We start from the raw sequence: 144,179 nt of genomic DNA on the forward strand, positions 1-144,179 counted from the left end.
CCATCAAAATCATGTTATAATCCAAATAGTCCATCAAAGTCTCATGCAACTTCTTAAAAAAATCAGATTTCCCCTCATTTGGTGCGTAAATTCCTACTATCAAAAATTTTTCTCCTTGTGTTTGAATTTCAATTGCCACAAATCTTCCTTGGTCATCTTTAAAAATAAATTTCGGTGATAATCTGTCCTTTGCATAAACCACAACCCCTCTTTTTTTAACTTTGTCCGATGAAATAAACTCCTGACCAAGTCTTTTATTTATCAGTAATTTCCTGTGTAATCTTGTTATATGTGTTTCTTGTAGGCAAATCAAGTCCAATTGTTCCTTTTTTAGTAAATGAAACACAGATTTCCTTTTCTGAGGGGAGTTGAGACCATTACAATTCCAACTTAATAGTTGCAGGGCCATGATGTAATTATTTTGGTTCTCCTCCAACGGCACCCAGTGCCTGTTCCTGTTCCGTCGGTGGTATCACGTTTTTCAGGCGGTCTTTTAGTTCCAGAGATAGTCCTGGTGTGTCTAAAGTTTCTCTTACAATTGCTCTTAACTCTCCTGTAATTTTCTTCTGTAGGTCTTCTCCGTGGTCTCTCCAAAATTTGTCTTTGTCGTCTTCCGATCTTATTTTTATCTTCTTTCCTTTGTAACTAAAGGATAGGCCTTGAGGAAATTCCCACCTAAAGTTAATTCCGTTACTTCTCAACAGGGTAACCAGGTCTTTGTAGTTAAATCTGAGATCCAGAAGATGTTTCGGAATATCCTTAAATATCTCCACTTTTGACTGTTGTATTTCCAGTGTCTTCTGGAAATGCAAACTCAAAATCTTGTCTCTCTCTTCTTTTGTTCGGAGGGTGATCAAACAATCTCTCACCCTCTTTCCCCCTCCTTTTCCAAGTCTAAAAGCATTCACTATTTTAAAACTGTCTTTCCCCAAATCTGGATTCCAAAAATCTAGGAATTCCTGCGTAAGAAATTCAACTAAGTTGTCTTTCTCCACTTCAGGTACGGCTCTGACCCTTAAGTTCACTTGTTTCTCCTTCAACTCGATCATAGACAGGATTGACTTATGGTCTTCAAGTTGTTTATGTAGCGGTGGTATCTTCTCTTGAACCTCTGCAACCGTAGCTGTAGCAATTTCTTTAGCCTCTTCGGCAATCTTACGTGTCGAAGCAGATTCCTGTAATAATTTCTGAATGGTTTCTGTATTAGTATTTACTTTCTGTCCCAAATTATTGATACTTGCCGTATTTTGGCTAATACTTGTCGTATTTTGATCAATCTTATCCGATGCCTCTGCTACTTGTTTACTTATTCTATCCAAAGATTCATTAATTTTAGCCAGTGCCTGAGCCAGGGCATTGTCACTTGCCATACCTTTAGTTTTAGGTTGTGCCGATGAGGTTGCTGTTGGAACTCCAGGGGGGGCAGATGTCGAAGCTCTCCTTTGCAGTCCACCGTCTGTGCGATATACTCTGCCAGACCTTGTTACCTGTAACAAGTCTATCTTCTCTTTCCCATCTGCCATACCCCTCTAGATAAAACTCAAGGTCAGTCACACAGTCAGAGTCAAAGTTGTTCTGAAATGGAAAGTTCCAGGAAAACAGTGTGAGAAATTTCCTCAGGCCAGCTGCAGTTGTAACTAGTTCCAAATTCCACTAGGGGGACACTGTAACAGTCATAAAGTTCTTAAAGTAATTTCTTCTCCCTTTAGTCCCCCAATTCACCAGAAAGATAACAATCTATCTTAGGCAGTTACTTTAGGACCAGGAGATACCTATCAGCAATATTGTATCCAAATTGTATTTCAGATGCAGAGCTAGCTGTCAAAATACGTTCAAAGACAGTACATTCTCTTAGGCTTTTTATTGTCACTGGGAACCCGTTCCAGGGGTTTTGAGCGGTGGTTTTTATCTCCTCTTTCTCACTTCTTCTTAGGGAAATAACATTCAAAACTCCCCCCCTCCTCCTCCAAATTGAGGGGGGGGGGAAATCCCAGTTAGATGATCGGATTGTAATCCTTTTGCGCGTCTTTTAAAGCTTCCGCTTTCAAGTTCAATGCTTTGTTCTATCTACAAGAGCGGGAGGCAGGCTTCCTTTTTATACCTCTCCGCTTTGGCCAATTACTTCCAATTTTTATACAGTTCCTTTAATTACGTAGTAATCCTACTCACGGATCGTTATTTTCGAAGCCAAATTGTCAAGGAAGAAAGGCAGCGCTCTCCGGCAACAGCTACGCGGCTCCACTCCACAGAAGAAGCAGACGACTCACAGCACAGCGCCACTTCCCCGCTCCGTTCCGGAGCCCGTTGCCGGGTTCCTTCACGGATTGGGGGGGCGCAGACAGTGCCCGCCGAGTCCCAGGTTCACAGGCTTCACCCGCCTGTGATTTAAGGGGACCCCGCTGCGCCGAAGCGGTATCCGACCCTATTTCTGTGGAGCGGGTTTCCTCCGAATCAGAGGGAATCCGCCATTACCGTTGGCGCCACCTCCGGAAGTCTAGATTATAAGCACATTTTGGAAGCTTTAAACCCTCAACCTACAGGATCATCTGAGGAAGCTTTAGCCAAGATAAGTGCTTGGAAACGCATGAACAGTGAAGCTAGACACATAATTTTGAGTGGACTTCGTGATGAGCAGCTATCATTAATAAATAGTACAGATGATGCATCCCAAATCTTAAGAGATATTGAGCGCGTGTACGGAGAATCTAGCATAAACTGCTTCAGAAACTTGGTGTGTAAATTAACCAGATTGAGGATGAATTCAAAAGAGGAATTCACGGAGCACATCAACAAGTTTACTGAGATTATTCAAAGAATTGATCTGACTCCCAAAGCTTTTGATGAAGATACAAAGATAGCATTTTTGTTATCATCACTTGGATTACGCTTTAGCGCATTTGAAAGTTTGATGGACCATAGACAGGATCTGACTTTTGAGACTTCCGGGGTGGCGCCATCGGCAATGGCGGACTCCCTCTGATCTGGAGGGACTAGCTCCACGCGAAATGGGTCTTTTCCGCTGCGGCGAAGCGGGGACCCTTTCAAAAATCACAGGCGGATGAAGCCTGTGACCATGGGACTCGGCGGGCACCCTTAGCGCCCCCCCCAACCCGCAAAGGAACCCACTAACGGGCTCCGGAGCGAAGAGGGGGAAGTGGCGCGGTGCTGAGAGTCAACTGCTTCTTCCATGGAGCGAAGCCGCATAGCCGTTGCCGGAGAGCACTGCCTTTTTCCTGGGACAATTTGGCTTCTAAAATATACACCCGTGAGTAATTTAATTTCGGACAATTGAACTTTAAACAAGGACTTGCGAGCAGAAAGGAATTGGACTTAAAAATTTACTTCAATTTGGCACTGAAACGGGAAGGTCTAAACAGGAAGTCAGCCTTCCGTTTCTTTGTAGACAGATTAAAGCAAAGACAAGGTAAACTAGAGCTCAGAAAATCGCTTCTAAAAGATTAACTTTCATCATTTAAAATTGTTGAACCCCCTTCGGAAGCAGGAGAAGAAGGGGGATCTTTTTCGGACTGTTTAAACCTGCAGAAGTGAGTTTAAAGTAAAGTAACTTTCCACCGTCTTGATCCTGGAGCAGGGTGTCAGGACTGATGGGTTTTTTTTGAAGCTCATTGACCAGAGACAAACGTTTTTGACAGATAGCTAAAAGAAGAGAAACATAGTGATTCCACTGTTCCCCTTCGCATTTTAAAGGAACAAATATTGACAAAATATCTGAAAAAGGAAACTTTGTTGCTAGATTTCTCCTTAAAAGAAAGAACAAATAGAAGTTTTCCCCCTAGAGGGAGACTGTGAAACTGTAACCAATTCCAGGGAGCTTGCAGCTGTTACAGATTACAATCGTGGGAATAGACTTCTGACCTTGAAGGACAATGTATTCAGAAGCTCTGTTGTGTGCTCTCTGTAAAACAAATGCCCTACTGGAACAATTAAATGAGAAGACAGATTTGATGACTGATGCGATCAGAATTTTTGAACAGGCAGTGGGAAACTATATGGAGCCCACCCAGGAATTAAATCAGGAGTGTGCCCCGACAGAACAGATGAGAGAAGAGGATGTTGCTGAATCTTGGGAGCCAGAGATGGAGGGAGCTGTGGCCCTGCAGGAACATGAGCTTTTGGATTTGACAAATGAACTTGGAAAAAGCCAGATTTGGAAAGATAAAGTTTGGACTGGTTTGGAAATGGGGGGTTGGATAGACCCCCCTATGCAGGGATGTTTGGACTTTTCAAGTCTGGTAATGGGCCGTGAGATGTTTGGGGCTGTGGGGGCTTTTAATTTTGGAGGGATTCTGAAACATGTTTTTAAATACCACATGGAGTTTAGTCTGGACTATGGAAAAGGGGCTGATTTGCTGAAAAGGGTCAAAAACATTGCCAAGCTGGAGTTCCCACGAGGGAAAGGAGAATATGAAGAAGAGCCGCGGAAGGGACATGGAAGGGACTTAAGGGCCTCAGATATAAGGTTACCAGGTTAATGTGCTAGATCAATGGGATAAAAAGGACTGACAAAACCCGGGACCAGGAGGAAGGGACGCTGGATGAAGATTGGATTGTTTTTATTTCTTTTTTTTATTACTAGGATTGTTTTATAAAATTGATGAATGTTAGAAAATGTTGGAACGAAATTACTTGGCTTTAGCAAAAATGTTTAAAGAATTAGGTAAGAATATTATGGTTATGAGAAGTTTGTAAAAATAAGATTTAAGTTTTAAGTTTTAAGGTTCTTTATAAGATAAGATGAAAATAGATTAAGGTAATGTAACGACAGAATATTATGATATATGGAAAGGATTTGCTGCGACAATTAACAACTAGGATACAAAAAAAGGGAGGAGGAGGAGGTCAAAGAAAGAAGGTAATGAAAGTTGAGGATTCGAGAATGATGGATTTGTTTTTGTGTGTTTGTGGTGTATTTTTGTTTTTTGAATTTGTATTGTTTGATGTGGTTTGTTTTTTTTTTTTTTTTCTTTCTCTGCTTTGTTCTCTTTTGTAATTCTAAAAAATTTTCAAAAAATATCATTATTTTTTTTAAAAAAAGACAAGGTCTGACTTTTAAAGACTTGATTGGTTATTTAAAAGAAGAATGCAGAGATAGAGCTGAATCTCCAGTGAGAAATACTAGAAGCAAGGACAGTAGTTATGCATCTAGGCAATTTACAAAGTTGAAAGAGATGCCTAAGAAGGTGATTTGTTTCAATTGTAACAAAGAAGGACACATTGCAAAGAATTGCAGGGCTCCTAAAGCAAAGAAACCCCACCCCTTTCAGCCAAAAGGGGAAAAGAAGGGGAAATGTGAATGCACATGGTTACTGCAAGAAAGGAATTTAACTGTCCAGAATCGTGAAAATAAACATAATAAATGGATAAATGAGATAAATGATGAAGAAGGATCTGAAATTGAGATTGCAGATGGCAACATTGCTAAAGCAAAGGTGCAGGTTCCATGAGTCTGAAATGCAATGTAAACAATGAATCCATTGAGAACAATGCACTCCTCTCCTGCACCCCTGAACATTCCCACACCATCTTATCGGGGGGTCCCTTCTCTGCTATCTTTTCAATGCCTACTTCCTCTTCCTCTTTCAAGAAGCCTTCTAAGGAGAGATTTTTCTTAGTCTACTTCTGTGTAGGAACTGTTTTTGGATGTTTTGGTTCTTTAACTGTTGTGTGTTTGCTGCCCTGGACTCCTTTGGGAGGAAGGGTGGGATATAAGGATGCCGAGTAGTGCCTCCTGCCCATAACTGAAGGTTTTGTGGAGGCGCCATAGCCTCAGTGTGTCAGCACCTGCATTGCATGCAGAAGGTCCCAGGTGCAGTCCCTAGCACCTGCAGTTAGAAGCTCAATGTAGGTAGGAGCCTTTCTCTGCCCAAGACCTTGGAGAGCTTCTGCCACTCAGGCTGGAAGTGGGCAATACTGGGCTAAATGGATCAATCAGGTTTAGGATCAGGGACTTCCTTCTCTTAAATGAGCTACCTTCCCAGGTGGATGAGCCCCACTGCTCGTCACTTCCCTCTAAAGCACGGGCAGAAACCACCTTCTTGACTGTTGGACCCCCTAGTGGTCTCATCTGCTCAATTGGCCGGAGCCTGGCTGTCACGGCTGATTCAGCTGCAGTTCAGCATCAAAACTCAGAGATGAGCAGTAAGGTGGACTCTTTCTTCAGAGAGACAAAACCCGACAGAGAAACTCCACAGGCAGGACTAGCCCCAGTTCCCAGAATGGAGGATCTTAGCCTCCTCCTAAGGTAGGGCTATCATACATCAACAGCTTCTGGGTCTTCCTTTAAGAAGCTCAACAATTTGGGGGTCTTCCTAAAAATAGCTCCACAGCTTTCGGGGTGTCTTGGTTTCTACTTTTAGAAATATGGCATCCCTAGCCTAAGGCTCCACCCCAGTCGGCTGACTTCCCAACAGTCGTGGAGGGGCTCTCTGTGCCTTTTGTTCTGCTCCATGTAATGCCTCCCTTGTTCCTGGGGACAGAGGAGGAGGGGAGAAGGGAACAGTGGACATGGCAGGTGCCTGGGGATCTGTTGCAGCCTCAGCCGCCACCACCTCCTCCTCCTCCTCAGCTGCCTCAGTCTCCCTTAAACCTGTTGCTTGTTTAGCCTCCAACCCATCTGCTCCCCCTTCTTCTTCTTCTGACCTGTCTCCTGCATCCCACCAGCAGTCTCCTGGCTTGGGGCCTTCCCACTTTGATGCTTCCGTGGGGGGGGGGGTTCCCTGGCTGTAGCCTCCCGCCATTCCTCCTCCTCTAGTCAGTACCCGATATTAGCTTTGTGTACAGGGGAAGCCCCTAACTCACTGAGGGTTTGAGACCCATCAACTCCCCTCACCTGGTTAGCCCGCCAGTTGAAGCCATTCCTAGGGTGTGGCTGCTGCTGCAGGCTGACAGTTTCTAAGAGCTGCAGGTGAGAGCTGTAGTGACCAAAGGTGGACAAACTACCCCAGAAGGAGCACAACGTGCCCCCCACCAGAGGTACTACCCCTCCCCTCGCAACCTTGAGTCATGAAGGACAGAGAGTGGAGAGTTGAATGTGTGTAGAAACCAGCCTCCCTTAGGAAAACAAAGTTTACATTCATCACTCCACCCACTTTCACCTGTGGCCCCTCCCACCACAGGCACACGGCCCCTGGAAGGCTTCCCAGAGCAGAATATGGCCCTTAAGACTGAAAAAGAGTCCCCAACTCCAAACTAGTGACAAACTGCCATTGATAGCTCCAGCTGAATGTTGAAATCTCCCTCTAAGCTCCTGCTCAGATCCATGTTCCCTTTCAACAACTGGCTTCCTCCTGCAGGTCAGACAGTCCCCTCAGTTCAAGGACCCATTGTTTCTCCATGTGCATTTTCAGCAGCCTCCCATGTGACTGCCAGTGATATCATTTTTCCCATCCTCAGATTTTGCCCCACCCCCGGCAGCCTAAAATTCTAATCAGCTTATATCTTCAAAGGAAATAAGACATCTCCAGCTGAGCAAGACCTGGTATTTCCCCCTCTTCAGATAGCTCTGGATCTTCAGCTGCGGAGGGAAAATGCCGACGGTCCTTTCAAAATTTCCCATGTATTCGTAGGAACATCACCTGTCTTGGAAAAAAGGAAGGAACAAATGTCTCAGATGCAAGCCCTTTAATCTGGAATTGCTATTCTTAACTCCATGTGGCTGGGGTGTTCTGGGGCTTCTGTACCTTGAAGTAATAATTTCTTGTTTGCATGCTCCCTGTTCAGTTCAGCTGGGGGATTAATTATGCCTTGTCATTTGATTCGTCAGGGTCTGTTCCATACATGCCGGGTGGATAAAACGACTAATTCATGTCATGTCTAACTGGTTTGAGCAAAAGGCTTCTCAGAAGCTAGGGCATGTCATAAAAGACAGCAATGTACAAAAGCGGGTGGAGGGTGGACATTAAAATCAGTCCAAAGAATTCAAATGTCTGGGTGCTCAAGAAATGTTTAAATGATAGCACAGAGCTGTTGGCATAAAAAAGGTCTTCAAGAGATGCCTGAAAGTCAGCATTTCATTCCAGATCAGCCTTCTCACGGATTCAGTCACTTGTGCAGACAGCTCAACTTCTGCAACCAATGACCTCCTGCAGAGTGTAGCCACAAAAGAGAGTTTTGGGAGGACTGGAGGACAGGCTTGCAGTTCATTCAGGGCAGAAGCAATGGGAGAAGGGCCATAGCTTAGTGGTAAAGCAGCTGCTTACATGCAGAAGCTCTCAGGTTCCATCTGTTGTATCTCCAGGTAGAATGTCCTCTGTCTGAAACCCTGGAGAGTTTTTGCCATCCATTGTGGACAAGACTGAGCTAGATAGAGCCATAGTGGGACTCAGTATAAGGCAGCCTCCTATTGTCCCAGCAACAAGCCTTTGCCACGCACAGAGGACTCCTTAAAGACATGAAATAAATAAAGCTGCCCTGGACAGGGATGCTGAAAATGAGTCACAGATGACTTAGTATTGCAGAAAATGAGTCACAGATGACTTAGTATTGACATTACAGGAGCCAGAATCTAGCACTAAAAGGGTTTTGGAACTGATTCAAGAATTTGGTCAGGTTGCAGGATTTAAACTGAATAAGTTAAAAACAAAGGTCTTAGGGAAAAATTTAACAGCGATTGAGAGAGAGAGGTTTCAGAATGAGACAGGTTTAACAGTGGTTAAGAAAGTGAAATACCTGGGGATTAACATGACAGCTAAAAATGGGAATCTATTTAAAGACAACTATGAAAAATGCTGGACTGAAGTGAAAAAAGATTTAGAAATTTGGTCAAATTTGAAGCTTTCACTGCTAGGCCGTATTGCTGCGATAAAAATGAATGTATTGCCTAGAATCTTGTTTCTGTTTCAAACATTGCAAATTTTGGACAAAATGGATTGCTTCAAGAAGTGGCAGAGAGATATCTCTAGATTTGTCTGGCAGGGCAAGAAGCCTAGAATAAAATTTAAAATACTAACGGATGCAAAGGAAAGAGGTGGATTTGCCCTGCCAGACCTTAAACTTTATTATGAATCAGCAGCTTTTTGCTGGCTGAAAGAATGGCTGCTTCTTGAAAACACAGACATTTTGGACTCAGAAGGTTTTAATAATGTATTTGGATGGCATGCATATTTGTGGTATGATAAGGTCAAAGCACATAAAGCATTTAAAAACCATATTGTCAGGAAAGCATTGTTTAATGTCTGGATAAGATATAAGGACCTACTGGAAAATAAAACCCCAAGGTGGCTGTCACCGATGGAAGCGAAAGCTCAGAAAAAGCTCAATATGGAGGCCAAATGGCCAAAATATTGGGAAATTTTGGAACAAGAGGGAGATAGATTGAAATTGCAGAGTTTTGAGAAACTAAGAAACAAAGTGCGAGATTGGCTTCATTATTATCAGATAATGGAGGCATACAATTTGGACAAGAAAATTGGCTTCCAGGTGGAAAAATCAAAATTAGAAACAGAACTGTTAGAACCCAAAACCAAGATTTTGTCAAAGATGTATAACTTGCTGTTGAAATGGAATACTCAGGATGAAACGGTGAAATCTGCTATGATTTTTTTTTTTTTTTTGCAGATAGATATTTATTTATTTTCCAAAGAAAAAAAGAAACAAAAAGGAAAAACCACACACAACAGGCAAGAAGAAAAAGAAAAACAACAACAGAATACAAAACAAATAAACAATATGCACAATAAAAAAGTCTTCATCTACAATTTTACATTGTCGTCTCTTTCTGGGCTTCCTTCAGCTCGTCCGTAAATCTTCCGTAACAGAAATCAAAATTACGCATTACCTAGTTTGTATTGTCATTATACATTTCTCTTCCTCCATTTTCATTAAACAATAACTCTTAGTCTTTCACAGTGCTTCTCTGAATCCCCTTAACGTTATTTGTCCTTTATTAATATGTTCCAGGTAATCTACGTATTTTCCCCATTCCTTGATAAACTTTTGGTCTCTTAGGTGTCTGATCTTTCCCGTCAATCTATCTAAGTCCGCGTAGTCTAGTAACTTTAATCTCCACTCCTCTATTGTTGGCATTTCCTGTTTTTTCCACTTCTTGGCAAGGGTTATCCTTGCTGCAGTAACTGCGTAGTATACAAATTTATGGTCTTTCTTTTTTATTTCATTCCCTAATATCCCTAACAGGAAGATTTCAGGTTTTTTTATAAACGTATACTTTAACACCTTCTTTAACTCACTGTATACTTTTCCCCAGAATTCTCTCACTCTCCCGCACTCCCACCACATGTGGTAAAAGGAGCCCTCCATCTCTTCACATTTCCAGCATTTGCTATCTACTTTGTACATTTTCGATAGTTTCACAGGTGTTATATACCACCTGTAAAACATCTTCATGACATTCTCTTTCACCGTTATACACGCCGTAAAGTCCAACCCCTCCTTCCATAGATTCTCCCAATCTTCAAATTGTATGTTATGACCCACGTCTCTAGCCCATCGAATCATCACTGTTTTAACTTCCTCATCTCCCAAGTTCCAGTCCAGTAGCATCTTATACATTTTAGATATTATTTTCGCATCATTGTTTATTATTTCCATCTGGAATTTTGAATCTTTATCTGCATACCCTCTATCTTTGATCTCTTTTCTAAACATCTCATTAACTTGGAAGTGATGGAACCAGTCATACACATACTCCTTGACCTGCTCATATGGCTTTAGTTTCCATTTCCCATCTTCTTTCATTAAGAATTGACCATATGTTGCCCAGTCACTTCTCATATTGGTTTTCTTAACACTCATCACTCCAAGGGGTGAGAGCCAGTGCGGAATTTTAGGTTCTAGTATATTTTTATACCTTTCCCATGTTTCAATAAGTGAGCCTCTGAAAATATGGTTCTCAAACCCCTTATGTACTTTCCTCTTGCCACACCATAGGTAGGCATGCCAGCCGAACCTATTGTTGAAGCCCTCTAGGTCGAGTAGCTCCTTATTCACTAGTTTGACCCAGTCTTTTATCCAACAAAGGCATGATGCCTCATAGTACAGTCTCAGATCTGGCAGGGCAAATCCTCCCCTTTCCCTTCTATCTGTCAACAATTTAAATTTTATCCGAGGTTTTTTGCCCTGCCAGATGAATCTTGAAAGCACTCTTTGCCATTCTTTAAACGTTCGGCTCCCCTTAATTATAGGGATAGTCTGGAATAGGAATAGTACCCTCGGTAGTATATTCATCTTGATAGTATTAATCCTTCCCCAAAAGGACAATTTCAGTCCTCCCCATACTTCCAAATCCTTTCTTATTTCTCTCCACACCGACTCATAATTATTTTTAAATAGATCTATATTTTTGGGCGTAAGCCAAATCCCAAGATATTTCACTTTCTTGACCACCTCTATCTGTGATTGGTGTTGGATTATCTCTATTACACTTTGATCGACGTTCTTAACCATCATCTTTGTTTTTCTCTTGTTTAATTTAAAGCCTGCCATTTCCCCAAATTGGTCTATCTCCTTTAAAATTTCTTCTATTGTAGTTGTTGGGTCTTCCGTCATTATTACTAGATCGCCTGCAAATGCTTTGGTCTTATAGGCATTTTGTCCAATTGTTACTCCTTTAATTTTTTCGTTTTGCCTAATTGAATTCAGAAGTACCTCTAATACCATTATGAATAGCAGCGGGGAGAGTGGACAACCCTGTCTTGTACCTTTCTGTATCTTTATTTCTTCTGTCACGATGTTATTTATGATCAATTTAGCTTTTTGCTCTGTGTATATCGCTCTTACACCATTGAAGAAATCTTTGCCCACTTCCATATGTTCCAAATTCTTCAGCATGAAGTCCCACACCACATTATCAAATGCTTTTTCTGCGTCCACAAACATCATTATTGCCTGTTTATCAATCCTGACAGATAGGAATTCTAACATATTAATTATGTTTCTTATGTTGTCCCTCATATACCTGCCAGGAAGGAAACCAGCCTGATCTTTGTGGATAATTTCTACCAGTAGAGACTTCAGTCTTCTCGCCAGAATTCCTGCAAAGATTTTATAGTCCGTATTTAGCAACGAGATCGGCCTATAGTTTTTAACCTGGGTTAGATCTGCGTCCTGTTTTGGGATAAAGGTAATATATGCCTCTTTCCAGGTCTCCGGAATTTCCCCTTTTCTTAAAATGTTGTTCATAATCTCCTTCATGGGATTCACCAAAACAGATTTCATCTCTTTATAATAGCCCGCTGTGAATCCATCAGGTCCCGGAGCCTTCCCTCTCTTTAGATCTTTAATTGCCTCCTCTATCTCTTCTATTTCGATTGGTTCGTTTAGTCGTTGTTTCTTATCCGTTGGGATTTTCTGCACCATTTTATCTTTCAAAAATCTCTCTATCCTCCTTGAATTATTTCTCTCTTTATTTTTGTAAAGGCTTCTATAATAATTCAGAAACTCATTCCTAATTCCTTTTGGGTCAGTTACTTCTTCTCCCTCTCTTATAATTCTATTTATTGTACCTTGTTCTTTCCTTTTCTTAATTTGCCATGCAAGCCACTTGCCAGATTTATTTGAAAATTCGAAGTTCTTTTGTCTTAGTTTTTTTATATTCCACTCTACTTCTCTGTTTATTATTGTGGCAAATTGGGCTTGCAAAATTTTGATGTTTTCTTTTGTTTCCTGACAGTTAGGTTTCTGAATTAATTTTTGTTCACTGTCCATAATCTGCCTTAAAATTATCTTTTTTCCTTTCTCTCTCTTCTTATTTTTGATCGCATTCTGTTGAATAAAGTATCCTCTTATTACAGCTTTACTTGCATCCCAAACTGTGTTGATATTTGTACCTTTGTCACAATTATCCACAAAGTAATCTGTTAGCTTTTTTTGCGCATTTTCTACAATTTCCTGGTCATCTAGGAGGTAATCCTTTAGTCTCCATCTGAAGGTTCTTCTTTCGAAACTCTCCAGTTCACATTCTATCGAACTGTGATCAGAAATTACTCTCGGTTTTATTTCTACTTGTTTGACCCTAGGGCATAATTCACTCGATATCCAAACCTGATCTATCCGTGACATCGACTGGTGTGGCTCAGAATGAAACGTATACTGTTTGCCCAATGGGTGTCTAAGACGCCAAATGTCTATCAAATTACAGTTTTTCACCATTGAGAAAAAGGATTTTGGTAGTTTCCCTTCTTTACTTGCTCCTTCCCTGAGTTTATCCGCTTCTAGGGAAACCACACCGTTCATGTCCCCCATTAAGATAATTTTTTGATCCATATATTCCGAAATTTTCCCTTCGAGATTTTTGAAGAAGTCAGTCTTGTTACCATTTGGCGCATATATCCCAATTACCACCAAATTCTCTCCTTGCCAATTAATACGAACTGCTACCATTCTCCCCTCCTCATCTTTAAATATTTGTTTGGCTTCAATCTTGTTTTTAATGTACAGCACCACCCCTCTTTTCTTTTCTCTATCAGAGGATTCAAATTCAATTCCCAGTCTTTTATTAATTAACAGTTTTTTATGTCTTTTGGCCACATGCGTCTCTTGGAGACAGATGATATCCAGGTTTTTCTTTTTCAAGAATTGCTCAATTTTATTCCTTTTTTTTTCCTCGTTCATTCCATTAATATTCCAACTCAAAATTTTTAACCCCATAATGCCTGGCATTCACCTGACTTTTCTCTTTTTTCCTCCCTTCTTTTCCTCTCTCTTTTCCTTATAAGTTCTCTGTGCTTTCTTCCTCCCCTTCTTCTTCTTCGTCCGATCTACTTCCGTTCGCTTCCTGTTCGTCCTCTGTTCTTATGTCTCTTGGTGGTCCTCCCTCTTCTTCTTTTGCTCCACCCTCCTCAGATTTCAGCTCCTTATACTTCCTCAAAAAATTTCCAGTTTCTTCTGGGTTTAATAACCTATGTCTTTTGCCTCTGTACTCAAATGATACTCCTTCGGGGAACTCCCATCTAAATTCAATTCTATTCTTCTTCAATGTCTGTGCTAGTGGTTTGTAAAAGTCTCTTCATTTAAGTAATCTAATTGGGATATCTTTAAAGATGATTATGTAATTTCCCCCTATATTCAGCCTCTTTTCCCTATTCTTTTGTAGAATCCTATTTCTCACTTCCTTGTCCCTAAATGTAATCAAACAGTCGCCTATGATTTTTTTCGCTTTTGTTGTTTTGACACGCATTCTAAATGCATTCCGCACATTTTTAGCCATTTCTTCTATTGGTACGCCCATCCAATCCGCTAACTCTTTTATCAATCTTTCCTTAATATTTTCGCCTTGTATCTCCGGGACGGCTCTCAACCTAAGATTCGCCTCTCTTTGTCGGAGTTCATTCATTGCTATAACGTCTTTTATATCCTCTTGTGCTTTATTTAAATCCAACATTTCGGCTTTAATCCTTTCCTTGTCCCGTTTGATATCCTTTAATTCTAATCTTGTCTTCTTTATCCCTTCCTCTACATTTTGCGTTCTCCTAAATACTTCTTTTATCTGGCCTTTAAGTTCACTAACTGTTTCATCAATCTTTTTATCCATATTTCCAATTTTGTTATCCACTTGTTCTAACTTATGCTCTAAATTATTTTGGCTCTGTTTAATTTCCACTAGCATCTTCACAATATCTGCCTTAGAGTCTGTCTCTTGCTTAGACCCCCTCCTTTCTCCGGGAGTCCCCCCATTCGTACCTTTCTTCACCGTATGTGACATCTTGTATTCTTATATTTTCCCTGTTCCCCCTGTTTCATATAACACCTTCACTTATCTCTCCCTCCTCCAGTTCCCCCTTTTTTACTATTTATACTGCGTGGAGTTACAATTTCCCACCCAGATATTTACCATTCATTCAGTATATGGTTCTCTCACAGCGGAGCTTTTTTACCACTCAGAATGCTCCACCAGTCAAATAAGCACACAGGCTGAAGTTGGTAGGGAAAGGAGTGAAGTGAGGTGAAAAGAAAGAGAGAACAGAGAAGCGGGTGGAGGCAAAAAATTGTAGATCAGTTAATCTTAGTCTCGCCACTAGAGGTCACCATGTCTCTTCAAAGTAACGTTGTTTCCCGAGATATAGCAATGTCCTGATTCACAAATGTTCAGTCTCTCCTACATCTCAAAAATCCCGAAGAACAGATAGGGGGAAAGTATACTTGCAGTGAGTCCGAGATGTATTTGCAGTAAGTCCGAAGAGTCTATATTATTCCCACAACAGGAATAGATGTAATTGTAGTCTTTTTCCTTTTCTTCCTTTCTCCTTATACTTTCCCTCAGTCCACCACGCTCAGCAATTTTTAATGGCGACGGAGCCTTCTCTTCCGGTTTCCCTTCTCTTTGCGCTTTAGAATTCAAAATAGGGAGAAATACCCCTTTCGTCGTCTATTTCAAGCCTCCGTTTCCTCATGGACTCTCAGCTGCAACAATTTGTCCCTGGTCTCCCCTTTCCTCCCGCGAGCCTTTTGATATTAAGTCTCTACACAAAAGTTACTTTTAAGAGGGAGATAGACAAGGAGAAAACAAAGTATCCGCCAAGGCAACTCACTTTCACTTTCCCCAGCACTGGAGTCGTGTTGCGTCTTGCAGATTCCGTTTTCAAGCTGAACTCCGTTTATACCTTCGTTTCACTCCCCGACTTCCTTGTTGGTATTACCACAAAATTAGGAGTTTTTGAAGTCGGAGTTCTTTAATATGAGAGCACAGCGCTTTCACAACAAGCCCGGGGCTTCGCTATATGGAGGTCGGCAATGGCTTCCCTCGACCCGCTGAACAACACCGCCGTACTCTTCGCTTCGTTTGAAGCTACCTGATGGCTGGGCTGGTCGCTTCCAGTCGCTACGGGAACCAGGTTCTCTGGACACCCTCCAGAGATGTTTTCGGGGGGCTTCCGCGCCCTGAAGCACCCCCTAATCCTCCAAAATAGCCCGGGGTTTCCCTCTCGGTAAAACCCCCGCTTGTAACGAGATCGCGCTGCACCGGAAGTCCTCTCTGCTATGATTAAATGGGCACAAGATGTTGGACATAACATAATGATGGCTGACTGGGAACAGTTATGGACCACAGGTATGAAGTTTACGGCATGTAATGCCTTAAGAGAGAATATTACGAAAATGACATGACACCAGTCAAGCTTGCAAAAATCTATCATTTGCCCGATAATAAATGTTGGAAATGTAAAGAGACTGAAGGTACATTCTTTCACCTTTGGTGGACATTCCCAAGGATCAAGGCTTTCTGGGAGATGATCTATAACGAAATGAAAAAGGTATATAAATATACCTTCCTGAAGAAACCAGAGGCCTTTCTCCTGGGCATGGTCGGCCAATTGGTGCCAAAGAAGGACAGAACTTTCTTTATGTATGCCACAACAGCAGCAAGAATACTTATTGCAAAGTATTGGAAGACACAAGATCTACCCACTCTGGAAGAATGGCAGATGAAGGTGATGGACTACATGGAATTGGCAGAAATGACTGGCAGAATCCGAGACCAGGGAGAAGAGTCGGTGGAAGAAGATTGGAAGAAATTTAAAGACTATTTACAGAAATACTGCAAAATTAATGAATGTTAGAATGATGTCAGAATGAAATTAAGTGGTCTTAGCAGCAATGTTAAGGTGTATGTAAAAATGGATTGTTAACAGATGAGAATCCAAAGTTATAATATATTAAGTTAAAGGATTAAGACAAAAACAAAGCGGGAAAGGAATTGCTGAATTAACTAATTGAACTGGAATACAAAAAAGGGAGGTGAGAGGAGGTCAGGGAAACAAGGAAATGAAATGTAAGACATGGAAAGATTGATTTGTTTTTTAAGTGTTTTTTATCTTTTTTCTGTATTTTGTATTTTGTATTTTTGTATTTTCTTCTTATCTATGTAATTTCTTTTTTTTGAAACCTTAATAAATATCATTTAAAAAAAAGAAAAGAAAATGAGTCACAATTAGAAAGCTCTGGGACAACAAAACACTCGGACACAGTGCCTTTAAAGCACGGACCTGGGCCTAGGAAGCATGGGGCACCAGGTACCTGTGGCTGAGCCTTGAGAGACTGCTGTCCAAGGTGCTGAAGGGATTGAATACAAAGATGCAACTGTTAGAATGTCATAAAAGACAGCAATGTACAAAAGCGGGTGGCGACTTCCGGTTTGGATCGCAAGCAGCAGGGAGCGCGGAGAAGCAGCTGAAGGGCTTTTCCGAGCCTCACGTGGGCTTGGGGGCAACGCAAAGGCACTGCGACCCCCAAAATCTCAAGGGGGACACCCTTGAGGGATAAGCTATCCAGCAGCGTTGGAGTGGTTCTGATGTTTTTTCGGGTTTTTTCTCAAGGGACTCGAGAGCGACGGGACTGAGAAACGCGAATGGTAAGCTCTGCGGACCCCGTGTTGCGATGCCTCTAGCTCCCACTGGAAAAGCGACAAACCTCCGTAACTTTAAGAACAGAACCCTTAGTGTCTTTGGAGCAATTTTTGGCTAAAAAATCTGGACTATACACTAAGTGAGATCTGGATGCAAAAGGATTTAATTGAGGAGCCCGACCCGCTTTTCGGAGTGAAAAAGGCGCAGGATACATAATCGTAAGAGTGAAGAAAGGAAGTGATTATTCACCTGCTGTAGAAACAGAAAAGTGAAAGTCCTCAGCAACCTTTAAGCTAGGCAAAGGAAACTAAATAATATAAAAGTAACGAAAAAGACCTTTAGAGACTTTGTATTCTTTTTGGGGAAGGCATTAAAAAATAAGAGGAACAATCTATAAATCTTAGCTAACTTCACTGGCGTGAGATACCACCTATAAATCATTTTCCAAAGGTTCTCCCTCAATGCCTTACACGCCGTGAACTTCATATTAACATTCCACAATTCATGCCACATTACAAAATCAATATTGTGACCAATATCCATGGCCCATTTGGTCATAGCCTCCTTCACCTCTTCGTCTTTTGTGTACCAATCCAATAAGAGATCATACATCCTAGACAAAGTTTTATTTTTACCTTCTATAACTTCCACATTAAATTTAGATTTTTTATCTTCAAATCCTAATTTCTTTTTGTCTTCTTTTAGCAAGTCGTTTACCTGGTGGTATTGCAACCACCCTGTAAATAAGTTCTTTACCTCTTCATAGGGTTTAAGTTTTATGCCCTGATCGGTTTTCCTGGTAAGTTCTTCATAAGTGGCTTTCCCCCCCTCCATATTAGTTTTTTTGACACTCAGCACTTCTATTGGTGAAATCCACCAGGGTGTTTTCTTTTCCAGCAAATCTTTATTTCTTTCCCAAACTTGGAATATTGGTCCTCTAATTATATGATTTAGAAAGCCTCTATGAACTTTCACCTTCTCGTACCACAGGTACGAGTGCCACCCGTACCTGTTATCGAAGCCCTCTAAATCCAAAATATCAGTATTTTCCAGTTTTATCCAATCTTTCACCCACATTAAACAGGCCGCTTCATAGTATAAACTCAAATCTGGTAATGAGAAACCTCCTCTCTCTTTTTTATCTACCAATATTTTCATTTTTATTCGCGGTCTTCTACCCTGCCAAATATATCTTGCCAAAGCCCTTTGCCACTCTTTGCACTGTTTCAGCCCCTTAATTACTGGAATAGTTTGAAACAAAAATAGCATTCTGGGCAAGACATTCATTTTGATAACTGATATCCTCCCCCAAAAAGAAAGTTTCAGTCTCTCCCAGATTTCTAGATCTTTCTTAATACTCTTCCAAGTAGCTTCATAGTTGTCTTTATATAAGTTTATGTTTTTAGCTGTAATCCACACTCCGAGATATTTCACCTTCTTTGCTGCCATAATTCCGTTTTTTTGTTCTAATTCTACTATATCTTCTTTGCTTATATTTTTTGTCAACATTTTAGTCTTGTTCTTGTTGAGTTTAAGACCTGCCACTTTGCTGAACTCTTCTAATTTCTGTAATGCTTCTTGCAGACTATTCTTTGGGTCTTCCAATGTTAATACTATGTCATCCGTGAAAGCTTTCATTTTATATTCTTTACTTCCTACCTTCACTCCTTTGACCTCCGTTGTTTCCCTTAACTTCTTATTAAATACTTCCAGCACTGTTATAAATAGCAGGGGAGACAGAGGACATCCTTGCCTCGTCCCTTTAGCAATATCAAAAGATTCTGATATATTATTGTTTATTATAAGTTTGGCTTTTTGCTCTTGATAAATAGCTTCAATACCTTTTCTAAATCCTTCTCCAATCCCCATCATTTTCAAATTTTCCTTCATAAAGCGCCAAGAGATATTATCGAATGCCTTTTCGGCATCTATAAATATCAGCGCTGCCTGCTTATCTATTCTACTTTCCAAGTATTCAATAATATCTATCACGGTTCTTACGTTGTCTTTTAGTTGTCTCCCCGGTAGGAAACCCGCTTGGTCTTTATGGATTCTTTTATTTAACACTTTTTTTAGTCTTTCCGCCAGCACATCGGCAAATAGTTTATAATCGTTATTTAATAATGAAATCGGCCTGTAGTTTTTCACCTTGAGGCCATCCGCATCTTTTTTAGGGTTTAAGGTAATGTAGGCTTCTTTCCAAGTATTTGGAATTTTCCCTTCTTTTAAGATGTTATTCATAACTTCACATAGTATTGGTGATAGTTGGTCACTTAATATTTTGTAATACTTGGCCGATATGCCATCTGGCCCTGGTGCTTTTCCTATTTTCATTTTCTTTATTGCTTTCCTGATCTCTTCTTCTGTAATTATCTGATTTAATTGTTCTCTTTCCTCAGTCGTTATTTGTGGCAAATGATGTTTTTCCAAATAACCTTCTATTTCATTATCTATTTCATTTTCTCTTTTATATAATTCCTTATAGTATTTCTGAAATATTTTTTTTATCTCTATTGGATCTTCCACTGTCCTTTCTCCATCCCTTATCTTACATATCATATTTTGTTTTTTCCTTTCTCTTAATTGCCACGCTAAGTATTTCCCTATCTTATTCGCTGATTCAAAGTTCTTTTGTTTCATCATTTTAATCCTCCATTCAATCTCCTGGTTCACTATCATAGAAAATTGAGCTTGTAGCATCTTTATATTTTGTTTTATTATTTCATCTCCTGGTTTAATAGTTAGCTGTCTTTCATTCTCCATAAGATGTAATAAAATTTCTTCTTTCTTTTTCTCTTTTTCTTTTTTTAGGTGGATATTTTTCTGGATTAGGAAGCCTCTCATAACGGCCTTTTCTGCATCCCATACCGTTTCTATAGATATTCCTTTGTTTAGATTCCAATTGAAATATTCTTTGATTGTCTCTTTCGCCTTGTTTATTATCTTTTGGTCATTAAATAAATTTTCATTCATTCTCCATCTGAATGTTCTAGAATCCTTTCCCTTTATCTCCATATATACTGGATTATGGTCTGATATGGTTTGTGGGAGAATTTCTGATTTAAGTAAACTTTGCGTCAGTTCCTTCGAGATCCAGATATAATCTATTCTCCCCCAACTCTGGTTTGGGTTTGAGAAGAAGGTAAACTGTTTTATAGTAGGGTTTTTAAATCTCCAGGCATCAATTAATCCCATATTATCCACCAAATCAAAGAAGGTTCTAGGTAATTTACCTTCCTTCATTTCTTGCTTTTTTGTTGATCTATCTAAGTTCGGTAGAACCACTCCATTGAAATCCCCCATCAATATCAATTTTTGTTCCATCCAGTCTATTAACTTATTACCCAATTCCAAAAAAAACCCAGACTTTTTATCGTTAGGCGCATATATTCCGGCGACAATTATTTCTCCTTGAAAAGTGATTTCTACTACTATCATTCTTCCCTCTTTGTCTTTATAAATTAATTTTGGGTCAAGCTTTTCTTTTATATATAGTACCACTCCTCTTTTCTTAACATTATCTGATGCCACAAAATCCAACCCTAATCTCTTATTGCTTAAGATTCTTTTATGCTTCTTTGTTACATGGGTCTCTTGTAGACAAATTAAATCAAGGTTCCTCTTTAATAATACGTGGGCAATCTGGTTCCTTTTATTTTTATTATTAAGCCCGTTCACATTCCACGACAGTATTTTTAAAGCCATGGTTGATATACAGTAAATAGGTTATCAAATCTAAGTTAGATCTACTGTTCCTTATCTTCTGTCTCTTCCTCTTCTTTTTCTTCTCCTGAATTTTCCTCCTCTTTTCCCTCTCCACTCCCTCCATCTCCACCCCTCTCTCCCCCCATCTGCTCCCCCCTTCCTCCCATCCCCCCATCCTTCCCAGTTCCTTTTTGTACCTTCTTGCAAATTTTTCCAGCTCCAGAGGACTGGATAGTTTAAATCTTTTTTCCTTAAAATAGAATGAAATCCCTTCCGGGAATTCCCATCTATATTGGATCCCATTTTTCTTCAACTGGTTGGTTAATTTTTTATAACCGTCTCTCCTTCGAAGAAATCTTGAAGGAATCTCTTTAAATATAATAATTGGTTTTTGGCTTGCAAACAGGGGAGCCGATCTGTCCGTGAGTACTGGACTGAGTTCAACATGCTGGTTCACAGATTGGGGTGGGACTTATCGGCGGAACCCATTCAAATGCTATTTGAAGAAGGGCTTTCTTCGGCTGTGAAAGACGAACTTTCCCGGGGCCCCAGGGCGGATTCTATGGACCAGCTGACCAAATCTGCGCTGACCATAGGAGCGCGCCAGGAGGCGAGAGCATTGGAGAGGCGGGAAGGGAAGGGGGAACGTTGGAAGGAGTTCCGCATTCCAGACATTCCAGAGCCAACTTTCCCGCCGGCAGAGCCGATGGAAATCGGAACAGCGCGCGCGCGCGCAGTTTCAAAGCCCAGTGAGGGGGGAAAGAAGGAGGGAAAAGGCGCCCGGAAATGCTATCTCTGCCAACAGCCAGGTCACTTTGCCAGAGTCTGCCCCCAGAGGAAGGAATGGCAAGGGATGGTGGGAGCTGTGGAGGGAAGGGAGGAAGAAATACTGGAGCAAGTAAAAGCCAACGCCTGGCTGCCACCGTCGGGGCACAGCAGCCAGGCCAAAGAGCAGTGAAAGTGCCCACGCCAGAACCTCCTAAACCCGCCCTAGTGATAGAAGTGGCGCTAGAGCTGCCAAACGGACACCCTCTAAAGATAAAGGCGCTGTTGGACTCAGGCAGCTCCTGCAATTTCATGAGCAAAGAGTTTGCAGCTGAACACCAGATACAGACGATCCCTTTAAGCAACCCCCTGCAGGTGACCACGATCGATGGCAGGGAGCTGTTGGGAGGAGAAGTCAGCTTGCAGACCGTCCCAATGATAATGAAGGTGGCAAGGCACACCGAACTGATAGCGTTTAATGTGGCCACCTTGGGAGGAGCGCCCATTATATTGGGGATGAGCTGGCTAGCGTTACATGATCCGCTGGTGGGCTGGCATCAGAGAGTGGTTTCTTTTGGTTCAGCACATTGCTTAGAACACTGCAAAGAGGGAAAGGGTTTGGCAGGGGCCCAAGCCACCCTAGCAGGGACTGAAGTAACGGAGAACGTGAAGGTACCACGACAATACGCAGATCTCCGCGACGTCTTCAGCGAAAGGGAAGCTGACCAACTACCCCCGCATAGACCCTTTGACTGTCAAATCAATTTACTCCCTGGGGCACAGCTCCCTGTAGGCAAGCTGTACGCCATGTCAGACAGAGAGATGCAGGAGCTAAAGGAGTTCATTGACAAGAACCTGAAGAGAGGGTTCATCAGAGAGTCCAGGGCGGTGGGGGGCAGCCCAGTGTTTTTTGTGGATAAAAAAAACACGAACAAGCCGAGGCTGGTGTGTGACTTCAGGGCCTTAAACGCAGTGTCAGAACCAGTGGCCTTCCCTATGCCCAGGATTGACGACATTTTGACAAGGGTGCGGAAGGGAAAGATTTTCACAAAGCTGGACCTAAGGGGGGCGTACAACCTGATACGAATAAGGAAGGGGGATGAATGGAAAACCACCATGTTCACCCCTTTAGGGGCATTTGAATATCTCGTTATGCCCTTCGGCCTACAAGCAGGCTCCGCGTGCTTTCAATCGTTTATGAACCACGTCCTGGGGCCTTTGCTTTACAAGAATTGTGTGGCCTTCTTAGACGACGTGTTGGTGTATTCTGAGAATGAGGAGCAGCATGTGAGAGACGTCAGAGAAGTGTTGAGCAGGCTGCAAGCCAACCAGCTGTGGGTGAAACTGGAGAAGTGTCAGTTTCATACCAAAGAGGTGGAATTCCTGGGGTATCGCCTGTCAGACAAGGGATTGGCCATGGATCCCGGCAAGGTCCAGGCGGTGCTGGAATGGAAAACACCCAAAACAAGGAAGGATGTGCAGAGGTTCCTAGGATTTGGGAACTGTTGGTATTAAAGGGTTAAGAAGCTCTAATCAAGACGCTCTAATCACTGAGCAGCTGGAGGTCGTTAGGCTTCCAGGAATGTGAGTTTGTATAAATAGTCAACTCACTCGTGTGTTTGCCCCCTTTCCCCCCTTCCCCTTTCTTTTGGGGCGTGTTTGCTGATATGTGTGATTCTTCACCAGGGTTTTTTGTTTTGTGTAAATAAACCTTTTATTTGAGTTCCAAACCGCTTGCTCCAAGATCCCTTTATTGAAAAGATGCTGACTCTCCAGCCCTTCTTGAGCCGCTGTGCGAAATGCTCTGCTGTAATGGGACATTGTCGCATCGGAAGCGCACTGGACATTTGATTAGCATTAAACTAATTAAAGTTTAATGGGACAGGTTATGGCTGTTTGTACATCAAGAAGGAGATAAGGAGTGCAGTTCAGAGTGATTTATGAAAGGACTGGAGCGAAGACAGAAGCGGTTGCCGACAACGAAAGCCTTCAAAGCAGCTTGAGTCCTGCAACGTGCCTAGAGAAAAGTTTTAAACAGGCACTGCGCAGTTTGTACTCGCTGGAAGACGTCTTATTCCTCGAGGAGCCACCTCAGCAGCTGGGAGACGGTCTACAGGTGTGTGAGTATCGTTCCTAAGCCCCAGGGAGGATGGCAGAGTCCCAGGAAAGTTTTACTGTCCCGTTTACGCGACTCAATGGGAAAAATTGGCAAGATTGGAAGGCTAGAGTAAGGGTTTGGTTGCAAGCAAAAGAGTTGTGGAGTTGTACTGAAGCACCGCCTTTACAGGCAGCTGCAGACGCGTCTGCAGAAGACAAAGCAGCAGCGGCAGCTTCACAGAAACGCGACAGGAAAGCCCAAGGTCTACTAGTTTTGGCAGTGGGACCAGAGCAAATGCCTTATGTTTCTGAGTTAAAGAACACGCATGAGGTCTGGACGGTTCTGCAGCGGCTAAATTCCAGAAACACTGCGGGGGCCAAGATCCATGCTACAAGATGTTTGTTTGATTTACGTCTCCAACCGGGAGCGTGTGTGAAAGAACATATTGCCAAAATGGTGTCTGCCTTTAATCAACTAAGACAGCTGGGCATTCCTTTCTCTATGGAGCAGCAGTCATACATATTGTTGTCTTCTCTTGATAAAAGCTATGAGACTCTAGCTTTAACTTTGGAAGCTATGCCTTCAACTGAATTAACCCTTGAATACATTTCTTCTCGACTTGCAGATGAACAGGATAAAAGGCAAAGAGAAAGAGGTTTGTCTTCAAAGGGGAGTTATGCTGTGCCTAAGAGTGGGGATGCTGAGTTTGAGAACACAGTAAATGCTTTTGCAGCTAGACACTGTTTTCGCTGTGGTTCCTCTTCCCATTTAATCAGGAATTGTACACGTGAACCTGGTCAAGACAGCACCAAGGCCGTTACCCCTAGTTACCAGACAAGGAGTTCCAGGGGACGTCGAAGAAGAGGAGGAGGTCGTGGCTACTCCCACAGCACACAGCACATGGCTTCAGCAATGGCGTTGATGCAAGGGCGTGGCCAAGGCAGCAATCTACGCTGGTTGATCGACAGTGGTGCATCTCACCACCTGGTGGCGCCATCTAGTGTCCGTTTGCAGAATTGCAGGCATTTGCAAACCCTTAAAGTTGTGACAATGGCAGATTCAACTAAACGTTCCTTAGAGACCGTAGGCACAGTGTTCCTGAAGTGTTTGCAAACAGAAATTGATGCCTATGTGCTAAAGGGAATGAAGGGGTGTATTTTGTCTGTGTCAGAACTTGATAGAAATGGGTTTAAAACTGTGTTTGAAAATGGGGTTTGCACTATTTCAAAGAATAACGTATCTCTTTTGCAGGTGGAATGCAGAGATGGGTTATATTATTTTGAGACAAGTCCAGATGAAGTTGAACAGGTTCATGCTGGTTGTGTGAACTCGCCTACCCATAATTCTTGTGTTCATTTATGGCACCGCCGTTTGGGACATATTAATTTTCAGTATGTTAAAAGGCAACCTGAATTATCAGAAGGGTGCAAATTGAACAAATGTACTAAGTATTTGGATTGTACTGCATGCAAAAGGGCGAAGGTTCATAGATGCAGCTATCCCAGTTCAAATAGGAAATCTGACAAAGTATTCCAACTTGTGCATATGGACCTATGTGGCCCAATGCCTGTTGCTAGCATGGGAGGTTCGAGGTATGCACTGTGTCTCTCGGATGACAAAACAAAGGTTACATGGTTTTTTCCTCTCAAAACAAAAGCAGATACTGCAGAAACAGTTAAAAATTGGGTTCATGCAGTAGAACTTGAATTCGGTACTAGAGTACTTGCTTTTCAAACAGACAGAGGGTCAGAATTTACCGGGTCTGTGTTGCAGAATTTCTTTAAGAAAAAGGGAATTAAGCATCGTCTGTCTACACCTTATTCCCCCCAAGAAGGAGGTGTGGCCGAACGTAAAAACAGGGTTCTGCAAGAGTTGGCAAACTCTATGTTGTTTGATGCTAAACTCCCTCAAAGTTACTGGGCGGAAGCCTGGCAGACGGCTACTCATGTTCTGAACCGAGTATATAATTCGGTAATTGATACTACGCCATATTTTGCTTTATATGGGAAGAAGCCCAAAGTTAATAACTTTCGGGTGTTTGGATCTCAAGCCTATGTACTTATCCCAAAAGCGTTAAGGAAAAAGGGAGGTCCAAGGACTAGGAAACTCATCTTTTGTGGGTACGAACCACATGCCAAATCTTGGAGGTTCGTGAACCCAGATGGGGATACTACAAGAGTGGTCCTCAGTAGGAGCGCTGAATTTTGTGAGCAATCCGGATGGACTCACTTACATGCTAACCCTGACATTTTGAGAGATGATTTAGGCATTTATGCTGAGAATGGAAGTCCAGAGGGTGGTGAGCCAGAAGGGGACGGTGCACATGGTTCAGATGCAGATTCCGACCAGGCACAAGGTTCTTCTCCTAAGGTAGAAAAGCCAGAATCTAGGAGTGTTCCAACATCGCCAGTCAGTAGGCCTAGCAGACAGCAAAAGCGAAGCAGGTCGCCTGCAACACCAAGCCCAAGGGAGGTATCTAAACGGAGGTCTTTATCCCTAGAGGCACGTCCAGACATAAAGTCTGAGACAGATTCTGACAGCCAACAGTCAGAGGGGGCACAAGAGGAGCAATTGCGCAGGTCAAAACGTGCCACAAAGGGCAAGCCGCCAGAGCGGTTTAAGGTGACAAGTGTATACGTAAATATGGCACAGTGTGAGCCAGATAGCTATATAGAGGTACAACAGCTTCCAAGCTCAGAAGCCGTAAAGTGGCAGGAAGCAATGGAAAAAGAGATGGCTTCAATGAAGTCTCTCGGTGTGTTTACAAGTACAGAGCTTCCGAAAGGGCAACAAGCTGTAGGTTGTCGATGGGTATATCGTTTAAAGCCCACAACTACTGAGGAGTTGCAATATAAAGCCCGACTAGTTGCAAAAGGGTTTTCGCAGCGCAAAGGAGTTCACTATTCTCAAATTTATGCCCCTACTTCAAGATCGGAGTCATTAAGAATGCTTTTAGCCTCTTCAGCTAAGAAGGGAAATAAGCTGTTTCATTTTGATGTCAATGTGGCTTATTTAAATGCAGACTTACAGGAGGAAGTCTATATGACGCCACCACCAGGTTTTGAAGGAGACAAGCCAAACCAGGTCTGGCGCCTACACAAATCCATTTATGGGTTGAAACAGTCCGCCTGTAATTGGAATTCCTGCTTAAACGATGCTCTAGAGAGCATGGGGTTCAGAAAGAGCGCAGCAGATGCGTGTCTTTATCTAAAAGGCTCGGGATGTGAACAAGAAGCAGTCTTGATATTTGTTGACGATTTATTATACAGTGGAAAGGACGATAAACTTGCACAACAATTTGCCACAAAGCTTGGAGAAAGGTTTCAGATAAAATCACTAGGCAATGTATCTGTTTATCTAGGAGTTAAAATTCAGCAAGATGAAGATGGGAACTATTGGCTCAGCCAAGAAGCTAAGATCCAGCAGTTGCTGGAAAGGTTTAAAATGGACAACTGTGCTGGTGTTAAAACCCCAATGGAGTTAAGTTACACAAAGGATGCTCAAACTGAGCAACAGGCAGAGTTCTGTAATCCCGGGGTTTACCAGTCAGCGATAGGCAGTCTACTCCACATTGCACAGTGGACTCGGCCCGCTATAACATATGCTGTCAACATGCTGTGTAGACAAGCTGAAAAACCATCAATGCATGCTTGGCAAGGAGTAAAAAGAGTTTTAAGGTATCTCCAAACTACCAAAAGGTTTCGCTTAAAACTATCAGCAGAGGGCAGCACACAACTTGAATGTTGGGCCGACAGCAGTTGGGCAGATGCTGGACCAGATAGAAAATCAGTGTCAGGAATGGCGATAAAATTTGGAAGTGCACTAATTGGTTGGAGATCAAGAAAGCAATCACTTATACCTTTAAGTTCAACTGAATCTGAGTTCAATGCATTATCAGATGTATGTAGAGAACTGGAATTTTATAAGCAACTGGTACAAGAATTGTTTGGAGAATGTTCCCTACCTATCAGAGTGTGGGAAGACAATCAACCTTGTATTAAACTAGCTAAATCAGGTCAATTCAAGGCACAGACAAAACACTTGGATATCCGTTATCAAAATGTATGCCAAAGTGTAAAACAAGGTTTAATTGAACTAAAGTATTGTCCAAGCCAAGAAAATCTCGCAGACGGTTTTACAAAAGCTTTGAGTCCGCAATCTCATAAATGTTTCTGTTCAGGTTTAAATTTGAATTAAGGTTGGTACAGCTCAGTGTTACGAGCGAGAGGGGGTGTTGGTATTAAAGGGTTAAGAAGCTCTAATCAAGACGCTCTAATCACTGAGCAGCTGGAGGTCGTTAGGCTTCCAGGAATGTGAGTTTGTATAAATAGTCAACTCACTCGTGTGTTTGCCCCCTTTCCCCCCTTCCCCTTTCTTTTGGGGCGTGTTTGCTGATATGTGTGATTCTTCACCAGGGTTTTTTGTTTTGTGTAAATAAACCTTTTATTTGAGTTCCAAACCGCTTGCTCCAAGATCCCTTTATTGAAAAGATGCTGACTCTCCAGCCCTTCTTGAGCCGCTGTGCGAAATGCTCTGCTGTAATGGGACATTGTCGCATCGGAAGCGCACTGGACATTTGATTAGCATTAAACTAATTAAAGTTTAATGGGACAGGAACTTCTATCGTAAGTTCATCCGAAACTTTGCCCACCTGACGGCGCCCATTACGGACTGTCTCAGCAGTAAGAAGAAGTTCGTTTGGACTGAGGAGGCGGAGCGAGCATTTGAGGAACTAAAAAGGGCCTTCGCCTCGGAACAACAACTCCTGCATGTGGATTTACAAAAACCGATGAGAGTGGAAACTGACGCATCAGACAGAGCTATTGGGGCGGTGCTTCTGCAGCCAGGGAAGGAGGAGTCAGAGTGGAGACCGTGTGCCTTTTTTTCGCGAAAGCTGAACAAATCCGAGAGGAACTACACGGTGTATGACCGAGAACTACTAGCCATTCATGAGGCGTTCCGGAGATGGAGGCACCTGCTAATTGGCGCACAACATAAGGTGCAAGTGTGCACTGACCACAAGAACCTAGAGTATTGGAGGACGGCACAAGTGCTCAACCAACGGCAAGTGAGATGGGCCCAGGAGTTCTCCAAATTTAACTTTGAGATTTGTTACGTGCCAGGCCCAGAGAACATTAGGGCGGACGCTCTCTCTCGCAAACCTGAATATTTGGAGGGGGAGGGAGCACCCGAAGAGAGACATGTCATTCCAGAGGACCGCTGGGTGTGTGGGGCGGCATTGGTGGGACAAAGAGAACTGGTAGAGGAAACAGAGAATGATGAATACGCCCAGAATAAGCTCAGAGGTCTTAGGGGTGAGGGAGAGGAACCAGGGGGTTTCGAGGAAAGAAATGGAGCTTTGTATTACAAAGGGGCACTGTATATCCCTGAAGGAGACTTAAGGGGGAGGGTACTCAAGCAGTTGCACGACAGCCCTACGGCGGGGCATTTTGGACAACACAAAACCATGTGGTTGGTCACCAGGGAATTTTGGTGGCCTAAGGTGAGGGAAGATGTACGGGAGTATGTAAGAGGGTGCGAGCAATGCCAGCGAGCCAAAGGGGAGAGGCGGGCGCCGGCGGGGCTATTAGAACCCTTACCAACCCCAGAACGACCTTGGGAGGCAGTGTCGATAGATTTTATGACTGATCTGCCGAAGTCCAAGGGGAAAACAGCCATCATGGTGGTGGTAGACCTACTAACAAAGATGTGCCACTTTGTAGCCTGCTCGCATGCAGTCACGGCAGAAGAGACAGCGAAGTTATTTGTAGAACACATTTTTAGGTTGCACGGAATGCCATTGAGGGTGGTCTCAGACCGAGGAAAACAATTTACTTCCAGGTTCTGGAGGAAGCTCATGAGCTTACTGCAGGTGGAGGTCAACTTTTCGACTGCCCGGCACCCTGAAACCAACGGGCAGGCGGAAAGAGCAAACGGTGTCCTCCAGCAATACCTGAGGTGTTATGTCAATGACAGAGAGAATGACTGGGTAGAAAAGTTGGCGCTGGCGGAATTTGCCTACAACAATGCCGAGAATGTGTCCACAGGGATGAGCCCCTTCTTGGCTAATTATGGGTGTCATCCCAGGGCTTTCCCAGGGGGAGAAGGGGAGAGATGGAGCGTCCCGGCAGCCGAGCATTTTGTAGAAGAAATGGAAGCAATCCATCGTCAGCTCCAACTCAACTTAGACAGGGCAAAGGAAGAATACAAGAGGCAGGCAGACAAGAACCGAAGGGAAGGTGAAACCATAAGGGTGGGAGATAGGGTGTGGCTGTCAACCCAAGGGTTGCCGTTCAAAGGAGGTTGTAAGAAATTAAGACCCAGGAGATTGGGTCCCTTTGAGGTCATTCAATAGGTCAACCCAGTGGCTTTCAGGCTCCGGTTACCCAACCACATGAAACTGCACCCAGTATTTCACAGGTCGTTACTGTCACCGTATGAGGGGGGACGAGAAGGGATGGCCACTCGGGGACCGGTCATAGAAGAAAGAGAATGCAGCAGCCACGTGGCAGAAATCCTCGACGCCAGGTGGAAGGGGGATCAGGTGGAGTATTTGGTAGCGTGGGAAGGAGAACCGGAGTCAGAAAACACTTGGGTAATGGCAGAAGATATCAATGACGAGGTATTGATAGAAACGTTCCATCAAAGGTTCCCAAGGAAACCTCAGCCTGTGGAGAGGTTCCGGAGGGAATACTTTGGGACCACCGATGAGGAGGAGGAGTTGGAAGGATTCCCGGACTCGGAAGGGGAAGGGGAGGGGGAGATGGACTCTGAGGAGGAGGAGTACTTCGAGACCAGGAACCGCAACAGGTGGAGAGAAGTGTTCGAGACATCGGAAGATGAAGGAAGTTCATTCCGGGGTTTTGCCTCCTCACCGCCCGTAGAGGAGGGGGCGAGAGGGGGTGAAGGGGGCCCTGGAGGGGAGGTGGATGTCAGGGAACTGCCATCGGAAGGAAGGGAGGTGAAGGGGCTCACACAGGTTGGGAGAGACTCAGCAGCTGAAGAGGGAACCAGTAGGGGGAGAGGAGGTGAGCTGAGGGAAAGTGAGCTGGAGGGATGGCTCAGAGACACTTCCAGCGAAAACAGTGGGGAGGTTTCAGGACCTCCTGTAGGGACACCCACTCCTCGCCGGAAACTGTCACGCAGAGAGTCCAGAAGACGTGTTTCCGTTAAGGAGCTTTTATGTTGGAAGCGATTCCGAAAGCAACCACTGTCAGAATCTGCTAGTGACTAGAGGAGCCATGTCTGAGGGGCTCCGTCACAGACAGAGGTTTGTGGACTTGAACAAACTCTGAGGGGATACGATTTTACGCACAAGCAGCTCATCATCCCATCACAATACCTAAGGACGAAATTCTGATTTCCCTGCTTGACTCAAATCCCTCTTTAACTCACTCATCTATGCCAGAGCTAGAATCTTCTCCAGTTTCGTCCAGATATAGAAGTAGTCCACAAGTGATGCCCCTGAGAGAGTCTTCCGCAATTTCCACCCCCGTGATGCCCCCTCAATTACCTCCTTCAAAGGAAACTGCGAATGTTACACCTCGGGACCCGCCGTCAGAAACGATTGAAGACCCGATGGGACGCATCAATAAAATAATCCGAATGTCGGATGATAAATCTGCGAGAGGGTTTACCCCGACGGACTCAATTTCCCCCTACCTGGGTATTTCTCTGTCAAGTTGTACCAAGAATTTCGAAATGAAGAGACTTCCTGTTCAGAGATCTACTTTCAGTGAATCATCCACGGTTTGCCAACAGTCGAACCAAATTGTTAAAAACTTTAATTTGCAGGGCGCCTCACAGTTACCATCTTCCCAAAGTAAAATAACTGACTTTTTTGTTACATCTTCTGTCTTTAACAGAGAGTCTGCCCCCCCTCCGTTTTGACTGTTAAAAGAACAACATAGAAGTCCCCAGCTAGCAGTCCTAAGTTGGAACATTGCTGGCTGGAAAAGGAAAAGATTAGATCCCGAATTTCTGTCCTATATAAACTCTTTCCAGATAATCCTTTTGCAAGAAACATGGGAAGAAGATAAAATAGATATAAATGGCTTTGAACTGATATCACTTCCAGCTATCCCCTCCCAGAAAGGTGGCCGGTCCAGAGGCGGTCTTGCAATCGCCATATCGCTTAAAATGAGAGCTAAACTCTCGCTAGTTCATACCTTTCCTCCTTTTGCTTTTACTGGTCTGATTTCAAGTGAAAAATTCTCACTATTAATCACCAATGTTTATCTTCCTCCAGGTGGTCTGATATCAGACCTTCATTATAGATGGGATTCTCTGGAAGATCATTTATTGGCATGCTATGTTAAGTACCCTAATATTCCATCGATAATGGGTGGTGACTTCAATGCACGTACAGCTGCCAACTGGAATGGGATAATTAAGGCCAAGTGGTGGGTATCTCCCCCCTACCCAAAATCTGATTTAATCTCTTTCACATCAAGAATATCTAAGGACAACAGAGTGAATGAGGCGGGAGTCCTTCTTTATCAATTGGCCATTCGTATGAATTTGAACATTCTAAATGGCAACTGCCCTCCGGACGTGCCAGGTGAATTCACTCATTTGAGCACAACATCAAATAGTGTCCTAGATTATCTTCTAGTCTCAGAAGACCTATTTTCAAACTTCTTTTATCTCAAAGTAGATAATGTACAATCCAGTGATCACCTACCTCTAGCGGCCAAGCTAACGCTTGACTGGCACCCGGTTAGCAGAACACACCCAATTCATGTAGGTTTAAATGCCACAGCTCAAGTAAGAGGCATTAAATGGTCCATGAAACAGGCCCAAAAATATGCAGAATTCTTCCAGAGGAATAGCTCCGAATCCCTTATTGTTTCATTGACGGAGCTGTCTGAACCAAATAGGATACTGGAGTGGTTCTTCCACTTCTCTGCAGATTTAACTAGCTTCTTTACGATGCCGGCTCACCTGGCTAACCGAGATCAACCCAGGTTCGGTGCACCTTGGTTTGATGCCAAATGTAATAATAATAATAATAATAATAATAATAATAATAATAATAATTTATTATTTATACCCCGCCCATCTGGCTGGGTTTCCCCAGCCACTCTGGGCGGCTTCCAAAAGAATATTAAAATACTATGATACATCAAACATTAAAAGCTTCCCTAAACAGGGCTGCCTTCAGATGTCTTCTAAAAGTCTGGTAGTTGTTGTTCTCTTTGACATCTGGTGGGAGGGCGTTCCACAGGGAGGGCGCCACTACCGAGAAGGCCCTCTGCCTGGTTCCCTGTAACTTGGCTTCTCGCAGTGAGGGAACCGCCAGAAGGCCCTCGGTGCTGGACCTCAGTGTCCGGGTAGAACGATGGAGGTGGAGACGCTCCTTCAGGTATACTGGACCGAGGCCGTTTAGGGCTTTAAAGGTCAGCACCAACACTTTGAATTGTGCTCGGAAACGTACTGGGAGCCAATGTAGGTCTTTCAAGACCGGTGTTATATGGTCTCGGCGGCTGTTCCCAGTCACCAGTCTGGCTGCTGCATTCTGGATTAGTTGTAGTTTCCGGGTCACCTTCAAAGGTAGCCCCACGTAGAGCGCATTGCAGTAGTCCAAGCGGGAGATAACCAGAGCATGCACCACTCTGGCGAGGCAGTCCGCGGGCAGATAGGGTCTCAACCTACGTACCAGATGGTACGTAGCAAGCTAGACTCTCTCTCTGTTGTATCTACAACAGATATAAAGCCTCTGGAGCTGAAACTCTCCCCCCAGAGTACTTGCAGGCCAAAATTGCTTACAAACAGGCACAGAAGTCAGCCAAGCACGAGTGGCAGCTAAGACGTTGGCAAGCGCTGATTGCTGCCTCTAAGCTTCGCAGCTCTCGCAGTTTTTGGAATTTAATCAACAAAAGATCGAGGAAATACCCATTGACGGTTATCCCAGCCCCGACATGGGAACAATTTCTAAGAAAATATTTCTCCCAGACAGACATCTCTAACATCCAATCTGATACTCTCTCAAGTCACTTGCCCATATGGCCAGATACTGACCCGGAGGAAATAGTAGATTTAATTGCTAAACTGAAAACTGATAAAGCCCCAGGGCCCGATCTGATCCCGGCGGAAGCTATTAAACAACACCCAATATGGTGGGCTAAAATTCTTGCAAAAATCTTTGATGCAATCAATGCCACGGGCCAGATACCTACATCATGGAAGGAGTCCATCATAATTCCTATATATAAAAAAGGACCACCAGAGGACCCAGGAAACTATCGTAATATCAGTTTATTATCAATCATCGGAAAAATCTACACTCGCTTCTTGCTAACTAGACTAACCCAATGGGCCGAAGATTCCAATCTGATAGGCCATGAACAGGTCGGGTTTAGACCAAATCGCGCTTCTATTGACCATGCTATAATTCTATATCATTTGGCGCGGAAGTATTCTTCCCCTACTCATGGTCTTCTATGTGCCGCTTTTATAGACCTGAAGGCGGCTTTTGACAGTATCTCTAGAGAGCTGTTATGGGAAAAACTGGCAAAGTGGGGCATAGAAAAAAGGCTGTTGTGGCTATTGATTAAATTACATGAAGGGACGGCTGCTAGGGTGAGGTTAACACCTGAGGGCGATCTCACAAACTCAGTTCCAATAAACAAGGGGGTACGACAAGGGTGTATCCTTGCCCCCTATCTTTTTAACCTTTATATTAGTGACATGAGGACGCCCCTAGCTGAGGCCCAAACCTCCATTCATGCACCCAGGCTTGCAGACTATCGCTGCCCCTTATTATTGTACGCTGACGATGCGGTGATCCTCTCTTATTCTCGAATCGGTTTGAGGAGGGCCCTTAAGATTTTTGCATCATATTGCCAAACAAATTTACTTACTATTAACCATTCCAAATCTAAAGTCCTAATTTTTTCCAGGAGTCGTAAACTGTATAGATGGGAACTTGAGGGGAAGCCAATTGAACAAGTTTACAAATTTCAATATCTAGGAATTTACTTCCAGTATAATATGGGATGGAAAGCGCATATCACATATTTACAAAACAAGGTGAAAGCCCTTATCTACGCTCTACTACGCTTCTTCTTTACTGAGGGGGCTATGCATGTTCCATCCGCCTTAAAAGTTTATAGTGCAAAAGTGGTTGCAACTATGGCCTATGCGGTCCCTTTATGGGGCGCCTTTGTAAACCTCTTGCCTCTGGTGACATTGCAAAATCTTTTTCTAAGACGCCTTTTGAAACTACCCTCCTGTGTAAGCAACTCTGCCATTCGCTTAGAACTTAAGACCCCCTCCCTTGAGATTCTGATGTGGAGACATGCCTTTAATTATTGGCTGTCCCTTTGGCATAAATTGCCAAACTACCATCTTATTCAGTGCCTTTGGAGAGATGAATTCACCAGCCCATGGGCAACAAAAATCCATTCCAAACTGTTGTCTTATGGAATCTCTCCTTCCGATATACTTAATTTAGATCTAATTACAGCTAAAAAGGTCATCAAACAAAGACTGGAGGAGGTAGATTTACAACAAAATCTTACCACAGGTGGAGGTACATGTTCCCCGATATATCAGGGCATTACATCTATGTCCCAGATACCTCGATATCTGTCTACTTTATCGGCTGCGTCGCATAGATTCGCATTTGTTAGAGCCAGATTTAATGTGTTCCCCTCAAATGTGCTGAGCAATAGATTTTCTAACGGTAAAATCTCTGTTTTGTGCGCATGTGACAACAAATCGATAGAATCCCTTTATCATATCTTGTTTAATTGCCCCTTATACAATGTTCCCCGATCAAGGATCCTGAGTTCAATCATTCTGGAAATTGCTGCTAAACCACCTGAATTACATCTAGCTTATCTACTCCAGGACATTGACTCTTATAGAACTTTACAGGTTGCTAGATTCCTGATCTCAGTTCTGTCATATAAAAGACTTCATGGAATGCTGCATGACTATTAAAAATTCAGTAAACTCTATGCACCATCTTTATCTTCAAGGACATAACACGGTACATTTAGAGATTATGCGTTGAAATATTTTAGTTGATATTTTAGATTGTAAAATGCTATTGATTTTATCTATTGATTTTTATCTATTGATTTGTTTTACCTTGTGGGCTTATAGCCGAATAAAGTATTATCTATCTATCTATGGCGGTGGTTTAAACCCTTTGCCATTATCTTTTTAACAATCTGAATGACCACATCCATCCATCACTTTTGTGCATTTGGGGGGAAATGTTTGAGCACACAATGCCTCTTGGTGCAGGATGCAATGAAATGACAGCAGCGTTCTACCCAGCGCCTTCTGCAGTAGAGCCACAAAGCCCTTCTGTGCTCCTCTCATGCTCGGTGCCCCATCAGTAGCCACTGAGACCAGGTGGTTGGTGTTTATTTTTTTAGCACTTAAAAAGTCCAGGACAGCCTTACAGATATCCTCACCTTTTGTTTGGTCTTTTATTTTTATTTTTTTAAAATAATATTTATTAATAATTTCAGAATTACAGAAAAAAATAAAAAAAAAACAACAACACTACAATACATAAAAAGAAGAAAAAACGCAAAACATAAAAACCAATACAACAATACAGCAAAAAATAAAAATAAAAAAGAGGAAAGAAAGACACAAATCCCATATTACATATCTTTAACTTCCATTTGCTTGTTTCGTTGACCTCCTCACACCTCCCTTTTTGTATTCTAGTTTAGTTAGTTATTTCAGCAAATTCTTTCCATCTTTCTCAATTTTTATTACATAATTTATCTTAACAATTTAACCTATTAATTAACTCGATAGATCCTTCCCATCTTTCCCCATATTCTGTTATTCAAATTACCTTAATTTATTTAACCTTATCTTACCATAAAATACCTTAAAGCTTAAAACTTAATACTCAGTTATACATAGCTCCTGATATCATTTCTACTAGAGTCATATAGTTTCATTCCAACATTTCCCCTAATATTCATTAATTTTAAGCTAATTCCCTAAATAAAAATTTTCTTTATAAATTTTCTTCCAATCTTCATCCAACGTCTCCTCTGGTCTCGGGTTGTGTCAGTCCTTACTGTCTATTCCATCTAGTCCATCAACCTGGAAGTCTTATGTCCGAGGCCCTTAAGTCTCTTCCATGTCCCTTCTGCAGATCTTCTTCTTCTTGTTGTTTATACTTGCACTTTTCCTTGTCTTTTGTTGGTCTCTTTCTTAATTTCTTTCCTTTCTCATTGAGGAGTAGGTCTCTGGGGGGTTCCAACCCACGATCTTAATCTCACAGCTGTGGAGTCCTCAAGTAGACTGCAGCAACAATTTAGCAGGCTCCCTCTAGAGGAGACAATTTCTATTTGTATCCATCTTTTTAAGGCAAGTCCAACAAAGGAAAATTACTTTCATTTTTCAGATATTTTGTTTCTTTAGAATGCAAAAGGCAACATTGGAATCAGTTTATTTCTCTTCTTTAGCTATCTGTCAAAGTATTCCATTCACAGTCAATGAACCTCTCCAACAATTTCTGTCTCTGACACCCCGTTCCCAGGTTAGAGACGGTGGAAACTTATCCTTCTTCACTCCCTCTCCTGCAGGCGTTACACAAAGTCCCCCCCCCTTCTCTCCTGCCTCCAAGGGGGTCTCAGTAGCTATAAATGAAGGAAATTTAGGCTTTTTTAACGACTTTCCAGGCTTTAGCTTACAAGGTTTTTGCTTCAGTCTATATAGAAAAAGCGGAAGGCGGACTTCCTGTTTTGAACCTTCCCGCTTCGATGTCAAATTAAGATATTTCTTGATCCAATTTTCCGTTTCTACTCACGGGTACTTGTTTTAAATCCAATTGTCCACAGGAAAAAGTCAGCGCTCTCCGGCGATGGCTGTGCGGCTTCACTCCGTGAAAGTAGCAGTCAGTTTGCAGCTCACCCCACTTCACTCCGGAATCCCGAAAAGGGGTTCCCCATGAGTAGGGGGCGCTCCTGGTGCCCTGCTGAACCCCACGTTCCCAGGCTTCCTCCGCCTGGGATTTCTAGCGGGTCCCCACCTTCACCGCGGCGGGAAGACCCAGTTTCCACGGAGCCAGTTCCTCCGGTCGGAGGAACTCCGCCATTCGCCGATGGCGCTAACCCGGAAGTCCACCCCTTGTTTGGTCTTTTAGTGGTATCAGCTCAATCAGTTCTTCCTGTGGCCCAAAAGAGTTCACATATCGGCAGAACAGCGCTATTTGTTCAATATCACCTTTATCTTTGGACTCATCACAGGCGATGGAGTACGCCACAGCTGAATTAATGTCTTGAATTTGCTGTTTGCTAATGTTTTCTGCCATTTTTAGGGTTCTGTCTTTAACAGTCTTCGCAGACAGAGGCGTGTCTTTGATTTTCTGCACAATTTCATTCTTGTTTTTGAAGTCCATGTATAGATGTTCCGAAATCTTAATGAATGCTTCTTTTATATACTCTCCATCTGTGAACGGCTTCCCGTGCTTGACTATTTCCTGAGCGGCTACAAAACTAGCATATGTTGTGGAATTTGCAGACTTCACCCAATTCTTGAAATTATTTTTGCTCCTATCAACCTTCCTCATAAGTTCTGCAACGGCTTTTCGTCTCTCATCTCCATCTGGATATTTTTCAGCAAAGGCTGTGTGTTTATTCTGGAAATGTCTTGCAATATTTGACTTTTTGTTGTTTGCAAATTTCTCACCACTTATTAAGCATACTGGTAAACCAGTCTTGTCAGTAAAGAATGCAAATGATTCTGTCCATGTATCATTCAACATTCTGTTTTCTTCAGAAATTTTTCTTTTCTTGCCTTTATCCATGGCTGGCCTATCGGGGGGTCCAAAACAGGGACGTAATTAGAAATCAGAGGGCCCCATAGCAAAATTTGCTATGCCCAATAATCAATGCCCCAAAATGCCATAGAAAATTCATCAGGGCCCCAGTGTACCATAAATCATAATCAGTGCCTGATGTAAATACTAATTAATAATGAGGGCCCAATGTCATCCTCGTCATTATAAAAATAACTTTTTTGACACTTTTTTATTATTTCTTTGTTTGACCCCTCAGAATTACTCCCCCTCATAGAAATAAACGTTAAATTAACAAGTTACCTTTTTTGAGTGTGTGTTCTTCACTCCCCTTCAAAACAGTGACCAGCGTACATGCCCCCTTTCAATGCAGCCTGCTTACAAAGGCGGGACGACAAAGACCGGCAAGAAGCTGTTGCATAACGTTCCCCAAGGAAAGCGTTAGCTATTCACTGAACTTTCCCCTGCTTAAGTTTAAAAAGGGGCTTCAAGCAACTAAAAAGGGGCTTCAGGCAACTAACTCCCACGTGGATGGCGGCCGCCTCAGAAGACCACGTGGAAAAATAAGATGGCTGCCGGGACGATCCAGTTACCCAGCAACAGCACAGCTGCTTCCGACGCTTTTAGAGCCTCAACCTTCTGCGTTAAAGAAAGCAGCCCGCAAAGCAAGCGTTGGAGCGCCAAAGCCACCTCCCCCCCACAAGGAGAATGCTGCGCGTGTGACCAAATAGCGAGGACTTACGTTGCTAGAGACAAGCCCCGACGCTACCACAAGCCTCCCTCTCTTCGCGCCGCCCAGCCTCCCAAGAAAAAACCCCCGCTTCAAACGGTCACAAAGCACAAATTCCACGCGACCGCGACTTGAAATAATAGTACCCCACAACCTGATCCGCCAGGCGCGCCGAGTCCTCCCCAGGAAAGGTAAAATGCGGCGATGAGCTTGCGTAGCGCGCTGGGCTCCCAGCGGCAAATCGACTTGGCTAGGCAGCAAGCAATCCAAACGGAGAGGTTTTCGGCGCGATCAAGGCGCCCCCGGTAGATAAGCGAGTGATCCACTCGTAAGCGGCTTTTTGCGTGTTTCCACCCGGAAAATGCGCCTCCTCCCCTCGCCTCCGCCCCGGAGCCGTGGCAAAGGTGCTAAAGAGACGCATGCGGCTCCGGAGTCGCGGGTTGCCGACCCCTGGCCTATCCATATCCTTCCTACTTTCTTTCATATCTTTTTGCACCCTCTTCATTGAGTCCTCAAGAGCGTTGGATCTTACCATCAAATCTTTTACTTTTCCTGTCAGCTCTCCCACCACCCCCTCCAATCTCTTATCCAATGTATCCTGTACTTCTAATAACTTTTTCTCGATATATTGTTCATTATGTTTAAATTCTTTCCTTATTTCCACCATTAAGCTGTCATAGTCCTAGATTTCTTTCCCTTCTTTCCCATTTTCTTTATCTGGATGGTCTCCTTTCTACTGGCATTCCCACCCCCTTTTCATTTTGTATTTCAGCTTATATTAATTAACTAGTAAAAATTTTTCACCCGTAGAGGTCGCTAAACTGAGATATTGACTTTCTCTATTCTTCCGATGTAGTTCTTCCCATGTAGTTCCCCTCTACCCCCACACGGCGGCGCCTTAATTGCTTTCCAAGACTTAACTCTTAAAATACGAAAAATACAAAGAAGAAGAGGGAAGGAGAGGGGAGAACAACAACAAGAAACCGAGAAAAAAAAGGGGGAGGGGGAAGACACACAACCAAAAAGTTCTCAGGAACAGGAACAGGATACGAGGTGAGTCTCAATGCAAGAGCAGAAACGGGGAAGAGAGGCGGAGTCAAGTGGAAGGAGCTCCACGAGGAGAGGAGCTTCCCGGGGTAACGGAAGGTCTTGCCGAAAAGTCCTACTTAAGCCTTCCTTTCTTTTCCCCTTATCCGTTTGTCCCCAGTCTCTTCCGACTAAAGCGGTAATTCAATCGCTTAAAGTGCAGCGTCCATCTTCTCCTAATTGGTTGTTGTTGTGTACCACTTTAAAGAAGGAGGAGGAAACAAGTGTGAAATGGCGGCGGAGAGTCCCACTGTATTCTCAAACTCTCCTCATACAGTTCATGTTCTCCTCCCAAACCTCCTTAAAGAGACGCTGCCTCTCAGTGTTTCAGTTCCTCTTATTTCCAGTTCAATTTTTAGTCCTTCAGACTCCTCAAGCATAAAACAATCACTGTTTAAACGTGGGAGGCAGAAATCACAGTTTAAGCACTATTTAAAACAGGCACTGTTTAACAGGCAAGCAAGAGGGTTGATTGCAGGGTCTCACTTATGTGTCCCAAACTAGTCGCTGGCATAACGCACTCCGACCTGGACAAACAAAGAATTTCCATTCACTTCTCTCTAGTCCATTAAGATATTTTCAGTCATTTCGTTGCCTCAGATTTCTTATACTTTGTATCCGAGGTCTCTCCGCTACACCCACTTAGCTGTTACTTTCTTACCTTCTCTCCTCTCCCAGCCTTCCGCTATACTCCATTTTACTCTTACCGCTGCAGTGGACTCCTCCTCCTTTCTCCCCACGTCTTCTTATTCCACTGGTTTTCCTGGCCAAATTTCTGTTTGTTGTTGCTTTTGTTGCCTTATTTACATCCAGCTTCTTAACTGCTGTTGGAGGCTCACCGCTTTCACTCGGAGCCTGAGGCTTCACAGCACGGGGTTTGTTGCTTCCCCTCGTGTTGCAGCTCAAATCCTGTTAAAAACTAAAAAACAGGAGAGCACACGCAGCACCACCGGGTACTTTGTCCCCCAGGATAATCCTCCTGAGGTTTCAAGGTTCACGAAGCCTTCGTGATGCCTCTGGACCCCCGTGTTGTTCGGGACCCCCCCGGAGGGTAGCCTCGTGCTCCTTTTTCGTGGCTGCGGCTCACCGGAAGTCTCAGGCCTTTTCTCTCTCAGCGGCCATCTTCTAATAACTGTATTTTCTTGAGCTTTCTCTAGAGAAGGGGCTGTTTTGTATATTGGAGCAGAATAGTGTATTAGCTCTCATGTTTTGTGTAAAGCAAGCCCTTGTTAAGTACCGTCAGCTGAATTGGGCTTGTGCCCAGATCTTAGCACACTAACCGATGAAACAGGTGAGGGTAACCTCTGGCCCTCCAGACGTTGCTGAACTACAATTCTCATCATCCTGCCCATTGGCAATGCTGGCTGGGGCTGAGGAATTTCAAGGAAGCTTTCGACTTGCCCCTACCTACACCTACCTACCCACTGAACGAAGGAGCAAGAAAGCAAAAGGCAAGTTCAGAATTCCAGAGTTTTCCAAATTGTGGGATGTAAACACAGGAGCAGTCAATGACAACATTCTGAGAGTGTACATGTTAGAACATGGGGAGGGATGTCTGTCCAGCAAGCAGGTAAACTTCCTGGGACGGACTTCCTCCGCATGTGACCTCACCTGTGCAGGTAAATGATAAAAGCACAGGGCAGGCAGCCATCTCTCTCTCTCTGCCATTTTTCTTTCGAAGAAGAAGCATCTAAAGATGCTCTCTTGGCTCTCAGCCAAGAGAGGAGGAAAGGACTATCTTGCTATAAGATAGATTCTGAATGTATGTAACCTTTTTAAGCCTGTCTGCCTTCTGGGATCATATTGTGAACAGAACGTGAGTAAACTCTTTTATGCTTTTATAAAGACTGTGTCGTGTCTTGTATTTTAAGAGGGAACAAAAGGGGAAATTACCAGGGTAATTATTATAGAGGTTCTAGCGAACCTGTGCACACGTTACCGTTGCGAACTTAAAGGGGGAATGTTTATAAACTCTGCTGATATTTTGGAAACTTGTTAGCACAAGTTGGATTAGGATATAATCTCACAATATATCCTCTCCTGCACCCCTGAACATTCCCACAAAGGGTTATTGGCCCCAGTATTGCATATTTTTGCGTATTTTTGAAGGATTGCATTGGATTGTGATTTTGAGTTGAGTAGTATTTTTCTGAGTTAACTTCCTGGTAAGCACATGGTCCTTTGTTCCATTGTGCAGTGGGGATTAAGCAACCCCCCCCCCTTCCCTCAGAGTTCACAGTGACCCAAGGCAGTGAAGAATTGTTTTGCATTTTGAGATTTTTGAGATTTTGATTTTAAAACTTTGAGAAATTTTGAAATTTTGAAGAATTTTCAAATTTTGGATTTTAAGATGGCTAGAGCAGCTTTTGATAGTGATGCAAAGCTAGGAATGCCTGTGCTGAATGAACACAATTTCATACACTGGAAGCAGCACTTGATAGCATGTTTAGATTATAAGCACATTTTGGAAGCTTTAGACCCTCAACCTACGGGATCGTCTGAGGGAGATTTAGCCAAGATAAGTGCTTGGAAACGCATGAACAGCGAAGCTAGACACATAATTTTGAGTGGACTTCGTGATGAGCAGCTATCATTAATAAATAGTACAGATGATGCGTCTCAAATCTTAAGAGATATTGAGCACGTGTATGGAGAATCTAGCATAAACTGCTTCAGAAACGTGGTGTGTAAATTAACCAGATTGAGGATGAATTCAAAAGAGGAATTCACGGAGCACATCAACAAGTTTACTGAGATTATTCAAAGAATTGATCTGACTCCCAAAGCTTTTGATGAAGATGCAAAGATAGCATTTTGTTATCATCACTTGGACCACACTTTAGTGCATTTGAAAGTTTGATGGACCATAGACAAGGTCTGACTTTTAAAGACTTGATTGGTTATTTAAAAGAAGAATGCAGAGATAGAGCTGAATCTCCAGTGAGAAATGCTAGAAGCATGGACAGTGGTTATGCATCTAGGCAATTTACAAAGTCGAAAGAGATGCCTAAGAAAGTGGTTTGTTTCAATTGTAACAAAGAAGGACACATTGCAAAGAATTGCAGGGCTCCTAAAGCAAAGAAACCCCACCCCTTTCAGCCAAAAGGGGAAAAGAAGGGGAAATGTGAATGCACATGGTTACTGCAAGAAAGGAATTTAGCTGTCCAGAATCGTGAAAATAAACGTAATAAATCGATTTTAGATTCAGGTGCCAGTTCACACTTTTCATATAAAAAAGGACAATTTTAATGAGATAAATGAGATAAATGATGAAGAAGGATCTGAAATTGAGGTTGCAGATGGCAACATTGTTAAAGCAAAAGGTGCAGGTTCCATGAGTCTGAAATGCAATATAAACAATGAATGCATTGAGAACACAATCTCTAGAGTTTTATACGTACCAGAGCTGAGCTGCAATTTAATCAGCGTGTCCACTTTGGACAAGAAAGGTTTCCAGATCACATTTGGAAATGGAGAATGCAAGGTGACTAAAAATGGCAAAGTGGTTGTTCAAGCAAAGCTAATAAATGGTGTATATGAGCTTGATCTTTCAGAGAACCAGTCTGCAAAAGTGGCACATTCCAGCCAGAAGGATGAGGCAGATCTGGACCTATGGCACAGAAGGCTTGGACATAGAGATACCAACATCATTCTGGATCTACAGAAAAGAGATCTTGTAAGAAGTTTGCAGGTAAAGCAGAGCAACAAAGCTCCAGCAAAGTGTGTAAGCTGTATTACAGAGAAGGCTGTAAAACCTTCATTTCCACGTTGTGCAGAGCAAAGAAGCAACAAAGTGCTTGATATAGTGCACACTGACATATGTGGACCCATGAATGTTCCCTCACTGGGAAAGAATAGATATATTTTAATATTTCTGGATGACTTTTCAAGATTTTGTGTTGTATATTTCCTCAAAGAGAAGAGTGAAACAGTGGAGAAGCTCCAGGAATACATTGCCATGGTCAAGAATAAATTCCAGAGAGCTCCATCTGTGTTAATGAGCGACAATGGAGGTGAGTACTGCTCAAATGAAATGCAGGCTCTCCTGGCCAAGGAAGGAATTGCACACGTAACCACAGTTCCTTACACACCACAGCAGAATGCCATAGCTGAGAGAAAGTTTAGGTCCATTATGGACATGACAAGGTGCATGCTAAAGGACGCATGTTTGCCACAGAAGCTGTGGGCCGAAGGAGTGTACATGTCGGTCTATTTGCAGAATAGACTGCCAACCAAAGGGGCAGAGCGCACACCATTTGAACTTTGGCATGGGAAAGCTCCCAATCTGTCGCAAATACGTGTGTTTGGAACTCCGTGTTACTTCCACGTGCCCAAGGAACGCAGACACAAGCTTGACTCCAGGGCAAAAGCAGGTATCCTTGTGGGATATGTGAGGAGAACCTGAGCTTACAGGGTTAAACAGCTCAGAGTGTACGCCCTGCCTACTGTTGGGAGGGGGGAAATTCTGTGTCATTTCCAAGAGCCTCAAGCCTTTGTTCTCTCTCTACTTTCGCTTTTGAGGAGAGAGGACGTGTTTTCACGATGCTGTTCGCTGTGATAGATAATGGATAGTCTGCTGTAAATAAAACTGCTTTTAGCTGCTAAGATCCTGAGTGGACTTTATTTAAGCACACTGAAGCATGCACTGGAGTTTTTGAAGCTTTCTCTTACCGCTGCTGATCTTTGCTTTTGCTTAGAGCATCGGAATGTGGAGTTTGGAATGCAGAGGCCTGGCCGGCAAGAGCTGTGCAGCCGAAGCGGGCCGGACGCCAGGCTTATCTGAGCAATAAATCAATCTGCTTCAGAGGTTATGGTTGATAGTTACTGCAATTAGAGGAAGCTGCTTTGAAGCCTGCTTTGAAGTGCTGTGTGCTTAAAAAGGCTGAGAAAACTGAGAAGCTGCTGTTTTTGCTGCCGGAAGAAAAAAGTCCTGCTTTGAGGCTTTGCCTGGGAGAAAAGCAGGGAGACTGGCTGCAATGCTGTGTGCTGCAAAGAGCCACTGGAGGCCTCTCCTTTGAAGCTGGCTGGTACGCGTGAGTACTTCAAAGCCCCAATGGGAGCACTGGGGGAGGAGATGGCTGAGCTCCAGGACTTTTATGATGTCCCGTTTGAAAAGCTCACAACCCAGTCCTGGGATATCTGGGTTAGGAGAGTAAGGGGGTGGTTTTTGGCCACAGGGCTCTGGAGTATAGCCCAGAAGGAGCCGGCCCCACCCATGCCAGTTGCTGCTGAAGATGGCGGAGCAGACCTGGAGGCTGTTTTGCTGGAAGATAGAGAGCAGAGAATGCAAAGCGAGCTCTGCATGTTGAGAGCAAGCGTGGACGCTATGCTGTTGCCCCACCTGGAGGGCGTTGAGTCGGCTCAGGCTGCCTGGCAGGTGCTGAGGAGTCTGTGTGAAAGCTCAGCAGGAGCCCAGGGCCGGGAGAAAGCCGAGAGCAGAGAGGAAGCCGAGAGCCCAGTGGGGACTGCTGGCCATGTTCCTGACGTTACAGCTGGGAGTAGCTGCTTTGTCTCCGAGGGGCTGCGTGATGTTGAGGCCTACAACCAGAGTGCTGGGGAGCGTGCAGGCCCAGGCTGTGCACCCATAGGTGGGGGTGCTGGGAACAAAGGAATGGCTGGAGAGGGAGCTGTGAGAGCTGTTGCTACGCGTCGCCGCTGTTATCGCTGTGGCTCCCCCTCCCATCTGGTGAGAGAATGTCCAGTGGAGGCACAGGAACAGCCGGAGGCCGTCTCCCGTAGCAACCAGATAAAGGGCTCTTCTTCAAAGCGTGGGAAAGGCAAGCCGAAGGCAGCTGGCAGAGACACTGAACATAAACATTTGGCAGCCTCTATGGCTGCAGTCAAGAGTTGTCAACAGGATGCTGTGCTGGCTTTTGTCATAGACTCAGGAGCTTCCCATCATCCCGTGCCATCTAGTGGATTCCTGGAGAACTGCACCTCTGTAAATTCTGGGAAAACTGTCTGTTTAGCAGATGGGACTCGACACCCACTCACGCAGACTGGCTCACTGTTTTGTTCTTTCTTACAGGATTCAATCCAGGCTTTTGTTGTTCCAGGACTGTCCTGCGCGTTGCTGTCTGTCAGTGCACTTCTTGCTGAGAACTACAGAGTGTGTTTTGAGAACAATAAGTGTTCTATTTCTAAGAATGGACAGCACCTAGTCAGTGTTGAATGTAAAGACAGGTTGTTTGTGATAGATGCTTCTTTTGCAGGTCCAGATGACACGGAGGAGGCTCAAGCACAGTGTGCCAATGTTCCAGTTCATGATGCGTGTGCTCACTTATGGCACCGACGCATGGCACACGTGTCCTGGGGGTCAGTGAAGAAGATCCCAGAGTGTACGCAAGGGTGCAAAATGAAATCATGTGCTAAGTTTCTAGATTGCAGAGCGTGCAAGTCCGCAAAGGTGAAAACGTGCACATACCCTAGGTCTGAGAGGGTGACCACTAGGGCTTTTCAATTAATTCATGCAGATTTGTGTGGTCCGTTTTCTGTGACCAGTATGGGCGGAGCCAAATTTGCGCTGGTTCTGATTGATGACCATACACGCAACTCCTGGACCATCACGCTCCGACACAAAAATGAAGCTGCGCCGCTAATCAAAGACTGGATTGCGGCTGTGGAACTGCAGTTTTCCACACGGGTGCAAAACTTTCAGAGCGATCGCGGTGGGGAGTTCACCGGGTCTGCACTGCAAAGTTTCTTCCGCAAAAAGGGGATTCAACACAGGTTGACTTCTCCACACAGTCCCCAACAGAATGGGATCGCGGAACGCAGGAACAGGACGCTAGGGGAGATGTTCGCAGCTCTTTTGTTTGATGCCGGGCTCCCACAGCGCTTTGGGGGGGAGGCTTGGCAAATGGCCAACTTTATTCTGAACAGGTCGTTCAATTCAGTGGTAGGTGACACACCGTACTTTTTGCTGCACGGAAAGAAACCGAAAGTGCACTACTTCCGCGTTTTTGGCTGTGAGGCTTGGGTCCTCATACCAAAGGCCAAACGCAAGAAAGGTGAACCCAAGTCCCAAAAGATGATTTTTTGTGGGTATGAGCCAGGGACCAAGCGGTGGAGGTTTGCGTATCCGTCAGGGAATCAGTCCAGGATTCTGCTCAGCAACAGTGCTGAATTCTGTGAGCAGAGTGGCTGGGCAAGGATGCATGGGAACCCTGACATCCTGTCAGAGAGTCTACTTGACTCTGCTGATGAAGGAGAGGAAGAGGTTGAACCTGCTACTGAGGCTCAGAGTCCAGACCCAGTGCAGGCAGAGGGGAGAACTTCTCCCAAGGCTGTGAAGATCGAGCAACGCATCCTGGGGACCAGAGGTCACGCGCTCGTCCAGAACCAACAGAGGTGTCCCACCATTATGGTTGTCCTACTTTGCAGGGTCGGCGTTTCCACAGGAACCTTCCACTTGGGAAGAGATACAGGAGATGCCAGCTGCAGAAGCCAGTCTCTGGAGGAAGGCCGCGCAGGAGGAGATGGATGCACTGCATCAGAACAAGACCTGGACACTCACTGAGCTGCCACCCGGTAAGAAGGCCATTGGCAGTAAATGGGTTTTCAAGGTTAAAAAGGGGTCAGAAGGAGAAGTGCAGCGCTACAAAGCTAGACTTGTAGCACAAGGATTTTCACAGCATTTTGGTGAAGACTATGATGAAGTTTTTGCACCAACCGCGAGGTACAGCAGCGTAAGAATGCTTTTAAGCATTGCAGCCTCCAAGAAAATGAGAGTGAAACACATAGACATTGCTACCGCTTTTCTACATGGGCAGATTTCTGAGGAAATTTATATGAAACAGCCCAAGGGTTTTGTAAAACCACATGAAGCACATTTAGTGTGCAAACTCCAGAAAGGACTTTATGGACTTAAACAGGCTGCTAGAGCCTGGAACCAGAAGTTGCATAAAATGCTGACGCAACTTGGGTACAAGCAAGGCGACGCTGACAAGTGCTTGTACAGTAAGTCAAATAATGGACAATTCTCATATATGTTAGCTTTTGTCGATGACCTGATTATTGCCACAGCAAGTGAGAAAGACTATACACAGATAGTAAAGCACCTTAGCAAAGAGGTGGAGGTCAAGGAGCTAGGAGATGTTCAGTACTACCTCGGGATCCAGGTGGAAAGAGAAGAGGGCGGCTCATTTCTTCTCAGCCAAAGACAGAAGATCCACGAGCTGATTGAGCACATGCAGATGCAAGACGCACATCCAGTTGCTACACCGATGGCCACTGACTTCCTGAAGAATCAGCAGGATTCGAAGCAGTTGCCAGACAACAATGACTACAGCGATTGGTAAACTTTTGTATTTAGTTACCACATGTAGACCTGACTTAGCTAATGCTGTGGGGATTCTTAGCAGAAAAGTGAATTCTCCCACTGAGCATGATTGGGCAGGTGTAAAGAGGGTGGTGCGATATTTGAAGGGTACCATGAATTGTAAATTAAGGTTACCAGCTGTCAGAGACCCTAAATTGGTTGGGTATACTGATGCGGATTGGGCTGGGGATAACGCTGATTATAAATCAACAAGTGGTCATGTTTTTATGTTTGGGGATGGACCTGTCGCATGGGGCAGATACAAACAGAGCTGTGTAGCATTATCTTCCACAGAATCAGAATACGTTGCAGCAACAGAAGCCTGCAGAGAGATTGCGTGGCTTGATCAACTCATAAAGGACTTTGGGTTGGTGAGAAAAGGGCCTGTCAGCTTGCTGGAGGACAATCAAAGTTGCCTGAAGCTGACGCAGAGTGAGAAGTTCCTGGCCAGAACAAAACACATTGGGGTTAAATACCACTACATACGCCAGATGATCCAGGATGGACTTGTGGAACTATCCTACTGCAGCACCCAAGAGATGACTGCTGACATCCTGACGAAACCCCTACCAAGAGAGAGTTTCCAGAATCTACGTGTCAAGCTGGGACTCTGGGTGGTTGAATAAAGTTGTTTATGTTTTGTGTATGTTGTATTGCCTGAGAAGGGGTATGTGGGATGTAAACACAGGAGCAGTCAATGACAACATTCCTAGAGTGTACATGTTAGAACATGGGGAGGGATGTCTGTCCAGCAAGCAGGTAAACTTCCTGGGGACGGACTTCCTCCGCATGTGACCAGAGGTGGGTGTGGCCTCACCTGTGCAGGTAAATGATAAAAGCACAGGGCAGGCAGCCATCTCTCTCTCTCTGCCATTTTTCTTTCGAAGAAGAAGCATCTAAAGATGCTCTCTTGGCTCTCAGCCAAGAGAGGAGGAAAGGACTATCTTGCTATAAGATAGATTCTGAATGTATGTAACCTTTTTAAGCCTGTCTGCCTTCTGGGATCATATTGTGAACAGAACGTGAGTAAACTCTTTTATGCTTTTATAAACACTGTGTCGTGTCTTGTATTTTAAGAGGGAACAAAAGGGGAAATTACCAGAGTAATTAGTATAGAGGTTCTAGCGAACCTGTGCACACGTTACCGTTGCGAACTTAAAGGGGGAATGTTTATAAACTCTGCTGATATTTTGGAAACTTGTTAGCACAAGTTGGATTAGGATATAATCTCACAATATATCCTCTCCTGCACCCCTGAACATTCCCACACAAATGCCATGGCATCTCAATGGGGCTCCCTTGCCAATTGATGGTAAAGCAAGCCATTGGACAGGCCATCATGCATGAGGATGGTTTTTCAAATGGATTTGAATCACACTTGGACTTTTTTCTAATTCAAGATAGTGCCTCACGGAAGCAGGGAGCTTTGCAGAGTCCTTTGGAGACTGTGGAAAAGATTGTGCAAGAGAGAGGCTTGGCACCAGAAGAAATTCAGAACTTGCTGAACATCGCACTCAGTGCCAAGCTTGGTAAAGAAAATATGTTTTGGCTTCTCTTTCCCCTTGGCAGCAAAGTATGTCAAAGGAGCTGCATTGCCCTGCCTTCTCCCTTAACAAGAACCGGGGCTGCTTCGAGCTTGTGAGAAATTATCAAGAGTGAAGATCTTAAGCATGTTAAGCAGTGTCTTTCAATGTCTTGCAGGCACAGTGATAAGCACTAGGCTACTGAAGACTCTGATTCCCATTTCCGTAATAACTGAGGATTCTCTTCTTTCAGCTGTGTCTTGGCTCTGTGCTCGCAAGTGTTCTAGTGACTTTCAGGTAACTTGGAAAGCATGGTAATGATGTCTTGGTTCTGAAGAATGATATTTCCCCCAGTCTGACTTAGTTATCCTGGTGATGGGGACTTCCGGGGGCGGCGCGAACGGCAATGACGGTCCTCTTCCATTAGCGAGGAGGAGGCTCCGCAGAAAAGGGTCGTCCGCTACGGCGAAGCGGAGACCCACGTCGGAAACCCACAGGCAGTAAGAGCCTGTGGTCTTGAGGCTCGGTGGGCGCCAGAAGCGACCCTCTTAGCGTCAAAGGAACCCCGTAAGGGGCTCCGGAACGTGGAGGGGGGTTGCGGCGCTGTGAGCCGTTTCGCAATCTGCGGAGCGAAGCCGCGCTGCTGCTGCCGGTGAGCGCTGATCCCTTTTCCTGCAAATTCTGGATCCGGAACAAAACATCAACCTATTCGTGAGTAAAGACTGAAACACTTTAAATTTGAGATCAAAAGCTGAAACTAAAAGATTGAATTTGGCTGAAAGCGGAGAGACGTGGAAACAGGAAGTCCGTCTTCCGCTGCCATTGAACTTTAAAAAGCAAAGAGCTGGAGGAGTGGAGGCTGAAAAAAGAACTTTTAACCTTATTGATCCAAGCACCCACTGAACCTGCTATATAAAGTAAAGACTTTAAGTTTATGACTTGGAATTACTATTTGTATTTGATTTATCCTTCTTTTATTGGATTACAATTGAAAGGTGAAACCCAGGGTCCGGAGCTGCCTGAGCTCTTTGAGAGACTGAGCTGTCAGTTTTGCAGACCTGGCTATTGTGTATCAGAACTTGCAACAATCTGAGGGTATTTAGACCTCCTAATTTGAAACATCTTTTGGAGACCAGTAAGCACTGTTTGAAACAAAGTGACTATTAGTATCAACTCTGCTAAATACTTGTATTTGAAGGTTCTCGGACATTAAATCAGACTCTGAAAGACATTTTAAGCTCCCTCTAGAGGATTGGAGATTTAAAACAGTGACTTTACATTTACTTTCTATTTCCCGGCTGCTTGTTTTTTCTGGGCCTCTCTATTCCCATGGGAATAACTCAGTGTGACCTTGACTGATAGATAACGTTGGAATGAGTGGCACAAGAAGAAGAGGAAGAGCTAGACAAACAACTTTGACAACTCTAACCTCAGCCTCACAGATACGTAGATCATCTGTACCTACTCTGCCTTCAGAAGTAGAAGAAGCTGCTCTGTCACAGGCAAAAGAGGGAGAAACAGAGCAGTTACAATTGGAAGATATGGCCTCAGGATCATCTGCTTCTATTTTAGAGAAAATTTTTGAAAAATTGGAAGCTTTGGACAAGAAAGCAGATGAGCAAACAGCTAAGATTGATCAAAATACAGAATGCCTAAATAAATTAACTGGACAAGTGGCACAGAACACACAGACAATTGGACAGTTGACGGAGGCCACAGCAGAAAATCGGAAATTGGCTGAGGATACCAGACAAAAATTAGAAAACCTAGAACAAGAGGTAAGACCACTCACCAAACAAGTAGGGGAACATCAGATTTATCTTTCTATGATAGAACTGCGAAATCGTGAGAATAATCTAAGGATTAGGTCGCTACAAGAAGCAGAAGAAGGAAACCTAGCTGAGTTTTTAACCAAAGAATTCTCCAAGTTTTGGAATTTAGAGGAAAAGGATTTTAAAATTGTGTCAGCTTTCAGGCTTGGAAGATTTATAAAAAAGGAGAGGCCCAGAGACTGTCTGATAACATTGAGATCAAAGGAGGAAAGGGACAAGATTTTGGGCCTACACTACGGAAAGTCACTGGACATTTTGGACAGAAGAATCGAAATCTACAAAGATATTCCGAGACAACTGTTGGACCTTAGAGCCGCCTATTCTGAACTTGCCAAATTACTAAGGAGCAACGCAATTGCTTTTAGGTGGGAATTTCCCCAAGGAATATCCTTTACCTTTAGAGGGAAGAAGGTCAAAATTAGAACACCGGAAGAGAGAGATAAATTTCTGTCTACATACGGAGAGGACCTTCAAAAAGGAATTGAACTACCTTCTGGGCCTGGAGCATCGGCAGTACCGGCACCTGTGGAACCTGAAGATCCTGTGAATAAGACACCACCCCTTGAAAAATAACCAGATCTATTCAGGATGTCTCTGCAACTGTTGAGCTGGAATATAAATGGCTGTAACATTCCGGAAAAAAGGAAGAAAATATTTCATATATTAAAAAAAGAACAATTGGACATTATTTGCTTACAGGAAACACATGTGACAAGGCTCCACAGAAAAGTGTTAATAAATAAAAGACTGGGCCAGGAATTTATATCTTCGGACAGAGTGAAGAAGAGAGGTGTGGTGATATATGCGAAAGAGAGCCTGTCACCTAAATTCTTATTTAAAGATGAACATGGAAGAATTTTGGCAATTGAGATACAACACCAGGGAGAAAAACTTTTGATATTAGGAATTTATGCACCTAATGAAGGGAAATCGGAATTCTACAAGAAGTTGCATGAGACTATGCTGGATTATCTGGACTACAACAACATCATAATGATGGGAGACATGAATGGGGTCGTATCAACTAACATGGACAAGTCACAAAGCCAAAATGTTACAAAAGACGGCAGACTACCTAAAACTTTCTTTGAAATGACAGACAATATGGATTTGATTGACATTTGGAGGACAAAGAACCCACTAGGAAGAGAGGGAACATTCTTTTCTGAAGCTCAACTGACCTGGACAAGAATCGACCAAATATGGATATCTAGAGGCCTGGCACCTAAGGCCAGAAAAGTGGAAATCTGCCCAAAGACCTGTTCCGACCATAATGCAGTAAAGATGGATATGACACTACTACCAACCGGCTCTTTTAGATGGAAGATGAATGACAATTTGTTTAGAGATCAGGAAATTACCAAGAAGGCCCAAAAAGCTTTGAAGGACTATTTTGAGATAAATATGAATACTACGGTGGAAAAAAGAATTGTCTGGGACGCAAGTAAAGCTGTAATGAGGGGATTCTTGATACAACAGAATGCTGTAAAGAAAAGGACACAAAATGAGAAAAAAGACAAGATTCTGGATAAAATAAAAGAATTAGAGAAGAAGTTAAGATTAAATCCGAAGTCACAGCCAACTCTGAGAGAAATTAAACTTTATCAAACACAATACTCTAAATTGATAAATCAGGAAATAGAATGGAAGGTCAAATTAATGAAACAAAAAACGTTTGAGTCGGCGAACAAATGTGGAAAACTGCTAGCTTGGCAGTTGAAGAGAAGACAAAGATTAAATGCGGTTACAAATTTAGAGATTGAAGGAAAAAACATCCAGAATCCTGTGGACATTAGAAAGTGTTTCCAGAGATACTTTAAAAAACTATACACCCAAGGGCCGCAAGATGAGGCCGAGATTAAACAATTTTTGGCAAAAAATGGATTATCAAAATTGTCACAAGAAAATAGGACAATCCTGAATTGCAAAATAACACGACAAGAGATTGAACAAGCCATTCAGAACATGCAACTGGGCAAATCTCCAGGGCCAGATGGGCTGACCTCCAAGTACTACAAGACATTAAAAGACTACTTGATACAACCTTTGATGGAGGTCAGCAATGAAATTATGGAGGGGAAGAGGGCACCGGAGTCGTGGAAGGAAGCATTTATCACATTAATACCAAAGACGGAAGCTGAAAAGACACAACTTAAGAACTATCGTCCCATCTCTCTTTTAAATGTGGATTACAAAATATTTGCAGACATTTTGGCAAGTAGACTTTAAAAAGTTTTAAATGAAGTAATTCATAAGGACCAGGCAGGCTTTCTCCCAGGTAGACATTTGTTTGCTAATACAAGGAACATTATTGACATTTTGGAACTTTTGCAAACAGATATAAACACAAAAGCAGTTTTAATTTTTATAGACGCGGAGAAGGCCTTTGACAACATCTCTTGGAAATTTATGATGGGAAATTTAAAAGAAATGGGAGTGGGACGGGGTTTTGAGAATGGGATTGAGGCGATATATTCAGAGCAGAAAGCCAAACTGATAGTTAATAATGTGGTTACAGAGGAGTTTAAAATTGAAAAAGGAACACGACAAGGTTGCCCTATCTCCCCTTTGTTATTCATTTCGGTTCTGGAAGTGCTATTGAATATGATCAGAGGGGATCGGTTGGTGGAAGGAATCCAGGTCGGACATAAACAATATAAATTAAAAGCTTTTGCAGATGACCTGGTTTTGACTCTGCAGGAGCCAGAATCTAGTACGAAAAGAGTATTACAACTGATTAATGACTTTGGTCGGGTGGCTGGATTTAAATTAAATAAACAGAAAACTAAGGTTTTGGGGAAAAATTTGACAGATACAGAGTCAGAACGGTTTCAGAAAGAGACAGAACTTAATGTGGTTAAAAAAGTAAAATACCTAGGGGTAAACATAACAGCAAAAAACCTAAGTCTATTTAAGGATAATTATGAAAAATGCTGGGCAGAAATCAAGAGAGACTTAGACAGTTGGTCAAAATTGAAACTTTCTTTGTTAGGCCGAATTGCTGCTATCAAGATGAATGTATTGCCAAAGATGTTGTTTTTGTTCCAAACACTTCAGGTATTGGACAGAACGGAGTGCTTTCAGAAGTGGCAGAGAGACATTTCTAAATTTATCTGGCAGGGCAAAAAGCCCAGAATTAAGTTTAAGATTTTAACTGATACGAAAGAAAGAGGGGGCTTTGCCCTGCCAGATTTAAAGTTGTATTATGAGGCCGCAGCGTTCTGCTGGCTAAAAGACTGGCTACTTCTTGAAGACACTGACGTGTTGGATTTGGAAGGGTTTAACAATGCTTTTGGATGGCATGCATACTTATGGTATGACAAGGTTAAAGCAAATAAGGCCTTTAAGAACCATATTGTCAGAAAATCACTGTTTAATGTCTGGACAAAATATAAAGACTTGTTGGAAAATAAAACTCCAAGGTGGCTTTCACCTTTGGAAGCTAAGGCCCGAAAAAGACCCAATATGGAGGCTAAATGGCCAAAATATTGGGAAATACTAGAAAAAGATGGAGACAACTGGAAATTGCAGAGTTTGGAGAAAATGAAGGATAAAGTGCGAGACTGGTTACATTACGCTCAGATTAAAGAAGTCTTTAAAAATGATAAGAAACTAGGGTTCCAGGTGGAGAAATCGAAACTAGAAACAGAATTGTTAGAACCAAAGACTAAGGTACTTTCAAGGATGTATAACTTGCTGTTAAAATGGAATACACAAGATGAATTGGTCAAATCGGCTATGATAAGGTGGGCACAGGACATTGGATATAATATTATGTTTGAGGACTGGGAAAGGTTGTGGAGTACTGGATTGAACTTTACTGCATGCAATGCCTTGAAAGAAAATGTAATGAAAATGATATATAGATGGTATATGACCCCAGTCAAACTTGCAAAAATATACCACCTGTCTGATAATAAGTGTTGGAAATGTAAAGAGAGTGAAGGAACATTCTTCCACCTCTGGTGGACCTGCCCTAAAGTGAAGGCGTTCTGGGAAATGATTTATAATGAACTGAAAAAGGTATTTAAGTATACCTTCACAAAGAAACCAGAGGCCTTTCTTTTGGGTATTGTAGGCAAAGGGGTGGTAAAGAAGGACCGGACATTTTTTATGTATGCAACAACAGCAGCAAGGATACTTCTTGCAAAGCACTGGAAAACTCAAGATCTACCCACACTGGAAGAATGGCAGATGCAACTGATAGACTACATGGAACTGGCTGAGATGACCGGCAGAATTCATGACCTGGGAGAAGAGAAGTTGGAGGAGGATTGGAAGAAATTTAAGAACTATTTACAAAAACATTGCAACATGAGTGAATGCTAAGCAGGATGCTAGATCATAAATAAATTGAGCACCACTAACTTAGATGATTTAAGAAAATAAGTGAGATTGAGAAAATATAACTCTTTTTGAGAACTATAAGATTATGAATATATAGAAGGGATATAAGAATGTAAATAAGATAATAAATTGCTGGTAAAAAGTTATAACGATGAAAGTGGGAGCGGGAGATGTGAGGAAGTCCAAAAAAAATAATGTGAAAGTATGTTAAGATATTTGTTATATTGCCTGTTACATTTATTCTTATTGTAAATTCCAATAAATATTATATATATATAAAAAAATAGTTATCCTGGTGATGATTCAGCTAGATGTTGTACACGCTGACCATATTCCAGAAGGGGTTTGTTGTCTTGGCCTTGCTTTGGCTTACTGAGATCTGTCTTCTCCCTATAGGTGCTCATTCTAAAATGGATAATTGTAACGTTTGAATTCATTGATCAGAAGGAAAATATGCATGCTCTCTATGGTTTCTTCTTCCGCTTCTTACAATGTGAGAAATTGGTAAGATAAAAAGGAATGTGTTATTTTGAAGGAACTCGCTTTTATTCTGACACAGCATGTTCAGGCAGGCAGGCAGGCAGGCAGGCAGGCAGGCAGGCAGCTATCCGATGTCGATCCTGCCCGTTCCTCCCTCCACCCCCCTCAAAGACAGCCGCGCAGGCAGCTATCCGATGGAGGGAGGGGGGGAAATCCTGTTCTGCATAGCTATCAATTCGGGTGTGATAGTCTTATGTTTGCATACTTATGGGAAAATAAAACTAATTTATTTTAGAGCTTGTATTTGTGTGTATTCATGGTATCATTTGTAGACCCAGTAGATGGCAGTGTGGTGTGGAGAGTGTTTTTGGCAGCTCGTGAAATGCTGACCATTCAAAGGCACTATAAGCAAGATATATATCCACATTGTCCTAGCTACGTTTTCCCATAAAAGTATACACTCGAATACATTTGTATCAAATACATTTGGAACAAGTGATTGTTACATTTAAGGAACATTCTCTAGGCAATGAGATTGGGGAAAATACAAAAACCCATTTCGATACATTTAGAAAAGTACAGCATTTTGAGGAAAAATACATTTGAGTGGAAAAATACATTCATATCCATTCTTAAAGTCAATGAGAAAGATACAGCAAAAAGGATACAATTCGATACAACGAAAAAGGATCCATTCCCCAAGGCACAGTTGACCTTCTTGTAGGGTGTTAAGGCAGAATACGATCTATTTGATATTGGTAGGGTCCTTCTCCTTCATTCCCCTCTCTGACCCTGACTCTCTTACGACACAGGGACCATCCCAGAGTGTGGGCACAACTTCTGCCAGTCCGGCCTGATCCAGTGCAGCGGGGCAAAAAGGAGGCTGGCTTCCTGTCCTCAAGGCTGAGTTGGAGTCCAGAGAAGGAGCCTCATCCGCAATCGGCAATTGGCTACCTTTGTCAAAGTAGCCAAGACTCTCAGTCTTCAAGAGGGAAAGGAGGAGTCTGTGAGAAGCACCAGGAGCCCCTGAAACTCTTTTGCAAGGAGGATGAAGCCCCCATCTGTGTGGTTTGGGGCAGATCCAAGAAGCACAAACACCACGAGGTGATTCCTCTGGAAGAGGCTGTCGAGGAATACAAGATACCTTGAGGGGGAGAAATAGCTGTGTTTTCTTCTTGGCAGGTGATCTTCTGAATTCTCAGATCCAAAGTAGGCATGGTATTCATTGGTGGTTGTTTATTACCTTAGAAGCAGCCAAGGGGAAGCCTGAGGGCTGCTGGGATGCCTGGGAGGAGGGAGTCAAAGTCTTTCTCTCTACCAGGGGGGCCAAGGGATCTTCCCTTGAAATACAGCAGCTTCAAAGATTTGGGTTGGGACCATGGCAGGGAGAGAAAGGGTTAACCTCATCCACATCCCCCAGCAAGGTTGCTTTGTACATATTTAGAACACTACAAATGTGAATTGCACATGTCTCCTTTGGCTAGCAGGATGCCTCCTCAATACCCTGCAAAGCAGATAGCAGCAAGGGGTCAGCTGCAAGGGGGTGGGGACTGGGGGCCAGTGTTATAAGGAAAAAACGGCTCCTTTTCCCTTCTGGGGTACCTCACAGCCCATATAGAGTCCTTTTGTAGCTTCTCTATCGGTAGGAGAAAATAACAGAGGCCAACCAGAGAATATTGAGAAGCAAAGCAGCTAGTAAGCCAGATCTTTATTAACTGTTGCAACAGGGTGCTCACCCCACCCCATGCAGGAGGGAGGAGGAGACCCCAAACCAAGTCCTTATATAGACATTTGAAATTGCCCACCTGGAGCCCAAGACCACCCCTCCATACATCATACATACATCACAGAAGGGGTGGCCTACAACAGACTCCTGTCTGGCAGGAAACCTGTTGATGGGTTTACCTGGCTGTTGATGGGTTTACCTGGATATTCTTTTGTGATGAGAACTACTTACGGTATTTATGTATGTGTTCTGTACTTTTTTTCCCCTCCAGTAAATTACTTTGCTATTACAGCAAGGCCACTGGACCCAAGAAGCCAGTATAATATTCATCTCCTCTCTTTGTGTCTCAGTCAAAGCTGAGTTTTCCCTTTTCTTGTCAGGGAGAGATCTGTCGCCACCTGGAGATTCGGAGGAAAGAGAGAGGGGAAATTCTGGCCTATCAAGCAGACCTGGACAAGGAAAGCAAAGACCTCCTTGGAAGTGTCACTCTTGTTACTAGTGAGGGAACAAGCACTTCAAGAAGCAAGTCCGGACTGAGGAGGGATGGGGAAATCTGCCCATTTCAACTTCTCCCCATTTCTCCTTTTCCCATATCGGTTTGCTATTTATTTATTATTCTGAAAATGAATCAAATGCTAGTGTGGCTACCTTCTTGTATAAATATGTTGATACGTGCTTTACCCTCATAAATACATTTTTTGTGAACATTACCTGGCTGGGTCAACCTTGAAAAAGTCAGAGGTGTGAATTTCAAAAGATTGCTGTTTTGGTCTCCATATTTTTCCAAGAATTGCAAATTAGGTAAGTTCACCTTTGAATGCAGCTAAATGGAGTTTATTTCCCATTGTTGTTTATTATGTGAAAAGTAGTCAAGGAGAAGCCTGAGGACTTGTGAGCTGAGAGGGTGGAAGCAGTTCAATTCAAATCCTAATTCTCTTGCTGATGTTTTGAAGGCTGACCATCTTCCTCACTCAGACCTCCTCAGAAACGGAGAGGCTGAAGACTGTGGAGAAGTTCAGACAACTGCGCCAGTTCCTGGAAGAAGAAGAAGAAAAGTGCCTGCTGAATCATGTGGAAGAGGTGGAGAAGGAGATTGCAGGGAGAAGGGATGAGCAGCTGGCCAGACTCTGCAGGAAACTCTCCTCTCTTGAGAGGATCATCCAGGTGATGGAGGAAAAGGGTCAGCAGCCAGCGAGTGAACTGCTGCAGGTAAGACGGCTCCAGGAAAAGGCTGCCTCCCATCCTTTCTGTGCCCCTTTCATGTACGCAAGGAGTGTAGGGGCTCAGTTGACGGAGCCTCGAGTCAGCTTTGTAATGGACAGGAACACCCCAGAGACCTGGGATGCTGAACTCACCTGAATGCCCACTAGAGATTCTTCAGTCCTCTTGATGGAAGGGGAGGGGATTTTCTGCTCCTTGCTGATGATTTGCCTCCAAATGCCTTCCCGCTGGGCAATGCTGCCTTTCTGCCCTGCCCTGGGCTTCGCCAAGGATGCAGTCAGGCCTCCTTCTGACATGAGCCAGTCTCTTGACCAAGCTTCTCTTCCCGTTCCCTCCACAACTTCTGGGTGGATCCCCTTCCCCATAGATCCTGATCGGCCCCAAATGGTGCTCGGTCACAGTGACCAAAGAGCAAGACAGAGGGACTCATCCAGACTGCGCCACCTTCTCCACTCACAATCCCATATGGCCAGACGTACAATTGCTTCTGAACGCCCTCTTTAATGAGGCTGGGAAGGCTGACATACTGGCAAAGGCAGGAGAAGCCCTATTACAGAATGATTGCCAGATGTCCCTGTCTCCCGGGGACAGTCCCCGGATTTACAAATCTGTCCCCAACAAAATCCGTCCCCGGAATGTCCCCGGATTTCATATAAGGCTCCCAGATTTATATTTTAAGTGTTGTAGATTTATTAGTAGGGAAGGAATGTTGCGTGATTAGTTCAACGGCAGAAGACAAATCATATGGGGACTTCCAGAGAGGCAAAATGGCGGGTGCCACGGCAATGAGCAGCTCCTGAAGCCAGCCAGAGCCAAGTGCACTACCAGGCTGGCTCCGGGCTGCTGAGACTGCCGCTACCGCTGCCACTGCCGAGGGGGAACCAGGGATGCCCGGCGCATCAACTGGGGCTCTTTCTTACTCCAGCCTTGGCGTGCAGATCCCTGGTTCAGCCCCAGATCTCTGGAGCGGAAAGGCTCTTGGGCGTGAATATGAAAGCCAGCACCTGTTAGAATAGGTCATACTGAGCCAGTACAGATGAATGTGACTATTGGTTTGCTTCCTCGGCATCCCAGAACTGTGAAGGTTGCCTCAACTATTGAGCAACACAGCTAAGGAAGAAGGAGTGGAGTGTCTCCGGGGGGAGCATAGCTCCCATTCCCTTCCAAACACACAGACAGGACAGTGTGGTGACACCCAGGGAATAGTTGCAGCAGCCGGATGGCTGGCTGAAACACACACCATTGCACTCTTTTTGAATGGGATTCACTCTGAATCAGCCAGTTAGTGAACTTGGTGCTCCTGTGCAACAAACCCACTACAAAATTGCTCTTCCCCTCACACTTCCAGGTCCCTCCAGCTGGGCTTTTTGAGTGTGATGGGTTGTTCTCACTCCAGAGCAGTTTGTGTTTAAGCTGAAGGTCACCAGGAAAGCAAGGGAGACTAAAAAAATTGCATTTGTTAATATAATAAGGTTTTAATAACTCTAATAATGACTAACTGTGTGGAAATGACTGGAAAAAGAAAAAAAGGAAAATCAAGGCTTTCGACTCTTGGTTTCCTGTAAGAATGAAGGGAAGCTTTGCTTCTGCACATGACTGTGGCATGATGGGAAGTTTTGCTTCTAAGCTTTTCTTCTGCACATGCTGCACAAACTGTTCTAATACTAAGACATTCCCTCATCACCCTAGAATGTTCAGTTCATATTGAGTTCATGAAAACATTCTACTCTGACCTGTTCTTAATTCATAGTTGACCACATCTACGGAACGCGATTGTTATGTTCTTTCATGTCATGCAAAATCAATCATTAGTAATAGTTTAAGTCTTGATAATCAATCACTAGTTATAATTTAATTAGGAGGTTTCATGCCTGTCTAGTTCTGTGCTCCCTTTCCCAACCTTTAATCTATTGGTGATTAATGTAATATGTAACCTTTGCTTTGTACTTGTGTTAACCAATCAGCAATAAGCACATATGTGGCAAATGCTGTAATATTCAATAAAAGGGACTCTCCGAGACTTGCTCGAGAGATGCCTCCCGTATGACACCTTGCCATTTGTCTGTCGCTTATTTCAACCCAACAGAAGAAGATCAAAAGACTCGCCTGGACTATAAGAGACATCTCATTAACAACTGGAGAAATGCCAAAGAACTTTGGATATCTGCTTGGGAAGTTTCTGATGCAGTATTAATTTAACAAGGAGCCAGGAGTGAAACCAAAAGTAGACTGACCAGCTAGCTGAATCCAATTATATTGCTATGGGGTGGGGGGAAACCTCTAACATTTTACTTTTCGATACTTGTATTTCCAGGGTGAATTGAATGGGGGGGGGGGGTTGGAGGAGAGGCAATAAGAAGAGCTAACTTGTCCGTGGCTAGGGGGCGCAATCTGGACGGTTCTGCCGGGGCGCAAGATCACCTAACTACTGCTCTGCGCCTCTGGACCAGGGGTGGATGGTGCTCATTGGGACTGGGAGGGTGGAAGGCAAGGAGGCCAGCAGTAGGTGGAGCCAGAGCCAAGGAGTGGCAGAGCAAATGCGTTCTGTATCTGAGATGGAGTGGGAAGGGGCTGGCGGCCACCACAGCCATCCCTTGTCTGCCCTCATGGAGCGGCCAGAATCCACTGGGCAAATGCTCATCTTGCCAGAGTCTGGGTCTTCTGCTGTTGCTCTCTCAGAAACCGTGCCCAGGTCGGATGTTTCATTTTTCATAGCTGCTTCATCCCTGAGGAAGTTGGAGGTGATGCAACTCCTGCATCTCTGACGTGGGAACGTCTGGAGGTATTTCAAATTCCCCCCTTCTCCCTTGGCTCCCTGGAAAGAAGGCATCTTGACATTTTGAGCGCATTTCACAGTCCAGGAGCCAAGCACCCCTTCCTGAGGGGGAGAAGAGGCCCAGAAAAGATGAGCCCTTCCCAGCCCAAAGGCGTTCCCCTGAGATTCAGCTTCCGGGCTATGGCTAACCAGGTTAGGAGCAGGAATATTGGGAGCGGGAAGGAACTGATGTCATCTGCCAGAGCAGCTGGCTAATTGAAGGGAATGAGGTGATAACAAGGCTTTCAAATCTGAACTCTTGTTTGCGGCTGATTAGGATAGAGGGAGGTGGAGAATAAGGGCAATCGGAAGCAGACTCAGCGTAGTTGGTTCCTTCTCTTTGTTCGGGTTCCTACGTCACACCAGCAGTTTAAATGGCAACACTCCTTTGCAAGATTGTCCGCCTTTTTAATTGTTGTTATGGAAAATCAATAACGTGATAAGTTGCCCCTGCCAAAGGATTGCATGACATCTGGCTGAAGACTTTTTGTGCTAAAAGTTGAAGCTATGCTGTGGTGTGTGGGTGTGGGTGTGTGTGTCTGTCTGTCCATGTGGCTGCTGTGTATTCAACATTCCACCCCCTCCAAAGAATCCTAAGAACCTTAGTTTTCCTTTCAGAGTGCTACGATTCCCAGCACCCTTAACAAACCATTGTTCCAAGGACTTTTTGGGTGTGGGTGGGAGGAGATGTGCTTTACGTGCGCGGTGTGCAGGCATCTCCAAGCACATGTGTGTGGGGATTCAAGACTAACTCTTATGCTTTTCTTCCTTAGACCAGCTTGACGTTGAATGAGAGGTTCTCTGGTTTGAGACCAGCTTGACGTTGAACGAGAGGTTCTCTGGGTTGAGGAACACACGCCATTTCACAGCGAAGCAGAACACTGGCCGAATGGTCACTCTGCCATTGCATTTGGCGAAATCAGACTGGATTTGCAAAGGAGCTTGCCCCTGAAGCCAGTTGGTTGCCTGCCTGTGGCTGGCTGGTGGCTTGGCACCACCAAAACACAAAGAGACAGCCCCATGCAACCTCACACCCAAAGATTTCTGCCCATGCTTCAGACATGCAGCCCTAAGAGCAGCTCTGACTCCCACTCTAGGCCCCTCTGCCCCAGTCTTCCTCCCGATGTAGGCTACAGGATCTGGGAAGTCTGATCCAGCTTTGAGGTGTGGTTCCATATGGCCGTTAGTACTGTTGTGTTTTTGCCCCCTTTTGCCTGGAAAAGCACTTTGGCAGATTCCATTGGAGGATTTGGGTGTGACAAGCTGTAGCAGCGCACTAAATAAAACAACTTTGAGAAGCTGAAATATGGGGCTGTTTTCTTTTCTAATAAAAATATTCACTGTGCAGTTCACAGGCACAAAACACAATGTTGATATTGTCCAGGAAATGGGTTTTCAGTTGGAGGGCATGGGTTGCGTGAGAGCATGTTGTGCAGGATAACCAGTCTCATATAACCAACATGCTTCAGTCTAATTAGTGCATGAAGGGTTAACATCATAGAGTAAGCTGTCTCTTCCCCTTACCTTGGGAGTGAGTTCTGATCTATTCTGGTATTCACTTCTTCAGCATTTAACGTACTGTAGGTTTTTCCTGATTTTATGGTTTTATCTTTCTGTAAACGGATTTGATGTTTCTTACCATCTGGTGTGTATAAATTTTATGAAATAAATCAATAATTTCGAATAAATAAATAAATAAATAAATAGGAAGATGTAAAACCACAACCTCCGAAATGAAAGCTACTGTGCCTCCAGACAGAAGTTTTTGCCTGGAGGGGGGCCGTATTCTGCAAAGTGCTCTCGATGCAATAATAGTGCAGCTTTCTAATGAACTGTCCACGCAAACATCATTCTGCTTTCTCAGTTGCTCTGCAATGCTTTGCCAGGGTTACCACATCATGGCCCCCTGGGGGTGCGCTCCTGTGTAGTAGCTCAGCAAAAGCAGGACAAAATTCCTCTAGTATGGCTCACACTGAGGGCTGCTGAGAGTTGGGAGAGATCTCGGAGGCCAAAGAGTTTGCTTTTCTGCTCAGTACAGGGGATCTTGCCAGCTCTTTACCCCTGACTGGCCAAAGATGCCCATCTCTCATCCAGGCAGCTCCACAGCGTGCCTGGATGATGACTCAGATGGAGCTGGACACACCATTCCTGAAGGATGCAATAATCTTGCAATTGTGGTGGACCAACTACATGTCAACTATGACATCACAACTATGATGTTGAATAGACGTTGAGAGGCGTGGGGCACTGAATTTTGGCATTGTACAGGGCTCCCCTGGAATTTGAGATGCCATGGTTCACCACTGAAGAACATTTGTGGTATGAAAAAGGTACCTGGTTTCAGCTGGAATTTAGGGGGAACTGATTGGAAGGGTCGGAATATGTCTGTCCCGAAACCTTTACAGGCACGAACAGTACTGAATACAGTCTTGCATATAACTTCCCTCCTACTGTCATGAATAGAAACAATCTGTTTTACAGAGGCTGTTAAGCTTGCTCTTTTTACCCCTTTACTAGACAGGCTGTATTTCTGTGCTGTTTTCAGAGTCGGGAATGCCCATTCCTTCATGACTAGCATGGGAACACAGAAGGCTAGCCATTTAGGAGGTTTGCAAAGAGGACAAGGGTGTTACGGGGTAATCTTCTAGCAAACCAGCTTGGCACAGCAGATCTGAGAGGTGGTTTTCTGCTCCCGGAAAGCCCGCCTGGAAACCAGGTTGCCAGGTGAAGGAAGAATGGAGAGATCAACTAACTCACTTGCCTTCAAAGAATTTCTGGTTGCCTGCGGCTACTGGGATAGTGCTTAGATATCAGGCTGGCTGACACATCTTAAAAAATACAAGGAAAAAGCTTTTTTTCTTCCATTAGCAAAGCTCCTTTGGGGCCCAGAATAGCTAAGCTGAGGAAGAAGTGGCTGGTATTACTTGTTTGTTCTTGGTCCTGATCTTGCCTGCCCTTGTAATCCTACCTGCCACACGCTCCTGTTGTCTTTGCATATTTAACCAGCACGTCTGTTCCGATTGGAGTCCTATTCCTGCAGTTCCACATCCTTCTCTTTGGCACTTTGGCATTAGGTTCCAGGAGCTGGACCTGAGCACAGAGGCTTTCTTCTACTTGGACTCGACAAAGGAGCAAGAGTGGCTGACAGCTGTGGAAAAGGCTTTGCGTTCCAAATCCAAGTACAAGAAAGTAAGTCCAACCCCACCCATTTCTTCAGCAGCCAGACAGCTGTCAGGAGCTGGAGTGAGGAGGAGGAGGAGGAGGAGGAGGAGGAGGTTAGCAAGAAAAAACACCTGGTGTCAGTGGTGTTTTATTCAAAAGAAGCCAACATTCTTTATTCAAAGAAACCCAAACCGTGCAGGCCTCGTGATCACAGAAACCTTTCCCAACAGGTCTTGCCCCAGTGAGGTAGTTGTGAAGGCTGAAGGTTGCTACCCTCCCACCACTCTCTGAAGTCTCCTCCTCCCCCTGGTCCTTCCCGAGCTACCTGAGACTCTGACACCTTGCCTGTCTTTGCTCCCTCCTCTTAATTTCTCTGTGTTCTGGGAGACCAGCAGGGAGGGGAGCTGATCGCAGCAGGATGGGGAGACCCCCTGGCTTCTTCAGCAGCCTGCCTGATCTCTGCCTCTTGACCCCCGCCTCCAGCCTCCACTTCTGCCTCGGATTCTGGGCTGCTGTTTGCCACAGAATCTTCCTGCCCTCCTGCCTCTTCAGTTTCCTCCTCTTGCTCACAGTCTGCTCCCTCTTCTCCCTCGGACGACTCAGCGTCGTCGTCCCCCCACCAGTTCCCTGGCTCTGAGCCTTCTTCCCTTGGGGGATCCCCAGTTGGTGCCACCTGCCACTCCTATCTGCATCCAGCCGGCCCAGGACAGCAAGCACTGAACAGAGCTGGTAGACATCCCAGTACCTTGCATCTTCTAGGTGCAGCTGGTGCGTCTAGTCGGAATGATGTTGCTCATCTTTGTCAGGAAGGACCAGCTCAGCCGCATCAAGGAAGTGATGAGGGAGACAGTGGGCACAGGCATCATGGGGAAGATGGGGAGTAGACCCTGACAGCGGAATTCCCTACGTCAATCTTTCTTTCTGTCTGTCTATCTGTTTTTCTAATCTCTGCCAACCAGTTCCCCCCTCTTTCCTGCTTGCTCTCTAACAGCCATCTTTGCTCTGCCCCTGCAGGGTAACAAGGGGTGTGTGGCCGCGAGGTTTGTCTGCAACAATACCAGCTTCTGCGTTGTCAATTCCCACCTTGCTGCCCACGTGGAAGACTTTGAGTGCCGAAACCAGGATTACAAGGATATCTGTGCCCAGATGAGCTTCCTGCCCCCTGACCAGGGTCTGCTGCAGCTGACAATCATGAAACACGAGTGCGTTTCGAGGGCTTGGAGGGAGAGAGCCTTGGCTGATGTAACTTGCTGGTCTCCGCTATCTGGAGAAGCAAATTGAGTCATGTTTCTGTAACTTTCCTGCCTGTGTGTAGCTCAGGGTAGGCAGCATTTGTTGTTGTTTAGTCGTTTAGTCGTGTCCGCTTCTTCGTGACCCCCTGGACCAGAGCACGCCAGGCCCTCCTGTCTTCCACTGCCTCCCGCAGTTTGGTCAAACTCATGCTGGTAGCTTCGAGAACACGGTCCCACCATCTCGTCCTCTGTCGTCCCCTTCTCCTTGTGCCCTCCATCTTTCCCAACACCAGAGTCTTTTCCAGGGAGTCTTCTCTTCTCATGAGGTGGCCAAAGTCTTGGAGCCTCAGCTTCACGATCTGTCCTTCCAGTGAGCACTCAGGGCTGATTTCCTTCAGAATGGAGAGGTTTGATCTTCTTGCAGTCTATGGGACTCTCAGGAGTCTCCTCCAGCACCAGAATTCAAAAGCATCCATTCTTCGGTGATCAGCCTTCTTTATGGCAGGCAGCATAGTGCTCTCCAAATGTTGATAGACCAAAATTCCCATAATTGCTAAGAACTGGCCTTGAAGACTGGGGCTCATGAGAGTTCCAATTCAGCAACACCAGGAGGGTGCAGTGTCGGCGATCCCTGCTGCTGCAGCTGCACCACTAAGGTTTCTACTAGAGCAGCCAGTAGAGAGCAACATAAACCGAGTGGCAGAGATGTACTAGATTAGATTATAGCAAATGTGGGCAACTTCTCCAGTGATCGGGGTGGGAGTTGCAGTTTGTTAAGGGCAGTAATGCAAAAGCAGAGCGGCCATTTTGCATGGAGAAGGTTCCCGGCTCAGTCACCAGTGTGTGCAGATAGGGCTGGGCATGATCTCTGCCTGAAAGCAGCTGCCAGTCCATGTAGTCCGTCCTGAGCTTGATGGGTCAATGGTCTGCCTCAATATAAGGTAGCTTCCTATGTTCCTGTGTAGTACAGCAGGGTTTGGAGGGCCACAAGCGCCCTGCCCATGAATTCAAGAACCAGGGGAAATTCTAAAAGTCTTTGCTGAAAGGACATCAAAGCAGGGGCCAGGTGAACCTCTTTGGGAGATTATTCTGAAAGGTCGGGTGCCATGACTGAAAAGGCCCTGCCATACTTGAAAGAGCAGGAGTTCCCTGGGAAAGGGCTGCCCCTGCTAACGATTCTAGTCAGTGGAGAGGCAGTCCAAAAATAAGTGGGCCTTCTTCTGGTACCCTTTTCCCAAACCTTGAAACACTTTAAAGGCCAAATGGGATACTCTGAATTGGGCCTGGAAGCAGTGCAAGAGCCAGTCTAGTTCACAGAGCACTAGCCTAATATGATCATACTGCCCAATCCTAGTTATCAGTCTTACTACATATTGCAGGAAGTGGCAGCAGGCTGCCCCCCGCCCCCGTGAGCTAGCCTGTAGCTGTGGTTTCTTTGCTTTTTTCCAGCATTGTCATCTGATCACTAAAAATGAGCTTCAGAGACTTCTGACCTACGGCCAGGTGAGAGACATCTTTGTGTTATATGTGGTGGTTTAGGATATTGCCCTGTTTATTTCCTTTGTCTGGGATACCCCAGCCTAGGCTAGAGAAACCACTTTCAGACAGTTAGGAGCAAAGAACATAGGATGACTGCGACTTCTACAAATGCTTTTTAAGGTTGCAGGTTTGTGCAACCTGAATTAGAAGCAAGTCCCAGTTAAGTTGGAGGGTTGCTTTGGAATAAGTAGGACTGCTCTGCAATTTCCCAGTTAGAGGGCTTTCCTAGCTCAGCACACGCTCCAGATGTTGTTGGACTCCCATCAGCCCCAGCATAGCTGCTGTCCAGCAATATCTAAAGGTCTAAGGTTTCCTGCTCTAGGTTTTGCATCTGTCTGGAAAATCTGTGTTGCTCACATGTTCTTATCAGCAGAGACTTCCATTAAGTCCAATAAAATTGCTGATGCTTTTTGTTTTACATTTTTCTCTCCAAGATTTGTGTGTTCATCATGTTGACGACCTTTCTCCCACTTGGCATAAGGATCATTGGTATTTTGTGTTGAAACAGAGGCCTGATTGCTGCACCTTATGGTGGATTTAAACTCTGTGAGCGTAGTCATGCCTTAGCCCTTTGAAAAGGATGCTGCAAGGAAGGCAAGGGGGGCAGCCTCAGACTTCCAACATATGCAAAACCATAATAAAACATTAAAAACTTCCCTAAAGGCTGTATAGTTACTTATCTCCTTGACATCTGATGGAAGGGTGTCCCACAGGGCAGGTGCCACTACTCAGAAGGCCCTCTGCCTGGTTCCCTGTAACTTCGCTTCTCACAGTGAGGAAACCGCCAGAAGGCCCTCGGTGCTGGACCCTGATGCCTGGGCTGAACAATGGGGATGGAGACACTCTTTCAGGGCTGAGGCCAATTAGGGCTTTAAAGGTTGGCGCCAACACCGAGAATTGTGCTCAGAAACGTCCTGGGAGCCAACGTAGGATGCAAAATAATAATAATAATAATAATAATAATAATAATAATAATAATAATAATAATATCTTTATTGTCATTGCCCCCTTCGGGGACAAAGAAATTACTTGACTGCTCCATAAAAACACTAATTAAACAATACAGTATAATACAGCAAGGGAGATTAGATGACTTTCAAAGTCCGGGCTTCCCATTCAGGGCCGAGATCGCTCTGGAGAAGAAGCTGTTCTTAAGACGGCTCGTTCTTGTCTTCATCGTCCTGTATCTCCGTCCCGACGGCAAGAGCTCGAAGAGACAGTGACCAGGATGCGATGGATCTTTTACTATGTCCAGTGCCTTCCTATGGCACCTTGTGGCATAAATCTGCTCTAAGGTGGAGAGTGGGCAGCCAACAATGCTCTCTGCTGCCTTAACAACCCTGCACAACCCCATCCTGTCCTGGGTAGTACAGCTTCCGTACCACACACATAAGCCATAAGTAAGCACGCTCTCAATGGCACAGTGATAGAAGGCAAGCAGCAGTTTCTGCGGAAGATGGTTTTTCCTTAGTATTCTCAAAAAGTACAGTCTCTGCTGCGCCTTCTTCACAAGCCCCCTTGTGTTGACACTCCAGGACAGATCCTCTTGTAATTCAATGCCCCAAAATCTGAACGTTGTTACCCTCTCCACACAGACCCCATCAATCAAAAGTGGCTGGACGTTGCTCTTCTGTCTCCTGAAGTCCACCACAAGCTCCTTTGTCTTCCTTGTATTTATGAGCAAGTTCTTAGCTCTGCACCACTCTGTCAGCCGCTCCACCTCATCTCTATAATCCGTTTCACCCTCCCTTTCAGGGATGAGCCCAATCACGGTTGTGTCATCTGCAAATTTAACAACCCTGTTATTAGGGTGAGTAGCGACACAATCGTACGTGTAGAGAATATAAAGGAGTGGACTGAGTACGCATCCCTGTGGTGTTCCTGTGTTAGTCTTAAGCATATTAGAGGTATAAGGGCCCAACCGAACCCTCTGGGGGCGGTCTGACAAAAAGTCCAATATCCACCCACAAAGTGATAACGGAAGCCCCAGATCTTCCAGTTTACACATCAGACGTTGTGGTAGAATGGTATTAAATGCCGAGCTGAAATCTTAAAAAAGCAGTCTGGCATAACCCCCCCCGCTGCTCCAAATGTGCAAGGACGGCATGGAGGGCAATCGCAACAGCGTCCTCTGTCGATCTTTTCGTTTTATAAGCAAATTGGAATGTGTCCAGTCCCTCTGGTAGGCAGGCAATGACCAGCTTTTCAAAGCACTTCATGATTATAGGTGTGAGTGCTACTGGACGAAAATCATTCAGATCTTCCGGGTTAGATTTTTTTGCTATTGGAACGATAATAGAGGACTTTAGGCAGGATGGAACAATAGCCTGGGCTAGGGACCGATTTAAAATCCCAGTGAAAACTCCTGCTAGTTGATCTGCACAGTCTCTCAATACCCTTCCAGCTACCCCATCTGGCCCTGTGGCCTTCCTTGGGTTGATTCCCTTCAACACCTTCCTCATCTCTTCTTTTTCCACAGAGACTACTACATTCCTTTGTACTGATGATGGTAATGGTGGTGATGATGGCAAAGCCTTCACAGGGAGTGGTGGTGGTGTTGGTAACGCCTCAGCAGGTGTTGCTGCAGATGTTACTTCAAAACGGGCAAAAAAGGCATTCAAATCCTCTGCGAGGGATGCCCCTCCCTCGTCTGCCAGGGAGTCCTTGGATTTATACCCTGTTAATTCTTGTACACCTTGCCACACCTGCAAAAGGATGGTTTTGCAGTTGCTCATAGTGTCGGGGGTGTATTCTGGTGGCGGTTAACAGTTTGTATGGATTATTGGTACATATAACATTGTCTATTGGAGGTATAGCTAACCTGTGGTCTGCCAGATGTTACTGAGCTGCAGTTCCTGTTGGCTCCAGCCATCATGGCCAGTAATCAGGGATGATGGGAATTGTAGTTCTGCAGCATTGTGAGGGCCACGTGTCTGCTGCTCCTGAGTTAGAGGATTTTCCTGTCGTGTGATGCAGCAAAGTAATTTAAGATGACATGGGGCAAAAAAGCACAAGCATCCTGTACCTTTAATAATTGTGTATAAGATAGGATTTCAGCAGGTATACCCCTTTTTTTGCACTTGGCTAACCTACTAGTAGGGACGCGGGTGGCGCTGTGGGTTAAACCACAGAGCCTAGGGCTTGACGATCAGAAGGTCGGCGGTTTGAATCCCCGCGACGGGGTGAGCTCCCCTTGCTCTGTCCCTGCTCCTGCCAACCTAGCAGTTCGAAAGCACGTCAAAGTGCAAGTAGATAAATAGGTACCGCTCCGGCGGGAAGGTAAACACTGTTTCTGTGTGCTGTTCTTGTTCACCAGAAACGACTTAGTCATGCTGGCCACATGACCCGGAAGCTGTACGCCAGCTCCCTCAGCCAATAACGCGAGATGAGCGCCGCAACCCCAGAGTCGGTCACGACTGGACCTAATGGTCAGGGGTCCCTTTACCTTTACCTTTAACCTACTAGTACTTCACCTTGGTCTTCCAGCACAACAGTGGCTGTTAATAAACTCCATTGTCAGGCAACAGGGGGTCTTTTGCTTCTCTGTCACGGCTAAAATGGCCGCTGTTTCTTTAATGCGAATAAAGCTGGGTCAGCATGACTCAGCGGCTTGCAGCAGGTTGTATATATATAGTGAGAAATGTTAGTCTGAGACTTAGGCTGGTGTTTGGGTTGGTTGGTGCTGGTGTGTATAGTTATTCAGTCGTGTTTTGCACAAAGACTTTTAAGAATAAAACTCTGCAAGCATATTCTCGTGGACTCTCTTATGCAGACAAGGGTCCGAGGACCAGGCTGAAGAGACAAAGGGAGGTCAGAACCCCTCCCCACCTTCTCACTATATAGAAGGATCTGGCAACTTCTGTTTCAGTGTATCTGAAGAAGTGTGCTTGCACACGAAAGCTCATACCAAGAACTAACTTAGTTGGTCTTAAAGGTGCTACTGGAAGAATTTTTTTTATTTTGACTATGGCAGACCAACACGGCTACCTATCTGTAACTACAGCAGAGAGGTAAGCATTATGATGAGACTGACCAAACCTACATTATCCTTTCAAGTTTGCCTGAAAGCTGGTTGCCTGTGATTAACAGCATGGAGAGTATGCCTCCCCGAGATCTGACCCTTGAGTAGGTGGTTGGAAGATTGACCGAAGAAGCAGAAAGAAGGTCAGATAGACAGGCTGAACCCCAAGAACGGAGGAGTTACAGCCGAGGGGGCCAGCAGCAGAATCTGCCAATGGAGCAACGTCAAGGTTTGGACTTGGCCATGGCGGTGAGGAGGTGCTATAGATGCAACCAAGCCGGGCATCTCCAACGTCAATGCAGGGCAAGACTTCCAGGAGACGACGTGGAGCAGAGACAGCAATCGACGCAGAAACATAAGCAGAAGGGGTTCTCTTCAGGGAAGAAGAACACACGTTCTGCTCAGTTTGTGTCTGCATTTTCTCGAGAGGAGAGAAAGATACCTCGAGGAACATGGTTGCTGGACTCTGGGAGTAGCAGGATTATCTGCAACAGTCGGGAGGACTTTAAGACCCTGGAGAAGCCAGCCGATGGAAAAGACTCAATCTATCTTGCTGATGGTCGTAGAAGCAAGATTGATGGCCAGGGAACATGTTTCCTGCAGTGCTTGAACACTACTCTACCAGAGACTCTGTTTGTCAGCAGTTTGGACTATAGTTTGCTGTCTGTAAGCTGTTTGATTAATGCAGGGTATAGTGTTAACTTCACACAGGATGGTTGTCTGATAAAGAATGGAACTCGGGTATGTGGCCATGCAAAGTTGGAAAATGGGTTATATGTAATGCAGGACAAGCCTGTTAAAGCAGCCCAGGTGGTTCAGGAAAATTTGCCAGTTCATAAGGGGTGTGTACATGAACTGCACAGAAAACTGGGTCACGCCAATTTCCATGTGCTTTCAGAGATGCAAAAGGTGTGCAAGAACCTAAAAGTAAATAGCGTTTCCTAGATTGCAATGTATGTAAAATGGCCAAATCTAAGAGGAAGCCTGTGGCTTCTAAAAGTGACAGAGTATCTAAAGAGGTTTTAGAACTTGTCCATTGTGACGTGATAGGCCCTTTCCCACAGAAGACTGAAGGGGGCGCCAGATATGCTTTTCTGGTAATAGATGATAAATCACGTTTTAGTTGGCTGTTTTTGTTAAAGCAGAAATCTGAGTGTTTCTCCACATTCAGAGAATGGGTTGCCCAAGCTGAAAAGCTCTTCGCTCAGCCTGTTGTGCAGCTGCAAACAGATAGGGGCGGAGAATTTCTGAACAAACAATTTGGGGCATGGTTGCAATGTAAGGGGATCACTCATCGTTTGACTAACCCTTATAGCCCTGCTGAAAATGGTCTGTGTGAAAGACGTGGGGCTGTAATACAGTCAGTAAAGGACTGCCTGCTAGTGGATGCAGGATTGGGTCACAACCATAGGCTGTGGGGCGAGGATTTTCTGACAGTGAACTTTTTGATTAATAGAACCTGGTCTAGCTCTATAAAAGATATTCCTTATCGTGTGTTGTTTGGGAAAGAACCAGAGTGGACAATGCTCCATAACTGGGGTGCTTGGGCACATGTAAATATCCCCAAAGCTCAGCGCCAGAAAGGGGGCGCTAGAGCACAGAAACTGCGGTTTGTGGGATATCAGTCCTATGGCAAAGGGTGGCGTTTCAATTTATGCCCAGGACGCTTGGTTCTGTCACGAAGCGCAGACTTTGCTGACCAGGACAGATGGACTGCGATCCATGCCAACCCAGATTGCCTACTGCCCCTGCAGGTAAGAGAAGAGGCTTCTTCTACGCCATTGGCAACACAGGAGCAGGATGAGGAGGAGGCACAGATTTCCCCAAAGGATGTGGCAATAGATAATACTTCTCTAGAGGAAGAGGAAGAAGAGCCAGAGATAAGGGGGGGGAGAAGAAGTACTTGTGCCTAGGCGCTCCCAGCGTTTAAACAAGGGTTTACCTCCTCAGCGTTTGACCCTAGGAGGAGTGAGAGTATGCAATGTGAGTTGTGTGGAACCACAAAGTTATAATGAAATCTTAGACTTACCCCCTGGAGAACATGCTTTGTGGCAACAAGCCATGAAAGAAGAAATGGACTCTTTTAAACGTAACAAAGTGTTTGAGGTTATAATGCCGCCACCTGGTGGCAGAGTGGTGTCATGCAAGTGGGTTTACAAAAGAAAAACCCTTGCATCTGGGGAACCATGTTTTCGAGCCAGATTAGTAGCCAGAGGGTTCACTCAAATTAAAGGGGAGAGTTATGATGAAGTGTTTTCTCCCACTGTAAAGAGTGAAACTTTCCGTTTAATGCTTTCCATTGCTGCTGTAAGACAACTAGCAGTGCACCATTTTGATGTTGATGCTGCATATCTGCCTGCAAATTTAGACCATGAAGTGTTAATGAGACAACCCCCTGGGTTTGAAGAGGGGAATGGTGCAGTCTGGCGTTTGAAAAAAGCTGTTTATGGTCTCAAACAAAGTGGAAGGTGTTGGAACCAGTGTTTAAATGAAGCCCTTGTAAAAATTGGTTTTAAAAGGAGTGTGGCTGATCCATGCCTGTACACCAAGGGGACAGGCAACAAATATCTAATGCTCTTAGTCTTTGTTGGTGATTTGCTTGTAGCAGGCAGTTCCACAGATGAGATCCAGAAGCTCACAAGTCAACTGGGAAAAAGGTTTAAGCTTAAAGCCTTAGGGCCTGTAAGTAGAAGTAAGGCAGGAAGCTGATGGAAGCTTCCTATTGAGCCAGAAAGAGAAAATTCTTCATTTGATAGAGCAGTTTGGCATGGAAAACTGTAAGCCAGTTCAGACTCCCATGACACCAGATTTCCCAAAGACAGTGTGTGATGATGAATTTGATCAGCCTGAGTTGTATCACTCAAAAATAGGATCACTGTTGTATTTAAGCCAGTGGTCAAGGCCAGACATTGCATGCGCTACAAATGTTCTGAGTCAACGTGTATCTAAACCCAGTACTGCTGATTGGTGTGCTTTGAAAAGGCTTATCAGATATCTAAAGGGGACATTAAATGTATGTTTGAAGATATCTACTACACAAGACGAAAAACTAGAAGTATTTGTTGATGCGGACTGGGGAAGCTGTGTAGCTACCAGAAAATCTACAAGTGGAATGGTTATGATGTTTGCCAATTCCATAATTGGATGGAGGTCAAAGAAACAAGGATTTGTTGCGACCTCATCCTGTGAGGCAGAATATGGGAGCCTGTCGCTAGCATGCAATGAAATCATGTGGTTTATATAGATACTAAAAGATCTAGATTGTAAAGTAGATTTGCCTATTCAAGTGTATGAAGATAGCCAATCGTGCATTGCATTAGCGGGCTCGGAAATAATGAAATCCGCACCAAAACATATTGCTATCCGTCATGCGAATGTTAGAGATTGTGTACAGAATGGGGTAATCAAACTGGAGTATTGTCAGTCACAAGATAATATTGCTGATTTGTTTACCAAGCCTTTGCCAGCAACATGTCATAATGAATTGATGACAAAACTGGGTTTATGTATATAATGTATGTATGTATTGTTTCTGTTGGGGTTTTTCGCATTTAAGAAACAGAAGGGGTGTCACGGCTAGAATGACCGCTGTTTCTTTAATGCGAATAAAGCTGGGTCAGCATGACTCAGCGGCCTGCAGCAGGTTGTATATATAAAGTGAGAAATGTTAGTTTGTGCTGAGGCTGGTGTTTGGGTTGGTTGGTTGGTTGGTTGGTTGGTTGGTTGGTTGGTTGGTGCGTGCTGGTGCTGGTGCTGGTGTTGGTGTGTACAGTTCTTCAGTCGTGTTTTGCACAAAGACTTTTAAGAATAAAACTCTGCAAGGATATTCTCGTGGACTCTTTTATGCAGACAAGGGTCCGAGGACCAGGCTGAAGAGACAAAGGGAGGTCAGAACCCTTTCCTTCTTTTTTTTGCTTTTTACAAACACTGACAGCGATTTCTTTTTGGCTTTAGCTGAACATTCAGCGTACCCAAAAGACAGCTTTTGCTGATTTCACAGAGGGAGAGATCAAGTTCATCCCGACGTACAAATTCGACTCTAAAACAGATCGCTGGGACTCCAGGTAAGCGCCTGCTTGGTAGTTGAAACTAATTTGAAACTAACTTTGGATTGTTTAAAAGAGGATACTATTGACTGTTACAAAGAGAAACTGTTTCCCCCTAGTGGAAGCCTTTGAAACTGGTTGATTTACAAGAGTTGGACTAGGGGAATTTCCAGCTGCAAGTTAAAAACCGTGAGACTCTGGGACTGACCTTGAATCTTTCAAATGTTATGGTAAATGGAAGAGGAAAAACAGACCAGTCAACTGTTGATAAAACATTAAGGTCTGGGAGGACTTGGTAACAACCCAGGAGAGGTCTAATATTAGGCCCTCCTGTTCTTTTTGTTGCTGTCTCTGTACTAGTACATTTGAAACTAAGAGGAATGTCGACAGAAGAGGCTTTGGTGGCTGCATTATATAAGATAAATGATTCATTGGATCAGCTTCACAGGAAAATGGACATGATAAATGCGAAAGTGGACGTTTCAATTGTTGAGGTTGACTTGAATGCAGGGAGTATGGACAATACCAATACAGAAACCACCCAGAAATTGATACAAGAACCTATTTTGATATGGCAAGCTGTGGAGGAAGTCAAGGAAAAAGCTGTTGCTGTTGAAGGTACAGAAACACAACTGGAGAGAAAGAGAGCCCCAGCCCTACAGAGGCAATTTGATGAACATAAGTTGACGCTCGCTATGACTGAACTTAAGGAAAAAGAGACGGATTTGAGGATTAGAGTTCATCTTTGGTGGACATGCCCAAGGATTAAGACACTCTGGGAGATGATTCATAACGAAATGAAAAAGGTATTTAAATATACCCTTTTGAAGAAACCAGAGGCCTTTCTTCTGGGCATGGTCGGTCAATTGGTGTTAAAGAAGGATAGAATTTGTCACATGTATGCAACAATAGCAGCAAGAATACTCATTGTGAAGTACTGGAAGACACAAGATTTATCTATCCGGGAAGAATGGCAGATGAAGTTGATGGACTATATGGAATTGGCGGAAACGACTGGCAGAAATCCGAGACCAGGGAGAAGAGTCGGTGGAAGAAGACTGGAAAAAGTTTAAGACTATGTATAGAAATATTGCAAAAATAATGAATGTTAGAAAAATGTTGGAATGAAGTTATATGGTTTTAGTAGAAATGTTATAAGGAATTAAGTATAAATAGACTAATAGAGTATTAAAGGGAAAAATAAGATTAGAATATGTTAAGATAATTATAGGATAGAAAACAGAGGAAGATGGAAAGGAATTGCTGAAACAATTAATAGAAGTGGAATACAAAAAGGGAGGTGTGAGGAGGTCGTGGAAATACGGGAATGAAAGTTAAGACATTGAAATTGTTTTGTGCTTTAAATGGTTTGCGTCTTGTTTTGTTAATCTTATCTTTTTTCTCTTTTTCTTCTTTGCTTTTTCTTTTTCTTTTTTGTTTTTTTCTGTTTTATTGTGTGTAAATGGTTGGAAAATCAATTAATATTATTTTTTTTAAAAAAAGATAGTTGAGCCTTTGTAAGTAAGTCCTCTCAATCATTCTTCTGCAAGGCTTGTTTGTTTTTCCTAGTCTGCTGAGATGCTAGTAGTGTCCTGCCTTTCCATCCTCCTGAGCAGGCTAGTAAAACATATATTTTAAAAATGGTTTTCTGCTAAGCAAGCTGTTGGAAGAGGGCTAGAGTTGAGGGCTGGATGGACTTCCTTTCCTCTGCAGCCAGAATGGACACCAAGCCACGGAGGAAGAGAGAGATCCAGCTCTCCTGAGGCATCTGATCAAGGCTTGTCATGCCAGGCATAAAGCAGCTGGCTAAGAACTTTGGCAGATGTTTATCTCCTTGAACAGCCCCCCCCCCCCGATTTATAACAGGAGACACGTTTCTTATAGTTGTAAAAGGAAATTACAGGCTGGGAGCAAAAGGTCATATTGACCATACAAATTACAGAATACAATCAAGCTGCAAAAACACTAATTAAGAGTTGGTAAATAGTGAAATTTATTGTTTAACAGAAAATACCATGTGCCTCCCATCAGACTCGAGCCACATCTTCCTAAGGTTAAAGGGCAAGAGCTAATAGAAACAGCAGCTGGCTTGAAAGGGGGGTGTAAATTTAAGGGGTTGCTTTTGGAAACTGTTTTTACTAAGTTCCTTTTTACTTTGAAAAGGCCTTTTCTTCTAAAAATCTATATATGTTATGTATGAAATATATTGGCTTAAATGTAATTATGCAAAGGATTTAGAAAGTAAGAAATGTTAGATTCTTATGTTAGATTCTTATTTCATTGATGGTGTGTGAGAAGGTGAACCCAAGATCTCTGTTTAAGACAAAAATTAAAACCATGAGCCATCTGTTTTAGCCATCTGTTTTGGAGTGAAAGGGCAATAGGGCAATAGGGCAAAGATGATCTGGTAATTAAGGTGCCTGGTCGAGGCAAATGTAAGATATATGGCTACTTGTCTGCCATTTATGGATAGAAGGAAATATAGCTCTTTGTCTCCCATAAAAGGTAATAGGAAATGGGTCTATCTTTTATGATTGGTTCTAGCAAACAGCCAATAGGAATTTCAACCAGGCTGATTGGACAGAGGCAGCCAAAGGAGGAGCAAGGGGGCTGGGCTGAGGAAATTTAAGTGCTGGCCATCAGGGCTGGAGTGGGCAGAGCTTTGGTATTCATATACCACTGTGTCTCTCATTTATTTGTCTGACAAATAAATTATTATTTTAATTTCTCTATTGCTGCGTTGAATATTTCATTCCAGCTAAGCGTTAACCACAAGCAGGGTGCTACACTCCTTCACCTGCTCACTTTGCTTGCATGGAATTCCTGGTTGCCAAAGGCTGCTAGGCGAGTTGTGAAATGCAAGGCTGTGATATGTTGTCTTCCTCAAGCCATCCCTGCTCAAAGTCTCTGGAAATGTTTTGGCTCCTTTTCCACAAGCAGCCTTTCCCCCACATTTGTCCTGATAACCAGCATCCTCTGTTTCATGGCGTGTATAAGCAGAGAATCCTGTTTGTGTCAAGGAAGTCTGGGAATTAGACTTGGTGCTCTCTCAAGATGAGTCTGCCAGGGCATAAGAACATGAGAGCAGCCCTGCTGGATCAGGCCATTGGTCCATCTGGCCCAGCATCCTGTTCTCACATTGGCCAATGAGATGCCTCTTGGGGAGCCCACAAACAGGACCTGAGTGCAACAGCACGCTCCCCTCCTCCAAGCCATACTGCTTCTCTTGGTGGAGTATGTTCTGTGGCCATTATGGCTAGTAGCCATTGAGCCTCACCATCCAGGATTTGGCATATTCTTGTGGTTCTGGACAACTGTCAGAAGCCACCTAGGCCTGCTAGTTTAATTGCTCTTGCTGTGGTAATGGGGAAATCAAAAGGACAGGCGGAACATGTAGTGACGAAGCCGGAAAAGGGCAGGCTCCTTTGGGCAGCATTTCAGGTGCCAGAAAGGGTCTTTTGGATCACTGAAAAAATAGTGTCTGAACAAGAATAACGGGGCCCCTTGCTTTGGGGAAGGATCATCATTTGGTGGTGTGCCATATGCTTTGTATGCAGAGTCTCAAGTTGAAAGGCACCTCCACCTGAAAAAGGATTGGGCCACAGAGAGCTGCTGCCAGCCAGAGTAGACTTAATTAATTGTGGGGTTGGAAGGGATCACGAGGGTCATCTAGTCCAACCCCCTGCAATGTAGGAATCCAAACTGGGGGAGGTCAGAAATTCATTCTGACCTGGTAGAAGGCAGCTTTTGATTTCCTAACAACTCTCTCCATGAGGCAAAATGCCTGCACACCTGCAAGGTCCGCCCCTTCAGAAGTTGGACTCCCAAGCCCCATCATCTCCAGCTCTTGACCGTGGTCAAGATCACACGCCATGTGTGAAGCCAAAGTTTGACTGTGTGAGCCTTGTGTGTTGCCTCAGCCAGTCCAACAGTCCTGGTGTCTCTCCTGTCTCCTTGCAGTGGGAAGTGCCGTGTGCCAGCATGGTGTGAGCCAATCCTCTGGAGAGGAGGCAGCGTGAATCAGCTCAGCTACCGAAGCCACATGGAATTGAAAAGGAGCGACCACAAGCCCGTCAGCTCCCTCTTCCTCACAGGGGTAACACCTGCCCTGGCCAGGGCTATCGTCTATTCAGGGTTTTTAGTTGCCTGCTATGTGGCACCTCCTCGAATCTGGGCAAGCCCTGACCAACAACCAGGCCCCTTTCCACAGAGCTCCTCCTTGGCCAATGACTTCCGGTGCAAGGAGTGGGCAGGTTTTGGCTCTGTTAAATCCCTAGGCTTCCATTCTCCACTCTTCTGAGTACACGCTGCTCCTGCAGGCATGGCAGACCACATGGGCTGAACTGTATACCTTAACCGTTGGCTCCATTCATGCAATGGAGCTTCTGCGGTACTTGGCTTGGAGCATTTGGCTTCAGCCCAATGGGTCTGGAAGTCACAGCCGCTGCCATCCTGGGGAAGCTCTCAGAGTTACAGTACTTGCCTCTTTCAGGGCTGGGAACAGGGGGGTGCATCAGGCCTTTCTGCTCTTAACTCGTGCCCCCCCCTTTTAGTCCATAGCCCCAACAAATGTGCTCTACCCCCCCCATAGGTGAAGGTTGTGGCTGACCGACGGTACCAGAAAGTGTTTGAAGATATTGTTCAGTTGATGGACAGGATGGAGAATGAATTCCTTCCCTCCCTGGAGGGAGGTAAAGACGAATAGGATCCTCTCCAACCCCTTAAAGAGGGTTTGCTGCAAAAAGACCAGGGGGAAAAGAAGCCCTTGGCCCATCTAGCTCAGTCTTGAGCGGTTCCCCAGGATTTCCGGGGGATCTCTCCCAGCCCTACCTGGAGATGCTGGGGATAGAACCTGGGACCTTTGCATGCAAGGCAGATGCCCTTCCACTGAGCGGCAGCCTCTTCCTCTTCCTCGCAGGCAAAGACTCCAGGGGTAGCCAGCGTGTTGCCCTCCAGATGCTGGACTACAACTCCCATCATCCCCAGCCAACATGGCCAGTGGCAAGTGCAGCAAGATCTGGAGAGCCCCACGTGGACCTGTTGCATGTGCAGTCCCCTAAATGAGAGCCCGGGGCCAAGGACAAACTTCCCCCTGGAGCACGTTTCCTTGCCTCTGCTGAAGGCAAGCACTCTCTTTCCTCCCCCCCCCCCCTTTTTGCTCTGCAGTTTCCGTTTGAGAATGTGAAGTTCCGGTAGCTGCAGAAGGAGAAGTTCCAGATCACAAACAACGGGCAGGTCACCCTCCACTTCTCCTTTATCCCCAAGCTCAGTGACAGCCAGTATTGTAAGCCATGGCTTCGAGCTGAGCCCTGCGAGGGATACTTGGAGCCCAGCGCGTCTCTCTCTGGAATCAGAGAACTGTAGAGTTGGAAAGGGACCCCAAGGGTCATCTAGGGAAGGCCTTGGTTTCCTTTTCATCCCCCCTTTCCCCTCCTCTTCCCAACCCTCCTCCCTCAAACCTTGGGAGTTTGGTAGAGCAGGGGAGGCTTAACATTTGTGGGCTGCAGAGACTTCCGGGTTGGTGCCATCGGTAATGGCGGATTCCCTCTGAGTTTCTGAGGGACCAGCTCGGTGGGATCGGGTCTGACCCCTGCGGCGAAGTGGGGACCCTTCAAAAATCACAGGCGGGTGAAGCCTGTGAACGTGGGGACTTGGCGGGCACCTTTTGCGCCCCCCCAAACTGCGAAGGGACCCTTTTATGGGCTCCGGAGCGAGACGGGGTGAGCGGCGCGGTGCTGAGAGTCGACTGCTTCTTCCGCGGAGTGAAGCCGCACAGCTGTTATCGGAGAGCGCTGACTTTTTCCTGGGACAATTTGACTTCGAAAGCAACTACCCGTGAGTAGGATAAAATTGGATTTAAAGGGGAAAATAACTTAATTCGGCACCGAAGCGGGAAGGTATAAACAGGAAGTCCGCCTTCCTTTCTTGTAAACAGATCAAAGGAAAGAGACTGTAAGCGGAAACTTTGAAAGACGTTTGAAAAAAGACTTAAATCCTAACATCAGAAAAGCGATCTCCCCTCCGGATTGCAGGAGAGGAGGGGGGAAAGGTTTGAACTGTATTTATCTGCAAAAAAAAAAAAAAAGAGGGAAAGGAAGCTAAAATCCACCGCTTAGAACCTGGGAACGGACTGCCCTGAGACAAGGAATGCCGCTCTGTGAAAAGCACTATCGGTAAACAGAGTACTTTTGACAGCTAACTCTGCAAGAGAGAAACAGTGTTTCTGGACTTCTCCTGGCTTTAAAGTAACTGATTAAGTGCAATTGAAACTGTTGTTTTCTTGTGAATTGGGGGATTTATAAGGACTACTTTTTTAAAAAAAGTTGCAAGCTTTGACTGTTACTGTGTCCCCCTAGAGGAGGTTTGACATTGCTACAATAACAACTGGGCTAGGGGAATTTTCCATTTCAAAACAAATTCTAGCCGTGGGATTGACCTTGGACTTCTATGAGAGTGTTATGGCAGATGGAAGAGGAAAGTTAGAGTTGATTCAGGAAGAAACTACTAGGTCTGGCAGACCCTATCGGACAGATACTGCGTCGCAGCGAAGAGCTTCAACATCTGGTCCTTCTGGACCATCTGGATTATCAGGGGCTGCACCCCCAGAAGTTAAACCAAAAGTAATGTCGTCTGAAGACATTTTGGCCCTGGCACTAGGAAAAATTAATGAATCTTTGGAAAATTTAACTAAACAAGTAGCTGAAACAAATAAACAAGTAGCCGAAGCATCAGTTAAAATTGACCAAAATACTACAAGTATTAATAATTTGGGACAGAAGGTGAATACCAATACAGAGACTATTGAGAAATTGTTACAGGAATCTGCTTTGACCCGAAAGACAGCCGAAGAAGCAAAAGACATAGCAACTGCTACTCAAGAGAAGATACCACCGATATATAGGCAACTCGAGGACCACGGTTTGACGTTGTCTATGATTGAATTGAAGGCGAAACAAAGAAATTTGAGAATCAGGGCTGTACCAGAACTTGAGAAAGATAACTTGACTGACTTTCTTACGCAGGAATTTGCAGACTTCTGGCAACAGGATTTGGGGAAGGAAGAATTTAAGATAGTGAGCGCATTTAGACTTGGAAGAGGAGGAAGGAAGAACAAGGTGAGAGACTGTTTGATTACCCTTCGAACAAAAGAGGAGAGAGACAAAATCTTGAATCTGCATTACCAAAAGACTCTGGAAATATATGAGTCAAGTGTGGAGATATTTAAGGACATTCCAAAACATCTTTTGGACTTAAGGCTTAATTACGGAGATCTGGTTGCCCTGCTGAGAAGAGAATCATCTTTAGGTGGGAATTCCCTCAAGGCCTGTCCTTTAAATATAAAGGAAGAAAGATAAAAATAAGATCAGTCAATGACAAAGATAGATTCTTGAAAGACCACGGAGAAGACCTACAGAAAGAAGTGGAATCTGGAGAAGAGCCAAAAGCACTGGAAAGAGGAATACTAGATATAGCAAACTTATCTTTTGGATTGCATGGTTCAGAGAAAGTGACACCACCGACAGAACAAGAACAAACACTTGGCGCAGTTGGAGGTAAAGAGAAGTAACCCCATCATGGCTCTGCAACTATTAAGTTGGAATTGTAATGGCCTCAACTCTCCTCGGAAAAGGAAAAGTGTTTTTCATTTACTAAAAAAGGAACAATTGGACTTGATTTGCCTACAGGAAACACACGTGATAAGGCTACATAGGAAAGTATTGATCAACAAGAGATTGGGACAGGAGTTTATTTCATCTGACAAAGTTAAAAAAAGAGGAGTAGTGATTTATGCAAAGGAGAGACTATCACCGAAATTCATTTTTAAAGACGATCAAGGAAGATTTGTGGCAATTGAAATTCAAATTCAAGGAGAGAAATTTTTGATAGTAGGAATTTATGCACCGAATGAGGGGAAATCTGAATTCTTTCAAAAGTTGCATGAGACCTTAATGGACTATTTGGATTACAATCTGATCTTGATGGGGGATATGAATGGAGTAGTATCTACAAATATGGATAAGGCACAAAGACAGGTAGTCACCAAGGATGGTAGACTACCGAAAACATTTTTCGAGCTGACAGACAACTTGGACTTAGTCGATACTTGGAGAACAAAGAATCCGTTGGGAAGAGAGGGAACCTTCTTTTCTGAAGCCAAGATGACATGGACTAGAATTGACCAAATATGGGTAACTAGAGGAATGGCACCAAAGATAAAGAAAGTGGAAATTTGTCCAAAAACCTGCTCCGACCACAATGCTGTAAGGATGGAGATGAAACTAATATCAACTGGCTCCTTCAGATGGAGGATGAATGACACCTTATTCAGAGATGAAGAAGTGTATAAAAAGGCCCAAAAAACCTTGAGAGACTATTTTGAAATAAATATGAACACTAATGTTGAAAAAAGAGTAATCTGGGATGCAAGCAAAGCGGTCATGAGAGGGTTCCTGATACAACAGAATGCAATAAAGAAGAGAAGCCAAAATGAGAAGAAAGATAAAATTTTGGAGAAAATAAAAGAAAGTGAGAAGAAATTGAGAGCAAAACCAAAGTCGCAGGAGATTTTGAGAGAAATAAAGTTATATCAAGTACAATATATGGAAATGATGAATCAGGAAATAGAATGGAAAATTAAACAAATGAGACAAAAAACATTTGAATCAGCTAATAAATGAGGGAAATTGCTGGCTTGCCAAATGAAAAAAAGACAAAAATTAAATATTATTACAAATTTAGAAGTGGAAGGAAAGAACATACACAACCCAATTGAGACTAGAAACTGTTTCCAGAGGTACTTTAAACAATTATACACACAAGGGCCACAGAAAGAAATGGACATAGATAAATTTCTGAAGATAAATGGATTACAAAAAATCTCTCAAGAAAGTAAATTAATGTTGAAATATAAAATATCTGAACAGGAAGTAGAAGGTGCCATTCAAAATATGCAATTGGGCAAATCTCCAGGACCGGATGGGCTGACTTCTAGATACTATAGATCCTTGAAAGAGTGGTTAGTACAACCTTTAAAGGAAGTCTGCAATGAAATATTGGAAGGGAAAAGGGCACCAGAGTCGTGGAAAGAAGCGTATATTACACTTATACCGAAAACAGAGACTGAAAAGACTCAGCTTAAGAACTACCGCCCCATATCATTACTTAATGTGGATTACAAAATTTTTGCAGACATTTTGGCCAAGAGATTGAAAAAAGTGTTGATGGAAGAGATTCATAAAGACCAAGCGGGCTTTCTCCCGGGAAGACACTTGTCTGACAATTTGAGGAATACAATTGATATTTTGGAAAAACTAGAAGTGAACATAAATACTAAAGCAGTTTTGATATTTGTGGACACGGAGAAAGCTTTTGATAATATCTCTTGGAGTTTTATGAAGAAGAACCTACAGGGGATGGGGGTAGGCCAAGGCTTTGAAAACGGTACAAGTGCAATTTATTCAGAACAAAAGGCTAAACTAATTGTAAATAATGTAGTGGCGGAAGAATTTAAGATAGAAAAAGGGACACGACAAGGTTGCCCAATTTCCCCATTGCTTTTTATATCGGTCCTGGAGGTTTTGCTGAATATGATTAGAAGGGACCAGTTAGTTAAAGGTATACAAGTCGGAGCCAAACAGTACAAATTGAGAGCATTTGCAGATGACTTAGTACTGACGTTACAGGAGCCAGAATCTAGTACCAAAAGGGTTTTAGAACTGATTCAAGAATTTGGTCAGGTTGCAGGATTTAAACTGGATAAGTTAAAAACCAAGGTTTTAGAGAAAAATTTAACACTGAGAGAGAGAGAGGGGTTTCAGAATGAGACAGGTTTAACAGTGGTTAAGAAAGTGAAATACCTGGGGATTAACATGACAGCTAAAAATGGGAATCTATTTAAAGACAACTATGAAAAATGCTGGGCTGAAGTGAAAAAAGATTTAGAAATTTGGTCAAATTTGAAGCTTTCACTGCTGGGTCGTATTGCTGCGATAAAAATGAATGTATTGCCTAGAATGTTGTTTTTGTTTCAAACATTGCAAATTGTGGACAAAATGGATTGCTTCAAGAAGTGGCAGAGAGACATTTCTAGATTTGTCTGGCAGGGCAAGAAGCCCAGAATAAAATTTAAGATATTAACTGATGCAAAGGAAAGGGGTGGATTTGCCCTGCCAGACTTTAAACTTTATTATGAATCAGCAACTTTCTGCTGGTTGAAAGAATGGCTGCTTCTTGAAAATACAGACATTTTGGATTTAGAAGGTTTTAACAACGTATTTGGATGGCGTGCATATCTGTGGTATGATAAGGTCAAAGCACATAAAGCATTTAAGAATCATATTGTCAGGAAAGCATTGTTTAATGTCTCGATAAGATATAATGATTTATTGGAAAACAAAACCCCAAGGTGGTTGTCACCGATGGAAGCAAAAGCACAGAAAAAGCTCAATATGGAGGCCAAGTGGCCGAAATATTGGGAAATTCTGGAACAAGAGGGAGATAGACTGAAATTGCATAGTTTTGAGAAACTAAAAAACAAAGTGCGAGATTGGCTTCATTATTATCGGATAATGGAGGCATATAATTCGGACAAGAAAATTGGTTTCCAGGTGGAAAAATCAAAACTAGAAACAGAACTGTTAGAACCCAAAACTAAGATTTTGTCAAAGATGTATAACTTGCTGTTGAAATGGAATACTCAGGATGAAACGGTGAAATCTGCTATGATTAAATGGGCACAAGATGTTGGACATAACATAATGATGGCTGACTGGGAACAGTTATGGACCACAGGTATGAAGTTTACGGCATGCAATGCCTTAAGAGAGAATATTATGAAAATGATATGCAGGTGGTACATGACCCCAGTCAAGCTTGCAAAAATCTGTCATTTGCCCGATAATAAATGTTGGAAATGTAAAGAAACTGAAGGTACATTCTTTCACCTTTGGTGGACGTGCCCAAGGATTAAGGCTTTCTGGGAGATGATCTATAATGAATTGAAAAAGGTATTTAAATAAGGACTTCCGGGTCAGCGCCATCGGTGAATGGCGGAGTTCCTCCGACTGGAGGAACGGTCTCTGTGGAAACTGGGGCTTCCCGCCGCGGCGAAGGTGGGGGCCCACTAGAAATCCCAGGCGGGAGAAGCCTGGGAACGTGGGGTTCGGCAGAGCACCAAAGCGCCTCCCCTACTCACGAGGAAACCCATTTTCGGGGCTCCGGAGTGAAGCGGGTGGAGCAGCGCAGTGCTGCGAACTGATTGCTATTTCCATGGAGGGAAGCCGCGCAGCCATCGCCGGAGAGCGCTGACTTTTTCCTGATGACATTTGGACTCTAAATCAAGTACCCGTGAGTAAAAACGGAGAATTGGACTAAGGAACTTTTAAATTTATGAAATTAGGCACGAAGCGGGAAGGTGTAAACAGGAAGTCCGCCTCCCGTCCTTGTATACAGCTTGAAGCAAAGATCTTGCAACCTAATAGCCTGAAAAGTTCTTTTAAAGTTGGAAATTTCCGGCACCCATAACCAACAAAACCCCCTTGGAAGCAGGAGAAGGGGGGGGGGATTTGACAGCTTAATCCTGCAGGAAGTGAGAAAAGGAATCTAAATTTCCACCGTCCCAAACCTGGGGACGGGGTGTCGGGACAGAAATCGCTTGAGACGTTCATTGATTGAAAGTGGAGTACTTTTGACAGATAGTTAAAAAAAAGAAGAAGAAGAAGAAACAAATTAACTTCAACGCTACCTTCTGCATTTTTGCTCTTTAAAGAAACAAAGTATTTGAAATTGAAAGGACCTGAAATTGAAAGTAACTTTCTTTGTTGGATACTTTCTTTTAAAAAATAATAATAATAATGGATACAAACAGAAATTGTGTCCCCTAGAGGGAGCCTGTCAGTTTGCGGTCGCAGCTTGCATTTGTGAGATTTGGATCGTGGGAACTGCCGTTTGACCTTGTTTTCGAATAGAAATGTATTGGCAGGAAGGTTTGGTGTCTGCCCTTGGTAGGACTAATGTTTTGCTGGAGCAGCTGCACGAGAAAGTGAGTCTGATGAATGAAAAACTGGATTTTATGAGTGCTGTGGCCAGCCAATATGATTTAACAGGGAATAAGGATGAACCTGGCTTGATAAAGCAAGTCCAAGGGCAGATGGAGGAGGAAGAGGCAGTAGCTATCTATTACACAACACAAATGGAAAGACCCAAAGTTTTCCAGGAACAAAAGCTACTGCGTTGGAAGATGGACTTTGGAGAGTGCTGGGAAGCATTTGAAGTTAAGGAAGCTTTTAACTCCAGTGTGACTGTAAAACAGGTGAATAACTATCTTCTGGATACATACTTTTTGGACTACAAAGACGAAGATTGGGAGTGGGACTGGGGGGAAGGGGACAATATAATGAAGGAAAATGGAAATTATCACTGGATGGAACCCTCCGGAGTCCCACTCCCCCAGAAACCAACAATAGACAAAGAACTGCGTAAACACAAACAAGAACAAAAAAATTTGCAGAAGGGGCCTAGAAGTGATTTAAGGGCCTCGGACATCAGAACACCAGATTGATGGACTATGTAACGGACAGAAAGGAGTGATATGACTGAAACCAGGAAGATGGGACGTTGGATGAAAATCATAGAAATTTTTATGATAATTTTGGAATTAGTCTAACATTAATGAAATTTGTCTAATATCAATGAAATTTGAGGGAATATGCTGGAAAGGAACCAAATTGGCTTTAGTAGAAATGATTTTAAGGAGAAATGTATGAATGTGATGAGATTTCGAAATTTTAAGATTTTTAAGATAAGATAAGGTTAAAGATTAAGGTAAATTGAATAACAGATTATATTAAAAGAGGGAAAGGTTATGTCGATTAACAAATAAGATAGATTGTGAAGATTAATTATAAATTAAAATTGAGAAATATGGGAAGAATTTGCTGAAATAACGAATTAAACTAGAATACAAAAAGGGAGGTGTGAGGAGGTTCAAGAATCAAGCAAATGAAAAGTCGAAATTTGAGATTTGTATTTTTTCTTCTCTTTTTTTCTTATTTTATTATTTTTTTTCTTTTTTTCTTTTTTGGGTTAGGGTTGGGGATTTTTTATGTATTGATGAAACTTTGAATAAATATCATTTAAAAAAAAAAAAAGAAAAAGAAAAAGGTATTTAAATATACCTTCTTGGAGAAACCAGAGGCCTTTCTCCTGGGCATAGTCGGCCAATTGGTGCCAAAGAAGGATAGAACTTTTTTTATGTATGCCACAACAGCAGCAAGAATACTCATTGCAAAGTATTGGAAGACACAAGATCTACCCACTCTGGAAGAATGGCAGATGAAGGTGATGGACTATATGGAACTGGCGGAAATGACTGGCAGAATCCGAGACCAGGGAGAAGAGTCGGTGGAAGAAGATTGGAAGAAATTCAAAGACTATCTACAGAAATATTGTAAAATTAATGAATGTTAGGATGATGTTGGATAGAAATTAAGTGGTTTTCAGCTGTAATACTATAAGGGAGTATGAAAAATGGATTATTAATAGGTAAAAATTTAACGTTACAATATTTTAAGATTAAAGACTAGGATAAACAAAGAGGGTAAGGATTTGCTGAACCAACAAACCGAACTGGAATACAAAAAAGGGAGGCGTGAGGAGGTCCGGGAAACAAGCTAATGAAAAATAAGTAATGGAAAGATTGAGTTGTTTTTAACCATTTTTATTTTGTATTTTCTTCTTTTTTTATTTTTATTTTGTAATATTTTGAAAATCTCAATAAATATCTTATAAAAAAAAAAAAAAAAACATTTGTGGGCTGCATTGCCCCATGCTCAAGCCTCCAAGGGCCACACGTCAAAGCAGCTGAGCCCAAAGTGTAAAAGTGTGTGTGACCAGCTTTAAACACACACACACACACAAATGAATTGAAGCAAAACAATGCTGGAGGGTCCCAAAAAACCTTTTGGCATCGCAGGGAACCAGTGAGAGCAGTGGGTCCAAAAATTACTTCTTAAAAAAAATATGCGTATTTTTATGTTGTGGAGGCACAAAAATATCTTGGGGAACATATAGAACTAGCCAAACTTTTAAAAACTCAATGAAATGTAAACTAAAAAAGAAAGTTACATTGGGGCGCAAAAATCCTTTAGGAGACAAATAAATGCTTTCCCTTTTTATATTCTTTTGTTAGGGTCACTTTCTCTCACCCCCCAGTATCCTGTCACCATCTTCTGTGCAGCTGCTGCTTTGGAGGACTAGAGAGGAAAGTGGGGTGGGGGTGGGAACTGAGTCGCTTCTTTTCCTAATTCTTGAAGTTAAGGTTTTCCCGATACACCTGTGAGAACAGGAGGCTGTACTAGATGGGCCATTGGCCTGATCCAGCAAGCTCCTATTGTGTCCTTCTGTTCAATTATTCACCGTCTTAACTTTTAATTTACAGACAAGCCAACTTGGCTGTGCCAAAGAGTGTATCTACCTGACCTCCTCCCGTTTTAGGTGAGACGGTGGACATTTCCCTGGATGTGTACGTCAGCAAGGAAGAGAAGATTGAGGCTATCTTTGTCCTTCACCTTGACCGTGGCAAGGACTATTTCCTCACCATCAGTGGGAGCTACCTACCAAGCTGCTTCAGGACCTCCTTGGAAGCCTTGTGCTGGATGAGGCAGCCCGATTGGCAAAGTTCCCGTCACCAGACTTATTGACCTGGTAGGGAAAGGGGTTGATTTCCCTGGCAGGTTCATGTGCTGAATGTCTACCCTTCCTACTCTGCTTGCCTGCTTGAAAAACAGCTGCTCTTCCACTCAGCAATGTGGGGGCTGGGGGTCCTCCGCTGCATTCAGCTTCTGTAGCTGTGCACCCGCTTCCTGTGTGCTGTTCATGCCCTTTGTTTGCCTTGACTGAGTCATCCCAGGTTCTGGTCCTCCCACCTGCCCTTTCGCAGGGCCACTGAACCGTGTGCATTTCCCTGCCATCTGCCCAGATACTGTTCAGCCAACGGGCTGTTTCTTTCTCTTCTCAGGGCCTGTGCCATTAACACCCTTGGTTGTCTTTTGCTCTTGCCTTCCTCCTCTGATCTCGGGGAGAAGACAACTTCCTAGAAAAGGTAACAGTTGGTTTGCTATCCTCTAGATGTTCTTGTAGCGGGCTCAAATCAGGTACAGGCAACGCCCCGTTTACACGGGGGTTGCGTTCCGAGGTACCGTGCGTTTAAATGAAATTGCGTATATTGGGGACAGCATTGGAAAAGCCTGCAAACACCCTCTAAACTTCCGGAAACCCTTTTGAAAGGCCTTTTGAAAACCAGCAGCACTTGCCAGCCTCCCTGCAAAACTCCTTGCTCCAACTCTCCACAGGCCTGAAAGGTCGGTGCCAAAGCTCCTGGGAGGGAGTCGAGATGCTGTTTCCATGCCGCTTTGCCGCTTTTGTGCTCTTGGGGGGGACATTTTTGCCCCTTCAAGTGCCCCTTCCAGTGTGCATGTGCCCCGAAGGCACATAAATGGAGTTGCCCTTGTCAACGATCAGCAGCTGCTCCATGCAGTGGCAGCTGGTCCCTTAGGGCAAACCAGGCACTACCCCACCAACATGACTTTCCTCTCAGGCAACCCGCACCTGCCTGCCTTCTGACTCAAATCCAGTCCAGGTGGTGGCTCTAGCTCTCTGCTTTGGTCTCTTCCCTAGTCTCAACGTGGCCCTTGTAGAACTCGGCAGAGGAGAATGGAGACGAAACCAGAATTTGCCATCACTGCTTGTCACTGATTTTGCGCTGCTTGACTCTGGGTCCGCTTGCGATTGGCAGCACGGGAGGCAGAAAGCCCAGTCTCATGATGCAGGCGCCAGCCCCCTCTGGCCCCAAGAGCCAGTTTTCTCCTTGTCTCTGTGCTCAGCAACTGCTGCACAGGCTATACCACTCTGGCTTACTCTTACCACCTGAGCACTGGCATTTGGGAAGCAGTAGTGGCTGCTTTGGGGTGGCTCAGGGAAATGTCACTCCTCTCGAAATCATATCTACTTGGGTGTATTATCCTAGCCACAAGGAGACAGTGGTGACTGTCAATTTGGACAGCTGTAGACATTTAGAACCATGGAGGATATGTTTATCAGTGGCTACCGGTCAAGGCTATTTCTTGCCATTATTATCAGAAACCACATGCTTTTGATTGCCAGTTTCTGGGGAACATGATAGACAGAGTGCTATTGTCCCCGTGTCCCTATGGACTCCCAAGGGCATGTGGTTGGCCATTGTGGGAACAAAATGCTGATCTAACCCAGCAAGGCTCCTGTGTTCTTTAGCATGCACCAGCTACTCTTGCACTAACACTCTGATACAGTATGTGTCATTCCCCACACCAATACACACACTCTCTCTCTCTCTCTCTCAAGACAGGGGCGGGGAGTATTGGGGGGGGGGATGAACTGGGTCCTAATCAACAGCTGCCCTGGGGATGAGGGGGTCAAATTCTCCATCCTTGCCAGCTCCTTTTAGTGATGGGCTGCTTGCCATTGCTGTGCTCCTAAAGCTCTCTTGCTCCCCCCTCCTCTCTTTCTCTTTCTCTTGAATGTGGTAGCTTGAGATAGAACTAACCACCCTGAACATTTCTGGAGAGGAAGATGGGAAGGAGGCAGGAGGCATGGTTCACCAGCTGCTGTGTGCTGCATTGCCCAGACAAAGTCATGGGCTGGGGCTCCAGCTGTTGCTCAGTTTCCACCACTGCCTCTGCAACGTGCTCTAGACAAGGGGTGGTGAACATGTGACCCCATCATCTCATCATGCTGGCTGGGGCTGCAGCCCATCAACCTATGAAGGCCCATCCATGTTCTGTTGCTGTTTTTGTTCCTTATTTCCTGCCCTTCACCCTAAGGTCCCAGGGCAGGTTCCAGCAATTTAAATAAAATGTTAGCCAAACCTCATGTCCACAGCTGCGTATTCAGTAAGCTTTGGGGTGAACTGCACATCCGGAGTGGGAGGATTACGAGCTGCATATTAATAGGGGGAGGGGGAGCTTGGATTTGGGGTGCGAGCAATTTGTTTTTTGTTTTCCCACTTGAGATGCTTGCTGTGGCTAGGGCCGGGCAATATGTCAATATAGATATATTTTGAAATCAGCTTGAAGTCTAGATAGTGAGACTGGTTTCATAATTTCTGACCTGGCAATATATTGCGAATCATGATGTGTGTGTGTACTATGCAAAAAACACCATGTGGGGGGAAACTGTGAAGCCAGACAATGCTTCTCAAGATTCCTGCAGCCCCTGTGGACTCTGCCGGTTCAGCTTTCCCCTGCCCTCCGGCAGGGAGCAGCAAAAATCACAATGCGGGGGGAACCGTGAAGCCAGCCAATGCCTCTACATAGCTCCATCTTATTTCAGACATCGCGATATATTGGTGTATTGCAGTGTTTAGCTAGTGCTATATCACTGTGTTGAAAGCCAGCTATCGCCCAGCCCTAGTTGTGGCCTCAGAGGGCAAGACTTGTCCACCCAGCTGGAGCAAGGAAAGAATGCATACAGGCACACATTCTGTCAGGCTCTCATGCCAGTCCCGCTTGTCATTGGACCTCCAGGAGAAGCAGTTTCTGGATATCGTACCCCAGGATGGTGATGACTCCACTGAGCGGCCAGAGAGATCTGGCTTTTGGTGGTCCACCTCTTCAAGAATGCCTGCCACCAGGTGAGCTGAGGGGGACTGTACCATTGAAAGCATGGGTGTGGGCTGGAATCCAGTACCAGTTTTGGGGTGTGCAGGTTCCAAACGCCACAATTGATTTATATCTTAGCTACCGACTCGCTCTTACAAACTCCTGCTGTGAATATAGTGGCACCTTGGTGGAGCGGCAGCGGGTGGGACATCCAGCATATGCTATTCCTTAGAGCGGCTCAGAAGAACCCAAGTGTTCCCAACCATTGTCTGTCTATCCCTAGCAAAGCGGCTCTCTGAGACTCGTCACTAGAAGACGCGGGGAATGATTTCACTCTCCCATTGCCCCAAATCATGAGAAGGGTAGTAGGAATGCTACTGTGGAAAGCAGGCGGGATACAATTCTCAGCCCTTGTGCCAGCTCTCTTGGTGATGGGCTTCTCTCCATTGTGGCATTCCTCGACCTCACATTATGCACCCCAGGGCTGGATTGTTCTTCATGCTATCCAGGATTTACCTCATCCCTTCCTAACGCATGGGTGATACTCTGCTTCAGGAGGACCTCTTCCAGACCCCGGGCATGCAGGAAGAGCTGCAGGAGATAACTGAGTGCCTGGACACCCTTGTGAGGGTTTCGCCAACACAACCTGCTCCTCTCCAGCCTCCTTTCCTAAAGGAGAAGCAGAGGCAGGGCTCAGGGTGTTTCTGCCTCAAGCAAAAACATCCTCAGCTGGTCCTGGCAGTGGACATTAGAAATTGCTTTCGATATGGAAAAGAGTGGAATGAAGGAAAGTGGAGGGAGGGGAGTGTGTTAAAGGAAAAGGGAGGAGTTTTCCAAACTAAAATTGGGGTTGAAGACAGAGCTCTATTGAGTCACAAAAGGGGCTTCTGCCCACCCAGTGGAATTTCCGGCTCCCCACATCCCAGCGTCTTAAAACACAAGAAGAGCTTGGGGAGTCAATTTTGTGCATAAGGTAGATGTTTGGCATGGTCTGTCCTTGATGTGAAAAGAGGATCCTTTCAATATTTACTTTGGTGAACTACAGCTCCCACAACAACAACTCTGAAGGTGACGCAGATGTTCAGAGCGGGGTGCTGATAATGCCAAGGTCATAAGTTTGATCCCTGTATAGGCCAACTGCATTATTCCTGCATTGTAGGGGATGGAACTAGATCAGTGGTTCCTAATTGGCTGATTACTGAGGACCCCTTATTTTTCAAAAGCCAAGCCGCAGACCCCCTACTTTTGAAAAATTTGATAACTCTATGGTAGTTACCTCTGCAAAGCAATTTTTTGAACAAAATGTGGGGTAATAAGCAAAGGATTTTAGGTATACTAAAAACAACAAGACCGCCCATAAAATGTATGCTATTGCCATGCCAAAATGAGAGAAAATTAGTTGGAGGGAGGCAAGGGATGGGGCCACGGACCCCTGATTGGGAATAAGGGAACTAGATGGTCCTCGGTGTCCCATCCAACTCCACAATTCTATGATCCTGTGTCTTAAACACAAATCTTGAGGAATAGTGTGTGTGTGTGGGGGGGGGGGGGTTGGTTCTGTTTGAACTTTCCCAGCCTTTGCTTTATTCTGATTTGAGCTTGCGTCCCTACTCCCCACGTGTAGAATTGCTATATGTTTGGATTTTCCTGGACATTCAAGCGTTTCCCGCATGGACACTTGTTTCCAACGGCCAAATTCCGGCAATTCCGGGCGGATGGCAACCCTACCCACTTGTGCCAGATTGCCTGGCATACATTACAAGCATCTAGTCACATCCCGGGGCTAGCCGACCTGACGGGAAGAGTCCGCGACCAGAAGGAGGAGGAGTACCAGGAAGAATGGACAAAATTCAAAGATTATTTAGCTAAATATGTCAAGATAACCTAATTGGAAAAGCTTGCAAATACGAGATAGGCTTAGGATTTAAATATGTAAGGATAGGAATTAAGATGTTTCAAGCTAGATTAGAAAGAATGAAAGATGTGAAGTGATCAAGTTATTTATTTATTTTTAGAAGATTGATTTTGGAAAACTGTTAAAATGAAATACAATGCAATTCAACCAGGGGGATTTGAGGAAGTCACTTAACAATGTTATCAAGATTGGTTTAATTGCAATTAGGATGTTTGTTTGTTTGTTTGTCTTAATTTTTTTTTGGAAAATTAATTTAAAAAACTGAAAAGAAAACCACCATAGATTATCCAGAATCCCAAGCAGCGACATTGTGAAACATTCATAGGAATAAAAGGTAGGGGGGAAGGAGGCACAATGTCAAGCAGGCAACAGAATAAACCCGAGCACTGTGGGTCTAAAACCGGTCCCTGAATCTCTTGCTCCCCACTCTGCCCTTCTAACAAGAACATTTTTTTTGCTTGCTGGATGGCTGTGTGCAATGAGAGCTCAGTCACTGAGGAAGGGTGCTGGCCCAGTGGGAGAAGTATGTGATTGGCGTGCAGGCGATCCAAAAATCCATTCAAGAGCAAAATTCCAGTTCTCATGTTTTCTGTCGAAATGGCTAATTTAAAGGGGAATAGCATGGTGCCTTCCACAGAGTCAGACCAAGGAGAAATTCTGTAAGCAAAGGTAGCAGGCTTTGAAAAGCTTATGCAGATACACAAGGACACATTGCTAAAAGAAACAAAGGGATTTGGAGGGACCATGAGTGAACAGGTAGTACCAGAATGTACAGAATTGTACCTAGAAAAAGGTTACAACTGGATTACCTTTTTGTAAACAAAAACAACAACCCCCAAAATAAAACTCGGAAGCAGCAGGACTCCTTAGGAACTCTTCAAAAAACAAAACACAAAACTGCATATCCCTACCTAGTCACCAAATGTGAGGGGAAACGTAAACCAGCATCTTACACTGCTTTAAATGATAGCCAGATTCTGCAATTTTTTACCACACCAGAAGTAAAAGTTTTTGAAAAATCATGCACTTCATTTGTAGGCAAGGGAAAGCTTTCTGAAATGTACAAACTCTTACTAAGACACACAATCTGTTGAAATGACCAAGCAGCGGACGAGATTCGGGGACAGTGGTGTGCCGCCTGGGGAAATGTTCCTTTCCATTCACCTTAAGCAAAGATGTGGTGACCTTGTGCATCCATAAAAAACTTTCAGAAATGTATTTCATTACTTCCCAAAGCTTCTCAATGGGCTACCAAATGGCATTTCTTTCTATTTTGGATGAAACTGGGGAAGCAGCTTTAGAAGAAGGGGTTGCTGACATTCACTGGCCTGGAAAACACCTGATGCCAATATGATGGCATAGCGGTGTCCGCAAATTGTGGGTGGTGAATTGCTTGGGTGGCCTCTCTTGAGAAACGTTGCCAGAAAATGGACGAACCTGTTTGTGATAAAAAGTGATTCGTAAAGCTGCAAACAGCAGGTGTCCCAAGGTTAGGGAGGAAACATGGCAACGAAAGAGGGGGGAGATTAGTTCAGGGTCAAGCTGGATGGGTTGTCAAGGAAACAGTGTCCTGCCCATCTTTGTGACATCTCGTGCTGCTTGTAGAAAAGACAGAAGCTACACATCCCCATCGAGGGATAGTTGGGAGGAGTTGGCTGAGACAGAACTGGGACGGAGAAGCAAGCAAGCAAGCGAGGGACCAACAGGGGAGATAGGTGTAGACTTTGCTTTGCTTTGCTTTCACTTTATCATTTCATTTTCATTTGTATATTTTGTGCACATATTTTCCTGTCTATTTTAGACAGAGAGGAGTAGCAATAGGTTTAGAGGCAAGGTTCAGAGTTAGTGTTGTGTGAGCATTTTAAAGCAGTTGAGTTTAAACAGGAGCGGATTTCTCCTGAAGAGATGGCCATCATCATGAATCTGTAAGTAGGATTTCTTCTGCTTCTTTTTTTTAATCTTCTGGCTTGGGGTCCCCCACACGGCCAGCATCCCCATGGAATTTAACCCCTTCCTGAACAGCTTAACTTCTCTTCCCACCCCCCTCCCTTTCCCCGCCTTCCCATTCTCCCTCAAATCTCATTGCAGCTCAGCTGGTTAGAGGGAGCTGCAGATAGCACCAAGGTTGCAGGTCTGATTCCCATAAGGTACAGCTGCATATTCCTGCATTGCAGGGGGTTGGATTAGATGATCCCCAGGGTACCTTCCATGAGCATTATTTGGGGATGCTTTTTATTACATTCATAGCCCACTTTTCATCCAAGCAGTTCAAGGTGGCACTGATGGCTTGCCTTTCCCCCTGTTTTTCCCCTCACAACAAACCTGTTAGGCAGGCTAGGGTGAGAGTGACTGGACCCAACATCAAACAGTGCACTTCATGACTGAGTGGGGATTTGCACTCGGATCTCCCAGGTCCTCCTAGTCCAGAATTCTAGCCACTATACACCCCCCTCTCTCTACCCCTTCTCCGTTTCTCAACTCTTCAGCCATCAACTGCAACAGACAGGCGTTCTGTCAGTCTTCCTGTCAGTCACTCTGGCTCTAAGAGACTTTTCATTGCATTCTTCGGCTCATCTATGCCTTGATGCTTTGATGACCTTCCTAGCAGCCCCCTTCGCTCTCCAGGCAGGGCTGCTGTCCTAACAGCATTATGCTGAGGGCTCTTTTAAATGCTGGAAATGCTTCCCTTATCTTTCCTTTGCTGGGGTGGGGGTGGGGGGAGTGTTGGATTCCCCCCCACCCACATACATGAGATGCATCACTGTGTTCCTGCGGAGAGCCGTTTGGGGTCTGTGGGTGCATAAAAAAACAAAAAGAGCCCTATTGCGTGGCGAGTTCCCGCCCCCCCCCCCCCAAGTGGAAATAAAGACACATGACACAATTATTTAAGGTTAATGGGCTAAATATGGCCACAACTTTATTGGTTACAGGTGATGAGCGGTATTGGCTTAGGCATTGGTCCTAACCGACTATCCGGCTTCAGCCCTTCCGCTTTAAGTCCGGGAAGGGTTGACCACCAGTAGGGGGAGTCCTGCTGATGCACTTCAACTCGGAACCCCCCCCCCCGTCACCGCCTTAGGCCCTCACCTCCATAGGCTTCGGACAGGGCCCCCCCCCCCCCCCGGAATCCTTTATCGGACTACCCTTCAATATGTGGGGCAGGTGTGTTAGGGGACATTCGGCACAGAAACGTGTGTATACCTTGAAGAAGTTTCTGGGATTAATTGGCTGCAGCTGACCGTTGCTATAAAGGAAAAAAGCTGAGTTTTGTGGCCTGCCTGCAGGAATAACACCCACCAGAGTTTGTGTTTATTGTTTAGTAATAAAGTCTTCGTTTTAGTTTGGGTTTTTACACCTATGTCTCCTGGAGTCACTCTGTCAGCGATTGGCTGTCCAGGGGCTGACGCGCCCGGGGATTCCCTCAGTTGCCCGCAACTCCACCTCCTTTGTAGGCGGAAGTGGCTTTGCTGGATCAGAGGAAAAGCCCATCTAGTCCAAACTCAAAAGCAGTAGCCCACTCCTGCTGCTTCTCCTCTAGCTGTTGGCTTCAGAGGTAGAGTGCCTCTGTTCCTGGAAGCTCTATATTGCTATGCTGAGTAATAGTAAGAGATGCTGTTGTTCTCCTCCAACAATTGGTGTAATCTGCTTCCCAGCCCTGCAGGCTACTTGTCCTTGTAGCATCGGCTGCCTGCAAATTTCAGCAACGGAGTAAACATGAAGTGAAGAAGGTCCCACCAGCATTCTCAAATGAGTTGATTCAAAGCTCTCCCTCCATCTGCTTTCTCTCCAAGGCCACGATCATCTTGGATATCTCCTTCCTGCTCCTTTCCTTTGTTGGTGTTTTAAATAATAAATAAATAAACAAACAAATGATTGAAGATTTCTTAGTTTACAAAAAAACGGTGCATTGTCTCTTTTTTCCAGTTGTGTTTTCTACAGATCAGTTTCATTTGTTGTGAGATATTAGTGTTGCATGCAGTGTTGGGTTAGGAAGAACAGAGGGGGGAAGAGGGGGAGGGTGGGGTCGGGTGGCAATGCTTCTCTTCTACTTAGTGTACAGGGGAAACTCAGAAAATTAGAATACCGTGGAAAAGTTCATTTATTTCAGTAATTCAACTTAAAAGGTGAAACTAATATATGAGATAGACTCATGACATGCAAAGCGAGATATGTCAAGCCTTTATTTGTTATGATTGTGATATTATGGCGTACAGCTGATGAAAACCCCAAATTAACAATCTCAGAAAATTAGAATATGAAATGAAATCAGCAAAACAAGGACTGCAAATAGAGAATAGAGATTGACCTCTGAGAAGTAGACGTTTCACCTTTTAAGTTGAATTACTGAAATAAATGAACTTTTCCACGATATTCTAATTTCCCGAGTTTCCCCTGTATGTGTGGGGTTTTGTGTTAGCATCACTTGTGTGGGTTCACTTACTATTCCCTTGTTGCATTTCCTTGGTGGTGAGAGAGGTTGGGGGGTGACCTAGGGTGTGGTTGGTGGTCTTTGGTTGGCTGCAGGGAGATTTGTTTTTGTGTGTGAGTGGGCACCTAGGGTACAAATAACCAGAAACCTCCTCAAACTATACCTCCACAACTACAACCCCTCGTGGCGACAAATCAACAAATACCCGAGGAGATGCAACAACACCAAATGCTCCTTTCCTTGTTGATATGATGTCCTGCAGCCGAAGTAGTGTGTGAAATGATACGGGTCTGCCTGCAACTGTTAGGCCACCCGTATTTGTTTTATGGCTATGCTGCAAAGACTCCCTGCCTTCTCTTACACACACACACACACACACACACCATTTTGGTTGTAGGCTTCTGTCTCAGGTTTTGAAATGTGTTGGGGAGGGGGCTTTACTGGGTTGTTTTTCACCTTTATTATGCATTTTGTGTTTTTATATTGCAATTTTTATGTTGTAACCAGTGCTTTTTTCTATTAAAAAAAAAGGTTTGGGGTACTCTCATTTTGACTAAAGAAAATCACCATTTTATAATTCAAATCGGGGAAAATAAATGCAGTACAGTAAATGGACAAAAGTGCAAAGATTCACAAAATGTTTTGGGGTGTGCGTACCCCTGCATCCCCCCAGAAAAAAGCACTGGTTGTAACTGAGACCTGTGGGTATAGGGCGGTATAACAACAACAACAACAACAACAACAACAAGGTCTGCCCCTCTCCTTCTCTTCTAGGTTCAGGCGACTGAGGGACATGGCAGCCCGCAAGAAGAAGGGGACCCGCAAAGTCCCCAAGAAGCCCAGGGTTGCTGTGGGCCGACGTGAGCAAATGCTTCCTTTTCATTTTGGAGCATAAGGAGGGGTGGCCTTAATGCTCTAATACTCAACTGTGGAAAATAAGTAGAAATGAACTAACCTGCCACCATGTCCTTTCCTTCTTCTCTTGTTGCAGATGGTTCAGAGACTGGCAGGGTCTGGGCATCGCCTGTGGTTAGTATTTGAGAAAACAGCACAGTACATACGAAATCCCTCACCCCCCACCCCCCCATCCACCAGTGCTGTCTATACCCCCATTTTGGCGGTCTCAGATGCAGAGAAGCCCTCCTGCCATGAACTGACAGCCTGACTCTTGCCATTTCAGCAACTGGAGAAGGATGAGATGTTGCTCTGCTGCGTGCTAGCCACTTGCTCGGAGGCCCGCCAGAGAGAAAAGGACAGGTTGAGGTACTCCAAAAAGATGGCCGTCAAGGCAATTGCGGTGAGTGAGAGGTTGCATGAGGTATCCAGGGGTGAGGTGGGCAGGAGAGCTGGGGATGGGATTGGGGGGATGCTGGGCAGAAGGAAGACCTGGAGGGGCCTGGCCAAGAGAAGGGTTGTGCAGGCATTTGGCATGAAATTGCCAATTCCTGCACTGAGCTTGGGGTTGGAGGAATCCACCTGATGTCCGTAGGGAACTGACGTTTTCCCCCTCTGCCCTCTGTTCTCTATCAGGATCTCATGGGACGGATTGCGTGCTTTACGCAGCCTGAATTGGCCCTTGCTATGGCACTGGAAGCCCTTTACCAACTGAGGTATACTGGGTTTTTTGAGCTTGACGAGGAGCTGGCGGGGGGGGGGGGGCAGAATGTGGAAAGGTGTTACCAGGCCTTGCCACTGCAGTGAATTAGATTGGAAGAATTGCTTACAATTTATTGGGTTTCTTGCGTTCAAAAAGCTTTCTTTATGCAGCAACTATTTACAGGATGAGTGGAGATGTGAGAGAGAAAATAGAAGATATATTGTCTAGAGATGACTGCGAAATGGCTCAGCTTTTAGGGGTGGGATTAACTAAGACCTAGAGGCTTGCAACCAAGTGCCAGGTAGACTGCCGCATAAACAGTGCCCTCGTGTGTTTATTTTAATTTTACCTTTATTCATTTTTACCCTGTAAAATCTATACGCTGCTTGATTGTCAAAAGTGGTTTAAGCTAACACATGCATTCACTAGAACTTCAAGAGAATGAAATGTATTTGATGCTTCCCCCAATATGAGACAGAGTCTAAAAAGGTTTCCCTCCTTCTCTCCAGCCTCATGAAGCCCAAATTACCACTGAAGCTCCACAGCCTGATTGTGCATGCAGCCTTTGTGGCGGTCATTGAGGTCAAAACTGAGCCCGACAAGCAGGTAAGTTGTTAGCCTTGAAATTTGACTTCTATAGTTGTTGTTTCTTCTTCACACGCTTTAAGCATTGCTCCCATTGCTCAACATCTGATCTCTCTTTCCCCTGCTTGGTGCATCCTCTCCCTCATTGACGTTGCCTGCAGGAGTTAGAGGAACGTTATACTCTGATGCTGGGAGGCCTCCTCTGGGAGGCTCCAAGCACTAAGATCCTGAACTTGCTGATGAATGTAAGTATCTTGATGGCCTCAGTGGCTGTTTGACCTAGAAAGCTTTCATGGAGAAGCCTCCACCTAGCAGTGCACCTCTTGGGCCCTTCCCCTCTTGTAAGGCAAGCTGGCCACATGGACGAGCCAGCAAAGGCCCACTTGCCCAGACAGCCAAAGGAGGGCCTTGGATGCAGAGCTACAATTTGGGGCTGGAGGACATTGCCATTTTAGAACAGAAACGGATCTCTCTCTGAGAGTGTAAAGGGCTTCACAGTGGTCTGCCTCTCCCCCCCAGAGCAGCCTCCTGATTCTGAGGTCCCCTTTCCTCCCACAGGAACTGAGAGGTTACACAACAAGTGCGATTGCAGCGGAGAGGCAACTGGCAGCCAGTGGCATTAGCTGGCTGATGTCCTGTGCAAGAAGGCTCAGTTGCCTGAAGGTAAGTCTCTCACCTTTGGCACCTTCACAGCCCCAAGAGGCTCCCAGAGTGGCTTGTGAAAGGATTCCCACAGGAGGAATCACAGTCTGGTATCAGGCACACAACACAATGTGTGTCCCTGGGATGCCGGACCAGGCTGGAGACATTTCCTGCCCTCTTCCTTGATCTTACACTTCCACCTTGGGGCCAGGCAATAGAACTCACTCATCCCATGATGGAAGCAAGTCTTCCCTGGCTTGGGTCTGCTTCCATGTTCTCTTGCACCCATTATTTTTTTGGGGGGGAGGGTTGAGGATCAGATCAGTCATCTGATCCAGTATGGTCTTTTCTTTTCCCTACAGCATGCTCTCGTCCCTCTGGAGCTGGCTCACTTCTGCCCCAAAGAAGGTAACACCCACAGCCTGGGGACATGGGACGCACTTTCCAGACTAAGGAGAGCCCACTCAGTAGCTGCAGCATCCTTGCTTGATGCAGACCTCCTGGGTCATGTGGCTGTGAAATCCTGCCGCAGCACAAAGATGGCCAAACTCCAGGCTCGGAAGGAGTCGTTGCCACCAAAGACAGGATCCATAAAGCCTCCTTGTAAATAGGGTGGAATGGGGGCCAGGTCAATTTGGTGAATCAGTAAATGTGGCAGAAATTCATCTCTCTTCTCCTTCATTCTCTTCCAGATGACGTAAGACTTGATGTCAGTTTCGATTATGGGGATAAGACACAAGTTTCAAGGCTCAGCGATGATGGAGTGGCAAATTTTTGCTTGCTGTTTCATTGTGTCTTGTTGCTAATTGTGATCATTGCTGTTGTTTTAGAATTCTTTCCTATGCAATATTACTTTTTTATTGCTTTTAAATTGTTGCTTTTTAAATTGTCCTTGTAAAGGAAAGTGTTCTGCTAATGTTGATTGTATTATGAATTGCTTCAAGAAGCCTCATAGCAATGAATACTATTAAGAGTAATAATTATTTTACCTGCCTTAATTATAATAAAGCATTGTCATGCATATTTTAAATTAGTGGTTAAGGTCTTAAACTACACATTTTAATTAGTTCACATCTGTATTCTTTACTGTGTTCTAGCTTATAGATTTTGATTTTAACCTACATATATATGAGAGCCAGTGTGGTGTAGTGGTTAAGAGCGGTAGTCTCGTAATCTGGGGAACTGGGTTCGCGTCTCCGCTCCTCCACATGCAGCTGCTGGGTGACTTCTCTGAAGTCTCTCAGCCCCACTCACCTCACAGAGTGTTTGTTGGGGGGGAGGAAAAGGAGAATGTTAGCCGCTTTGAGATTCCTTAGGGATGCAAGAAGGGCCTTTACACTCGCCAGAAGCTCGGCTCTTCCCTCGCCGGTCCTGGATGGAGCCCTCAGAAGGGTCCCGTATGCTCAGAGACTTTGCACCTGTCCATTGGGAGAGATAGGAAGCCCAGAACACTTGTTCTTTAGCTGTCCCTTTTATAAAGAGGTACGTAGTAAGATCATGGATCCCCTACTGGTGAGGCTCGCCGACCTCCCGCAAAAGCAAAAATTTGACCTTTTGTTGTTGGGCAAGGTCAGAAGATGACCTGGATGGTCGCCAGATTCTGTCTACAGATCTGTAGGCGCAGACCATCGCCCAACCCAAAATAGTCCGGCATGAAAAGCCCCAAACACGGTTCCATGGGTGATTCTGAGACAGTTTATTGTTGCACATGGTTTTCTAAATTTAGTGTTGTATATTGTTTTAATTGTCTGTCTTAACCATATTTGTACAGCAGTTTTTAATGTTGTGAGTGTCCTCTATTTAAGAGGCTTCTACTCTGCAGCCTCTTATAGTTGTTTTATCTGCGAGTTTTTTAGTTTTTATGCTCTTACAGCTGTTTTAACTGGGTGTCTTTGTTGGTTTTTAGCTCTTATTGGTTTTAATTATTAGCTTTTTATTTATCCATTATCTGTGTTTAATCTTGTATTTTATTCGGATGTTTTATGCCTGTTTCCTTGTCCTCATTTGCCCTAACAATTATCGGTCAAAAATCCCAACTGCTACTTTATCTATATGCTTTTCTTAATCCTGGTCTGTGACCGTAATAAAGTTCATTCATGTTAGCCGCTTTGAGACTCCTTAGGGTAGTGATAAAGCGGGATATCAAATCCAAACTCTTCTTCTTCTTCTTCTACATGTTCTCTATCTCTGTAGAAGTCCATATTCTGGTTTGTGACTGTAATAAATTGATTCGTTCATTCAATAAAGCTTCGGTGGTTTTGAAATTCAGTAAATTGTCTCTGCCTCCATTTTTTGGTATTGAGGGAAACACTCTATAAAATAATCAGAAAACATCAGGGTTGTAGTCAACATCAGTCCTTTCCACAGCAGACCTATTTAAATTGATGGGCACAAATTACGTGGCTGTGTTGATTTTGACGCATCTCTTCTGAGTAAAACTCAGTTGACTACTCCTCACAGGATATCATGGAATTGTAGAGTTGGAAGGGACCACAAGAGTCATCTAGTCCACCCCCTGCAATGCAGGAATATTTTGCCCGACGTGGGGCTCGAACCCACGACCCTGAGATGCAGAGTCTCACACTCTACTGACTGAGCTATGGGCAGATATCTTGTTTGATAAATGTGTCCCTTGGAAACATTTTGGTTTTATCCTCTCTGCAGGAGTTGCTATGCCTGATCATTCCATCTAGTTCTGTCGAAAGAGAGGTGGGGGTTGTTTTCTGATTTCTTAATTGTGAATATTTGGGGGGGGGGGAGGCATGGGTGGAAAGGAGATACTCAGATGGACCAGAGTGAAATTGGGGCTTCGGGATGGCTTGGGGAATTCTCAAAGTGTCACATCCAAACCAAAACTCTGGGTTGTTGGATGCCCCTGCCTTCTGTCATCATTTGAGCTTTCCTCTGCTTCCCTTTCAAGCTGCTGTCTGGAAGGAGGCCAAAGCCCACTTAAACATAAGAATGATTATAAGAAAGCATTCATTCAACAGCCAGAGTTGAATGAAGACGATGTGCTAGGAGGAGAATGAGCTAATTGAACCATTCTGCAACACACACACACACACACACACACACACACACCAGCATAGCTTCAACTTTTAGCACAAAAAGTCTTCAGCCAGATGTCATGCAACCCTTTGGCAGGGGCAACTTATCATTTTATTGATTTTCCATAACAATTAAAAAGGCAGACAATCTTGCAAAGGAGTGTTGCCATTTAAACTGCTGGTGTGACCTAGGAACCCGAACAAAGAAAAGGAACCAACTACCCAAAGTCTGCTTCAGATTGCCCTTGTTCTCCACCTCCCTCTATCCTAACCAGCCGCAAACAAGAGTTCAGATTTGAAAGCCTTGTTATCACCTCATTCCCTTCAATTAGCCAGCTGCTCTGGCAGATGACATCAGTTCCTTCCCGCTCCCAATATTCCTGCTCCTAACCTGGTTAGCCATAGCCCGGAAGCTGAATCTCAGGGGAACGCCTTTGGGCTGGGAAGGGCTCATCTTTTCTGGGCCTCTTCTCCCCCTCAGGAAGGGGTGCTTGGCTCCTGGCCTGTGAAATGCGCTCAAAATGTCAAGATGCCTTCTTTCCAGGGAGCCAAGGAAGGAGGGTGGAATTTGTTATACCCCCAAACCTTCCCAGGTCAGAGATGCAGGAGTTGCGTCACCTCCAGCTTCCTCAGGGATGAAGCAGCTACGAAAAACGAAACATCCCACCTGGGCACGGTTTCTGAGAGAGCAACAGCAGAAGACCCAGACTCTGGCAAGATGAGCATTTGCCCAGTGGATTCTGGCCACTCCATGAGGGCAGACAGGGGATGGCTGCGGTGGCCGCCAGCCCCTTCCCACTCCATCTCAGATACAGAACGCATTTGCTCTGCCACTCCTTGGCTCGGGCACCAGCTATTGTTAGCCTCCTTGCCTTCCACCCTCCCGGTCCCAGTGAGCACCATCCACCCCTGGTCCAGAGGCGCAGAGCAGTAGTTAGGTGATCTTGCGCCACGGCAGAACCGTCCAGATTGCGCCCCCAGCCACGGACAAGTTAGCTCTTCTTTCTTCCGCTCCTCCAACCCCCCCCCCATTCAATTAACTCTGGAACTACAAGTATCGAAAAGTACAATGTTAGAGGTTTCCCCCCACCCCATAGCAATATAATTGGATTCAGCTAGCCGGTCAGTCTACTTTCGGTTTCACTCCTGGCTCCTTGTTAAATTAATACTGCATCAGAAACCTCCCAAGCAGATATCCAAAGTTCTTTGGCATTTCTCCAGTTGTTAATGAGATGTCTCTTCTAGTCCAGGGGAGTCTTTTGATCATCTTCCAGGAAACCAAGAGTCAAAAACCTTGATTTTCCTTTTTTCCCTTTTTCCAATCATTTCCACACAGTTAGTCATTATTAGAGTTATTAAAACCTTACTATATTAACAAATGCAATTTTTTTAGTCTCCCTTGCTTTCCTGCTGACCTTCAGCTTAAACACAAATTGCTCTGGAGTGAGAAAAACCCATCACACTCAAAAAGCCCAGCTGGAGGGACCTGGAAGTGTGCGGGGAAGAGCAATTTTGTAGTGGCTTTGTTGCACAGGAGCACCAAGTTCACTAACTGGCTGATTCAGATTGAATCCCATTCAAAAAGAGTGCAATGGTGTGTGTTTCAGCCAGCCATCCGGCTGCTGCAACTATTCCCTGGGTGCCACCACACTGTCCTGTCTGTGTGTTTGGAAGGGAATGGGAGCTATGCTCCCCCCAGAGACACTCCACTCCTTCTTCCTTAGCTGTGCTGCTCAACATTTGAGGCAACCTTCACAGTTCTGGGATGCCGAGGAAGCGAACCAATAGTCACGTTCATCTGTACTGGTTCTGTATGACCTATTCTGACAGATGCTGCCTTTCATATTCACGCCCAACGCCCAAGAGCCTTTCCGCTCCAGAGATCTGGGGCTGAACCCGGGATCTGCACGCCAAGGCTGGAGTAAGAAAGAGCCCTTGCGTGCTGGCCACGTTGGGTGCCTGCCTGGAGAGTGGAAGCCGGGGGTTGGAGGGACATCGTGCTGCTCCTGGCAACCCCCACCCAACCCGATGTCCTCCTCCGCCTGAATCCCGCTTCCCCTGGGACTCACTTCCCATCCTGGAGCGGCTGGGGTGGGAGCGCTCCCCACCCCCCTTTCCAGACCCCACTCTCCTCGTTCTTCTTCTTCATGCCTCGGGTGTTTTCCTGAGTGTATCTTCAGAACAACCCTCTGTGAAGGAGGCTAAGCTGGCCGAAGGACTGGCCCAAGGTAGCTCAGCCAAGTTGCCAAGGCCAGCATTTAAGACCACACATCCTCAGATGAGAAAGCCGGGATGAGTCATGCTAGCAGCCTGTGGCCTTGATGGGCTTTGTGGCAGCCCAGCCCAGCTGCTATAGTCCACCTCTGAACCGAAGAAGCGCAACTGGAGAGACAGAGCCCAGCACTTTTCTGACGGGACAGAAGTGCACGACTTCCCACTTGCCGCCCGCCCCAGTCTTTCTCCGGCGGCTCAGTTTAGTGCGCCAAGCGGCTCATCCCAGGTGGGAATTCGGGTGGCGCTGCTTGCAGAAGGAGAAGCGGCTGGCGCTAGTGGAAACTCCCATTGTTCTTCTCAGGTAGGACTTCCGGGATCCAGACGAACGTTTTACCAAAAAGTATGGCTTGACTACTGATTTCCCATTTAAAGGAAGGGAAAACGACCTAAGTTTGGAGGACAGGTGAAAAAAAACCACGAATTACATTTAAAGTTCTGTGAGATGCAAAGGAAAGCTTGCTTTTTAAACTTGTATTTTACAGCTTGGTGCTTGGTGCGGTTAACGGAATGGCGATATTGAGAAAGAAGAGACTTGGAATCAGAAGGTTAGGATTTAAGGTAAGGTTACCAGATTTTTTTCAAACAATCTGGGGACACTTTTTTTTTTCAAAAGAGAAAAAAATGTTAGTATTTTTAAATCTTTTTTTAAAAAAATAAGAAGTAATACCTTCTCTTCTGGGTCTCCTCTGTCGCGTGGCCTTCCTCTGGGCCCCAGCCTGATCTCTTGGAGTGCTATCTGCCGTGGAGTAGGCTCGGGTCGGGCCTGGGCTCGGCCCCGTGTCCTTGCCCTCCTGGTGCTCTCCTACCATCAGAGCTTGCAGGGCAGCAGCTGAAGAAGGAGCAAAAAGGGTTTTCTTGTGTGTGTGTTTCTTTGTGGCTGATTAGCTGCTCTCCCTGCGCAAAGGTCAGAGAGGGCAGGGTTTCTGTTGAGGCAGGTGATTAGCTGTGGGAGGAGCTTATCAGAGCTTGCAGGGCAGCAGCTGAAGAAGGTGCAAAAAGGGTTTTCTTGTGTGTGTGTTTCTTTGTGGCTGATTAGCTGCTCTCCCTAGCGGCGCGCGCAGTTTGATCCATCTTTTAGATTTAGGGGAGCTAGTCTCAAATGTTTGTTGGGGGAGACCTAGGTTTTTTTGGGGGGGAGTTATTTGTCCTGTCTTCACGCTTTTTATGATGGAGGACCGCTGTAGCCACCCCCAAGACACGTTCTCAAGATGGAGGGGGAGGAAACAGCTGCAGTCGCCTGCGGTTCCTGCGCAATGTTTGCCATCTTGCCAAAGGTTGCAGGCAGCTTTACCTGCAGCAATTGCATGTTGATTGCCCTCTTAGAAGACAAAGTCCAGCAACTGGAGGAACGTGTAGCTACGCTCCAAAGAATTAGAGAGGTGGAGCTCTTCTTGGAAGCAGCAGAGCACACCGTCTCCACCAAGGAGGAGACAGGGGACTCCCCTGAGAAGGAGGCTAGTTCACCAACACAGGAGCCAGATATATGGAGAAACGTGACTCAAAGAAGTAGGAGGCCCAGGGTTCGCTCTGATTGTTTAGAAATACACAATCGCTTTGAGGTCCTCTCCGCTAGCATGGAAGACGAAGAGCAGACTCCATTTGAGGATCTCTCCCTCATTACAGTCGATCAGGTATATGAAGACGAGCAGCAAAGTCAGTCCTCAGGGAATGTGCAGGCAACCTTGGAATGGACAGCTCACAGAAGAACCCCGACCAAACCTAAGAGGAGGTGTGTAGTGGTGATAGGGGATTCCCTACTGAGGGGAACAGAAGCAGTGATCTGTGGGCCTGACAAGATGTCTCGGGAAGTGTGCTGTCTCCCCGGGGCTAAGATCCAAGATGTAACTGAACGACTGCAAGGAATCATAAAACCCACTGACAAATACCCCTTCCTCTTGGTTCATGTGGGAACCAATGACACTGCAAGCAATAGCCTCCAGAAGATCAAAAGAGACTACGAGGCTCTGGGCAGGAAATTGAAGCAATTAAATGCACAAATTGTCATCTCATCTGTCCTTGCAGTTGAACGGCGTGGCCCAGGGAGAGAGGGAAAAATAGTGGAAGTGAACAGCTGGCTTCGCAAATGGTGTAAACAGGAACGGTTTGGATTCTTAGATCACGGACTGCAGTTTCTTGAAGATGGACTTCTGGCAAGCGATGGGCTGCACCTCACAACTGTTGGGAGGAATGTTTTTGCCAAAAATCTCAGAAGCCTCATCAGGAGGGCTTTAAACTGACTAATGTGGGGGAGGGAGACAGTGCTCCTGAAGGTAGGAGTCTATCAATTGATGAAGATGATCATCCAAATGTCATAGACCAAATGGAGCAAACAGCACACAGACCTAGTGGTGGGAGGAAAAAATCCTTAAATAAGAGTCACAGGGGAATGATTAATGGACTTCAATGTCTGTACACTAATGCGCAAAGCATGGGAAATAAACAAGATGAGCTTGAGCTCTTGGTACAGCAAACTAAATATGACATAATAAGCATCACTGAAACCTGGTGGGATAAGTCCCACGATTGGAATGTAATAATGGAGGGATACAATCTATTTCAGAGAAACAGACCAGACAAGAAAGGAGGAGGAGTGGCGTTATATGTCAGGGATGTGTATACCTGTGAAGAGATCCAAGATTTAGAACCTCAAAGCCAAAGTGAGAGCATTTGGGTCAAAATTAAGGGAGAGAAGAATAACAGTGACCTCATTGTGGGAGTTTACTATAGATCCCCAAGCCAAACGGAGGACATAGATGATGCCTTCCTGGAACAGATGGCCAAGCATGCAAAAGGAAGGGAGATAGTAGTAATGGGGGACTTCAACTACCCGGATATTTGTTGGATGTCAAACTCAGCCAAGAGCATAAGGTCAAACAGATTCCTCACTGGCCTTGCAGACAACTTCATTGTCCAGAAAGTGGGAGAAGCAACAAGAGGAACAGCCATTTTAGATCTGGTCCTAACCAATGTTGATGACCTGGTTAGTGGGGTAGAAGTGGAAGGATCATTAGGCGCGAGTGATCATGCTCTTCTGAAGTTTACTATAGAGCAGAAAGGAGCAGCCAAGCATACTAGGACTCAGTTTCTTGACTTTAAGAAAGCCGACTTCATAAAGCTTAGGGAAGTGCTGGGTGAGATCGCATGGACAGTAATACTAAAAGGAAAGGGAGTTCATGATGGCTGGGAGTTTGTTAAGAGGGAGATAGTAAAAGCACAACTTCAGGCAATACCAATGAGACGGAAACCAGTCAAGCTTGCAAAAATTTATCATGCGCCCGATAATAAATGTTGGAAATGTAAAGAAAATGAAGGTACTTTCTTTCACCTTTGGTGGACGTGCCCAAAGATTAAGGCTTTCTGGGAAATGATATATAATGAATTAAAAAAGGTATTTAAGTATACCTTCCCTAAGAAACCAGAGGCCTTTCTCCTGGGCATAGTCGGCCAATTGGTGTTAAAAAAGGATAGAACTTTCTTTATGTATGCTACAACAGCAGCAAGAATACTTATCGCAAAGTATTGGAAGACACAAGAGCTACCCACACTGGAGGAATGGCAGATGAAATTGATGGACTATATGGAATTGGCGGAAATGACTGGCAGAATCCGTGACCAGGGAGAAGAGTCGGTGGAAGAAGATTGGAAGAAATTCAAAGATTACTTACAGAAATATTGCAAAATTAAAGAATGTTAGAGTGATGTTGGATTGAAATTAAGTGGCTTCTAGCTGTACAGGCTTTAAAGTTATATATAGGTGTCAAGGCTGCCTCAGGTCTCAGCTCACAAAAGACCAACGCCAATCTCTTCTTATATACAAAAGTGTTTATTGCAGTTCATTGTTTGCTTCATATCCGAGGCGCGCAGCCCCACGTCTGTACGCTTAGACCGTTGAAGTCCCCTCTGAGTCAGTCCCTCCCCTGCACCAGTTTAAGAGTCTTGTGCTGCTCCACCTCTTTCTCTCTTTCCTTTTCCTCAGGGTCTTCCTGCCCGCTGGGGTTTCGCCCCTCCTGGATTCCCCTGACGCGCTATCCCCCGACTGCTCTTCCCCCCTCCTGCGGGCTTTAGGACCTGGCTCTTCTTCCGGGCTCCCTGTACTTCCGCGCGCCTCTACATTTGAACTTGGCGCGCGCGCCCAACCTCTAACTTTCCTTTTGACAGTTACACTACTCCCTTCACTACTCCCCTCCCCTTCCGGGAGGGTGGCTTGCTCCGACCTCCCTCCCTTCTCTGCTGCCGGAGCTGCTTCCCCTGATACACTGGAACCTCCACCCCCTTCGCTGCACTCTGGCGGGGAGGCTGGTCCTGACGCCCAGCTGCCACTTTGGGATCCCCCGCTGGCCCCCTGTTCCTGACACGTCCCCCCTGGGGCTCCCCTGGCCTTGACCACTGGCGCCCCCTTCTGGGAATCCTCTGATTCACTGGAAAGACTCATGGAATCTCTTGAGTCATTGTCATCCTCTTCCTCGCTGTCCTGGGATTCATCCCCATCGCTCTCCATCTCCTCCCTACCCTGTGCCTCTGTCCCTGAACCCCTGACAATAGGTTAAAATTTAATGTTGTATTATATTTAGATTAATGATTGGGATTAAAAAGGAGGGAAAGGAATTGCTGGACAAACAAATTGAATTGGAATACAAAAGAGGGAGGTATGAGGAGGTCCGGGAAATAAGTAAATGTAAAAGTTGTGACGAAAAAATGGAATTGTTTTTAACTGTTTTTTCTTTTTTCTTTTTGTATTTTGTATGGTGTATTTTTCTTTCTATTTTTAAATTTCTTTTTTTTTTATTAAGATGTCTCTTTTCATGTGAAACTTCAATAAATATCATTAAAAAAAAAAAAAAAGGAAACATGGAAGGTGCCTAAAGAAGCCAGGGTGGCTATCTAAAGAACTTTTAACTGAGTTAAGATTAAAAAATGTACAAAAAATGGAAAAGGGGGGGGGGGACCACCAAAGAGGAATTCAAACAAATAGCCAGCACGTGTAGACACAAAGTCAGAAAAGCTAAAGCACAGAATGAACTCAGGCTTGCTAGAGAGGTTAAAAGCAACAAAAAAGGCTTTTCTGGGTATGTTCGTAGTAAAAGGAAGAACAAAGAAACAGTGGGGTCACTCAAAGGAGAAGATGGTGAAATGCAAACAGGGGACACAGAAAGTGCTGAACTCCTCAATGCCTTCTTTGCCTCAGTCCCGGCAGACTGGAGGAGGGCAAATGTTGTCCCTATTTTCAAAAAGGGGAAAAGAGAGGACCCAAATAATTACCGCCCAGTCAGTCTGACATCAATACCAGGGAAGATTCTGGAGCAGATCATTAAGCAAACAGTCTGTGAGCACCTAGAAAGGAATGCTGTGATCACCAATAGTCAGCATGGATTTCTGAAAAATAAGTCATGTCAGACTAACCTGATCTCGTTTTTTGACAGAATTACAAGCCTGGTAGATGAAGGGAACGAAGTGGATGTAGCCTACCTTAATTTCAGCAAGGCATTTGACAAGGTGCCCCATGATATTCTTGTAAAGAAGCTGGTAAAATGTGGTCTTGACTATGCTACCACTCAGTGGATTTGTAACTGGCTGACTGACCGAACCCAAAGGGTGCTCATCAATGGTTCCTCTTCATCCTGGAGAAGAGTGAATAGTGGGGTGCCACAGGGTTCTGTCTTGGGCCCGGTCTTATTCAACATCTTTATCAACGACTTGGATGATGGACTCAAGGGCATCCTGATCAAATTTGCAGATGACACCAAACTGGGAGGGGTGGCTAACACCCCAGAGGACAGGATCACACTTCAAAACGACCTTGACAGATTAGAGAACTGGGCCAAAACAAACAAGATGAATTTTAACAGGGAGAAATGCAAAGTATTGCACTTGGGCAAAAAAAATGAGAGGCACAAATACAAGATGGGGGACACCTGGCTTGAGAGCAGTACATGTGAAAAGGATCTAGGAGTCTTGGTTGACCACAAACTTGACATGAGCCAACAGTGTGACGCGGCAGCTAAAAAAGCCAATGCAATTCTGGGCTGCATCAATAGGAGTATAGCATCTAGATCAAGGGAAGTAATAGTGCCACTGTATTCTGCTCTGGTCAGACCTGACCTGGAGTACTGTGTCCAGTTTGGGCACCACAGCTCAAGAAGGACACTGACAAACTGGAACGTGTCCAGAGGAGGGCAACCAAAATGGTCAAAGGCCTGGAAACGATGCCTTATGAGGAACGGCTAAGGGAGCTGGGCATGTTTAGCCTGGAGAAGAGAAGGTTAAGGGGTGATATGATAGCCATGTTCAAATATATAAAAGGATGTCACATGGAGGAGGGAGAAAGGTTGTTTTCTGCTGCTCCAGAGAAGCGGACACGGAGCAATGGATCCAGACTACAAGAAAGAAGATTCCACCTAAACATTAGGAAGAACTTAGGAAGAGCTGTTCGACAGTGGAATTTGCTGCCAAGGAATGTGGTGGAGTCTCCTTCTTTGGAGGTCTTTAAGCAGAGGCTTGACAACCATATGTCAGGAGTGCTCTGATGGTGTTTCCTGCTTGGCAGGGGGTTGGACTCGATGGCCCTTGTGGTCTCTTCCAACTCTATGATTCTATGATTCTACCTCTCTTCCTCAGCGGCCGCAAGGTCGGGGCTCCCCTCTTTTTTCTCCTTCCTCTTTCTCTCTCTTCCTTCTCCTTCTCCTTTCCTCCTTCTCTCTGGGTTGGCTCCGGGGTTTTTACTGCCCCTGGAGCGCCGCTGGGCAGTCGGCCACGTGGCCGGGCGCTCTTGCTCCCACCTCGATTTGGGTCCTGGGGGGGTGTCAGCGGTTCCCCCAGTTGACGCACCGGGCATCCCTGGCTCCCCCTCGGCAGTGGCAGCGCAGGCGGCAGTCTCAGCAGCCTGAAGCCAGCCTGGTAGTGCACTTGGCTCTGGCTGGCTTCAGGAGCTGCTCATTGTCGTGGCACCCGCCATTTTGCCTCGCCGGAAGTCCCCATATGATGTGTCTTGTGCCGTTGAACCAATCACACAACATTCCTTCCCTACTAATAAATCTACAAATCTACAAGCTGTTGGGGACAGATTTGTAAATCCGGGGACTGTCCCCGGGAGATGGGGACATCTGGCAATCATTCCGTAATAGGGCTTCTCCTGCCTTTGCCAGTATGTCAGCCTTCTCAGCCTCCTTAAAGAGGGCGTTCAGAAGCACTTGTACGTCTGGCCATATGGGATTGTGAGTGGCGAAGGTGGCGCAGTCTGGATGAGTCCCTCTGTCTTGCTCTTTGGTCACTGTGACCGAGCACCATTTGGGGCCGATCAGGATCTATGGGGAAGGGGATCCACCCAGAAGTTGTGGAGGGAACGGGAAGAGAAGCTTGGTCAAGAGACTGGCTCATGTCAGAAGGAGGCCTGACTGCATCCTTGGCGAAGCCCAGGGCAGGGCAGGAAGGCAGCATTGCCCAGTGGGAAGGCATTCGGAGGCAAATCATCAGCAAGGAGCAGGAAATCCCCTCCCCTTCCCTCAAGAAGACTGAAGAATCTCTAGTGGGCATTCAGGTGAGTTCAGCATCCCAGGTCTCTGGGGTGTTCCTGTCCATTACAAAGCTGACTCGAGGCTCCGTCAACTGAGCCCCTACACTCCTTGCGTACATGAAAGGGGCACAGAAAGGATGGGAGGCAGCCTTTTCCTGGAGCCGTCTTACCTGCAGCAGTTCACTCGCTGGCTGCTGACCCTTTTCCTCCATCACCTGGATGATCCTCTCAAGAGAGGAGAGTTTCCTGCAGAGTCTGGCCAGCTGCTCATCCCTTCTTCCTGCAATCTCCTTCTCCACCTCTTCCACATGATTCAGCAGGCGCTTTTCTTCTTCTTCCAGGAACTGGCGCAGTTGTCTGAACTTCTCCACAGTCTTCAGCCTCTCCGGTTCTGAGGAGGTCTGAGTGAGGAAGATGGTCAGCCTTCAAAACATCAGCAAGAGAATTAGGATTTGAATTGAACTGCTTCCACCCTCTCAGCTCACAAGTCCTCAGGCTTCTCCTTGACTGCTTTTCACATAATAAACAACAATGAGAAATAAACTCTATTTAGCTGCATTCAAAGGTGAACTTACCTAATTCACAATTCTTGGAAAAATATGGAGACCAAAACAGCAATCTTTTGAAATTCACACCTCTGAATTTCTCAAGGTTGACCCAGCCAGGTAATGTTCACAAAAAATGTATTTATGAGGGCAAAGCACGTATCAACATCTTTATACGAGAAGGTAGCCACCCTAGCATTTGATTCATTTTCAGAATAATAAATAAATAACAAACCGATATGGAAAAAGGAGAAATGGGGAGAAGTTGAAATGGGCAGAATTCCCCATCCCTCCTCAGTCCGGACTTGCTTCTTGAAGTGCTTGTTCCCTCACTAGTAACAATAGGGACACTTCCAAGGAGGTCTTTGCTTTCCTTGTCCAGGTCTGCTTGATAGGTCAGAATTTCCCCTCTCTCTTTCCTCCGAATCTCCAGGCGGCGACGGATCTCTCCCTGACAAGAAAAGGGAAAACTCAGCTTTGATTGAGACACAAAGAGAGAAGATGAATATTCTACTGGCTTCTTGGGTCCAGTGGCCTTGCTATAATAGCACAGTAATTTACTGGAGGAAAGAAAAGTTACAGAGGTTTTCAACCTTTTTGGGTCCACGGCTCCCTGGACCAACTCCCATCTTTCTGTGGCACCCCTGTGGGGCTCAGGAGACCAGTTAGGTCCCCCCCCCTTGCTTGCCTCCTCTCCCCCTTTCTTGAACAGCCTCCCTTGCGGAGTGCTCTCTCAGCCTCCTCTCCTCTCCCCTCTCCTTAGGAGTCCTCCTCTTGGTCTCTGAGCTGCCCCCGCTGCCCCCCAGGGGCCTGGGACTTGCCTGTCCATTCCCAACAGCAAGGGCCCCTCGCCAGTTGGCTTGCTTCCTCTGAGGCCGCCTCAGCTCCTGGCAGCCCACACCCCCTGGCCAGCCCCAGAGGCACCATTCTCTGGGGGAGAACAGCTGGGCAAGCCTTGGGGAGGCAGAGATGGCATCCGAGGAGGGAGGGAAGGAAAGAGGGACAGAGGCCAGTGTCTCCCGCGGCACCCCTGACCATCATTCAAGGCACCCCATCTGTCACAGCACACTGCTTAAAACCACTGCAGAACTGGGATGGGAAAGGTTTCTAGTCCAACTAACTGGTCTGGAGAAGAGGAAAGGCAGCCATGCTTGCTCCTTTGTCTTCTCCGAGGAGACTTCCAGCCTGACTTCTCATCTTGAGGCCCCAGCGAGAAGTGGGAAGAGGAGGAGGAGGAGGAGGAAGCATCCCCAGAAGAAGTGTGCTCCCCACCAGTAGGTGCTTCCACCCCCCACTCCTAAATCTGCTTCCAACAGATACTGGGGGGGGGGGGGGATTCTGCACCATCTGGTCAATTCCTGGTGTTAGGAGAATTAGAAGGTCTAAGATATGAACACATACATAAATACCGTAAGTAGTTCTCATCACAAAAGAATATGCAGGTAAACCCATGAACAGCCAGGTAAACCCATCAAGAGGTTTCCTGCCAGACAGGAGTCTGTTGTAGGCCACCCCTTCTGTGATGTATGTATGATGTATGGAGGGGTGGTCTTGGGCTCCAGGGTGGGCAATTTCTATATAAGGACTTGGTTCGGGGTCTCCTCCTCCCTCCTGCGTGGGGGGTGTGTGAGCACCCTGTTGCAACAGGTAATAAAGATCTGGCTTACTAGCTGCTTTGCTTCTCGATATTCTCTGGTTGGCCTCTGTTATTTTCTCCTACCGATAGAGAAGCGAGAAAAGGACTCTATATGGGCTCTGAGGTACCCCAGAAGGGAAAAGGAGCCGTTTTTTTCCTTATAACACTGGCCCCCATTCCTCACCCCCTTTCAGCTGACCCCTTGCTGCTCTCTGCTTGGCAGGGTGTTGAGGAGGCATCCTGCTAGCCAAAGGAGACATGTGCAATTCACATTTGTAGTGTTCTAAATATGTACAAAGCAACCTTGCTGGGGGATGTGGATGAGGTTAACCCTTTCTCTCCCTGCCATGGTCCCAACCCAAATCTTTGAAGCTGCTGTATTTCAAGGGAAGATCCCTTGGCCCCCCTGGTAGAGAGAAAGACTTCGACTCCCTCCTCCCAGGCATCCCAGCAGCCCCCAGGCTTCCCCTTGGCTGCTTCTAAGGTAATAAACAACCACCAATGAATACCATGACTACTTTGGATCTGAGAATTCAGAAGATCACCTGCCAAGAAGAATACACAGCTATTTCTCCCCCTCAAGGTACCTTGTATTCCTCGACAGCCTCTTCCAGAGGAATCACCTCGTGGTGTTGGTGCTTCTTGGATCTGCCCCAAACCACACAGATGGGGGCTTCATCCTCCTTGCAAAAGAGTTTCAGGGGCTCCTGGTGCTTCTCACAGAGTCCTCCTTTCCCTCTTGAAGACTGAGAGTCTTGGCTACTTTGACAAAGGTAGCCAATTGCCGATTGCGGACGAGGCTCCTTCTCTGGATTCCAACTCGGCCTTGAGGACAGGAAGCCAGCCTCCTTTTTGCCCCGCTGCACTGGATCAGGCCGGACCGGCAGAAGTTGTGCCCACACTCTGGGATGGTCCCTGTGTCGTAAGAGAGTCAGGGTCAGAGAGGGGAATGAAGGAGAAGGACCCTACCAATATCAAATAGATTGTATTCTGCCTTCACACCCTACAAGAAGGTCAACGGTGCCTTGGGGAATGGATCCTTTTTCGCTGTATCTTTCTCATTGACTTTAAGAATGGATCTGGATGTCAGCATCGCCCTAGAGCCAGTGCACCAACTGGACTCATGCACCTCAACCCCGACTGGGCTAGGCGAGCTGGGTAGCACCGCCAGAGACCTCCTTTCTCACAGGAACAGGTCACAGTGCTGTGGACTCACAGCTTAGAGCTGAGAGCACCGGATTCACTGTCTCAATAATACAGTCGTTGCGCAGCAGAGTTTTGCAGAGTCTTGCAGAGTATAAACCACTCGGAGAGCAGCTCTGTAGAATATCTTCCTTTTATTCTATAACTACAACTATGATACAAAACTATATACAGAGCTGAATATTCTAAGCATAAATCAATGCTACACTGAGAGTCTGCATCTGCTCTAACAGCAATCTTATCTCTAGGATCTCCAACACTCTCACTCTCTCCGATACACTGACTGACTGACTCTCTCTCTCTCACACACACACAGATATGTTGCTGGGCAGAATAAGTAGATAGGCAGGACACGCCTCCTTCTCTCTGGAGAGTCAGCAGAGACCATCAGGAGATGATCAGGAGATTCTTGGGTATGGGAGGGGTGAAATCTCCTCACTGAATGTATTTTTCGACTCAAATGTATTTTTCCTCAAAATGCTGTACTTTTCTAAATGTATCCAAATGTATCCGAAGGGTTTTTTGTATTTCCCCCCAATCTCATCTCCTAGAGAATGTTCCTTAAATGTAACAATCACTTGTTCCAAATGTATTTGATTCAAATGTATTCGAGTGTATACTTTTATGGGAAAACGTAGCTAGGACAATGTGGATATATATCTTGCTTATAGTGCCTTTGAACGGTCAACGTTCAACCCTCTATCCTTTCAGGAGCTGCCAAAAACACTCTCCACACCACACTGCCACCTAGTGGGTCTACAAATGATACCATGAATACACACAAATACAAGCTCTAAAATAAATTAGTTTTATTTTCCCATAAGTATGCAAACATAAGACCATCACACCCAAATTGATAGCTATGCAGAACAGGATTCCCCCCCTCCCTCCATCGGATAGCTGCCTGCGCGGCTGTCTTTGAGGGGGGTGGAGGGAGGAACGGGCGGGATTTGTAAGGCCCCTCTTTTCACATGGTGTCCTGTTGTGTGGTCGGAAAGTACTCTTTATTGTTTGATTTGGGTTAATGTCAGAATAAAAGCGAGTTCCTTCAAAATAACACATTCCTTTTTATCTTACCAATTTCTCATATTGTAAGAAGCGGAAGAAGAAACCATAGAGAGCATTCATATTTTCCTGGGAAAACGTAGCTAGGAAAATGTGGAGATATATATTGTAATGGTTCTAGGGGTTTCTCGTGCGTAAGCTTGTCCCAACCTCTGGCTGGGTTGCCTGAGTGAACCTTTCCTGTCCGGGTAGCCACTCGCCCGTGACTGTCTCAATCGCTGGCAGAATCCGTCAGTGGGCGTTTCTTAAACTTCTTCCAGCAAAGAAGCTCTTTGACGCCAAGTCTCCTCCTACTCTCCCTGCGCGGAAGCCTTCTGCGCAAGGAGGGCGTAGGCAGCGGAGGACCCTTCCTCTCCCCACTGGTCCCCGGCAAGGAGTCATGGGACCGCCTCGCCGATTCCCCCATCTGCCCCCCTTCTCCACTGGAGCTACGTTGATTCTCTTCCCCGGAAGAGGGGCTGCCTCTCCCACTCCCGGGACGCTCTCCGGGATCCCTTTGGAGCTTGCTCTCTCCCTCAGACACTGATGGCAGTTCCCTGACATATTTATATTGCTTATAGTGCCTTTGAACGGTCAACGTTCCACCCTCTATCCTTTCACGAGCTGCCAAAAATACTCTCCACACCACACTGCCATCTACTGGGTCTACAAATGATACCATGAATACACACAAATACAAGCTCTAAAATAAATTAGTTTTATTTCCCCATAAGTATGCAAACATAAGACTATCACACCCGAATTGATAGCTATGCAGAACAGGATTCCCCCCCTCCCTCCATCGGATAGCTGCCTGTGCGGCTGTCTTTGAGGGGGGTGGAGGGAGGAACGGGCAGGATCGACATCGGATAGCTGCCTGCCTGCCTGCCTGCCTGCCTGAACATGCCGTGCACCCGGGGGGCGCTGCAACCAGCGCCCATTGGGAAGGAACAAGACAGGAAAAGGAAGGAAATGGGAGAGGTTTTTGTAAGGCCCCACTTTTCACATGGTGTCCTGTTGTGTGGTCGGAAAGTACTCTTTATTGTTTGATTTGGGTTAATGTCAGAATAAAAGCGAGTTCCTTCAAAATAACACATTCCTTTTTATCTTACCAGTTTCTCATATTGTAAGAAGCGGAAGAAGAAACCATAGAGAGCATTCATATTTTCCTTCTGATCAATGAAGTCAAACGTTACAATTATCCATTTTAGAATGAGCACCTATAGGGAGAAGACAGATCTCAGTAAGCCAAAGCAAGACCAAGACAACCAACCCCTTCTGGAATATGGTCAGCGTGTACAACATCTAGCTGAATCATCACCAGGATAACTAAGTCAGACTGGGGGAAATATCATTCTTCAGAACCAAGACATCATTACCATTGTTACGGTAAAATCTGGGTGCGGGGCTACTCTGCCACCCAGCTCGTCGGACTAAGTCCGCGGGTCCCTGTGGAAGAAAAATGAGCTCAGCCGGAGACAGGAGCAAACTGCAGAAGATCCAAGTTTATTGCGCAACAGGTTCAAGGCGAGATTGAACAGCGAGAAAGGGGTGACATGAACTTTTGAAATTTCCCTCCATGTCCCAGAATACAGTGCAAAATACATCCCAGTTACATCATGAATACATTAAGAAGAGGTTGGGTTACACCGGATTAACATATGGAGGAGGGAGGGGGGAATATGCAGAGCTGGAGATATGCGCAGATAAGCACATCCTGAGAAGACAATGGTCCATGTATGCATAGTCTGTCACCTGGCATCGCCCGGAGGAAGGGCTTGGCAGAGCGATTTGACAGGATTAGGGTCTTGACACCTTGCTTGAGGGATTATGGAGGACAGGGGAGGTGTCATGGAGTCCTAGAGAAATTGAGCAAATTGGCACGTTGATTTTCTATGAATTTTATAGATTTTAGTCCCTTTTGACATTGACAATTGGAAATAAATGGATATATTGCAGCGAAGAAGAAGGTGAAGAAGACATGCCCCCCCTTCCGTATCACCATGCTTTCCAAGTTACCTGAAAGTCACTAGAACACTTGCGAGCACAGAGCCAAGACACAGCTGAAAGAAGAGAATCCTCTGTTATTACGGAAATGGGAATCAGAGTCTTCAGTAGCCTAGTGCTTATCACTGTGCCTGCAAGACACTGAAAGACACTGCTTAACATGCTTAAGATCTTCACTCTTGATAATTTCTCACAAGCTCGAAGCAGCCCCGGTTCTTGTTAAGGGAGAAGGCAGGGCAATGCAGCTCCTTTGGCATACTTTGCTGCCAAGGGGAAAGAGAAGGCAAAACATGTTTTCTTTACCAAGCTTGGCACTGAGTGCGATGTTCAGCAAGTTCTGAATTTCTTCTGGTGCCAAGCCTCTCTCTTGCGCAATCTTTTCCACAGTCTCCAAAGGACTCTGCAAAGCTCCCTGCTTCCGTGAGTGAAATATACTCAGAGTCGCAAAGTGATTTCATGCTCTTTATTCAGCTCATAGTGGTGAGGAGGAATGAATAAATGTCCCCTCACAGTATCTGCTTTATATACATTATTTACACAATGGGCTGCACATGATTGGCTAATTCTGGAATTCTACTGTAAGCCAATCAGGTTGTGGATTCACTTCTATCTGGAGCAGGATTGGGTGGTTCCTGCCAACCAATCATACTGCTGCATTGTTCTAGGACCAATCAGACTGCTACAGTTTGGATCCTATTCAACTCAGTACATAACACCCCTCCCCTCTAAGTTCCAGTCCTGCCCGGGAGGTCGCATTCATAGTCCTCAAGGTATGCCGGCGGCCTACGTGTGCGTTGTGGCCTGGGGTGTTCCCTGGTCCGGGCTCCGGGTTCTGGCTCGTGTTCCAAGGATGCTGGCTGTGATGCGGCTGTTTGGTCTGGTGCAACCGGCTCGCTCAGTCGTGGTTCTGGTTCCGGTGTCCTTTCGGCCTCACGGGTCCTCTCTGTATTTACTGATTCTGCCTCTCCTGCTGGCCCCTCCTGCTCTATGGGCCTCACTGCCCCGCTGTTCCCTTGGGACTCCTCTGACCTGTCCTCCTCCTGGTTTTCTCCCGGGAATCGTCGCCGTATCTGGTCGCAGTGGCGGCGCCAGCATTGCCCCCCATCCGTTAGCACCTCGTACGACACGGGGCCAGTGACCCTGGTGATTGTGGCGGGTACCCATGCTGGGCCTGCCCCAAAATTCTTTGCGTACACTGGGTCCTGGGCCTCGAAGGTCCGGGGGTTCCTGCCTTCCCCCACCACTACCTCATCCTGAGCTCTATCGGGGTGAAGGCGGTCCAATCTGATTGCAAGGCGCCGACCCATTAGTAGTTCAGCGGGGCTCCGGCCAGTCGTTGAGCTGGGGGTGCTGTGCTGTGCTAGAAGGAATGTGGCAAGGCGGTACTCCCAGTCCCCTTGCGTCATGCGGCGAAGGGTGTCCTTGGTGGTCCGCACCATGCGTTCTGCTTGGCCATTGGTGGCAGGGTGGAACGGCGCCGAACGGATGTGGCGGATGGCGTTCTGCGCTGTGAAGGTTTGGAATTCTCCTGACGTAAATGCAGTCCCGTTGTCTGAGACGAGAGTGTCAGGGAGCCCGTGGGTTGCAAACAGCCTGCGTAGTACCCGGATGGCTGCGGACGTGGAAGTGGACGGTACCAGTGCGACTTCCAGCCATTTGGTGTAGGAGTCCACCACTATGAAGAATGTTTTCCCCTGAAAGGGGCCAGCGAAATCCACATGCAGGCGTGACCATGGTGCTCGGGCGGACTCCCAGGACTGGACTGGGGCCCTTGGGGGATCTGGGCGGGATTCTTGGCAGGCCTGGCAGTGTTTGACCCAGGCCTCTATCTCTCCATCGATCCCCGGCCACCACACATAACTCCTGGCAAGGGCCTTCATTCTTACTACCCCTGGATGTGTCTCGTGTAGGGCTGTGAGGACCCTTTTGCAGAGGGGCTGGGGAACAACGACTCTGCTTCCCCATAACAGGCACCCCTTGTGGGCCGACAGTTCATGTTTGCGGGTTGTGTAGCCGGCGAATTCTGGCCCGGGGCTGCTGCTGGGCCATCCCCTCCACACCCAGTCCAGGACCCGGGAGATGACCCTATCTTTCTTGGAATGGTGTGCAACTTCTTGTGCCTGAATGGGGCGGTCGGGAAGCAGCTCCAGGCTCATAACCTCTTGTGCAGGTGCTGGGTCAGGGCCTGTTTCCGGTAGTGGTAGCCTGCTGAGGGCGTCCGCATGGCCCATCGCCTTCCCAGGTCGGTGAATCAGTGCATACTGGTAGCTGGCAAGGAAAATTGACCACCTGAGGACGCGAGGAGACAGCACTTGGGGGGTCTGCTTTTCGGGGGCAAACAAGCCAAGCAACGGCTTGTGGTCAGTCACCACGGTGAAGGGCCGCCCGTACAAGAAATCATGGAATTTTTTTACTCCCTTTACGATTGCCAGACCCTCCTTGTCGATTTGCGAGTAGTTCCGCTCGGTTGTGTTGAGTGTCTGGGAAAAGTACGCCACCGGTACCTCTCTTCCATCCGGGAGTTGGTGCCCCAGGACAGCTCCAATGCCATAGGGTGAGGCGTCGCATGCTAGCACCACCGGCAGCCTCTCGTCGAAGTGTGCCAAGACCGAGTTTGAGACAAGCAAGTCCTTGACTGCCTGGAATGCGGCCTCCTGGCGCTGGCCCCACACCCAAGGGGCCCGCTTGTCCAGGAGTCTGTGTAGGGGCTCCGCTACCGCCGCCTTGTGGGGAAGGAAGGAATGGTAAAAGTTCAATAGTCCCAAGAAGGCCTGAAGTTCAGTCTTGCTCTTGGGCGCTGGGGCATCACAAATGGCCCGTACCTTGTCCCCAGTCGGGTGGACCCCTTCTGCGTCCACCATAAATCCCAGAAAGTCCACCTGAGGCACTCCTAGTAGACATTTTTCCCGCTTCACCTTGAGACCCGCCGTCTGGAAACGGTGCAGAACGGTGCGGAGGCGGTCCTCAAACTCCTCTGGTGTGGGGCCGGCAATCAACACATCATCGAAGAAGGGGGTGACGCCAGGAATCCCTTTAAGGAGAGAGTCCATTATATTCTGGAATATGCCTGGTGCCACGCTGACACCGAATTGCAGCCGCTTTACCCTGAACGCTCCTCTGTGCGTCACAATCGTCTGTGCCTCTGCTGTGGCCTCATCTACTGGCAGCTGTTGATATGCTTGGGCCAAGTCCAGCTTGCCAAAAATTTTCGACCCAGCCAGGGTGGCAAGGACATGGCTGACCACTGGCACTGGGTATGCGTGGGCCGTGAGGGCCTTGTTTATGGTACATTTGTAGTCTGCGCAGATGCGGACCGAACCATTAGGCTTGACGGGTGTGACGATTGGGGTTTCCCAGGGAGCATTAGGCACCGGCTCCAGCACTCCTTGCTCTACGAGTCGGTCCAATTCCTCGTCTATACGGGGTTTCAAGGCGAACGGGACCCGGCGGGCCTTGAGCCTGACCGGTCGTACTGCGGGGTCAAGCTGTAGCGCAATGGGGGGGCCCGTATACTGTCCCAATTTCCCATCAAAAACCCCTGGAAATTCCTTGCATATGGCGTCCACGTCCACTTGTAAGCTAGTGTGGTTCACCCCGGTGACAGCTAGCCCCAGTGGTCCAAACCATGCCAATCCCAGTAAGCTAATGTAGGGGCCCTTGACCACAAGCAAGTCCAGTTGCCGCGTCCGCCCTCGGTATTGCACCCTGAAGGTCCCCACCCCCATTGTGGGGACCTTACGTTTCTGGAAGTCCCGGAGGGTGAATGGGGCCGGCCTGAGTTTGGGACCCCCAGTGGGACACAGTTTCCTTAAGGTCCTTGCCGAGATTATGGATAGAGTTGAACCCGTGTCAAGCTCCATGCGGCATGGGGCCCCCTCTAATCTGTACCTCTACATAAATTTTCTCTACGTTGGGGTGGGGCAACTGGTATACCTGGAAGTCCGTGAGCTCCGTCGAGTTGCCTTGGTGCGTTGGGCCCCGGGACCTGGGGCTCTTGGATTGGTCATCTGATGCCTGGTGTCGGGTGGGCCGAGCCCGACACACCCGGGCGATGTGTCCCGATTTTCTGCACTGCCTGCACTCTGCGTTGCGGAAACGGCAGGTCCTCCTCTCGTGACTCTCCCCGCAGCTTGCGCAGTTCCCTCCTTCTCGTCGAGGCAGCTGTGGTCTGTGCGCTGCTTGAGTGCGCTGCTGTACTCGGTGCACCTCCTCCCTGTCGGATCCTGAGTCGTCGGTGAGGTCTTCATGGTGGACCCTCGGTTGGGATGGCAGGCTCGGCCGTGCCTCTTGGGTCGACCTCTCGGCAGCTTCTGTTGCCAGGGCCTCCTCCAGAGCGACCTGGAACGTTAGGTCCTTCTTAGCGTAGAGGCGCCGTTGCAGCTTCTCATCCTTCAGGCCACCGACGAGGCGGTCACGAAGCATGTTCTCCAGCTCTGAGAAGTTGCAGAACCGGGCGGCTTGGCGGAGAGAGGTCACAAACCCAGTTATGGTTTCCCCAGGGGCTTGCCGCTTTGCGTAGAAGGCATTTCGACGAGCCACCACTGAGGGCTGCGGCGAAAAGTGCCCCTTCAGCTGTTCCATTATTGTTTTGTATGGAACAGTAGCGACGTCTTCAGGCGCAAGGAGAGCCCGGGCGATTTCAAACGTCTCCTCTCCGCAGACGCTGAAGAATATCGCCCTCTTCTTGGCGTCTTCTTCGTCGGTGACCCCTTTGGCTTCTAGGAGGAAGGTGAAACGGGAGGCGTACGCTTCCCAGTCTCCAGATGCTGGGTTGAATGGCGAGAAGCTGCTGTTGGCTGCCATTCTGAGTTCCTTGTGCCCCGGAGCTGAAGCCTGGATACACGGTGCGAGGCAGCGGTGCGGCAGTTGGCGGTGCTGCGGTGCTGTGTGTGGCAGTCAGCTCAGCGGGATCCCACCTTCGTCGCCAGTGAAATATACTCAGAGTCGCAAAGTGATTTCATGCTCTTTATTCAGCTCATAGTGGTGAGGAGGAATGAATAAATGTCCCCTCACAGTATCTGCTTTATATACATTATTTACACAATGGGCTGCACATGATTGGCTAATTCTGGAATTCTACTGTAAGCCAATCAGGTTGTGGATTCACTTCTATCTGGAGCAGGATTGGGTGGTTCCTGCCAACCAATCATACTGCTGCATTGTTCTAGGACCAATCAGACTGCTGCATTCTGAATCCTATTGTTCTAGGACCAATCAGACTGCTGCCTTTTGGATCCTATTGTTCTAGGACCAATCAGACTGCTACAGTTTGGATCCTATTCAACTCAGTACATAACAGTGAGGCACTATCTTGAATTAGAAAAAAGGCAAAGTGTGATTCAAATCCATTCGAAAAACCGTCCTCATGCATGATGGCCTGTCCAATGGCTTGCTTTACCATCAATTGGCAAGGGAGCCCCATTGAGATGCCATGGCATTTGGAAAACTCTGGAATGCTGAACTTGCCTTTTGCTTTCTTGCTCCTTCGTTCAGTGGGTAGGTAGGTGTAGGTCGGGGCAAGTCGAAAGCTTCCTTGAAATTCCTCAGCCCCAGCCAACATTGCCAATGGGCAGGATGATGAGAATTGTAGTTCAGCAACGTCTGGAGGGCCAGAGGTTACCCTCACCTGTTTCATCGGTTAGTGTGCTAAGATCTGGGCACAAGCCCAATTCAGCTGACGGTACTTAACAAGGGCTTGCTTTACACAAAACATGAGAGCTAATACACTATTCTGCTCCAATATACAAAACAGCCCCTTCTCTAGAGAAAGCTCAAGAAAATACAAACTTCGGGGTTTGTAGATGGTTGTAAAGGTTGCTGAAAGGTTTCCATTTCACTAGTTGGAAACAGCTTCCAGGCTAGGCAGGACCAAGTTTGCTTTGTAACTGTTCCTGTCTGCCTGCTTGCCATCGTGCATATTTGTAAACCATTTCTGCCAAAATATCTACATCTGCAATAGTAGTTTCTGGAAGCAGAACCTGCAAGAGTGCACACTCCATGAAGTCCATATGAAGAGTGTTACGGAATGGAGGGGGGGGCATATGCACGAAGTCTTACTCCCGAGTAAGAGACGTGGAGCCCGAGGCGATGACCTCAAGGGAATCCTGCCACACTAGGACTCCCCTCGCCCCGTCACAACGTTGCACCAAGCACCGCACAAAAGTCCAAAACCCCGAGAAGAAAGCGACATTTCTGACACCGTATCCCGATGCTATACACGATCGATGTATTTGATGAATGAACAATGTATTTGCATGAGGATGCGCTCTAGCCAATCAGATGGCGTTGAATGTAGCCCTTCAGCCAATCGCAGCAATGCCATGGCTCTGCAGAGGCAGCTCAGCTCCAGCTGTTTTGCAAGCTCCACTGAGCGCTGACAAGGTGATGACAGCTCCCGCTGCGAGAACAACGGACTGAGTCAATCGAAACCTCGTTACCCTGTTAATCCAATCAAAACTAGATGTTGTTTAGTCGTTTAGTCGTGTCCGACTCTGCGTGACCCCCTGGACCAGAGCACGCCAGGCCCTCCTGTCTTCCACTGCCTCCCGCAGTTTGGTCAAACTCATGCTGGTAGCTTCGAGAACACGGTCCCACCATCTCATCCTCTGTCGTCCCCTTCTCCTTGTGCCCTCCATCTTTCCCAGCATCAGGGTCTTTTCCAGGGAGTCTTCTCTTCTCCTGAGGTGGCCAAAGTCTTGGAGCCTCAGCTTCAGGATCTGTCCTTCCAGTGAGCACTCAGGGCTGATTTCCTTCAGAATGGAGAGGTTTGATCTTCTTGCAGTCCATGGGACCTTCAAGAGTCTCCTCCAGCACCAGAATTCAAAAGCATCCATTCTTCAGCGATCAACCTTCTTTATGCTCCAGCTAGATACAATGTAGCAATGTCAGGCCAGGCCACTTCCGAAAAGAACCGTCTGTATTTAAGAAGCCTAAAAACGCTTGGAAATTCATAGAAAACCACTGGTTTCACCGATTCGCTTCATTCCTCCACCAGTCTGCTTCGTTGGCCAAGGACTTGGGAACCCCTCGGTCCCCACCAGAATTCTCCAAGCGGGAGGTCACCTACTCACAGGAAGGTACTTTACCCGTAGGTGACAATCGCTGGGCAAAAGCTCTCCTCCGGACTTACCCAGGCGGCAGACTATGCAAACCAAAGTTCTATTGTCCTCTTGCAGTAGGTGTTTAGCATGTACTTCCCAAGACATATCCTGTATTTGCATGTTACCCCAACACATTCCTCCTATGTTAATCATGTATAACCCTCCCCTTTTCTGATGGAGTGGTGATGTTTAGCGAACTGTCTGCTGGGATAAGATAGGCACTTTTAAAAGTCCTTGTCACCCCGTTCTCGGGGTTCAATTCCTCTCTGAACCTGTTGCGCAATCAACTTTGGTCTCCGCTATTTGCTCCAGTTGGTGGCTGGACTCCTTCTTTGTTCTGCAGGGACCCACGGGCTTTGAGCAGCCTCCCACCTGGATTTTTCCGTAACAACAGAAACTCGACTAACCCTCTTGAGAGAAGAAAGGTGGCTTTTGCTCCCACTGCAATGTTGTAATCTAAATAAGCACATCTTCCTACAAGTGAATAGTAGCCACCTGTCTGGGGGGAAATAAAGTGGTATGCTGAGAGACAGTGTTACGGTGGAGAGCAAATCTGTGTTCCACAATCCGAACATCCCGAGAGAAACCAGATGGCAGCTTTTTTTTTACTGTGTCCACAGAACTCAATGAAAGCCAAAGAATGGTTTTGCAGTTGCTTTCCATGGACATTTTGCAACCAAGCACAGAATTCCTTGAACCTCGGAAACGCTTCTGATTTCTGCTTGAGTATGAACACATGAATGTACCTGGAAAAAGCATCAATCAATACCATGAAGTACTTTGCTCCACCTAGAGAGGTTGCAAGTGGACCAACAAGGTCTGCGTGGACAATCTGGTAGGCTTTAGATGCCTACCTGCCAGAAACCTTGCCCTATTGAACTGTGTGTCATCATGATGGCCTTGGCCGGTTGTGAGTTGTGAAGGCCGCTTCCTGCAAAGCCCTTTTCACCTGGCCTGGGGGGCAGGGCCCAGACACCAGCTCTACTAAAGAGGCTCCTGGTGAGACCAGAGGGACATCGCTCGGCCTGACAAGAAACCCAAACTATTGGTTTCTTTTGCCCCATCTTTTTGTGCCTGCTAAACAGCAGTGTCATGCTTATGATAATATTTTATTCTCTTGGGAATTCTGCTGTTTTAAATGTGCATTGTATATTTGACTTTACTTAGCAATGTTGGGGGGTTTTTGGGGGGGGGGAATGCTTAAGTTTTTTGTTTTGTTTTTGTTAACTTTGTGTCAAATATGTATTCTGTAGTTGACTTCCTATGTAATGTTTTATTTTGAAATCTTTAATATTTCAGTTTTTGGTTAACTATGTTGCTTTAACTGTATACTCTATATTTGACATTCTTCAGATTGTTTTATGTTTTAATATGCTGTAAACTGCTTTGATTTTTTTCTTGAAAATATAAAGTCGTATAGAAATGAAATTAATAATAATAATAATAATAATAATAATAATAATAATAATAACAACAACAACAATAATAACAATAACAATAATGTTCATTGAAATGTTGTGTCTAAAGACTGCAGCCGATGGAGAGATCACCCTCCCTCAATTTTCTATCAGATTATTTAGATTTGGTAAATAATTCTTATTGCTATTCTTATTGTATTGATTATTATAATTGATTTATGTAGTTCTGACGGTTTAGCTGCCTTGAGCATGAAAATAGAAAGGCAGGATACAAACCTAATCTAATAAAGAGCCCTCCTCTTCCTCCTCCTCCTCCTGAGCCTGGGGCAGGACCGTAGCCTGAGAGAGAGAGGGTTGCACAGTTCCCCGATTATTTTGGAGGAATTCCACACCACACATTTAAAGCTCTTACACCACTTGAAAGAGTCCAGGCTTTCCCTCAAGAATCCTGGGAACTGTAGTTTGCCAAGGGTGCTGAGAGATGTTAGATCTATAGCAAACAGAGGTTCCCAGGATGTGTTGGGTGAATCTGTGACTCTTAGTGCAATGGTTCTTGAAATGTGTGGTTGTGAACATTGTCCTCATAACAGCACTGGGGTTCGGATTGCAGTGTGTGTGTGTGTGTGTGTGTGTGTGTGTGTGTGTGTGTTGCAGAATGGTTTAATTAGCTCATTCTCCTCCTAGCACATCGTCTTCATTCAACTCTGGCTGTTGAATGAATGCTTTCTTATAATCATTCTTATGTTTAAGTGGGCTTTGGCCTCCTTCCAGACAGCAGCTTGAAAGGGAAGCAGAGGAAAGCTCAAATGATGACAGAAGGCAGGGGCATCCAACAACCAAGAGTTTTGGTTTGGATGTGACACTTTGAGAATTCCCCAAACCATCCCGAAGCCCCCATTTCACTCTGGTCCATCTGAGTATCTCCTTTCCACCCATGCCTCCCCTCCCCCCCCAAATATTCACAATTAAGAAATCAGAAAACAACCCCCACCTCTCTTTCGACAGAACTAGATGGAATGATCAGGCATAGCAACTCCTGCAGAGAGGATAAAACCAAAATGTTTCCAAGGGACACATTTATCAAACAAGATAGCCCATAGCTCAGTCAGTAGAGTGTGAGACTCTGCATCTCAGGGTCGTGGGTTCGAGCCCCACGTTGGGCAAAATATTCCTGCATTGCAGGGGGTGGACTAGATGACTCTTGTGGTCCCTTCCAACTCTACAATTCCATGATATCCTGTGAGGAGTAGTCAACTGAGTTTTACTCAGAAGAGATGCGTCAAAATCAACACAGCCACGTAATTTGTGCCCATCAATTTAAATAGGTCTGCTGTGGATAGGACTGATGTTGACTACAACCCTGATGTTTTCTGATTATTTTATAGAGTGTTTCCCTCAATACCAAAAAATGGAGGCAGAGACAATTTACTGAATTTCAAAACCACCAAAGCTTTATTGAATGTATGAATCAATTTATTACAGTCACAAACCAGAGTATGGACTTCTACAGAGATAGAGAACATGTAGAAGAAGAAGAAGAAGAAGAGTTTGGATTTGATATCCCGCTTTATCACTACCCTAAGGAGTCTCAAAGTGGCTAACATTCTCCTTTTCCTCCCCCCCCCCCCAACAAACACTCTGTGAGGTGAGTGGGGCTGAGAGACTTCAGAGAAGTGTGACTGGCCCAAGGTCACCCAGCAGCTGCATGTGGAGGAGTGGAGACGCGAACCCGGTTCCCCAGATTACGAGACTACCGCTCTTAACCACTACACCACACTGGCTCGCATATATACGTAGGTTAAAATCAAAATCTATAAGCTAGAACACAGTAAAGAATACAGATGTGAAACTATTAAAATGTGTAGTTTAAGACCTTAACCGCTAATTTAAAAAATGCATGTCAATGCTTTATTATAATTAAGGCAGGTAAAATAATTATTACTCTTAATATTATTCATTGCTATGAGGCTTCTTGAAGCAATTCATAATACAATCAACATTAGCAGAACACTTTCCTTTACAAGGACAATTTAAAAAGAAACAATTTAAAAGCAATAAAAAAGTAATATTGCATAGGAAAGAATTCTAAAACAACAGCAATGATCACAATTAGCAACAAGACACAATGAAACAGCAAGCAAAAATTTACCACTCCATCATCGCTGAGCCTTGAAACTTGTGTCTTATCCCCATAATCGAAACTGACATCAAGTCTTATGTCATCTGGAAGAGAATGAAGGAGAAGAGAGATGAATTTCTGCCACATTTACTGATTCACCAAATTGACCTGGCCCCCATTCCACCCTATTTACAAGGAGGCTTTATGGATCCTGTCTTTGGTGGCAACGACTCCTTCCGAGCCTGGAGTTTGGCCATCTTTGTGCTGCGGCAGGATTTCATAGCCACATGACCCAGGAGGTCTGCATCAAGCAAGGCTGCTGCAGCTACTGAGTGGGCTCTCCTTAGTCTGGAAAGTGTGTCCCATGTCCCCAGGCTGTGGGTGTTACCTTCTTTGGGGCAGAAGTGAGCCAGCTCCAGAGGGACGAGAGCATGCTGTAGGGAAAAGAAAAGACCGTACTGGATCAGATGACTGATCTGATCCTCAACCCTCCCCCCCCAAAAAATAATGGGTGCAAGAGAACATGGAAGCAGACCCAAGCCAGGGAAGACTTGCTTCCATCATGGGATGAGTGAGTTCTATTGCCTGGCCCCAAGGTGGAAGTGTAAGATCAAGGAAGAGGGCAGGAAATGTCTCCAGCCTGGTCCGGCATCCCAGGGACACACATTGTGTTGTGTGCCTGATACCAGACTGTGATTCCTCCTGTGGGAATCCTTTCACAAGCCACTCTGGGAGCCTCTTGGGGCTGTGAAGGTGCCAAAGGTGAGAGACTTACCTTCAGGCAACTGAGCCTTCTTGCACAGGACATCAGCCAGCTAATGCCACTGGCTGCCAGTTGCCTCTCCGCTGCAATCGCACTTGTTGTGTAACCTCTCAGTTCCTGTGGGAGGAAAGGGGAGCTCAGAATCAGGAGGCTGCTCTGGGGGAGAAAGGCAGACCACTGTGAAGCCCTTTACACTCTCAGAGAGAGATCCGTTTCTGTTCTAAAATGGCAATGTCCTCCAGCCCCAAATTGTAGCTCTGCATCCAAGGCCCTCCTTTGGCTGTCTGGGCAAGTGGGCCTTTGCTGGCTCGTCCATGTGGCCAGCTTGCCTTACAAGAGGGGAAGGGCCCAAGAGGTGCACTGCTAGGTGGAGGCTTCTCCATGAAAGCTTTCTAGGTCAAACAGCCACTGAGGCCATCAAGATACTTACATTCATCAGCAAGTTCAGGATCTTAGTGCTTGGGGCCTCCCAGAGGAGGCCTCCCAGCATCAGAGTATAACGTTCCTCTAACTCCTGCAGGCAACGTCAATGAGGGAGAGGATGCGCCAAGCAGGGGAAAGAGAGATCAGATGTTGAGCAATGGGAGCAATGCTTAAAGCGTGTGAAGAAGAAACAACAACTATAGAAGTCAAATTTCAAGGCTAACAACTTACCTGCTTGTCGGGCTCAGTTTTGACCTCAATGACCGCCACAAAGGCTGCATGCACAATCAGGCTGTGGAGCTTCAGTGGTAATTTGGGCTTCATGAGGCTGGAGAGAAGGAGGGAAAAGTTTTTAGACTCTGTCTCATATTGGGGGGGGGGGAGCATCAAATACATTTCATTCTCTTGAAGTTCTAGTGAATTCATGTTTTAGCTTAAACCACTTTTGACAATCAAGCAGCGTATAGATTTTACAGGGTAAAAATGAATAAAGGTAAAATTAAAATAAACACACGAGGGCACTGTTTATATGGCAGTCTACCTGGCACTTGGTTGCAAGCCTCTAGGTCTTAGTTAATCCCACCCCTAAAAGCTGAGCCATTTCGCAGTCATCTCTAAACAATATATCTCCTATTTTCTTTCTCACATCTCCACTCATCCTGTAAATAGTTGCTGCATAAAGAAAGCTTTTTGAACTCAAGAAACCCAATAAATTGTAAGCAATTCTTCCAATCAAATTCACTGAAGTGGCAAGGTCTGGTAACACCTTTCCACATTCTGTTCCCCTCCCCCCCCCGCCAGCTCCTCGTCAAGCTCAAAAAACCCGGTATACCTCAGTTGGTAAAGGGCTTCCAGTGCCATAGCAAGGGCCAATTCAGGCTGCGTAAAGCACGCAATCCGTCCCATGAGATCCTGATAGAGAACAGAGGGCGGAGGGGGAAAACGTCAGTTCCCTACGGACATCAGGTGGATTCCTCCAACCCCAAACTCAGTGCAGGAATTGGCAATTTCATGCCAAATGCCTGCACAACCCTTCTCTTGGCCAGACCCCTCCAGGCCTTCCTTCTGCCCAGCATCCCCCCAATCCCAGCCCCAGCTCTCCTGCCCACCTCACCCCTGGATACCTCATGCAACCTCTCACTCACCGCAATTGCCTTGACGGCCATCTTTTTGGAGTACCTCAACCTGTCCTTTTCTCTCGCGCGGGCCTCCGAGCAAGTGGCCAGCACGCAGCAGAGCAACATCTCATCCTTCTCCAGTTGCTGACATGGCAAGAGTCAGGCTGTCAGTTCATGGCAGGAGGGCTTCTCTGCATCTGAGACCGCCAAAATGGGGGTACAAACAGCACTGGTGGATGGGGGGGTGGGGGTGAGGGATTTTGTATGTACTGTGCTGTTTTCTCAAATACTAACCACAGGCGATGCCCAGTCCCTGCCAGTCTCTGAACCATCTGCAACAAGAGAAGAAGGAAAGGACATGGTGGCAGGTTAGTTCATTTCTACTTATTTTCCACAGTTGAGGATTAGAGCATTAAGGCCACCCCTCCTTATGCTCCAAAATGAAAAGGAAGCATTTGCTCACGTGGGCCCACAGCAACCCTGGGCTTATTGGGGACTTTGTGGGTCCCCTTCTTCTTGCGGGCTGCCATGTCCCTCAGTTGCCTGAACCTAGAAGAGAAGGAGAGGGGCAGACCTTCTTGTTGTTGTTGTTGTTGTTGTTGTTGTTGTTGTTGTTGTTGTTATACCGCCCTATACCCACAGGTCTCAGTTACAACCAGTGCTTTTTTCTGGGGGGATGCAGGGGTACGCACACCCCAAAACATTTTGTGAATCTTTGCACTTTTGTCCATTTACTGTACTGCATTTATTTTCCCCGATTTGAATTATAAAATGCTGATTTTCTTTAGTCAAAATGAGAGTACCCCAAACCTTTTTTTTTAATAGAAAAAAGCACTGGTTACAACATAAAAATTGCAATATAAAAACACAAAATGCATAATAAAGGTGAAAAACAACCCAGTAAAGCCCCCTCCCCAACACATTTCAAAACCTGAGACAGAAGCCTACAACCAAAATGGTGTGCGTGTGTGTAAGAGAAGGCAGGGAGTCTTTGCAGCATAGCCATAACACAAATACGGGTGGCCTAACAGTTGCAGGCAGACCCGTATCATTTCACACACTACTTCGGCTGCGGGACATCATATCAACAAGGAAAGGAGCATTTGGTGTTGTTGCATCTCCTCGGGTATTTGTTGATTTGTCACCACGAGGGGTTGTAGTTGTGGAGGTATAGTTTGAGGAGGTTTCTTGTTATTTCTACCCTAGGTGCCCACTCACACACAAAAACAAGGAAATGCAACAAGGGAATAGTAAGTGAACCCACACAAGTGATGCTAACACAAAACCCCACACATACAGGGGAAACTCGGGAAATTAGAATATCGTGGAAAAGTTCATTTATTTCAGTAATTCAACTTAAAAGGTGAAACGTCTACTTCTCAGAGGTCAATCTCTATTCTCTATTTGCAATCCTTGTTTTGCTGATTTCATTTCATATTCTAATTTTCTGAGATTGTTAATTTGGGGTTTTCATCAGCTGTACGCCATAATATCACAATCATAACAAATAAAGGCTTGACATATCTTGCTTTGCATGTCATGAGTCTATCTCATATATTAGTTTCACCTTTTAAGTTGAATTACTGAAATAAATGAACTTTTCCACAGTATTCTAATTTTCCGAGTTTCCCCTGTACACTAAGTAGAAGAGAAGCATTGCCACCCGACCCCACCCTCCCCCTCTTCCCCCCTCTGTTCTTCCTAACCCAACACTGCATGCAACACTAATGCCTCACAACAAATGAAACTGATCTGTAGAAAACACAACTGGAAAAAAGAGACAATGCACCGTTTTTTTGTAAACTAAGAAATCTTCAATCATTTGTTTGTTTATTTATTTATTATTTAAAACACCAACAAAGGAAAGGAGCAGGAAGGAGTTATCCAAGATGATCGTGGCCTTGGAGAGAAAGCAGATGGAGGGAGAGCTTTGAATCAACTCATTTGAGAATGCTGGTGGGACCTTCTTCACTTCATGTTTACTCCGTTGCTGAAATTTGCAGGCAGCCGATGCTACAAGGACAAGTAGCCTGCAGGGCTGGGAAGCAGATTACACCAATTGTTGGAGGAGAACAACAGCATCTCTTACTTTTACTCAACATAGCAATATAGAGCTTCCAGGAACAGAGGCACTCTACCTCTGAAGCCAACAGCTAGTGGAGAAGCAGCAGGAGTGGGCTACTGCTTGTGAGTTTGGACTAGATGGGCTTTTCCTCTGATCCAGCAAAGCCACTTCCTCCAACAAAGGAGGTGGAGTTGCGGGCGACTGAGGGAATCCCCGGCCGCGTCAGCGCCTGGACGTGGCCCTGTCCCAAGGCCTATGGAGGTGAGGGCCTAAGGCACGCCCCTGAGTGATGACCCCGGGGGGGGGGGTTCCGAGTTGATGTGCATCAGCAGGACTCCCCCTACTAGTGGTCAACCCTTCCCGGACTTCAAGCGGACAGGCTGAAGCCGGATAGTCGGTTAGGACCAATGCCTAAGCCAATACCGCTCATCACCTGTAACCAATAAAGTTGTGGCCATATTTAGCCCATTAACCTGAAATAATTATGTCATGTGTCTTTATTTCCACTTGGGGGGGCGGGAACTCGCCACGCAATAGGGCTCTTTTTGTTTTTTTATGCACCCACAGACCCCAAACGGCTCTCCGCAGGAACACAGTGATGCATCTCATGTATGTGGGTGGGGGGGAATCCAACACTCCCCCCACCCCCACCCCAGCAAAGGAAAGATAAGGGAAGCATTTCCAGCATTTAAAAGAGCCCTCAGCATAATGCTGTTAGGACAGCAGCCCTGCCTGGAGAGCGAAGGGGGCTGCTAGGAAGGTCATCAAAGCATCAAGGCATAGATGAGCCGAAGAATGCAATGAAAAGTCTCTTAGAGCCAGAGTGACTGACAGGAAGACTGACAGAACGCCTGTCTGTTGCAGTTGATGGCTGAAGAGTTGAGAAACGGAGAAGGGGTAGAGAGAGGGGGGTGTATAGTGGCTAGAATTCTGGACTAGGAGGACCTGGGAGATCCGAGTGCAAATCCCCACTCAGTCATGAAGTGCACTGTTTGATGTTGGGTCCAGTCACTCTCACCCTAGCCTGCCTAACAGGTTTGTTGTGAGGGGAAAAACAGGGGGAAAGGCAAGCCATCAGTGCCACCTTGAACTGCTTGGATGAAAAGTGGGCTATGAATGTAATAAAAAGCATCCCCAAATAATGCTCATGGAAGGTACCCTGGGGATCATCTAATCCAACCCCCTGCAATGCAGGAATATGCAGCTGTACCTTATGGGAATCAGACCTGCAACCTTGGTGCTATCTGCAGCTCCCTCTAACCAGCTGAGCTGCAATGAGATTTGAGGGAGAATGGGAAGGCGGGGAAAGGGAGGGGGGTGGGAAGAGAAGTTAAGCTGTTCAGGAAGGGGTTAAATTCCATGGGGATGCTGGCCGTGTGGGGGACCCCAAGCCAGAAGATTAAAAAAAAGAAGCAGAAGAAATCCTACTTACAGATTCATGATGATGGCCATCTCTTCAGGAGAAATCCGCTCCTGTTTAAACTCAACTGCTTTAAAATGCTCACACAACACTAACTCTGAACCTTGCCTCTAAACCTATTGCTACTCCTCTCTGTCTAAAATATACAGGAAAATATGTGCACAAAATATACAAATGAAAATGAAATGATAAAGTGAAAGCAAAGCAAAGCAAAGTCTACACCTATCTCCCCTGTTGGTCCCTCGCTTGCTTGCTTGCTTCTCCGTCCCAGTTCTGTCTCAGCCAACTCCTCCCAACTATCCCACGATGGGGATGTGTAGCTTCTGTCTTTTCTACAAGCAGCACGAGATGTCACAAAGATGGGCAGGACACTGTTTCCTTGACAACCCATCCAGCTTGACCCTGAACTAATCTCCCCCCTCTTTCGTTGCCATGTTTCCTCCCTAACCTTGGGACACCTGCTGTTTGCAGCTTTACGAATCACTTTTTATCACAAACAGGTTCGTCCATTTTCTGGCAACGTTTCTCAAGAGAGGCCACCCAAGCAATTCACCACCCACAATTTGCGGACACCGCTATGCCATCATATTGGCATCAGGTGTTTTCCAGGCCAGTGAATGTCAGCAACCCCTTCTTCTAAAGCTGCTTCCCCAGTTTCATCCAAAATAGAAAGAAATGCCATTTGGTAGCCCATTGAGAAGCTTTGGGAAGTAATGAAATACATTTCTGAAAGTTTTTTATGGATGCACAAGGTCACCACATCTTTGCTTAAGGTGAATGGAAAGGAACATTTCCCCAGGCGGCACACCACTGTCCCCGAATCTCGTCCGCTGCTTGGTCATTTCAACAGATTGTGTGTCTTAGTAAGAGTTTGTACATTTCAGAAAGCTTTCCCTTGCCTACAAATGAAGTGCATGATTTTTCAAAAACTTTTACTTCTGGTGTGGTAAAAAATTGCAGAATCTGGCTATCATTTAAAGCAGTGTAAGATGCTGGTTTACGTTTCCCCTCACATTTGGTGACTAGGTAGGGATATGCAGTTTTGTGTTTTGTTTTTTGAAGAGTTCCTAAGGAGTCCTGCTGCTTCCGAGTTTTATTTTGGGGGTTGTTGTTTTTGTTTACAAAAAGGTAATCCAGTTGTAACCTTTTTCTAGGTACAATTCTGTACATTCTGGTACTACCTGTTCACTCATGGTCCCTCCAAATCCCTTTGTTTCTTTTAGCAATGTGTCCTTGTGTATCTGCATAAGCTTTTCAAAGCCTGCTACCTTTGCTTACAGAATTTCTCCTTGGTCTGACTCTGTGGAAGGCACCATGCTATTCCCCTTTAAATTAGCCATTTCGACAGAAAACATGAGAACTGGAATTTTGCTCTTGAATGGATTTTTGGATCGCCTGCACGCCAATCACATACTTCTCCCACTGGGCCAGCACCCTTCCTCAGTGACTGAGCTCTCATTGCACACAGCCATCCAGCAAGCAAAAAAAATGTTCTTGTTAGAAGGGCAGAGTGGGGAGCAAGAGATTCAGGGACCGGTTTTAGACCCACAGTGCTCGGGTTTATTCTGTTGCCTGCTTGACATTGTGCCTCCTTCCCCCCTACCTTTTATTCCTATGAATGTTTCACAATGTCGCTGCTTGGGATTCTGGATAATCTATGGTGGTTTTCTTTTCAGTTTTTTAAATTAATTTTCCAAAAAAAAATTAAGACAAACAAACAAACAAACATCCTAATTGCAATTAAACCAATCTTGATAACATTGTTAAGTGACTTCCTCAAATCCCCCTGGTTGAATTGCATTGTATTTCATTTTAACAGTTTTCCAAAATCAATCTTCTAAAAATAAATAAATAACTTGATCACTTCACATCTTTCATTCTTTCTAATCTAGCTTGAAACATCTTAATTCCTATCCTTACATATTTAAATCCTAAGCCTATCTCGTATTTGCAAGCTTTTCCAATTAGGTTATCTTGACATATTTAGCTAAATAATCTTTGAATTTTGTCCATTCTTCCTGGTACTCCTCCTCCTTCTGGTCGCGGACTCTTCCCGTCAGGTCGGCTAGCCCCGGGATGTGACTAGATGCTTGTAATGTATGCCAGGCAATCTGGCACAAGTGGGTAGGGTTGCCATCCGCCCGGAATTGCCGGAATTTGGCCGTTGGAAACAAGTGTCCATGCGGGAAACGCTTGAATGTCCAGGAAAATCCAAACATATAGCAATTCTACACGTGGGGAGTAGGGACGCAAGCTCAAATCAGAATAAAGCAAAGGCTGGGAAAGTTCAAACAGAACCAACCCCCCCCCCCCCACACACACTATTCCTCAAGATTTGTGTTTAAGACACAGGATCATAGAATTGTGGAGTTGGATGGGACACCGAGGACCATCTAGTTCCCTTATTCCCAATCAGGGGTCCGTGGCCCCATCCCTTGCCTCCCTCCAACTAATTTTCTCTCATTTTGGCATGGCAATAGCATACATTTTATGGGCGGTCTTGTTGTTTTTAGTATACCTAAAATCCTTTGCTTATTACCCCACATTTTGTTCAAAAAATTGCTTTGCAGAGGTAACTACCATAGAGTTATCAAATTTTTCAAAAGTAGGGGGTCTGCGGCTTGGCTTTTGAAAAATAAGGGGTCCTCAGTAATCAGCCAATTAGGAACCACTGATCTAGTTCCATCCCCTACAATGCAGGAATAATGCAGTTGGCCTATACAGGGATCAAACTTATGACCTTGGCATTATCAGCACCCCGCTCTGAACATCTGCGTCACCTTCAGAGTTGTTGTTGTGGGAGCTGTAGTTCACCAAAGTAAATATTGAAAGGATCCTCTTTTCACATCAAGGACAGACCATGCCAAACATCTACCTTATGCACAAAATTGACTCCCCAAGCTCTTCTTGTGTTTTAAGACGCTGGGATGTGGGGAGCCGGAAATTCCACTGGGTGGGCAGAAGCCCCTTTTGTGACTCAATAGAGCTCTGTCTTCAACCCCAATTTTAGTTTGGAAAACTCCTCCCTTTTCCTTTAACACACTCCCCTCCCTCCACTTTCCTTCATTCCACTCTTTTCCATATCGAAAGCAATTTCTAATGTCCACTGCCAGGACCAGCTGAGGATGTTTTTGCTTGAGGCAGAAACACCCTGAGCCCTGCCTCTGCTTCTCCTTTAGGAAAGGAGGCTGGAGAGGAGCAGGTTGTGTTGGCGAAACCCTCACAAGGGTGTCCAGGCACTCAGTTATCTCCTGCAGCTCTTCCTGCATGCCCGGGGTCTGGAAGAGGTCCTCCTGAAGCAGAGTATCACCCATGCGTTAGGAAGGGATGAGGTAAATCCTGGATAGCATGAAGAACAATCCAGCCCTGGGGTGCATAATGTGAGGTCGAGGAATGCCACAATGGAGAGAAGCCCATCACCAAGAGAGCTGGCACAAGGGCTGAGAATTGTATCCCGCCTGCTTTCCACAGTAGCATTCCTACTACCCTTCTCATGATTTGGGGCAATGGGAGAGTGAAATCATTCCCCGCGTCTTCTAGTGACGAGTCTCAGAGAGCCGCTTTGCTAGGGATAGACAGACAATGGTTGGGAACACTTGGGTTCTTCTGAGCCGCTCTAAGGAATAGCATATGCTGGATGTCCCACCCGCTGCCGCTCCACCAAGGTGCCACTATATTCACAGCAGGAGTTTGTAAGAGCGAGTCGGTAGCTAAGATATAAATCAATTGTGGCGTTTGGAACCTGCACACCCCAAAACTGGTACTGGATTCCAGCCCACACCCATGCTTTCAATGGTACAGTCCCCCTCAGCTCACCTGGTGGCAGGCATTCTTGAAGAGGTGGACCACCAAAAGCCAGATCTCTCTGGCCGCTCAGTGGAGTCATCACCATCCTGGGGTACGATATCCAGAAACTGCTTCTCCTGGAGGTCCAATGACAAGCGGGACTGGCATGAGAGCCTGACAGAATGTGTGCCTGTATGCATTCTTTCCTTGCTCCAGCTGGGTGGACAAGTCTTGCCCTCTGAGGCCACAACTAGGGCTGGGCGATAGCTGGCTTTCAACACAGTGATATAGCACTAGCTAAACACTGCAATACACCAATATATCGCGATGTCTGAAATAAGATGGAGCTATGTAGAGGCATTGGCTGGCTTCACGGTTCCCCCCGCATTGTGATTTTTGCTGCTCCCTGCCGGAGGGCAGGGGAAAGCTGAACCGGCAGAGTCCACAGGGGCTGCAGGAATCTTGAGAAGCATTGTCTGGCTTCACAGTTTCCCCCCACATGGTGTTTTTTGCATAGTACACACACACATCATGATTCGCAATATATTGCCAGGTCAGAAATTATGAAACCAGTCTCACTATCTAGACTTCAAGCTGATTTCAAAATATATCTATATTGACATATTGCCCGGCCCTAGCCACAGCAAGCATCTCAAGTGGGAAAACAAAAAACAAATTGCTCGCACCCCAAATCCAAGCTCCCCCTCCCCCTATTAATATGCAGCTCGTAATCCTCCCACTCCGGATGTGCAGTTCACCCCAAAGCTTACTGAATACGCAGCTGTGGACATGAGGTTTGGCTAACATTTTATTTAAATTGCTGGAACCTGCCCTGGGACCTTAGGGTGAAGGGCAGGAAATAAGGAACAAAAACAGCAACAGAACATGGATGGGCCTTCATAGGTTGATGGGCTGCAGCCCCAGCCAGCATGATGAGATGATGGGGTCACATGTTCACCACCCCTTGTCTAGAGCACGTTGCAGAGGCAGTGGTGGAAACTGAGCAACAGCTGGAGCCCCAGCCCATGACTTTGTCTGGGCAATGCAGCACACAGCAGCTGGTGAACCATGCCTCCTGCCTCCTTCCCATCTTCCTCTCCAGAAATGTTCAGGGTGGTTAGTTCTATCTCAAGCTACCACATTCAAGAGAAAGAGAAA

The 144,179-nt window shown here is 45.4% G+C and overlaps 1 protein-coding gene and 2 long non-coding RNA genes across 3 annotated transcripts; 1 reads left to right on the plus strand and 2 right to left on the minus strand.

Annotated features, from left to right (window-relative positions):
- Window positions 1-27,946: 27,946 nt before the first annotated feature.
- LOC308467842 lies at window positions 27,947-115,228 on the minus strand. Its single transcript, XR_013981337.1, has 2 exons — window positions 114,991-115,228; window positions 27,947-28,500 (listed from the first exon to the last, which is right to left on the minus strand). It is a non-coding gene; the product is annotated as an uncharacterized lncRNA (long non-coding RNA).
- On the minus strand, window positions 36,109-39,089 carry LOC308467812. Its single transcript, XR_013981306.1, has 3 exons — window positions 38,966-39,089; window positions 37,990-38,678; window positions 36,109-36,311 (listed from the first exon to the last, which is right to left on the minus strand). It is a non-coding gene; the product is annotated as an uncharacterized lncRNA (long non-coding RNA).
- LOC308467618 (inositol polyphosphate 5-phosphatase OCRL-like) lies at window positions 68,399-81,302 on the plus strand (the record flags this gene model as incomplete). Its single annotated transcript, XM_080989358.1, has 5 exons — window positions 68,399-68,428; window positions 68,586-68,639; window positions 76,651-76,760; window positions 80,703-80,876; window positions 81,296-81,302. 5 exons carry the CDS (start codon window positions 68,399-68,401, stop codon window positions 81,300-81,302), a joined length of 375 nt encoding a protein of 124 aa, XP_080845484.1.
- Window positions 115,229-144,179: the final 28,951 nt, after the last annotated feature.

This window comes from Podarcis pityusensis (genome assembly GCF_964106645.2).
Source record: "Podarcis pityusensis genome assembly, chromosome: W".
Classification (NCBI taxonomy): Eukaryota; Metazoa; Chordata; class Lepidosauria; order Squamata; family Lacertidae; genus Podarcis; species Podarcis pityusensis.